The sequence below is a fragment of the Notolepis coatsorum genome, assembly GCF_963971535.1.
Source record: "Notolepis coatsorum genome assembly, chromosome: 19".
In the NCBI taxonomy this organism is placed as follows: domain Eukaryota; kingdom Metazoa; phylum Chordata; class Actinopteri; order Aulopiformes; family Paralepididae; genus Notolepis; species Notolepis coatsorum.
The window spans coordinates 32,895,910-33,034,054 of record NC_140183.1 but is presented as its reverse complement, the minus strand read 5'-3'; the positions used below and the strand labels follow the sequence as shown (position 1 = coordinate 33,034,054).

The following is a 138,145-nucleotide window of genomic DNA, read 5'->3' as shown; positions in this document are numbered from 1 at the left end:
CGCAAACACAGAGAGAATGTGCAAACTCCACACAGAAACGCCCCCTGCTGGGGTTTGAATCCAGGACCTTCTTGCTGTGAGACAACAGTGCTAACCACTGTGCACCAAACATCTTCGTTGTCATTGGGTCTCATTCACCAATGGACTTTAAGACAAAAGTTAAGAACAAATTTTGTCGTAGACGTTTTCATGCCGATTTTTGGATTCACAAACGATCCCTTCTCTGGGATTCGCTCTTAACTAAGAGCAGGATTTAAGAGCAGCCGTAATTCGGACAGACTGGTGTGCACCGTGTTCTTATGGGCTTTATTTAGGAGGAATCATGGTGATTGCATTCACATCGACTCTACAGACATCCTTGGAATTAAATAATCATAATAATAAATACAACACTATTTGTATGATAAAAAATTACGTTTAAATTACATTTACAGTCGCATCGTGATGTCCGAAAATAAATAATAGCACTACACCAACACTGCAAATGACAGTGGATAAATAAATAAGAACTAAACTAATCATGTGGATATAGCTATAGTGGAATAGAAGACTGTATTAATATTCCTATGTATACCGTCTTGTTGCGTGCTTTTGGCCACTTCCTCAGCACACACACACACACGCACACTGTATATAGCAGGGGTAGGCAACCCTAGGCACGCGTGCCTGCATAGGCACGTGGGGGCATTTGCATAGGCACAGGGGGCAGCAGTAAAAAAAAATATATATATATATATATATACTTTTTTTTTTCTTTTTTTTTTTTTTGCTTTGAAATATTATAGTGAAATATTTTGCACTGTTGTCGCATTTATCTTGTTGAAATCCTCCCACAGGTTCTTTTTACTACCACATATTTAATTGAGACCCTTTATTTGTTATTATTTCAATTTAGCTGGAAATACATTGCTACATCATTCAGTAAGCCTTATAACAAAAACATTATTACGGTCACCATTGTGACCAGTGGGATTAATCAACAAATTTTATTATTTATTTTTCTATTTCATTGAACATTGCACATGTCAAAAGCAATTTTTTTTACTCAAAATGTGAGTATTACCAAGTGAATGAATGAATGAATGAAAACTTTATTTAACAGATTGCAGAATGGGTACAATACAGTACGGCTCAATACATACAATTGTTAAGGGGATGCAGACCTGAGAAAGACGTTTGTCTTGTTTCCATCAGGGTCCCCCATTTTCAATTCATATAGACATATATGACATACATGACATACAGATAGTCAGTACTGCTACATCTATACATTTATGACATACCAGATTTGCAAATACAGTACTGTTTGTGATACAGAAGGAGTCAAGAAAAGGGAGTATATACATTTGACGTAGACACTGTACATTGGAGGAGGTTGGGTGGGGGGGTTGGGTACATTGGGATATTGACAACCAACTGGGTAATTTACATTGGAGGTGGTTGGGGGGGGGGGGGGCCGGGGGGCACACTGTATAAACAAGTAACACTGTACATTGAGGGGGGGGGGGGAGGAGACACTGTACAAACAAACACAATTGTACATTGAACTATTGACAAAACATACTAGGTAAATGACTGTACATTGGAGGGGGTTGGGTTAGGATATTTACAGGGCCAGTGTTGAATTGCAGTCTCCCGTAGGTGTCCCTTGAGAGAGGTTTTGAAAGTGGGTAGTGATCCACATTCCTTTACAGCTTTGGGTAGGGCGTTCCACATTGATGTGGCATAATTGCGAAACGTGTTTAGTCCTTATTTGAGCCGAATCTGGGTTTAACATGATTTGTGGAGCTCCCTCTGGTGTTGTGATCGTGGTATTCACTGACCTTTGGGAAGTATTTTGACATGTACATGGGTACCTTGGTCGTGTAGTGTATCTTGTAGACCAGGCCCATTGCAAGTTGTTGTACTCTGTCGTCTACTCTAAGCCATCCTAGGTTGTCAAAGTGGGCAGGGTGAGGTGGGTTCTAGGAGTAAGGTCAAGCAGGTAGTCTGACCAGTTTGTTTTGAGATGTTTGTAATTTTGTTTTTAGCGCCTTTGAGGTGCTTTGGTACCATGAGGTGCAAGCATAGTCGTAGTACCCCTGAATGAGTGCTCCTGCCAGAGTCTTCAGGGTGTTCTTGTTTACCAGAGAGGAGATCCGTACAAGAATCGAGTTCGTTGGTTGACTTTTTTTATTACATTGGATGCCATTTTGTCACAGGAGAGATTAGCCTCTAGGATGGAACCCAGGTAGGTAATTTCATCGTTCCTTGTGACAATATTGTCACCCACTGTAACTGAGAAGCCGTCGGTCATGCTGAGTTTGTTATTTGAACCGAAGAGAATGGACTCTGTTTTGCCCATGGTGTAATGATAGTTGTTATCAGCGAGCCATATGCAGATTCTGCCTAGTTCCGAGCTGAGGTTTTTTTTAACCTGTAACTTGTTCTTGTCAGAGACCAGCAGGGCTGAGTCGTCCGCAAACAGGAACAAGTTGCAGTCACAAGCTGACGACATGTCATTTGCATAAATTAGGAACAGTAGCGGTCCTAGTATGCTTCCTTGTGGAACACCACAGCTCACTGTGAGGGGGGGGGATAGGGTACCGTTTACCTCCACCATCTGTTCCCTCCCCTCAAGGTAGGATTGCATCAGCTCACTGATAGACTATCAAAACCAATTGCTTTTAGCTTGTCAATCAGAATGGAGTGATTGACCGTGTCAAAGGCCTTTTGTAGGTCCAGCTATGACCATGCCGCAGTATTTGCCTGCGTCCACCTCTTGTTTGATGTGGTCATTCAAATAGAGAAGGCATGTGTCAGTGGAGTGGGATGTTCTGAAGCCAGATTGGAATTCGTAGATTAGATTTTTTTCCGCTAGGTACTTTTCGACCTGTTCGTAGACTATTTTTTCCATGACTTTCGAGATGGAGGTGAGAATAGAAACAGGGCGGTAGTTGCCTGGGTCTAATTTGCTGCCCTTTTTGTGCAGAGGGGTCACCCTCGCAATTTGAAGTCCTTGGGGACGTGTCCCTGTTTTATGAGAGGTTTATTATGTGTGTGATGATTGGTGTGAATGGCGGCTGCTGAGTCTCTGAGGAATTTGGAGGGGATGTTGTCATGGCCAGTGGCCTTGTTAGGTTGGAGGGCGCTCAGTTTATTGAGTACCTCATCTGTTGTTACCATTTCCAGCTTGAAGTCGTCCTTGCGGACCCCTAGGTTTTTGTAGTAAGCTACTATGTGTTCTACCCCATAAAGCCCTGAGTGGGAGGGTAGTTTGTTTACCAGTGTTGTGGCTATGTTTGTGAAGAAAATGTTTAAGTAATTGGCTACATCCAGCTTGTCTGTGATGAACGTGTTTGTCCGTTTTTATGTTTATGTTTGAGAATCTGTTTTAAGTTTTTTACTGCATCCTAGTTGATTATTGAGTAATTTCCAAAGTTCACGTGGTTTGTTTTTGTTTTCCTCAGTTTTGTCATTGATGAAATTCTTTTTGCAGTTTTGATCATGGAGTTTACGTCGTTTCTTAGTCTGTTTCTTTCTAGTTTGAGTTCAGTCACGTGGGCTTGGAGTTCACTGCTCGTGCTTTTAGTAAGCTTTGACTGACTTTTACGAAACTCAGAGCATTTTTTGTCTCTGGTTTTCATAGCGGCCAGTATTTCGGAGTGCTATCCACGGCTCAGCGCGATTTTTTACCCTGGTGGTTCTTAGGGGGGCCATGTCGTTTAGTATTGCTGAGAATTTGGTTTTGAAACCAAGCCATGTTTCGTCAACCAGTGTACCATTGAGTTCCTCTGACCAGTCCAGACTCTCCAGTTCAAGGTTGAAGGCCTCGCTAGAGTAGGTTTTGAGGTCTCTAGATGTGACTGTTTTGTGGCAGCCAGCCTTTTGTTTTAGTTTTTTCGGGTACAGAAAAACTTGTGTTCTTAAAACAATGACAATAAACATAGTTCTCTCTCTCTCTCTCTCTCTCTCTCTCTCTCTCTCTCTCTCTCTCTCTCTCTCTCTCTCTCTCTCTCTCTCTCTCTCTCTCTCTCTCTCTCTCTCTCTCTCTCTCTCTCTCTCTCTCTCTCTCTCTCTCCTCTCTCCCTCTCCCTCTCCCCTCTCCTCCCTCTCTCTCTCTCTCTCTCTCTCTCTCTCCCTCTCTCTCTCTCGGCCCAGTGTCTAATGACATTGTAGTGTCGGCCATTTGTCCGCTAATGGCTCTCCTTATCGACCCTCCAGGCCTTATCTCAGCATGGCGGCGACTGTGTGACCGCTCTCAAGGCCACCGGCTCATTTTCTCCTCTCCCCTCTTCAAACAATCAGACCCCTTTCTCCCCACTTTCTCTCCCACTCTCTCTCTCTCTCTGTCTACATTTAATTCTACCTTCTTCTTCTTTTTTTTATCGCAATGAACAACCTCCTGCTGACCCGTGTGTTCCTGCCCACTGCCACACAGTACATGACAAAAACCTGCATATTGTTCTATTTTCATTGTTGTTTGTTTGGCACTGACCCATTATGTAGAAAGTCATTTGTAGAAGTTGAATTAATTGCCCTAGCCTCACTAATACAGTGGAGAGGAGCTATTCATGTTGACCAAAGGCTGCAGAAGGTCCATGTTGAAGTTGTTATACTTTTGTCAATCCTCTTGGGGAAATCTGTCCTCTGCATTTGACCCATCCTAGCTATTTAGGAGCAGTGGGCAGCCACACAGTGCGGCGCCCAGGGACTAACTCCAGTTGTAATGCCAGCACCTTGGTCAAGGGCAATGGCAGGAAACCTAGGATGCATGTCTTTTTGGTGTGGGAGGAAACCGGAGTACCCAGAGGAAACCAACGCAAACACAGAGAGAATGTGCAAACTCCACACAGAAACGTCCCCTGCTGGGGTTTGAATCCAGGACCTTCTTGCTGTGAGACAACAGTGCTAACCACTGTGCCACCAAACATCTTCGTTGTCATTGGGTCTCATTCACCAATGGACTTTAAGACAAAAGTTAAGAACAAATTTTGTCGTAGACGTTTTCATGCCGATTTTTGGATTCACAAACGATCCCTTCTCTGGGATTCGCTCTTAACTAAGAGCAGGATTTAAGAGCAGCCGTAATTCGGACAGACTGGTGTGCACCGTGTTCTTATGGGCTTTATTTAGGAGGAATCATGGTGATTGCATTCACATCGACTCTACAGACATCCTTGGAATTAAATAATCATAATAATAAATACAACACTATTTGTATGATAAAAAATTACGTTTAAATTACATTTACAGTCATGCCTCAACGACGCATCGTGATGTCCGAAAATAAATAATAGCACTACACCAACACTGCAAATGACAGTGGATAAATAAATAAGAACTAAACTAATCATGTGGATATAGCTATAGTGGAATAGAAGACTGTATTAATATTCCTATGTATACCGTCTTGTTGCGTGCTTTTGGCCACTTCCTCAGCACACACACACACACGCACACTGTATATAGCAGGGGTAGGCAACCCTAGGCACGCGTGCCTGCATAGGCACGTGGGGGCATTTGCATAGGCACAGGGGGCAGCAGTAAAAAAAAAATATATATATATATATATATATACTTTTTTTTTATTTATTTTTTTTTTTGCTTTGAAATATTATAGTGAAATATTTTGCACTGTTGTCGCATTTATCTTGTTGAAATCCTCCCACAGGTTCTTTTTACTACCACATATTTAATTGAGACCCTTTATTTGTTTATTATTTCAATTTAGCTGGAAATACATTGCTACATCATTCAGTAAGCCTTATAACAAAAACATTATTACGGTCACCATTGTGACCAGTGGGATTAATCAACAAATTTTATAATTTATTTTTCTATTTCATTGAACATTGCACATGTCAAAAGCAATTTTTTTTACTCAAAATGTGAGTATTACCAAGTCAACTTGTGTTCTTAAAACAATGACAATAAACATAGTTTTATTAGGTTGAAATAATGTGGTTGTGTACTTATTTTTCTATTAACTTATTATGGATTGAAAACTGAAAACCTTAATGCACAGTAACTGAACTCAATATTTTTAAGTTCTGGTAACTTATTATTATTTTTTTTACAGTGTAGTCTTGCGATCAATCAAAACTTATTTACACGATATACCTCACATTCACCCTCCATTCACATCCTGGTGTTCTCCTGGTGTTCTCCATTAGGCCTGTAGGTGGAGCTATGACAGCACACGTACAGTAAACACACCGATGGTGTGTGATGTGTCCAAAAATGAATGGGCAAATGTGAGTGAAATGGTCGCACTGTATGCAGCTGTTTGTCTGCATTGCATTCCCCCCCCCCAACTCAGATTTAGGGTTGATACAACCATCATAATAATATTGTTAATAATAACAATAACAATAATGATGTAATAATGTAAAAATGATCATTAAAAATACCTGATTATGAGAAAAAAAATTACGATGCATGAAATATTGTTGAGGCACACTAGTTACAACTATATTTCAAACAGGCACTCCATGTCAAAAAGGTTGCTGACCCCTGGTATATAGCCTACACTGTTAACAGAGCTGCGCTCAGAAGACTGTAAAAGAACGGTAAATGTCTGACAGCAATGGTGTCCAAATGCTTACTGTAAAATTATAGTAAAATCAAATATATTTACAGATTACAACCTTTATTTAATGGTTAATATTTTGATAAAAGGTCATTTACTGTATTTGTATGGTATTTACACTTAAAGTAGAAAAACAAAGGTAATCTGTAAAAGAATACAGTGAATTTCCTGTGAAAACATTATATTTTTTACAGTGTATGTTCGTAATGAATGAAGAGTTTCATGTTGACTTGTTTTATTAGGAGATCGCAGATACTGTATGCGCTGCATACAGTACACATCTTAAAGGCCACCACAGAGTCGGGCGTACTGTGAGCGGACCGGACTCCACACGGCATGTCCGCAATCATTTGAGGTTTCATAGTCAAGCATACAACTGTGTACCAATTTCCTACATTTCTCATGCCAGTTTACTACAGTTCTATTTCATTCTGGCCTCCGCTCAGCGTCAGTCTGCACTGACTTCACTTCGTGCACGTGCACTGAATAAAAGATTCCACAATGTACCTTTACATACCAACATTCGTCTGGCCACACCCCTATCCGCTTACCTTCATAAGCAGGTGTGTGGTCACCTACTCGCCTCCTTCTTCACTTTCACCACAAGGAAGTGCCTTCGGTAGATACCCACACTTGACGAGGTTGTTTAGTTGAAGAAAGTTGATACGTGTTTACATTTCTTCTTGCTTTTTTCTTCTCTCATATTTCAAAAAGAAAAAAGCTAAGTCATAATGTCTACCTCGGAGGGTCGCACTCGCAACGCCACCCTTCACCAGCGGTTCTCCATTGCCGCCTCTGTCGTACGTCTTGGAGCGGGGTTGAGGCCTCTCTCGTGGTCAGCAGCCACGCCCGGTAGGCGTCCGTTGGGTAGTTTGCCTCTCCAAGGAGCTGGTGCACCAGTGCCGTCTCCTGTGCGATGGCCTGGTTCCGGCTCTGGTTCCTCTGCTTCCGGGGAGTCGTCCGCTGTTGGGCGGCCGGCGCCTTTAGTTGCGGGGGATTTGAGACGCAAACTTTTTGCGTCAGCTCGCTCCCGTCGCAAGATGGTGGCTTGCAGACGCGAACGGCCTGGTTTTGGTGAGTTGCTGGAGCCGGATGAGGATGCGTCTGACTCTACATGGCCGATGGAAACAGAGGACTACATGATAGAAGCGGACGGGTTCTTGTTCGAAGGCCCGGTGGAGACATGTCTCCCGCCCATCCAGGTAACACTGGAGGGGGGTGAGATGTCTCCTTGGGGTTCCTCGTCCGCAGATGTTGGGTTAGAACCTCCGACTCGGCGGCGGGATGCCCTGCTATCAGCCACATCAGAATGTGGCTCCTTAACCAGTAGTCTGCTGCATGTGAGGGACGCGGGCTCGGTGGGGGAAAGCATGCAGGCGAGCTCATGGCGGCGGCGGCAGTCGCAAACGGCGTACCGCTGCCGCAGCCACTGCCTGTTCCTATCCCTGACGATCTCATAGGTCATCTATGGCAACGTCGCCCGGTGAGAGGGGTGGACGTTGTCTGCCCATTTTTCCCCTCAATGGCGGCCTACGTCCGTCAGGGACAGGTGGTCTCCCACATCATGGGCCTTACTACCGCCTACGTGCAAGTCACGCAGGTGGTGGGTTTGGTAGAAGGCATGAAGGAGGGCGTGCCTCGGCTTGATAGACCGATGGCGGCGCTCCTTTGTCCTGAGGTGGTGTGGGAGCTGTTACGGAAGCCGGTTCCTCAAGGGAAATCTGCGAGGCGGTTGGCTTACTGGAGTGACCAGTCATTTATCTCCGCGACGCAATCTCTGGCTGCCACTTCCAACATCGCGCAGCTGGCGAGATTCATGTCCGGGATACTGACGGGCGGCACGGAGCTGACTGATTTACAGCATGATCAGCTCGCCCAGGCGGCAGGAGCCATCCTGCATCTGATTCAGCCGCAGGCTATAGCCGCTGGGAAAGTGCGTGCCCTGGCCACTCTGATCCAGCGCCACCTTTGGCTGGAGCAGGCGCGTGTGCCGGAGAAGAAGAGGACTCCACTTCTGACGGCACCCCTCTCCGAGGCTGGACTATTCGGGTCGGCACTGCAGCTGATGACCTCAACCTGCAGGGAGATGCAGGAGGAGCGCTCCGTGCTCCAGCCTCATTTCCCCTGCCCGATGTTGCCGGTGGAGTCAGACGGCCCCCGCGTCGTCGAGGTTCCTCCGCCGTGGCCGCCGCTGCTACCACCGCCACTGCTGGACCTTCGGCGAAGAAGGCCAGGAGGAGAGAGGGCGCCTCCGCCACTGCAGCCGGCCCATCTACGCCCGGAGGTGACGGTAGGGATCGTCGAGACCAAGGGAGGGACTGTATTTTTTGTTAACAAACTGTGTGTTTATTCACCAAACATATGATGGGGATGCAACGTGTGAATCTTTCGCTAGTATGGGTTTGATAGGAGGGCTAGACGTTACATTCATGTTAGAGCTTAAGCAAGGCCTGCAGCCTACACTTGGTTGAAAAAGGGTTTTTTTCTGCCTCGACCTGAATCTTCACATAAAGGTAGAGGTTAGTTGTGTGCTCTGTTGCTTAAACAGTGATATTGAGCTGCAACACTATTGTGTTGGTTTGCAGTAATGCTCGTATGAAAACGTACCGCGGCTTAGCCGCTCTCTCTCTCTATCAGATTTGTCTGTGTCTTACAACATAGATACGGGTGTCAGGTTCACACATACACAACTTGGCCTTGCTATAAACCCTGTTCACAGATGTGTCTGTGGCTAGCGTGCATTGAATTAGCTCACGATATTCATTAGCGTTGCTACTGAAGGTATCATTTGGCTGTTGTTGTTGTCGTATGCAAGGGTTGGGCTTGCGAGGGGGTACCGGATAAACCCCTCCTTCCCTCTTCTGATTGGTCAGGGGGTTATTGGACTCTCTTTTCATTAGGTCAGGGCCAAGCTGTTAGGCAGCTTGGCACGAGGGGGGGGGGGGGGTTCCCAGACTCCGCACCTATCGCAGGCGGTTGAGTCTTGGGTTTCCCCCCGTCATAGCAAACGTCGCTAGGCACGTTTCTATTGGACGACGGCTTCCGTGAGTTTAGACCCGTATGTAGGGTCTGTTGTTGTCAAGTTGTCGGGGCAGAGCGTAGGAACTTAATGTTCTACTACGCTCGATATACGTGTAACTTGAGTCGGTTGGTCACATGACTCAATGTTACCGTGACTTTTCAATCTATGGCTCACGTGGGAAGTCTCTCTGAGGAGTTCCGTCTCCTCTGTGGTGAGGGTGGCGGGATGTAAAAATGTAAAAAAAAATTACCCTCGGCTGCGTCACGTGGGATTCATGTCAGTCGGTGTTTCTTTCTTTTTTAATAAAAAATAGTGGAGAATATGAAGCACGACAAACTTCTTGTCGTTCTCCCAGTTGACTTGAATGACCAATGTTGGTGTCTGGTTAGACTATCCATTGATGTGTTTGGGTCCCGACGCATACATAGTGCTGGCTCGGGGTGTTTCTGTTAAGAATCATACGGGAGGCTAGTACGCCTTGGTTGCTTGTTATTAAAACAGCGTTTTTATAGGGAAACTGGGATGGGGCATTTTTTCCTCTTCCGAGAGCCTGTTACTGGGTCTCGACGGATTCTCGTTTATATCTGGGGGATGTTAACGGAATAGATCAGAACATAGGTAGAGGGGTCTCATGCCCTTGGGGTGGGCCACTGAGCGCGGTACGAATGGGACTGTCTGGGTGGCGCCCTCTTTTCATGTTTTTAGATCGACACGCATACCTACCCCCTCTCCTGGAGTGGGCATGTCGGCGTGGTTAGGGCACGGGACTGGTTCTGGTCGCGCTGGTCCAGGTCAGTTAACCCGTTGTCCGCCGGGGATGCAGATCTGCTGTTCTGGTACCCTGAGGGACTTGTGCTTTTTTCGGGGGGGAAAACGCCGGGTCGGCCCGGGTGTCACAGGGTTAGGCGTTATGGGGACCCTTTGTTGGGTACACGTTGTACCTGGCACTATTATAAGGGGCTGGTTCTCCTTTCTTTCGTTCCTCTCTCACGCATGGCGAAGAGGGGGCTGTTGGGGTGGTCTTCTGGACCTCCTCTGGTAACCCTGTGTGCTTCCCGAGCCGCCGGGCCCGGTCCGAAGTAATGTTTCGTTGAAACCGTAGGCCTGGGATGACCCTTTTTTCTTGAGGGGTTATAGGAACAACCACCGTATGTGGTACCAAGAGGGTGGTTGATTCCCTGGTGTGTTGGAGCAGAGTCAACTCCCGGGTTACCCGGTTGAGTGTGCCCCTGCACGTTCATGATGTCTGCCAATCGTGTCAGCCTTCTCTGCCTCGACCCCTCTGGGTGGGTTTTTTTTGATGGAGGCTTTGTCATGGTGTGCAACAATGCCAGCATACGCCCCTTCCGCCGGGGTGCTGTTTTCAGTTGACCCCTTTGGCGCCTGTCTCGTCCGCAGTACTCCAGGCTCAGGTCTACAGCCTGCTGCCTGGTTTCCCCGGTGCGCTGCCTGCTTCCGTTGGTTAACATTTTGAGTGCTTTACGGCCATGCTGACTGCCTGTGTTGCAGGGTCAGTGTGCCAGGCGGCGTACTAATGGGGGGAAAGGGCCCGCTCTTGGAGGGGCCTTGTCCGAATACGCTGGCGATGTGGGGGGCGGTGTCACTAAGTGACCGCCTGGTGGGGTCTTGATGCCTGGCGTCATTGACCTCTCCGGGCCCCCCTTTTTCCGGGGGATCCAGTCCCTTCAGTGGGTCTGGGTCTTCCTTCGCGCTCCGCTCAAGGCCAGATTAAGACTTCAGAGGCCCCTGGGCCAGATTCTTGTGGAGGCCCCCCCCACACACACATACACATGCACGCACGCACAGTGGCGTTTTTATATGTCACTTTAAAAAATATATAGAATATTTAGAAGTGGTGGGCTCTGAGGGCCAAGCTAAAAGGACTTTGATCACCCCTGCCCACTTTGACAACCTAGGATGGCTTAGAGTAGACGACAGAGTACAGCAACTTGCAATGGGCCTGGTCTACAAGATACACTACACGACCAAGGTACCCATGTACATGTCAAAATACTTCCCAAAGGTCAGTGAATACCATGATCACAACACCAGAGGGAGCTCCACAAATCATGTTAAACCAAGATTCGGCTCAAACAAGGGACTAAACACGTTTCGCAATTATGCCACATCACGCCCTACCCAAAGCTGTAAAGGAATGTGAATCACTACCCACTTTCAAAAACACTCTCAAAGAACACCTACGGGAGACTGCAATTCGAAACTGGCCCCTGTAAATGTCCTAACACAACCCCCTCCAATGTACAGTAAATGACCAAGTATGGTTGTCAATATTCCAATGTACAGTTTTGCTTGTACAGTTGTGACGAGGGGCATCAAAAAAATTTAAATAAAAATTAATCCGGCCCTCCGCTGCTACGGCCTTGCCACGGGGTTGAGTTTGCTCTTGACCCCGTGATTTTGGGGGCAGTAACGAGGGTTGTTCCTTCCGTTCATTCCCTGGTGGCATGCGGGTTGTGCGTGTGCGTAGTCGTGGGGTCAAGCCACGGTCTGCTCACCCTGTGCGTTGAGTTGCTCGAGTTCCTCTTCGCACAGTCGGATCCGTCTCCCTCCCGTCCTCCAATAGGAAGGATATCCCTCCATTAGGGAGGGTCGGGGGCTCGGTCCTCCCCGGTCTGATGGTTGTGGGGGGCCTCAGCGGGGTACATTTGTCGAGCTTCTGGCTTCCGCTCAGCTCCTCTTGTGCAGACTGACGCTGAGCAGAGGCCAGAATGAAATAGAACGTAAGGTTATGTATATAACCAAGTTCTATGAATTCTGGTGACGCTCAGCGTCAGGACGCCGCTGCGCTGCGGCCTTTGATCTCGCCTTGTGGTGAAAGTTTGGGAAGGAGGCGAGTAGGTGACCACACACCTGCTTATGAAGGTAAGCGGATAGGGGTGTGGCCAGACGAATGCTGGTATGTAAAGGTACATTGTGGAATTTTTTATTCAGTGCACATGCACGAAGTGAAGTCAGTGCAGACTGACGCTGAGCGTCACCAGAATTCATAGAACTTGGTTATATACATAATGTGGTAAATATTGACCTTGAATTCCATAACTAATATGTGTGAATAAAAGAAATTAATACAGGGCTTAGCCAAAAGTGCAGTCCAAACAAACCCCCGATCAGGGGGAAGACTGGAGTGGAGAGAACGACAGTTGCCGGTCATAAAAGGCCACAGGGGAAGTCACACCCCACAGTAAACAGGCTCACTTTAAATAGCAGAGGAACAAGTGGTATTACACTCTTGTTATGGAAGCCTGGTATATCTATCACAGATAGACAGAGTGTCTGGTGAATAAGGTTTGTGTGGTTTCATAGGATGTCTTGTATCAGTCTGAGAAAGCACTGACTGTACTTGGATGATATTAGACATCTATAGCCATATAGATTCATTTAGAGGAGATTTGGCCACACCAAGGAGGGGGGTCATCAAGACCCCCTTCTGTTCACTGAATGAAGACGACCTCAACCCCCACCCGAGGATGACGGGGGCCATCAGCAGAACCCCTCTGTACTCAGCGAAAGACCACACCAACGGGGGCCACAGATAAGCCCCCTCTCTCTCTGTCCCATCACATCGCCACAGAGGACCGCCCACAGAAGGCCGCCTGATTGGACCAACTGTATTAGTAAAATGTGCTATTATTGGCCAGAAATGATAGTATATAAGAGCGAACATATTGGTAGTTCAGGAGCCCAGACCACCCAACCTAGGTCTGCGGCTCCACCCCTCCCGACCAGAGAGACTGAGCTGTTTTTGATGTAAGTAAGCCGGATGGAACCACTATGTTTGGTTAGAATAGAATGTAACTTAGATTAGAAACCAGGCTTACTTATATGCAAAAAGGGCTTACAGTATTGTCAATGTATGTTCAAATTATGTTAACGAATGACTGTTGTGTGTACCTATCAGTGGCGGCCGGTGGGTACTTCGCCACTAGGGGCGCTATACCAAACATCTCTCCCTCTCTCCTTCTCTCTCTCACACACAGCGCGACGTGGAATCGATTCGTTACACAATCAGACCTATTATATACCAAGAATAACTTCAGTATGAGTACAGGGCTGTACACATATTTTGCATATTGTTAAACGAGCCAAGGCTAGCTATTAAACTATGGATATGAATCGAAAATCTGGGACCCTGATGTAAACAAGACAAACGTCTTTCTCTGGTCTGCATCCCCTTAACAATTGTGTGTATTGAGCCGTACTGTATTGTACCCATTCTGCAATCTGTTAATAAAGTTCTCATTCATTCATTCATTCAAACATAGACGATATTGAACAAGCCATAATCCACGTATTTTCAATCCGAGAGAGCTGCAGTAGTTAAATCAATGAGCCATCGACATAGTCAGTGTGGTAACGACGTAACGTTATTATTGCATCCAAGATTGATACACGGCTGGCTAGGCAGTTGGTAGTCATAGTCTTGTGTTATAAAATAAATAAACAATCAGCAATGTCTCGCTTCATGAATGGCCAGCAGTAGCCTAACAGTACTGCTCCTAAAAAAAACTATTTACAAACGTTAACGTTAACCACAGAGAGAGAGAGAGAGAGAGAGAGAGAGAGAGAGAGACTCACTGTTTAGTTGAAACGTCCAGGGCAGGAGAGCTTGATAAATGTGTATAATCCACTGATGATGTATTCCAGACCACTGTCCACTGTAGTCTGTCTCCAGACTACATCCGCCATATAGCTTGTTAGCCAAGTGTTAGCTCGTTAGCACAACACAAGTACATTCCTTTGTCCATTTCCGCTCGAACAGACTGCAAACTACCTGGCGTTCTATCGCCATGCTCTAAGACAAACTCTAACCTTAACCAACTTTGAAAGAGTGCCTAAGCTTAACAGTCTAAAGAACTTGCAGTCACGGCACGCTCGTCTAAGACAAACAGCTGCCTGCATCATTCTCACAACAACACAACTATCTCCACCGACCAACCTAGGAACCAACCTAGCCGGAATAACCTAGAATTGGAACATTAGAAATTGGATTTGGCCAATCAGAGATCGTCTCTGTGAAATTCTGCTACGGAAAAAAATACTGGCGTCGGCCAATCAGAGAGCGTCTCCGCGAAATGCGGCTACAGATATTCTTGACGCTACTGGCTAGACCGCTTCAAATCGCGCCCAGATTCCAACATAATAGTCGTATTTCAACGCACAACGCGTTATGCACTGATTGGCTGTGACGGATACAGCGATCAAACTGTGACGCGCACTCAGGGCGCTATCGCGTATATCCCGGGCCGAGAAATACGAAAAAATAAAAAAAACGTGATGTCACTTCCTGCTCTGGAAAACGAGTTTTTTAATTGCGATAATAACGTTATATTGTGCATTGGAAATACAAACATACTTAAAATGAGTAAATATTATTCATTTTAAACATGTTTATATTATTTATAGGGCTATAAAACAAAAAACAAAAAGATACTTATTCTTGTTCTACTCTCATATAACCAGGCAGGGCCTGAAGGGGGGGCGGCGCCCTAGCGCCCCCCAGTGGCGGCCGCCACTGGTACCTATGTTGGGGTTTGAGATGCAAACCTTGTTGATTCCTGTACACAGCAGACATGTTAATGTTTTCTGATAAATCCTTGTATGTGAAAGGCAACCTTTTATTCACTCTTGGCCCTGGGTCAAATAAATCAGTTGAGTTGAACTACAGTTCTGGTTGTCTGGCTTACACGTTTATTCCTCATCTGCTTAAGTCAGATGAGGAGACCAACAATTCTATCACGTATGATCCCCCTCTCCTCCTTCCAGATAGCAATCTCATTGTGCTGTACAATAACCTTAGATTATTGTAGGATTATATAGGAATATACTACAATAACCTTACGTTAATGCAGGTCAATGTCAACCAACACGCCGAGCAGCCTTTTGTGCGACACCGGTGCGCAACGTGGAGTCCATGCGCCAGGCAGGTGGCCAGGAGCATGCAACAAGACGGTATAAATATGGAATATTAATACAGTCTATTCCACTATAGCTATAGTGTGTATGATGACAATACATTTTAATCTAATATAAATTTGATCAGTTGCAAATCGCTTCCGCACTACCTGTTGAATACGGGGGAGCCTCTCGCTTAGTTCACCCAAAATAAAAATAAAAACTCTTTTTGTTGTGATTCGCCTAGTTTTGGAGATATCTGCCGTCACAATAACATTAATTAAATGTCATGGTCTAAACATACAGTATTTGGAGCAGAATGCCACCCATTCTGTCACTACTTTCTTTCTACTTAAACCATGCCATGTCTTCTGCCCCACCTAGTTTAATACCCCTCACTTATTTAAAAACATTTTCTGCAATTTACTTCTTTTATACTGTACCTTGTATTAAAACTCAACGTTCACCTCTCTGGTCTGTTTACTCAGATCAGATGTGTGTCTCACATGGGGAAATAACTACCTGTCCCAGACACCTGATAGCTGACTGCTACCTACTGTATACACTACCTGTCCCACACACCTGACTGCTAACTACTGTATACACGACCTGTCCCACACACCTGACTGCTACCTACTGTATACACGACCTGTCCCACACACCTGACTGCTAACTACTGTATACACAACCTGTCCCACACACCTGACTGCTAACTACTGTATACACGACCTGTCCCACACACCTGACTGCTACCTACTGTATACACGACCTGTCCCACACACCTGACTGCTAACTACTGTATACACAACCTGTCCCACACACCTGACTGCTAACTACTGTATACACAACCTGTCCCACACACCTGACTGCTAACTACTGTATACACTACCTGTCCCACACACCTGATAGCTACCCTACTGTATACACAACCTGTCCCACACACCTGATAGCTACCCTACTGTATACACAACCTGTCCCACACACATACATGCCTGTATAGCGATACAGAAGAATTATACGTGTGTAGCAACATACATGCCTGTATAGAGATACAGAAGATGTATATACGATTTTGTGCATTGGGAAAACTTTGTGGGGTGGTTTGCTATTTTGACAAGGGAGAATTTCCATCCAGCCTGCTGGATTGTCAAATAGATATGTTGGGGATAAGGGCATACGAATTTAACCAAATAGAAACGATAATTCTGGGAAATAACTGTGTGCGAGGGCATTGTCCCTGCTGCACTTTGGTTCTCCTGCACCCCGCCATCAGGTGGGCTAGCAGGAGTGTGTGGGTGTGGACCACGGAGTGCTCTGTTCACACGCGGTCCCACTCGTGTTGTGCGTCCTAGGGTGACTGGTCCCTTTTTCGCATATTGGTCAGAGTTGACTCTCCCCCCCCCTCGTTAGGATGGGGCGGGTGGACGGGACTCCCCTCCTCCATGTTCGATGGACATATGGGCCCTCAGGGGGTGCATTTGTCGTGGCTGCGCGTCCGCTCTACCCTTTTGATCTCAATAAGGCTAGAGCGAGACGCTCAGCAGGATGAAACATAACGCAGGTTATCCTATAACCCTAGTTATGTGAATACTGACTGAGCGTCTCGCTCTTCATGTCCTGAGGACCCTTGGCTGTTTTTCACGCGTGAAGTTCAGACTTGGAAGGGCATGAGAGTGGCCACACCCTGTGTTTTAAGGAAACACAGGAGCAGGCGTGGCCACGGGCGAATGCGGGTGCATGTTGAATTTTTTTAACGCACGCACAATATGTGCACAAAAGATGAATATCTCAATAAGGCTAGAGCGAGACGCTCAGTCAGTATTCACATAACTAGGGTTATAGGATAACCTTTGTTCGCCTTTGCAGCAATCAACGGACACGTTCTTTCAAGAAAGAGAGAGAGAGGGGGAGAGAGAGGGGGGAGGGGAGAGAGACGGGGGAGAGAGAGGGAGAGAGAGAGGGAGAGAGGGGGGAGAGAGAGGGAGGGAGAGGGGGAGAGAGAGCGGGGAGGGGAGAGAGAGAGAGAGAGAAAGAGAGAGATAGGGGGGAGGGGAGAGAGAGAGAGGGAGAATGAGGGAGAGAGAGAGGGGGAGAGAGAGAGGGAGAGAGAGAGGGAGGGAGGGAGGGAGGAAGTGGTGGCTGCCTTTTTGAGAACAGCTGCAGGAGCAAGTAAACAACAGCGTTGGGTTTCTGGTCGGTCGCTGCTTCCCAACTTGGCAAGACTGTCACTACTAGGAAACCCCTGCTACACCAGAGCTGGGGAGTAATGGATTACATGTCTATTACTGTCTATCTTGCAGTTTTATCATCTGTCTACTCTATTGATTTTCTATTTGGAGGTGGAGGTGTCAATAGTATCGGTATGTGGAGTCAATCTTTCCAGACACGGAACTCCTTGAAAGTATTGATCCCAGTGAGCACTCTCTGGTAAGACAGAGGAGAGCGGAGGACACTGGGTGCTAGTGGGCACAGAGAGACCGTGTCCTCACGTTCTGCATGCCCACTGCCATCCTCTGCCATGTGTTACATCAGCCTCTACATGTCAATGGGACACCTCCGATCTCATTGGTTCTCCCATGCCATGTGGATCGCTGAGATACATTAGGCTGTTCCTAGAATACTAGCCTGGATAATAATTTAATTAATTTATATCCGCTGGTCATCGCTGATTTAATTCCAGATCATATTTATGATACTGTTCTCTCCTTAGTACTTCCCTCCTTGTAGCCTATAGTCAAGTGGAAATTCACTCACTGTACTCATGGACCATGGCAACAGGTCAGGTTCTATCTTTTTTTGTCAATGGAAATGTACTTAACCTCATCGACGAAAGTGACTGAATCTTGAGGGTGTTGTTCGACATCGCTGGGTCATATGGCAAAAACACACCGTTAAGAATGTAGGTAGATGGAGATAGACATAGACACGAACTCTATGGAGACATTGTCAGACACTGAACTATAGAGACATAGTTAGATACTCAACTGAACTATAGAGACACAGTTAGACACTGAACTATAGAGACACAGTTAGACACTGAACTATAGAGACATAGTTAGACACTGAACTATAGAGACATAGTTAGACACTGAACTATAGAGACATAGTTAGACACTGAACTATAGAGACATAGTCAGACACTGAACTATAGACATAGTTAGACACTGAACTATAGTTAAGCATTACATCACGCGCAGGAGTGGTTTGTGACCAATAAACCATGCCTAGGGGTGGTCGTTAGGCCCGAGGCGCAGCCGAGGGTCGTTAGACCCCCCTAGGCATGGTTTATTGGTCACAAATCACGACTACAAGTGGTGTAAAGCTTTTATACAACTGCCAGATTCATCCAACCTTATTTCTATACAATAAACACACATTAATCGAAGATTTATTGAAAAAACCATCGGCCAGAAAAAGTAGTTCCCACAACTACAAAAAAGACAAGTTGCCTCCATGTGGAAGCAGCTTGAAGTGCATCCAACCAAACTAACACATCCAACTGTGTATTATTGGAATGATTGAGAGAAGTTGCCTCAGGTGGAAGCAGCTTGAAGTGCATCCAACCAACTAACACATCCAACTGTGTATTATTGGAATGATTGATTGAAAATTGTATTACCAGATGCAGAATGGGTACAATACAGTACGGCTCAATACACACAATTGTTAAGGGAATGCAGACCTACTTTCCATAGAACTTCATTCTTAGATGCTTCTATATAAAGTAGGTAAAACAAATTAAAACGTTTTCTTTGCCCTATAGGAAAAAAACGTTTTCTTCGCCCTATTTTTTTATTTATTTCTTTTAGCCTAAACTTAACCAGTTGGAAACCAGGGGTACAGTAATAAAATTAGCAATCAACCAATCAATCAATTCAATAGACCATGCTCACTTAAAACAGCGCTGCTTCTCTCTCAGTCTGACTCCCCCGCTGTTGCAGACAGGAGTGTGTGTGTGTGTGTGTGTGTGTGTGTGTGTGTGTGTGTGTGTGTGTGTGTGTGTGTGTGTGTGTGTGTCACAGTGTGTGTGTGTGTGTGCGTGCGTGTGTGTGTGTATGTGTGTGTGTGTGTGTGTGTGTGTGTGTGTGTGTGTGTATGTGTGTGTGTGTGTTTGTGGGTACGCCAGCGTCGGACAGTGTGAGAGAGAACGCTGCAGTCAGTAGAAAGTAGGAAGGAAGAAATTTAAATCAATCAATTAATCAATCAATCAATCCGCGATTTTTCTTTTGTTCTAGATTGACTCAAGACCCATCAATTACATCATCCAACATTGTTTAAAGGACTAACACATTCCCCTTGACAGAATCGCTTCATATTTAGTCGTTATGGTGCTTTCAACATAACCATTTGTTGTCCGCGATCTTGTTTTCTCCCGGAGTGAGCCGGGGAGTGATATGTGATTCGGTTGTGGGCGGGTCCTGAGCCCAGGACCGTGGATTGTTGCCAATAAAGACGTGTAAATGGCCAATCAGAATCGAGAAATTTGCATGCCGTTGTATAAACATAGTTAGACACTGAACTATAGAGACATAGTTAGACACTGAACTATAGAGACATAGTCAGACACTGAACTATAGAGACATAGTCAGACACTGAACTGAACTATAGAGACATAGTCAGACACTGAACTATAGACATAGTTAGACACTCAACTGAACTATAGAGACATAGTTAGATACTCAACTGAACTATAGAGACATAGTTAGACACTCAACTGAACTATAGAGACATAGTTAGATACTCAACTGAACTATAGAGACATAGTTAGACACTCAACTGAACTATAGACATAATTAGACACTCAACTGAACTATGGAGACATAGTCACTCAACTGAACTCAGATCAAAGAGATGTTCTGAGTCTAGTGAAATGCTGATACAGTATGGTATAAACAAAAATTACGAACTTGTCATAAAGAACTGTCTCATAAAGAATAGTTACAGTGCAGAACCTTATTTTAAGTATAATTTAAAAAGACAAAGATTCCTATGTGCACAGATTTGGTCAGGAATATTACCTTATATTTAGACAGGTTTAATGCCACTCCAGAGGTGTGAGCTACTGTTGGTGAAACTGAGAATAAGGTTAACTTTTTGTTTTACTGTCCTGTCTACGAGGACGTAAGGGAAGTACTTTTTAGTAAAATGTCCTCCATTTATGTTGATTTTCATGGGCAGGATGAATATGACATTTTTTACTTGTGCTTCAGGAAGGGAACCTTTTTTGTAGCAGAATACTTTGTTTAAGACCGAGCTGTAATCCGTGTTTAGGTAATGAAATTAAATGTAATATAATAATGACACACTGCAGCAGTATTGGTAAAGCCAGGAGGGTTGGACACCTTGTGTGCATGACACGAAAATAAAAATCAATCAACCAATCAATCAATCAATGTACCGTAATCCATCTGAACGCAGCAGAACCAATGGGGTTGGTTCACTGGCCTTCACTGTAGTACATTTACTTGCTTCCAAATTAATGAACAGAAAACCTAAGTTGAGGCAAACATCTGATCTACACAGAACACTGTGGCTGTATTATCAGTCCTCGCTCCACAACAGTGGAGTGAACCTCCCACCAGTCAGGACAGCTGAAACTATTTGTAAGTCTCTTTGGATAAAGGTGTCAGCTAAATGTCTAAATGTCAATGTAAGAAAAGGGTTTTTACTGTTTCTCTGCTAATCTCTACTTATTACGGTATACAAAACATATTGAGAAAAGCAAAATGAGAAAATGACAACAAGGGTGATTTTAAGTGTGCAGTGTTTATTCACACAATATAAAACCAGCCGCTCCGGGCACCATAGAAACATCTCTCGCGTTCTTATGTACAATTCTAAATAGTTTTCTTATGTACAATTCTAAATAGTTTTCTTATGTACAATTCTAAATCGTTTTCTTATGTACAACTTTCTAAATGTAGATTTCTCTTTCATCTTCTCACCCTTTACACCAACTTCATGTCATTAGTATTAAACACAAGATATATGTTAGACATGCTGTCAAGAAAGATCAACAATATAAGTCTATTAACCATAGAAAAATTTGCACTCAATGGCAATTAGATTAGCTGAAATACTGCATTCCTTCAAGAGCACAACAAATATAATATAAGTAAGTTCTCATTAAATAATAAATCAAGTTTAAGCTAACTTGACAGTGCACTTATACCATTATATTAATGGGAATTCTAGCGTAGCTTTGCTCCAGAGAGCATGGAGAACACTGTCTGTCAAAATGCTTGATTACACTATAGAACATAACTAATATGGAATGACATTAATGAACAAATATCTACTGTCTAGAAATGTGTCCACTGTCTTTTTCTTCCTCCTAGAAGACCCTTCGCCATCATCACGTTACAGATCGGAGACCACGACAAGATGCTTTGCACCTGAGAGTCCGTGGGGTTCCTCACGCCGTCCCCAAGCTTTCATCTTCATCTGTCTGCTTGTCCGCCGAGCTTTGCTCTTGATCTCCGGTCTGTCGCCACGGTAATGCGCTATACAGTAGTCTACAGGTTGACGCACACCGTGATGTCAGCGCCTCAGAGCACCTACTGCAGTGACTTTTCAAATGCTTCCAAGGACAGAAGTCACCCTGGTCCTGAACCAGCCATACGGACGTTACCAAGGGCACATCGCTGGTGGCCGCTGGTACAAACAACACCCAGTGGTAGAATGACCCAAATGGCGGCATCTCTCTACACTAAATGCGTTTGGAGACTGGAGACTACTGTAACGCCAGTGAGGTAGTCATCTCCGTCTTGTTCAGAAGACCACCTGTGCATTGCTGCCGATGTCCTCGTCAACCTGAAGGTGACAAAAGCGAGATGGGATATTTAGCCTCGGGGTCAGGTGTGACCACAGGGAATATTTGGGTCTCTAACCATAGTGGGCATTAAAACCGATCCTATACTAAGCTCCTATACTAAGCTCCTATACTGACCTCAGTGTAGGCCGGGGGAGGAGGGTAAGGGTGCTCAGGGGCGCACATGAACAGGCCGTCGTCCTCGTCCGCGTCGTAGTCGTCCAGCAGCGGCGCGTTGTCCACGTGGCAGTCGCGGGCGATGTTGCTGTAGCTGGGCGGCGCCGACGGCGGGAAAGAGCCCCAGCTGCTGGAGGGCGTGCTGAGGGACTCGGCCCGGCTGATCATGCTGTTGGTCCGGCTGCTGAAGCCACTGAAGGGGATGGTGCCGATGACCAGCGGCAGCTCCAGGATCAGCTTGTCGCTACCCGGGATGTGGATGGAGATCTGGGGAGAGGACAGAGAGGGAAGAGTAGAGTATTCTCTGATGAAAGGTTATCTCATTTTCTTTTCTTGTAATTGAAGTAGGGCTATCGAAATGAATTAATGTGCAGGGCAGTCATGTTGGAAATGCAGGTATACCAATTAAATCAAATATTTGATTATGACTAAATGACAATACGGCTATTAGTCGCCTAATAATTCCTTTAGTTTGGAACAGCTCTAATTTGGGATATCGCCAAAAAGTACATTTTAGTGGTTGAGATTAGAAGGTTGAGGTAAGAAGGGTGAGATAAGAAGGGTGAGATAAGAAGGGTGAGGTAAGAAGGGTGAGGTAAGAAGGGTGCGATAAGAAGGTTGAGATAAGAAGGTTGAGATAAGGTTGAGGTAAGAAGGTTGAGATAAGGTTGAGATAAGAAGGTTGAGATAAGGTTGAGATAAGAAGGTTGAGATAAGGTTGAGGTAAGAAGGTTGAGTAGGGAGTTGAGTTTGCAGTGGCGAGACTCACCGCCAGGGCGTAATCCACCCGGATGAGTTGGCAGCCCACCAGCGAGGGCCTGAGTTTGGGCACGCGAATGGTCTTGCCCTGCCACATGTCACACATGCCGGAGATGATGTGGTTCCCTCGCACGGCGCACAGCTTCTGCCGCAGCGTCTTGGTGCGGCCGTTGGCCTGGTAGGTGTGCGTGGCCACGATGGACGCCTTGGGCACCACGATGCGCGAGCAGGTGTTCTCGAACTTGGCGTTGACGCAGATCTCCTCGCCCTCGCAGAAGCCCTTGCGGTCGATCTTGGCGCTGATGGACACCTGGCCGTCGGGGATGAACATGCAGGTGACCCGTTTCTCTTTGGTGCCTGCGGCCGGCGCCTGGGAGAGGATGAGAGAGAGAGAGGGGATGAGTTGGTGGTTCCATTCCCACTGGGGCTTACCGTACTGATGCATGCAGCCATCCCATTGTAAGGTGCTGCAGTCATTCATTCATGCTTGCCAGTAAGATATACAAAGACAGTTCACTTTATCTATAGGGTGCACTTTTACCTTTGAGAATAGATTTTTGGAAGTATATTTCAGCATGTTTAGGGGAATTTAATCAAAACCTTTGTTCATGACAAGAGACTATCACCATGTGGGTATTACAACACTGCATACAATGTCATTAATTTATTCTTTTAGATACATTCAGGGTCCAGGGATATGTATTAAAAGTTAATTTGATCCTGAATGAGATGACGGATTGTCTCTCTTACCAGGAGGTCTGGTGTGTTGACGTCCAAAGGCTCCTCCACTTCAAAGGCTTTCTCACACTGCAAAGCAGGCTGGGAAGGCCTCTCCATCACCGCCCGCACGAAGTAGCGCACATAGCCAAACTTGCCCTTGTATGACGATACCAGGTGCCTGTCGACACAAACCAACACTAGTCAGTATTATAAATGGTACAGTCATTTCCCTATTATTATTATTATTATTATTATTATTATTATTATTATTATTATTATTATTATTATTATTATTATTTCATGATGATGAATTGTTTTCATGCTTACCCAGGATGTGGCAGCTCAAAGCCAAACATAAACTCGTATCTCTTTCCTGGTCTGAGTGTGACACAGCCATCAGAATCTATGGATGATAAGAAAAAAGGGATTGTATTTCATCATTGTGGTTGCACCTTACTGTGGACATTTAGGCAGGCACGTTGGAACTATAAGGGAAGCTGTAGGTTTCTTTTAATTTGTGCTAGAGTCGACTATATCACACATGTCCCTCCTTTCCTTTCACTCCGGCCGGCGCTGTCCAACGCGACGGTGCTGAATGCAGTACATTAGACTGAGCCATGAATGAATGAGACGGAGGCTTTAATCACACACCACAGTGCTGTCACCATCAGTAATGTATTCTATTCTAGCCACTGACCTACCACTCTTAGTTACACATTGCCTTGAACCTCTAGTTATATTTTACCCCAAGCTACATAAGTGGCCTAATGTAAACCACAATTTAAGATGCAAATCACCACAATACTGCTCATCACTCCAGAGAGAACGAGATGAGAGGGACCTGCAGGTAGTTCACTGCTGCCATGATAGCTACTCTTCATGCACCACGTTAGTTAGCAGCACTATAAACAAAGGGTACTGAGAACGAAGATGTTAATCTCACTCACCAAAAAGGTCTTTGAAAACAACTGCGTTGTCCAGGAATCAAAGCAGAGAGGGCTAAAGTGACCAGCAGTCAGTTATCTCAACTCCTTGCTGTCAAGGAGGGGCAGATAGAATTCCCCGTTGCAAAGCTCCACAGTATAACCCCTCCAGCTAACTAACCACTGTGTCATCTTTGAGCTAACTTTACAGTACATATATTTATTACATAGCCCGGAATACACACGTCTCCCATACTGTATGCATTTAAACCAGTCATAGTCTAATAGAAGAGGAAAGGCATTGGCGTGTCTCAAGTCAACTCAGGTCCCACTACAGTACAGACAAATGAGCAGTATTTCTAAGCCTGATTCAAATAACCAAATAAAACATTTCGTTTAGTTTGTATAAGGACGTAATAAGTGCCGGATGCATATTCATCCATTTACATGTAATTGTATGGGGAAACAGATTCAAAGTTGCAGTGAGCGGAGGATAGCTGCGTTTAGGTCCAGACCTGGCTGACATACTGGAACATCAGTATAGGCTGGCTAGTGGCTACCACTTAGTACCATCAATAATAGAATAGAAAGCAATAGGCCTTAAGAGTCAAAGACATAATGCAACCAGTTATGGTCCTGCATACTGCGTTTGAAATGACAATGCGTGTGTCTATTCTGTAGTGCGTATTATGTGCGCGCTGTCTGTCGAGCCACAATTGGCAGAATTCTGCGTTTTATTATTACCTGTGAGCCGGTCGTCCAGATGAACAACATCCTCATATTTCAGATACTCGATTTCATCAAGACATTTCTGTTTTCCTTTCGCATATTCCACTCTGGCGCATCCCACTCCGAACAGCCTCACAGCGGACACGCTGGTCACCTCCGACACCTCGACCACCACGTTCCCAGAGACCTTGTCTCCACTAGAATAATACGCCTTGGTGGGGTCGCGGAAGACCACCTCGAAGGTCTTCAATTTCTTTGTCAAAATGACCATTGTGTGTCCCAGTTGTGTCTTTCTTTATTTTCAATGTCAACTATTGATTCTGTCTGTAAACATGTTTGTCTGCGGTGGTTTTATAGGGGTGCCGCGCCTGGGCTGGACGTGGCTCGGGGCTCATGTCGAGTCGCGCTCCTCACCCGGTGTCCCGTTACGCGGTGAACACGCGGTGGGAGAATGAGCGACTGGCGCTCCGCTATACCATTGGTCAAATTCCCGTGTTTGTGCGACTTCCAGCCAATCCGTGTCCGGAAAGACTGCGTGGGCAACTCGTGCACAGTGACGGGGTGGGTGCGGGGTTGGGAGACAGACATGCCCTTAAATAAAATCAGCCAATGGTAACGATGTACATGTGCATCTGCTGGCGGTCTACTGGTAGGGGTTTACAGCTTTACAGTCTCCGGTAACGGATTTCCACATGAACCCAAAATAACAATGACATTGACGAAATCTGAGAAGAAGGCAAGTGCAATTAAATAACATGCAATTGATATGCAAATTCTGTAATTGTCATAGATAATTATGCACGCAAACGTTCCAAAATAGCCAATTAAACGTTTGACTTAGTTGCTGAGTCTGCATATTTATTGTGTGTTATTAAGTAGTATGATCTGTTTTAAACCTTAGACTATCTTATTATAATGTACAATAGCCTATCCTATGTCCATACCGTAATCCATAACAGACCTATTCGTGGAAAGTAATGATTAAGGTGTTGGTAGGGTGAGGATCAATAGACATACACGCATAGTCATTCTGGAAACACCTGTCTCGATCCTGTAGGTTTCGACTGCAACAGACTGCCACCTGCTGGTTATATAACGGTAGTTCTTGACAATAAGAAAGGGCCAGCCGCCGTTGTTAACCCGTGAGGTACCAGCAGGTCATAGGAGGACGACAAGCAGCAGTTTATTTGGGTTCAGGAGAGAGAATATGAAATAGTTAAGTATGACGTATATCACGCCGGTTAGGGTATATTATGTATACTGCACCTGTCTGTGTATACTGCATACTTTACTTACTCATAGTATATATCGAGGGCTTGGCGCAAAAGGGGCGTAAGTGACATTTTCAGAATTTTACAGGAGAGCAAATACAAATGCCAAACTCAATTGAAGGTTCCCACTTACACCTTTATGTTTCCGGCCTTTATTTGAAAAAGTAAAAATTATAGTGAAATTATCCTTTTACCATTTGATAGAGCTCTCATCAAGAGCTTTAAAATTATATATAAAACTCACTTACGTCCCTTTTGCTCCAAGCCCTCGATATTTTGTGTATTTAGTATATTTTGTGTTTATTGCAACCATATTGTAATGTATAATATAACTGATACAAGCATACAGACCCTCATCTGCACCTTTGATCCTTTAAACACAATGGAAAGGAAACTTGAAAGGAACAAGAAAAATAAAGGTCACTTTAAGGAAATAACTGATGTGGTTCTTGTATAGTATAGTTTAGAAATAGCAAGTATAGCATAAGGATATAGAGTAAAAACTGTATATTGTATAGTAGCGTACATAGGACCCAGTGCCTTAATTCTTAGCTAACATTGTATTGCATTATCTCAGGACTTTAACATGTCTATCATGCCTATTTTATGTCTATTTTATTACCTGTTTATTATGTCTATTTTATTATTTAGTATTATTGCACAATCAAAGCGGGCATGGCCACCCGCATCTCACTGTATGCCCTGGTATGTATGTGACAAATAAACCTCTTGAATTACTGCTCAGATGCGTATATGGTCCTGATGTCAGGCTGCAGATAGCTCTCCGTGTTCCTTATGTCAGGCTGCAGAGAGCTCTCCATGGTCCTGATGGCAGGCTGCAGAGAGCTCTCTGTGTTCCTGATGGCAGGCTGCAGAGAGTTCTCCATGGTCCTGATGGCAGGCTGCAGAGAGCTCTCCGTGTTCCTGATGGCAGGCTGCAGAGAGCTCTCCATGGTCCTGATGGCAGGCTGCAGAGAGCTCTCCATGGCCCTGATGGCAGGCTGCAGAGAGCTCTCCATGGTCCTGATGTCAGGCTGCAGATAGCTCTCCGTGGTCCTGATGTCAGGCTGCAGAGAGCTCTCCATGGTCCTGATGTAAGGCTGCAGAGAGCTCTCTGTGGTCCTGGTGTCAGGCTACAGAGCGCTCTCCATGGCCCTGGTGTCAGGCTGCAGATAGCTCTCCGTGTTCCTGATGTCAGGCTGCAGAGAGCTCTCCATGGTCCTGATGGCAGGCTGCAGAGAGCTCTCCATGGTCCTGATGGCACGCTGCAGAGAGCTCTCCATGGTCCTGATGGCAGGCTGCAGAGAGCTCTCCGTGGTCCTGAAGGCAGGCTGCAGAGAGCTCTCCATGGTCCTGAAGGCAGGCTGCAGAGAGCTCTCCATGGTCCTTACGGCAGACTGCAGAGAGCTCTCTGTGGTCCTGAAGGCAGATAAAATACTCTCTCATTGACCCCCATGCCACATTTCAGCCTCCTAGGGCAAAAACTAGAGGGTGGGAACACTTTTGTGGACAGACTAACCAACTGACCGACCGACCGACCAACCAACCAACCAAGCAAGCTATAGAGCTGCTGGTTGCAGCTAAAAACTAGAGTGCTAAAACTCAAATTTCAGGTATAAAGTCTGAAGCTGCTTCATAGACAATGCATTGTGAGAGATGTTAAAGGTGACACTGAGAACACCCAGGAGAATGTTCTGAGTATACTGGTACATCTTCTGTTTCAGAACTGAGAACTACTATAGAATGAAGCTCATTTGGGTATAAAAAAAAGAGAACAAAGTGGGTTCACAATGACCTGATGACATCACAAGTTTCAGTCTTACCTCTCTGGTATGTGGCTTTGGGAGAGTAGCTCATGTTCACAAATATTGATTGAACTTTCTTAGGTCATGGAAATAGCATATTGGAATTCTTGATTTGGGTGGCGTTCCCCTTAACCCTTTCACTACCACACTATAGGAGGTTAACCATATGTAGTGTGGTAGTGAAATGGCTAACCCTATATAGTGTGGTAGTGAAAGGATTAACCAAATTGTGTCGTGTGGTAGTGAAAGGGTTCAACTTCTGTAGTGTGGTAGTGAAAGTGTTAACCCTATGTAGTGTGGTAGTGAAAGGGTTAAACAAAATATTTACAGCATCAAAACAGGTGAAGAACGGACCAGGTTTAGTTCTCATACAGTCTCAGCTAACTCGAGAACGAGAACATGTCCTGAATCCCACGGCTTGGCTTCCAGTTGACCATTTGTTTACATTGTGTCTGACTCCCCAGTAGAACACTAGTCTCGCTATGGGCCTGCCTCAAAAGAGATCAACGTGTAACTGTGGCACCTGCTGGCCGTGAACGGTACTGTCACTATGTTTTCAATATGTTTACCATGAGCGTCTTTGCTTTGTTGTGTCTCTGTTTTCTTTTTTTACATGCAGACTTTATGGAGCGCAGATTCTTGGTGGTCGAGGTGGCGGCATATTTGTTTTCCATTGTTGCAGAAAATACCCCGTGTTCTGTGTGCAAAGCCAATATCATGTCTCATTGGTTCCAGGCAAACGGGTCTGGTACTAGTAGGGTAGGGCGGATTTAGGATTGTAGGAGATCCGGGGCTTAGCCCAGATTTGTACTTCGACACCACAACCTTTAACTTATACCACCACCTTAAAGCGGACAAAAGGCACTAGAGAACACTTAAATTCACACCCTTTAATAATTAATAATAATAATACACTGTATTTGTATAGCACCTTTCATACAAGAATTGCAGCTCAAAGTGCTTCACAGTAAAAAAAAAAGACAGGCATAAAATGAGCACAACATTGGCAGATCAAGAGCAATGCATAAAGTGCAGACATAAAGCATAAAATAGATAGCAGCAAAATAGACAAAGTCAAGGTAAGACATAGAACATTAAATCACATCGTTTTTCATATTAGGATCTAAGATCTAGGGTTAACTCGCCGAACGTTGAGCACCAGGACCCCCGAAAACCAGAGTGTAGTCGGGTTTTCATCGTTGTTTCTTTTATTCGATATTTCCATTCATAAAGACATGCCGGCAGCCTATGTTATCACTGGGGATGGGTCTGAGATCTCAAAAGTCCAATACCGCCACCTAACGCCTTGCGGCCGCTATTGCACTCCATTTGAAACGATGTGGCTTGGTGTCTGGGCCGAGCTGCGGCCTGCGGGCGGGGTCTAACTACTCGGTCAAGCCAAACGCTTATAGCGCATGCATCGACGAGGGTCGGGTTCATGTTCAATGCTGGATTAAGTTGGCACCTTGATCGACATCAGTACTTGGAATGGCGATCAGATAATTGGAATATTCTTTTCGGGACAGATCCTGGTCAAGGTAAGGACTATATGGTATCAATATCGCGTTGATCCAAAAATTCCTTCATGCTGATCGGGGCGTGTGTGTGTGTGTGGCGTGTTCCGTTGGTTGCGATCAAAGCACGGAGGGGCGCCCCCCCCCCCTTCATGCATCCATGATGAAACATAATACCGATAATCTAAATTTGATTTGAGAACAGTAGCTAGTCCAGGGAAGAAACGATAACGCGTTTACTAGAATACACGTTGCCGGCCATTACGAAGCATTTTGGAAATGACACCAGACCACCCTGAAACTACACTCATATTCACGTCACGTCGGTATAAAACGGAAATGTATGGATGGAAAAATTATCTGTTTTTTGCATCTTGACCGGAAGAAACTCAATGACAATCGACTATAGTATTAGATCCATAGCTATAATATATAATATAGCTTTAGGCCTGCAAACACAGCCACGTATCCCCATGTTAAAAGGCGCTGGCCTTTCAACAGTAACAGTAAACAGCGCCATCTGGCGCTGAAAATGTTAACACTTTAAGGACCAGCCACGAGTTAACTCGTGTTTCGATTCCACCCGTTGAGGACCAGAGCCACGAGTTAACTCGTGGCAAGTTGTTATTGTTTTATTCCATATTAATAAACGGATCAAGATCCCGGATCGACTCTGCAGATTTACCTGCCAGATTTAAATCGGCGACATGCAATACCGGCCAGATCCTCTTAGGGGCGCCATCGCTTTACTGCAGTATCATTGAGGCCGAATGGGAAATTTCTTTTTTACTGTCTGGGGCGTTTCATATGAGCATGGATCCCAGCCGAACATCCTCCATCTTTGATCACGTTACGGAACACAGATTTCAGCCTGGAATAATGGGATTTATGATCAGCCAATGGACATATCGATCTACCAGATGCCGATGAATAATGAAAAATCCATAGATGCTCTGTAATAGTCCGGATGCTAAGCAGTTTGTTTTATTTCATTCGTATATATACAACAGAAATGCCGTTTGATATAACGTGACTAGCCTTTAGCCTCATATCTAGCTTCCCAGAAAAAAGACGAGACGAAAACTGCGATAAAGCTTATATTCACGACGCTATAAAATGACAACCAACCGATGGATTTTTATTTTCTTTAAGCCATTATGAAGGCACGGTTTATGCACTCAAGTGACAATGAGAATGGACAGATAGAAATACTATAAAGTATATATATAGCTGTTAGAAAGTACATCGGTTTGTTGACAAACCCTGGTCGTCCAGAACCATATTACACTGCAAACCGTGGTCGCCAATGTGTTAATAGGCATCTTTGTTTACGGTTTGATTATCACTGATACAAAGTAAAATAGTGCAGTGCAATAAAAGTTAGTAAAATAGAATAAAATAATGCAATAGTGCATTGCAATAAAATAGTTTTAGTTTTTTTTTCGGGAGGCCGGTAAGGAGTGCATTACAATAGTCGAGTCGGCTTGAGATAAAGGCATGGATCTGGTTTTCAGCGTCCTTTTGATTTATAAATGGCCGTACTTTAGCTATGTTTCTAAGGTGGAAGAATTATGTTTTTGTCAACTTGTTGATTGTGATTTAAAGCTTAGGTCTGAGTCTACCATAACACCAAGACTTAACTGACTCAAATACAGTTAGCAGCTGGATAGACTACAGATGGAAATTAGCTTCTGCTAAATCTGGTGCAAACATATTTTCATGTAACAATGAAACACTTTAATCGCCGAAGACGCTGTGCAGCGTCTTTCCCCGCCATGCTTATTCTGCCGAAGACGCTGGACAGCGTCTTTGATATCAATATTTCAAAAATCTGTGATCGAAATCATATTTCTCCCCCGGAGACATTATATGTACTGGTGAGCCCCTCTCAACTCTCCAACGGTTCAAGAGCGCCATCTGGTGGCCGATCGGCCGATCGCCCCAAACAGGAAGTGATGCAGATGAAGTGGTGCTCACCCATATTTCGTCCGGGCACTCGCTATCATTAGCAGGACTCCATCTTGACACACTAGATGTCGATCGGTTGCAAATAACTCGATTAACAACATGATTTGGACGTATATACTATTATACAACCTGGAAATGGATCGGGTATTTCTACATCCCATAATAGGAATATTTCAGTTCCACGCTCATTGTCCAACGGCGCGAGGAAGATACGGTAAGATCCAGCGTTATTTTTCAACGTGTTCTTTACTAACTGCTCTAATGATCATATCACCCACACTAGATGAATGATATAACGTTGCCCATGGAATTATAAACGACCCCCCGCCCATCCGGTCAACATCAGATCATACTTAGTAACTCCTAGAAGCACGTCCAGTTGAAATTTTTTATCTCGCACAGATTCCTATCAAACTGTATTTGATCATCAATATAATGCATTTGGGGCTATAAATCAAGTTCTGGAGAAAGCTGCAGAAAACGATAAAAACACTTATACTTTAGACCGTATTTTAGTATGAATATGTGAATGAAAAAGTATAACGTTGCTACACCCTGAACAATAGATATAGGACGTTGAATGGGCCATAGTAATGTCAATTTAGCAATACAATTTAAAAAGTTATAGCCCTGCAAATAAGGGGAACTTCTCCATGTTAAATAGGGCTGGCGAGGGATGGTAAATTATGAATTTAACCCCGGCGATCAAAGTGTTAATTGTCACAATTTTTTTTATTATTATTATTATTAAAAAAAAAGTAGATTCTGGGCTTTTCAGAAAACATTCTGGGCTTGAGCCCAAGTAGCCACCCCCTAGCCCCGCCCCACTACACTAGTGACATCAGACAATCAGAGGCTGTGTTACATTAGTGCTGGTGACATCAGAGGCTGTGTGTTACATTAGTGCTGGTGACATCAGACCATCAGAGGCTGTGTGTTACATTAGTGCTGGTGACATCAGAGGCTGTGTTACATTAGTGCTGGTGACATCAGAGGCTGTGTGTTACATTAGTGTGTTGAAGTGCTGGTGACTTGGCGTTCTTATTTATACAATGGCATGCACATTTCTTGATTCTGATTGGCTGAAACAGTGAAGTTGCCGGTTGTTATTTAGTATAACACACTCCACGTGACCCCAGATCCCTCCCACAACCGAATTACTTTATTTTTTCTGTCTGAATCAATCCGCCATAGATAGAAAAATGGAAGTATGAATAGCTTTTGAACGAATCCTCCAATAAAGATACACTCAACTGGAATATGTTAGTTTGTTACATACACATGGATTATGTAATTCATTTGCCATGACTCATTGTGAAACAAAAGAAAAATCGCAAAAAAAAAAAAAAAAAAAAAAAATGGCAAACGTTTATTTTATTTTTGTCAGATTTTATAGATTGATTGATTGAAAATTGTATTACCAGATTGCAGAATGGGTACAATACAGTACGGCTCAATACACACAATTGTTAACACATTCGGGACGGGCCACGTATATATCCGTGTTTCGAATCCATGCTTAAAGGACCAACCACGGATATCTCTGTGGCAAGGTTGTTTTGGCTTTTATTCCATTTTAATAACCTATTCAAGGTCGCCAAGCTGCACTGCAGATGTACCCTACTCTTTGAATTCGAAAAAGTGCATTACCGGCCAGATCCTCTTAGGCTGTATCGATAATGCAGTGTTCCCTGTGGCAGAAGTTGTCTTTTTTTTCTGGATTTGAAGCGATCCCTATAGCCTGTTGCACGGAATACGTTTTGGGACGCGGATTTCACGATGCAGTAAAGGAATTTATCATCAGCCAATGGACATATCAATCTACCAGATGGCGATCGATAACTGGGAAATGCTCGGGGGATCCAACCGGCCCACGGTAAGATCTTTTTCACGTAAATTACACGCTGATCAGGCATTGTTTTGATAGCCATCCACTCTATCAATGAATGAGGCTAATGAGGCTAACGCGGTTATTGGTAATCATAATAATCAGAAACGACGTCCCTCGCCCCCCCCCCCCCCCCTTTCATGCATTCGTGGTGGACCATCATACCGATCATATGCAGTTTGAGTTTTAGCTTTAGCTTCTGTATAACCGAAATGCCATTGGGTATAACGTTAGTAGCTTAGCGGCCTTTATCTCGCCTTCCAGGAAATATCCCAGTCGAAATCCCTTATAACGCTTATATTCATAGCGCTATAAAATGAGAACGTATTGCTGATTTTCTTTTCTTTACGCCATTTTGAAGGGACGGTTTATGGTCTCAATTGACAATGAGAATGGACAGATAGCAATACTATAAAGTATAGATTTAGCTCTACAAACAGCCTCACGAACTATGCAAGTCTATTATGAAATGCTGGCCGTCTAGAGTGATATTAGACGCATCCAAGTGGCCAGGAAAGTGTTAAGGGGATGCAGACCAGAGAAAGACTTTCGTCTTGTTTACATCAGGGTCCCCCATTTTCAATTCATCATAATATACAGTATATGACATACAGATAGACAGTACTGCTACATCTTGTTTAAGAAGCACAGTGAAGTTACCTATTAACATTTTCAATAAATCAATCAATCAAACCGGTTGTTATTTGATTGATTGATTGAAAATGTTATTACCAGATTGCAGAATGGGTACAATACAGTATGACTCAATACACACAATTGTTAACACAATCGCGGCCACTGGGATGAGTCTAATTAATCTCAAGAGGACCGGGAAATGTAAACAGACGTGGGGCTGTTTGTAGAGCTAAATCTATACTTTATAGTATTGCCATCTGTCTATTCTCATTGTCAATTGAGTCCATAAACCGTCCCTTCAAAATGGCTAAAAGAAAAAAAAAATCATCAATACGTTCTCATTTTATAGCGCCGTGAATATAAGCCTTATACAGGATTTTGTCTAGTATATTTTCTGGAAGGCTAGATATAGGGCTAATAGCTGCTAACGTTATATCCAATGGCATTTCCGTTTTACAGATGCTACAGAAATAACTCAAACTGCATATGTTCGGCACGATCCTCAAGCATGTATGCATGAAAGGGGGGAGGGCGGGGGACGTTGTTTCTGATTATTGATTACCAATAACCGTGTTAGCCTCATTAGCCTCATAGGCCGAACGCCTGGTTGAGTATCATAATAATGCCTGATTGGGCTGTACTTTACGTGAAAAAGATCTTACCGCGGTCCGGTGGGATTCCCCCGAGCATTTCCCCGTTATCGATCGCCATCTGGTAGATCGATATGTCCATTGGCTGATGATAAATCCCCTTATTGCATGTTGAAATCTGCGATGCAAAACATAATCCAAGGTACAGGCTACACATCCAGAATCCAGCTACTGGAAACTCCAAAAAAAAGTCCAAAAAAAGAATGCTCCCTTCAGCCACAGTGCACACTGCATTGTTGTGATAGCCCCCCTAAGAGGATCTGGCCGGTATTGCACCTTCTCGAATTCAAAGAATAGGGTAAATCTGCAGTGCAGCTCGGCGACCTTGAATAGGTTATTAATATGGAATAAAAGCAATAACAACTTGCCACGGATATATCCGTGCTTCTATCCACAACGGGTGGAATCGAAACACGGAGATCTCCGTGCTTGGGCGGGATAGTGTTAAGGGGATGCAGACCAGAGAAAGACTTTCGTCTTGTTTACATCAGGGTCCCCCATTTTCAATTTATCATAAAATATATGACATACATGACATACAGATAGACAGTACTGCTACATCTTGTTTAAGAAGCACAGTGAAGTTACCTAGTAAAATGTTCAATCAATCAAACTGGTTGTTATTTGATTGATTGATTGAAAATTGTATTACCAGATTGCAGAATGGGTACAATACAGTATGGCTCAATACACACAATTGTTAAGGGGATGCAGACCAGAGAAAGACTTTCGTCTTGTTTACATCAGGGTCCCCCATTTTCAATGCATCATAACATATATGACATACAAATAGACAGTACTGCTACATCTATACATTTATGACATACCAGATTTACAAATACAGTCCTGTTTGTGATACAAGAAGTCTAAAAAAAGAGAGTATATACATTTGACGAAGAAACTGTACATTGGAGGAGGTTGGTAGGTAGGAGATTGGTAGGTGGGGTGGAGGGGGGGGGGGGTATTTCGTATAACACACTCCATGTGACCCCAGAACCTCAATGTAAATAAACCATAATCACCCTACAAAAACAGTACTGTATTTGTAAATCTGGTATGTCATAAATGTATATATGTCTATCTGGGTTTAACATGGTTTATGGAGCTCCCTCTGGTGTCTACTAGTGGATCTACTATTGGATCTACTTTCTCTGTGGATGGTTTTGTGAATAAATCTCCATTATGCTTCAATTACTGTGTGTTTATTCTATAGCAATAAGGTTGGGTGAATTCGGCCATTGTATAAAAGACATTACACCACTTGTAGTCGTGTGTTATAGGAATTAGATCATGCCTAGGGGGGTCTAACGACCCTCCGCTGTGCGTCGGGCCTAACAACCACCCCTAGGCATGATCTAATTCCTATAACACACTCCATACAGTACATACCTATCCACACCTGTCTGTACTTACCTACAGTACTTACCTGCACATAGTCCTTTACTATATCTTACATATCCTACTCTTACTAGTTACGCTTCTGGCCAGTATGACTACTGCCATTCTGTCCTTATAGCTGTATCACTGTACATATCATACTACAACTCTACATACATCTGATTTGCATTATTACTCAGTAGTAATAATTAGTATCTTTTATACCCAGATCAATGTAAATGTGAAATGTGTTTCCATTTGTAGTCCCTGCCTACCATGCATGTCTTTATGGTGTGGGAGGAAACTGGAGTACCCAGAGGAAACCCACGCGAACACAGGGAGAACATGTAAACTCCACACAGAAAGGCCCCCTGCGGGGGTTCGAACCCAGGACCTTCTTGCTGTGAGGCAGCAGTGCTAACCACCGTGGTGTTCACCTTTATCGTGATTTGTCATCTCAAAGTCTTCAATAACGTTTTATTTTCTTCCAAAGCAGCAATATGAAAAACTGTCCCTTCATTTACAATACTTGTGTTATTGGGAGGGACATTTTGATTGTGGTATCATATTAAAGTATTATTAAAGAGAGCAAATTATTATTTGAGTTCCAGTAGAAGTAGCTTTTTATTTTCTGAATTACCTCACCACCTGTAGTAAGGCCTGTCTCTACACACCCAGCCTCTCATTTATTACAATACATTGAACATGACACAGAAACATAATGTTGAGATGGGAGGGTTGTGCGAAAAATCGATAATAATATTATATATACTGTACACAGCCATTATTCAGTTAAGAACTAAGATATTAGCTGTATTTCTTACTGTAGATAAGCAATGGGATATTAATTGTAACAAGTCATACACCTCTTCCATCAGAAATCAAAATGTCCTTCATTCCTTTTCAATAAATGTATCTAAATACAGTACATTTTATATACTCTGTCTTTTTTAATGAAAAGCGGTCCTCATACAATATATTGGATGCAGACCCGATATCACACCCGTCCTGGCTACACTGAATGTATCAGTGCATCACATCGATCACATGGATAAAGCAACTATGATGTTTATGTTGGTTGTTTTAACACTGTTAGCGTTGTGATCCTTCCTCATTGAAACCATTAGCGCTTAGCTGCAAGCTTCCCTTAGTTTAAATCAGTGATGCTAACAAGTAAGTAAGTAAGTAAGTAAGTAAGTAAGTAAGTAAGTAAGTAAGTAAGTAAGATGCTAACAAGGAAAACTGAACGTAGAAACATTCCTCCAATGTCACGTTTGTCTGGCGAATAAAATAAAAACAAACTAAATATAAGAAATGTCAAAGTTTCCCTAGGAAAGATCTGGAAACAATCACTGCTAATGTTGTGATCCACATTAAATGTAGAAATCATGGTACCGACTTTATATAACATGACAGGAGTTGTATTCAAGGCAACGTGTAGAGAATGTAACTACAGTAGTTACAAGGTTAATGTGGTGGGAACAAAGTTTTCATGATTTCATTAAGGTCATTCAGGCCTTCATTAAGCGTGGTGTAATGAAGGGGCCTAGATCTAGATGGTAGTAGAAGTGTCGTCCTACATCAGGTCTTTTTCTGGTAGAGTCTGACTACATCGGGTCTCTTTCTGGTAGGGTCTGACTACATCAGGTCTCTTTTGGGTAGGATCTGACTAAATCGGGTCTCTTGGGTAGGGTCTGACTACATTGGGTCTCTTTTGGGTAGGGTCTGGGTATGATGATTAGGGTCCCTTGTTCCGTTTCAGGCAGGTCTAAAAAATGTAATCTGTTCACTGAAGTTGGGGCGTAAAGCAGGTGTAAAGCAAGCGTAAAGCAGCCGTAAAGCAGCCGTAATGCAGCCGTAAAGCAGCCTTGTTGTCCTCTTCTGGCACGAAAGACGTCTAGTGGGTCGTAGCAAAGACAGGTAGAGATGGTGAAAAGCTGAAAGCTCATCATCATTTTCCTTAAACATGTTACTTCCTCACCCCCTCCCTACTTCATTCAAAAAATATATATAAATAAAATCCAATTTTAAAAAAGGTCTCCGGACTCAAGAGGATGTGAAGGGAGGCATCTCAACTTGCCGACCTTCAACTCCGTCTTCTTCAGCTTGTAGACCAGTCCACAGTGTCCAGTCCTCTCTTCACTCTTATGTACATCATTGCTGCTTCATTCCACAAGCATCACCTTTTCGTCTTCTCGTCAAACCTGTGGGTCATAACGTTTAACCATAAAGGATGATTCAGGTTATTTTCAACCTAGACCCTATTTTTTTTATTTTTTTTGGTCTTTTTCCCCCTCCATTTTCCTCCGATTTTCTCCCATCCCAATGTTAGTCGTATGCCAATTCCCAGTCCCTTCCTGGTCGCTGCGCTTTACCCCCCACAGTCAGATCATTTGGGAGAGTGGAGGCTACCACGTGCTTCCTCCGACACACGTCCAGCCAATCACCGCTTCTTTTCACCTGGCAGCGCGGATTCTCATTGAGAGGGCGTAGCGTGTGGGAGGACCACACTATCCCCCTCACGTCCAATCCGCGCTTAGCAGGCGCCCCGACCGAACTGTAGGAGTCGCTGTTTACAACGACCCGGACCCACCCCGCCAGCTTCTCCCACCCTCTGATACAGCCAATTGTATCAGTGCAGATGGCCAGCCAAGCTGGTGACAACCCCGGAGCTGTGAGCTGGATTCGAACAGGCGAACCAAGCTCACAGCTCCGGGGCTGGTGACGAACGCAATCTCCGCTCGACCACCTAACCGCCCCACCTAGACCCTATTCTATATACCACTGCACTTCCGCGTTACATTGAGCTCATGGGAGAGAGAGCAGGGGGAGAAAATGAATGAATGTGGATGAGAGCCTTGACATTAAGTGGTTGTAGCTACGGCTGTGGGGGTGCTGGAGACATGATCCAATATACTTGTATACGCCTGAGTCTCCTGAATACGGAGACCAGTCCCAAGTCGATCTGTACTTTCTCTGCCGAGCTATCGTCACTTTTCCGCACCTACTCCCAAACAATTTTTAATTGATACACCTAGAATCCAGAGAGACTCCGTGGGCAATCTGCGCATGCAGCGTTTGGGAGTGCTAGTGTGCTAGTGATCTGTGCTGGCAGAGCTACAGTGCTAGTGATCTGTGCTGGCAGAGCTACAGTGCTAGTGATCTGTCCTGGCAGAGCTAGGGTGCTAGTGATCTGTGCTGGCAGAGCTACAGTGCTAGTGATCTGTGCTGGCAGAGCTACAGTGCTAGTGATCTGTCCTGGCAGAGCTAGGGTGCTAGTGATCTGTGCTGGCCGAGCTACAGTGCTAGTGATCTGTGCTGGCAGAGCTACGGTGCTAGTGATCCGTGCTGGCAGAGCTACAGTGCTAGTGATCTGTGCTGGCAGAGCTACAGTGCTAGTGATCTGTGCTGGCAGAGCTACGGTGCTAGTGATCTGTGCTGGCAGAGCTAGGGTGCTAGTGATCTGTGCTGGCAGAGCTACAGTGCTAGTGATCTGTGCTGGCAGAGCTACGGTGCTAGTGATCTGTGCTGGCAGAGCTACGGTGCTAGTGATCTGTGCTGGCAGAGCTACGGTGCTAGTGATCTGTGCTGGCAGAGCTACGGTGCTAGTGATCTGTGCTGGCAGAGCTACGGTGCTAGTGATCTGTGCTGGCAGAGCTACGGTGCTAGTGATCTGTGCTGGCAGAGCTGCTTACTCTCGGATGCAGTCAGGAATCTGCAGGCGCTCCATGGGGATGTACTCTGACAGCTCCTGCAGGCTTTGGATGAAGCAGATCTTCCTGCTGAACTTCTCGCTGTGGAGGAAAGAGTTCCAATATGCTTTACTCAGGTAGAAGTACCGTTACTTCATTAAAATGCTTCGCTTAAAGGAACACAACAACTTTATGCGCTTACCATCTTCTCCAGAGTCAGACAAGAAGATACAAATTTCCTCTCTGTGCCTTCAGTAGAAAGCTATCCGGCTGCAAGCTAGCCTAGCTTAGCAAAGATTAATGGAAGTGGATACGAACCACTAGCCTAGCTTAAAACTTTGGAAGAGGTGTTTTTGGCCAACAGCTAGGCTAGCTGGTCCGTATCCTCTTTCATTAATTTGTGCTAAGCTAGACTAGCCATACTTTTTTAAGTATAATTTCTGGGTACTTTTTACACCCCTGCTCAGTACCTCCCAAACACATGCACTTTTTGCTAAAACCTTTCCAGATAAATGCTGCCTTCAAATGGGGTTGTTTCCTCTCTATGCACCCCAATGCTGAAATATGACCACTGCTGCTGATTCTTTGTTTTTGTAAACTTAACAAAACCATTCTCTCCCCTGGTAAGCTTGTTGGTCAAATCACATCTTTCACAATTTTCAGGTGAGTTTAAAAGAATGGCTGATCAAAAAAGAAAAAGAAGTGAGGACTGTGATGACTAGGAGCTGTCAGAGTACATAACCAGTTAGATGACAAGGAGGTTAGTTAGATGACAAGATTAGTTAGATGACAAGGTTAGTTAGATGATAAGGAGGTTAGTTAGATGACAAGGTTAGTTAGATGACAAGGTTAGTTAGATGATAAGGAGGTTAGTTAGATGATAAGGTTACTTAGATGACAAGGTTAGTTAGATGATAAGGAGGTTAGTTAGATGATAAGGAGGTTAGTTAGATGACAATGATGCTAGTTAGATGACAAGGAGGTTAGTTAGATGATAAGGAGGTTAGTTAGATGACAAGGAGGTTAGTTAGATGGCAAGGATGTTAGTTAGATGATAAGGTGGTTAGTTAGATGATAAGGAGGTTAGTTAGATGATACGGAGGTTAGTTAGATGATAAGGTTACTTAGATGACAAGGTTAGTTAGATGATAAGGAGGTTAGTTAAATGACAAGGAGGTTAGTTACTGTAGATGGCAAGGAGGTTAGTTAGATGATAAGGTGGTTAGTTAGATGATAAGGAGGTTAGTTAGATAATACGGAGGTTAGTTATATGATAAGGTTACTTAGATGACAAGGTTAGTTAGATGATAAGAAGGTTAGTTAGATGGCAATGAGGTTAGTTAGATGATAAGGTGGTTAGTTAGATGATAAGGAGGTTAGTTAGATGATAAGGAGGTTAGTTAGATGATAAGGTGGTTAGTTAGATGACAATAATGCTAGTTAGATGATAAGGAGGTTAGTTAGATGACAAGGAGGTTAGTTAGATGGCAAGGAGGTTAGTTAGATGATAAGGTGGTTAGTTAGATGATAAGGAGGTTAGTTAGATGACAAGGATGCTAGTTAGATGATAAGAAGGTTAGTTAGATGGCAAGGAGGTTAGTTAGATGATAATGAGGTTAGTTAGATGACAAGGATGCTAGTTAGATGATAAGGTGGTTAGTTAGATGGCAAGGAGGTTAGTTAGATGACAAGGAGGTTAGTTAGATGGCAAGGAGGTTAGTTAGATGATAAGGAGGTTAGTTAGATGGCAAGGAGGTTAGTTAGATGGCAAGGAGGTTAGTTAGATGGCAAGGAGGTTAGTTAGATGATAAGGAGGTTAGTTAGATGGCAAGGAGGTTAGTTAGATGATAAGGAGCTTAGTTAGATGGCAAGGAGGTTAGTTAGATGGCAAGGATGCTAGTTAGATGATAATGATGTTAGTTAGATGACAAGGATGCTAGTTAGATGATAAGGAGGTTAGTTAGATGATAAGGAGGTTAGTTAGATGATAATGATGCTAGTTAGATGATAAGGAGGTTAGTTAGATGATAAGGAGGTTAGTTAGATGATAAGGATGTTAGTTAGATGACAAGGATGTTAGTTACAGTAGATGATAAGGAGGTTAGTTGGGGTAGTTTAAGTTTAAGTTTATTTGGATCCCCATTAGCCACAGCAGTGCTGTGGCTATTCTCCCTGGGGTCCATAACACGTAAAATACAGTTACATACTTTATACACTCACAACATTCACATGGCATACAGACAATTAAAACAACAATAAATACTCAAATGGAAAAAAAAATATGAAATCAAATTCATAATACAATACAACAATACATACTCCTAATCAATTCATAATACAATACAACAATACCTACTCATAATTTATTCATAATACAATACAGCATAATATACTATTTAGCTTTTACATACATTATCTATGTTCATATCAACCAATTATACAATCTTCTAATAATATATCCATATCAGACACATACCTTTTCATCTACGCATATCTCTATTTCTTTATCAGACACATGCATTTTCATTTACGTACACACTATCTATCAGGAAATGTCCATTTCTTTGGTTGAAAATGTTGTTTTACCAAGATTCTGAACCGACATTTACTATTTTCCTGCTTAACATGTCTGGGAAGAGAGTTCCATTCCTGCATACCACGGAACATGACAGTTCGCTTCATTGCATTCTACCTCATTTTTGGAAGTGTAAAACCTTGTGCAGAAGCATGTCTGGTGGAATGGTTGTGTCTGTCAAGACTTATAGATAAATTGTTATATACAATTGAGGGGATCTTTGTAACAAGAATATTCCTAGTGAACACAAGGAGTGAGCAGAGTAACGTATGTTTGACAAGTAACCAAGTTAAACAACTGTGCATCGCTGCAACATTAGTTCTGTACTCACAGCGAAGCGCTATACGTGCTGCTTTGTTTTGTACCATTTGTTTATTCGTTGTTACATTTTGTTGTTACATTTTGCAGGACAATAGTCAAGATTTGACTAAACCAGAGCTTGAATGACCTGGTTGATAGTATTTAGTGGTAACAAATGAGCACATATTTTAACAACAGAAATCCCTCTTCCCATTTTCACTACTATATTGTTTATATGGTGTGACCATGACAATTTACTGTCTAATGTTACTCGTAGGAGTTTAATTGATTGATTAATTACCAAATCACTTATCAAAAGTTTCAAGACTGGGTTAGTTCTCAGAGTATGGTTTGAACCTAAAATGATGCTACTACTTGTCTTTGATATGTTTAGAACTAGTTTGTTATTCTTTATCAATTCCATCACTGATTGCAACTCTGCCTTTAGGACCGTATTTAATTCATTGGCTGTAGAGGCTGATGTGTAAATCGTTGAATCATCCGCATACATTGAAATATAGGACTTATTTAGGACAAGAGGCATGTCATTTGTAAATATGGTGTAGAGCAAAGGCCCAAGGCAACTTCCTCGGGGTACTCCACACCTTACTGTTTTAACTTCTGAGTAACTCCCATTAAAAAAAACTATTTGTTTCCGGTTTGCTAAATAAGTTTGAATCCAAGATAATGCAGATAAGGAGAAACCGTAACATTCAAGTTTTTTAAGTAAGAATTTGTGATCAATGATGTCGAATGCTGCAGTAAAATCAAGCAAGACAGCGTCAACCATTTTCTTTTTATCTATCTCTTTCAGCCAATCATCCGTCATTTGGGTTAAAGCAGTCGCTATTGAATGTCCTTCACGATATGCATGTTGAAAATCAGTGGTTAATGTGTTAAAAGAATATATAGTATTTAATCTGTTCACTTATTATTCTTTCCATCAGTTTACTTAAAACTGGCAGTAAACTTATGGGACGACTATTAGATCCTGAGAATGGCAATTTCAAAAATGTTGGCAGTGGTATTACTTTGGCAGTTTTCCACTGTTGCGGATACAAACATTCACTTAAGGATTGATTTATAATATGACAGATAGCAGGGGCAATTAAATCAGGGACCAATTTCAGAAGTTTCCCGTCAATACCGTCAACACCTGGTGGTTTGTTTTTAGTGGTACTTAACAAATGTTCTACATTACTTAGTCACACTATCAAAATTAAAATGTGTATATTTCATTAATTTATTCTTTATTAATAAATATGATTTTTCATTATCTATTGTTTGCATATTATTCCTAAATTATCTACTTTTCCAATAAAATAATTGTTAATATGATTAGCAATCTCAACTGGTTTGATGAGGAATTTTCCTTCCGTTTCTAGAAAGGATGGGGTAGGTTTCTTATTCCTGCCCATTATTTCATTTAGAGTATTCCATAATAATTTACTGTAATTTTTTATATAATTAAACCTATTTTCATAATACAATTTCTTCTTCTTTTTATTACATTTTGTAACAACATTTCTTAATTTACAATATACCTCCCAGTCTGATTTATAACCTGATGTATTTGCTATTAATTTGGCTTGATTACGTTATATCATACTGTATACTCTCTTAGTTCATCATCCAACCATGGTGTTCTGACGCTTCTGATGGTAAACTTTCTCAATGGTGCATTTTTGTCAACAAGTGGCATACAAATGTTATCAAATTCCCATAGAGATTTTTCGGGATCTTTTTCCCTAGTAAGGTCTGGTATGGTTAGTAAAGTATTTCTGCTGTCTGGCAGCAAAGTTTTGAAAGAGGAACAAATGGATGCACGGTTCTTTGAGTTACCAAGTTTTTAAGTGTTGCCAAATACAACTGTATTGTATAGACAGGACAGACGGTGAGCATAGAAACCTCCTGACAGACACATAGAAACCTCCTGACAGACACATAGAAACCTACTGACAGACACATAGAAACCACCTGACAGACACATAGAAACCTACTGACAGACACATAGAAACCTCCTGACAGACACATAGAAACCTCCTGACAGACACATAGAAACCACCTGACAGACACATAGAAACCTACTGACAGACACATAGAAACCTCCTGACAGACACATAGAAACCTCCTGACAGACACATAGAAACCACCTCACAGACACATAGACACCTCCTGACAGACACATAGAAACCTCCTGACAGACACATAGAAACCTCCTGACAGAAACCTCCTGACAGAAACCTCCTGGCAGACACATAGAAACCTCCTGACAGACACATAGAAACCTCCTGACAGACACATAGAAACCTCCCGACAGAAACCTCCTGGCAGACACATAGAAACCTCCTGACAGACACATAGAAACCTCCTGACAGACACATAGAAACCACCTGACAGACACATAGAAACCACCTGACAGAAACCTCCTGACAGACACATGGAAACCTCCTGACAGAAACCTCCTGGCAGACACATAGAAACCTCCTGACAGACACATAGAAACCTCCTGACAGAAACCTCCTGGCAGACACATAGAAACCACCTCACAGACGCATAGAAACCACCTCACAGACACATAGAAACCTCCTGACAGAAACCTCCTGACAGACACATAGAAACCTCCTGACAGAAACCTCCTGGCAGACACATAGAAACCTCCTGACAGACACATAGAAACCTCCTGACAGACACATAGAAACCTCCTGACAGACACATAGAAACCTCCTGACAGAAACCTCCTGGCAGACACATAGAAACCTCCTGACAGACACATAGAAACCTCCTGACAGACACATAGAAACCTCCTGACAGACACATAGAAACCTACTGACAGACACATAGAAACCTCCTGACAGACACATAGAAACCTCCTGGCAGACACATAGAAACCACCTGACAGACACATAGAAACCACCTGACAGACACATAGAAATCTCCTGACAGAAACCTCCTGGCAGACACATAGAAACCTCCTGACAGACACATAGAAACCTCCTGACAGAAACCTCCTGGCAGACACATAGAAACCTCCTGACAGACACATAGAAACCTCCTGACAGAAACCTCCTGGCAGACACATAGAAACCTCCTGACAGACACATAGAAACCTCCTGACAGACACATAGAAACCACCTGACAGACACATAGAAATCTCCTGACAGAAACCTCCTGGCAGACACATAGAAACCTCCTGACAGACACATAGAAATCTCCTGACAGAAACCTCCTGGCAGACACATAGAAACCTCCTGACAGACACATAGAAACCTCCTGACAGACACATAGAAACCTCCTGACAGAAACCTCCTGACAGACACATAGAAACCTCCTGACAGACACATAGAAACCTCCTGACAGAAACCTCCTGGCAGACACATAGAAACCACCTCACAGACACATAGAAACCACCTGACAGACACATAGAAACCTCCTGACAGACACATAGAAACCTCCTGACAGACACATAGAAACCTCCTGACAGAAACCTCCTGGCAGACACATAGAAACCTCCTGACAGACACATAGAAACCTCCTGACAGACACATAGAAACCTCCTGACAGACACATAGAAACCTACTGACAGACACATAGAAACCTCCTGACAGACACATAGAAACCTACTGACAGACACATAGAAACCTCCTGACAGAAACCTCCTGGCAGACACATAGAAACCACCTGACAGACACATAGAAACCTCCTGGCAGACACATAGAAACCACCTGACAGACACATAGAAACCACCTGACAGACACATAGAAACCTCCTGACAGAAACCTCCTGGCAGACACATAGAAACCACCTGACAGACGCATAGAAACCTCCTGACAGACGCATAGAAACCACCTGACAGAAACCTCCTGGCAGACACATAGAAACCTCCTGACAGACACATAGAAACCTCCTGGCAGACACATAGAAACCACCTGACAGACGCATAGAAACCTCCTGACAGACACATAGAAACCTCCTGACAGAAACCTCCTGGCAGACACATAGAAACCTCCTGACAGACACATAGAAACCTCCTGGCAGACACATAGAAACCACCTCACAGACACATAGAAACCACCTCACAGACACATAGAAACCACCTGACAGAAACCGCCTGACAGACACATAGAAACCTCCTGACAGAAACCTCCTGACAGACACATAGAAATATCCTGACAGAAACCACCTGACAGACACATAGAAACCTCCTGACAGACGCATAGAAACCACCTGACAGAAACTTCCTGACAGACACATAGAAACCTCCTGACAGAAACCTCCTGACAGACACATAGAAACATCCTGACAGAAACCTCCTGACAGACACATAGAAACATCCTGACAGACACATAGACACCTCCTCCTGTAAGTGGAAATTCTCTGCCCAGTTTCTACCCATTGCTCAGTTGCCTAGCAACGGTGGAAATGTTCTGCCCATTGCCCAGTTGCCTAGCAACGGTGTCCTCATGAATACAACCACTTGAGGGGCAAGTATATCTGTGGTCTCGACTCCCCACGTCGAGACCACAGACTCATGTATGTTTTCATGTACATGTTTTCGTTAGCAAAGTTTTAACGAAAAAGCATGCGTTTGGGACGTACTGAGCATGCAACTGGATAAATGAAACGTGGATTATACTGCACGAGTCGTGTGAGAGTTTGTAGACAGATGTTTTGATATAGATTTGCTGTTACCCCATTCAATTCCTCAAGTATGGCTGCCATTTTTTGGATTATCTGTTCAACATGGAGGCATTTCAGGATTTCTTCAGGAATTCACAGCAATGCGGATTGATATACACAAGATATACACAATATACAAGTTTTTGGGGTGAAGTTTTCTTTTAAAGGACCATACTAGTCTTTTTGACCTGTGGGTTCCAAGTCATTTTTGCCTTGATACAGAAATCAAGGCACCGTTCTTTTTTCCGCTGGTTCCCACCAATGGTTTCCATTGTATCTGAAAATGTGTCTTAAACACCACATCTGACTGGGGCGCCCCAGTGGCGAACCACATAGCGCGCTCAGCCGCGACACGGCCGACCCGGGTTCGACTCCCGAACCCGTCGTTATTTGCAGAATGTCTTCCCCCCACTCTGTCTCCCATTCCTCCTCTGTCTCTCTCTACTGGACTGCCCAGTAACAATAAAGCGATAAAACGCCAAAAAAAGAAATCTTAAAAAAAAAAAAAACACCACACCTGACTAAAATGCCAGGCTAACATCTGATGTGCATTTATTTTTCTGAACTGGTTTGGGTTTTTTCTTCTTCTGAAAGGTTGTTCTAATACCTTATATTCCAATGTATTTATTAAGATACCCTTGAGATGTACCATAAAATTTTTTGAGGGAGTCCCAAGTGACGCATAAGATGTTAGCAACATAGTGTTTACATAAGAAGTTAGTGGCATTTTAGTCAGATGTGGTGACTTTCATGGGTTCATGTGGTGTTTAAGACATAAGACACAATGGAAGCCTATGGCAGCGGTAAATCAGCAGAAAATACTGAAACTACCACATTTCTCAGTAACGGTAAAACATTATGAAAAAAGAAGGGTACCTGGATTTCTGTATCAAGGCAAGGATGACTTGGAGCCCACATGTCAACAATAGTGAGATCCACTGCTCAGGCAGTACTTTGCATTTGTGTAGGAGGTCGAAGGGCTCAAGTTGCAACCTGCATGCCATGACACGGCCCTCACCTACATACGTAAATCCACAGGTGAATAGATCAGTGATGACTGACAGGAGATTAGACTGGTTCATGGAATGCACTGGTACAGGGTCACTATTATCCCCAAACAAGATCCTATGTGTGAACGTGATGACTACGATAGCTTTCATTCAAACCTTTTCAAATTTGTGGTGCAGATTCATGACCCCCTAGAGAGGAAGAAGCCTCTCAATTTCGGTGAGCCCATGTCCTTTCTCTAGCGCCACCATCGGGCCAAACCTTACATTTTCACATTAGTGTATCTCGAATATCTTTCATTTGAATCTTTTCTAATTTGTGGTGAACAGGGTGGCTACGTGGTGCAGTGGGCAAGGCGCTCACCACGAATACTGGAGACTGGGCTCGAACAGGTTCGCCTCCCTGTTCGAGCCCAGCGCTCCACATTGCTTTCAGTTTAGCTGGTCGTCCGCACTAATACACATTGGCAGTATTAGGGGGAGGGAAACTGATGGGTGGGGATCGGGCGTTGTGGACAGCGAATCCTACAGGTCGGTTGGTGCGCCTGCGCAGTAGAATCAGGAAGCGACGGGGCGGGGCCCCTCCAAAGCCCAGACCCCTGAGGCTGAAAGATCGAGCCGCACAGGTGGAAAGATGCGGCTGCTGTTACCTCGAGTATCGGAGGGGACTTGTGCTATGTATGACTTAGTCCACATTGCAGCCGGCTTGTGGGAGGCATGAAACAGCGTTCAAAGACAGGGGAGGGTTGAATTGGATGATACGAACATTGGGATGGGAGAAAAAATAGAAAATGGGAGAAAAAGTGGATCAAAAAAAATTTGTGGTGAACATTCATGACGCCTAGAAGAAGAATCATATTCGTTTTGGTGATCCCATGACCTCTCCTCAACTCATGCACGATAAATTTGCCATCAGGTCCTATGAAGTCCACCGCATTGGAATTTAAGCCTTTTATTTATTTATTTTTAAACACTTTTTTTGCCTGTTTGCCTTATAATAGCAAGAAGGCCTGTGCAGTTCTGAGTCATCATAAAACAAAATTCTCATAAAACAAAAAACATTAACTATTCCGCAACACTATAGATTTACCGCAGAAATACTGTAGTGGTTAATAGTATTCCCGTTTATTTTTTTTATCTACTTTTTCTCCCATTTTCTATTTTTCTCCCATCCCAATTTCGTATTGTCCAATTCTACCCTCCCCTGTCTCGAACGCTGTTAGGCCATGCCTCCCACTGGCCGGCTGCAATGTGGACGAAGCCTTGCATCACGTGTCCCCTCCGGTACACAAGGAGGCAGCCGTCGCATCTTTTCACCTGCACAGCGCGATCTCTCAGTGGCGAGGAGTAGCACGTGGGAGGCTCACGCTGCCCCCGTCACTTCCTGATTCTGCTGCGCAGGCGCACCAACCGACCTGTAGGAGTTGCTGTCCACAACATCCGATCCCCACCCACCAGCTTCCCACCCCTAACACTGCCAATTGTGTTAGTATGAACGACCAGCCAAGCTGGTAGCAATGCCGAGAGCTGGGCTCGAACCCAGCATCTCCTGCATTAGTGGCGAGCGCCTTTCCCACTGCGCCACTTAGCCGCCCTGGTTAATAGTATTCCTGTGGTTTTTTCCTTCACCACAGACATAGTGTAGTGATTCACTGTCTCCGGCTGTCTCGTGGTGGTGGCCGGAGTGTTCGACGTCCCGTGATGGCTGGGGGGATGCAGCCCTCTCTGCGTCGCCTCCTGTCTCCCTGTCTTCGGCTGTCTCGGAGTGGTGGCCGGAGTGTGGAACGTCCCGGGAAGACGCACCCCTGTGCCTCGGCTGGAGCCGCTATCAGTTCTATCTTTAATCTTATAAAATGTTCAGTTGTTATCACTATCAGCTCTATATTTAATTTTTCAAAATGTTCAGTTGGCTATCGCATGCACTCATCTGTGTTTCACTACACCCATGGGTGCATCCGTGCATGCTTACCAGCTGTTCGCCTCGTTTTAATGCAACATGCAACACTAATATCACCGACATCTAAGAAGGGAGATCCCCCCTTGAATTGGCCCTTCTAAGGTTTCTCTCCTCCACATTGCCTGTGGTGCATTTTTTCCTATTGTTAGGTTTTAGTGAGTTTTTCCTTACCTTCGCGTGGGGTACGTCTGGGAGTGTTGCATGCATGCATGCATTTATTTTGAGCTTATGGACCTTACGGTATTCTTGTTTTTTTTTCTTGACTTACTGTGTTACTTTGTTTATTTTCTTCTTGGCTTGTTTAAAGAAGACGTGTCTCTGTTAAGCACCTTGAGCTGCACTCAGTGTATGAAAGGTGCTATATAAATGAAGATTATTATTATTATTATTATTATTATTCTTGTATTGGAATATTATAGAACTGTATAATCACTATAGTATTCCTGTGTTTTTTCTATGTGGCGGCATTATTGCACAGTGGTTAGCAGCACTGTTGCCTCACAGTAAGAAGGTCCTGGGTTCAAACCCCAGCAGGGGGCCTTTCTGTGTGGAGAAGAGGACTGAAACGGAGAGGTGTAGAGGCTGCTAGAATGAGAACAGGACTGAAACAGAGAGGTATAGAGGCTGCTAGAATGCATAATCTGAATGGATTTTTTTCCAGCAAAAAAAAATGTTTAGGGAACCTCAAAGACTCATATTAACTATATAAAATATGTCCCCTGCTTTAATTAAGTAATTTCACAAAAAGGTTTACCTGATGAAAGGCTTAACAATAGTGATCAAGGCCTTGATGTACCAGGCAGGGTGGACCACAAGCAACCCCTTAAGGTCCTTCTTCAACCTGGAAGGAGGAAAAACACAGACATCAACATTAAAGGAATATTTCACTTTAGTAGAACTTGTCAAGTTTCAGCAGTCTTACAAGGGTCTTACAAGGGTCTTAAGACATTTCGCAATTATGCCACATCAATGTGGAACGCCCTACCCACAGCCATAAAAATGTGAATCCCTACCCACCTTCAAAACTGCTCTCAAAGAGCACCTACGGGAGGCTGCAATTCGAAACTGGCCCCCTTAAATGTCTGAACCCCCCTCCCACCCCCTCCTAATGTACAGTTCCCTCCCCCTCGTATGTATATATTTACTGTTAGAATTTCTGTTTAACAGTACTGTATATTTGCATATCTTGTATGTTACAGATGTAACAGTACTGCATATCTGTATGTCATAAATGTCATGATTAGTTTAGATTAGATGATTAGATTAGATTTTTATATCTGTATATTGTGTATGTCATAAATGTCATTATGAATTGAAAATGGGGGACCCTGATGTAAACAAGACGAAAGTCTTTCTCTGGTCTGCATCCCCTTAACAATTGTGTGTATTGAGCTGTACTGTACTGTACCCAATCAATCAATTACCTCTATGTAGAGTCATCTACTAGTAAACTAGTGACCACTGCTGTCCCTGTCGTCTGCTGTCAACACAACCATTCCTCCCAGGTGTCGGGATCCTCATTCACTTCCATTCCTTTTGAGGACTAAGTCTAAATATCATACTTCTGAAGTATAAACAAACTACTGCTGTGTAGTTTGACAGAGTGGCTCCAAACACATAAACACGTACACACATCTTATCCTTCAGAGCGGCTCTGACACACAAACACGGACACACCTACACACAGCAAACATTCCCCGCTCCCTTCTGTTCTTTCTAAGTACAAAATCCTCGCTATTATTATCCCGGTTTCCTTTATTGTTTCAGTAGCGCAACCAATGGTGCACAGTTCTATTTTTAACCATACACATGTTTACAGCAGCGTTACGTCCACTCACGATTGACGTATTAGTCCCTGCTAATGCCATTCTCTCCCCCTCAGACCTGGAAAGAGTAATTCACGCCTTCATATCTTCACGCTTAGACTACTGTAACTTCCTGTACCTGGGGCTTAATAAATCCACCATAGCCCGTCTACAACTACCACAAAATTGTCTGGAGCGTAACAGTAAGAAGCATTTTGTATGAAAGTATTCTGTACTTCTGTATGACAACTATTAAAGAACTTGAACTTGAAACGCTGCCGCTAGACTGCTCACAGGTACCCAGAAGAGAGCTCACATCACCCTGTACTTGCCTCCCTCCACTGGCTCCCAGTGCGCTATAGAATAGACTTCAAGGTCCTCCTATTGCAGTATTGGTCTACAAAGCCCTTAATGGTAAGGCCCCTGCTTACCTAGCAGACCTCCTCACCCCCTATACCAACGTCAGGGCCCTCAGATCGGCTGACAAGGGTCTCTTAACACTTTGAGTGCCAGCAGGGGGTGCACGATTTAGCGCTTGAGTGCCAGTGCTGTAGTCAATGGGAGGGCGAGCACATTTGCGAACGCATAAACTATATCTTAAATTATGGCTATGTGTCTAATACGCCCGTCGCTTATCAATGACTTGTTTGCAGTCAACATTGTCGAAACGGATTGTTTTTTTTAATCGGTACATTTCTGTTTTATACCATTTTGAAAAACATTCGTTTTTTGGAAACTTCCAGAAAAAAAGGTGATTCTGCAGGAATCGCGTTTTAGTGGAATACACAAAACGCATTGTAATTTTTCGGTCTATTTATGAATCGTTTTCAAATAAACGCTAGATTATCGATAGTATGTGTACTTATGCACGCTAGAAAAGCGGGCTGAAAAATCTATTATCTTATTTCCTGATCAGCACACACACACACGCACACACACATACGGGACACGCTGAGATATAGGTGAAAAAAATCTATCCCAAGACTGGTAAAATAGATTCCTTACCTCAGATCAGATGTTCTCCAAAAACATTATTCCAATTCCTGATCGCCATTCCAAATATCGATCGCGTTTATTGATCCAATGCTGGGTACTGGAAACACATATTCCACGCTGTTCTGCGGCTCGGCAATGAATGGGATTGTCTCCGGTTACATGCCTGACAAGTAAAATGTGGATTCCGGACTCTTTATTTCCCATCCATTTCATTCAGTCCAATCCAATGGGTGTAATACCATACGGAGAGACGATAGGGGGCGGTATTTTTCCTGTTCGAGCTCAGATAGATCCCCAATGGTAACGTGAGGCTAGATTGATGAAAAATTAATGGAGAGATGGATAGCACACGACAACAAATTCAGACCAGGGATAGAAGACCATGGGTTCAAGAGGTGGGAACGGGGGGGTATAACAGCAATGTGCACGATGACAGAAGGAGGGGAGATGCAGACTCTACAAAAATTGAAAGAAAGATACAGACTAGAGAATAGGGACCACTTTAGATATTTACAGATTAGGGACTACTATAACAAGAAAATAAAGCAAGATAGAGACAAAGAACAGAATGGGGTAATTAAGATAATGGTAAAGTCATACGAAGGACGGAAGGGGAGGGTGATATCAGCACTATATCAGGCAATAATGGACAGTAAGGGAAATACAACATTGTATGTGAAAGAAAAGTGGGAAAGAGAGTTGGAAATAGAGATAACAGAGGAGGAATGGTATGACACATGTAAGACACAACAAACAACCACAGGATCAAGGATATGGAGGGAGTTTGGGTGGAAAAATATAATTAGATACTTTATAACACCAGAAATACAGGGCAACTACACACCAGCAAAGAAAACATGTTGGAGGGAGTGTGGACAGGAAGGGGCGAACCATACACACATATTCTGGGGATGTCAGAAGATAAGGCACTACTGGGAAGAGATAGGAGGGATAATAAATGAAATAATAGGATACGAAATACCCCAGGGAGGCCAAGTGTTGTATTTGGGGAATCTGTCACAGGAAGGAATCCAAGGGGAAGACAAATATTTGATTAAGATATTGATAGTGGCAGCCAAGAAAGCTTTAACTAAACTGTGGTACAAGGTAGAAGTGCCGACAAAGGATCAATGGATAGAGTTGATAGAGGGGATACAGACATCACACATCTGTTGAGGCTGCAAGAAGAAAAATTTGAATGGAAATGGGGAAAATGGGAAGAATACAGAAGGGGAAGTAACAACATCACAGAGGTTTGAAAAGTATACAAGGAATTTAATAAAAATGTAAATAAATGTAGAATGGACCGAAGGACCCATGTCACACTTTTTCTTTACTCATTTTTTGTCTATTTGTTTTAATTTATGTACTGTGTATTGTCTATGAATATTGTCTATGTATGTTGTTGAAAAAATGAAAATAAAAATGTAAGTTTAAAAAAAATATATATATATATATATGGAAATCTATAATAAAAAAAAAAACAATTAAATAACGAGATTTCTCGTTTTTGGCACTCAAGGCATGGCATGAACTAACAAGATTTCTCGTGGCTGGCACTCAAAGTGTTAACCACCCGTAGGTCCAATTTCAAGTCTAGGGGGGGGGGGGGGGGGGGGGGGGGGGCGTGCTTTTGCAGTCGCAGCCCCTGACCTCTGGAACAGCATTGATTGATTGATTGAAAACTTTATTAACAGATTGCAGAATGGGTACAGTACAGTACATCAATACATACAATTGTTAAGGGGATGCAGACCAGAGAAAGACTTTCATCTTGTTTACATCAGGGTCCCCCATTTTCAATTCATCATAACATATATGACATACACGACATACAGATAGACAGTACTGCTACATCTATACATTTATGACATACCAGATTTGCAAATACAGTACTGTTTGTGATACAAAAAGAGTCTAGAAAAGAGAGTATATACATTTGACGTAGAAACTGTACATTGGAGGAGGTTGGGTAGGTGGGGTGGGGGGGGGGACGGTTGGGTGGGGGGACTGTACATTGGAGGTGGTTGGGTGGGTGGGGTGTTGGGGTTGGGTAGGAGTTGTGGGTGGGGGACACTGTACAACTGTACAAGCAAAACTGTACATTGGAATATTGACGAAACCATACTTGGTAATTTACTGTACATTGGAGGGGGTTGGGTTAGGACATTTACAGGGGCCAGTTTCGAATTGCAGTCTCCCGTAGGTGTTCTTTGAGAGTGGTTTAGGAAGTGGGTAGTAATTCACATTCGTTTACAGCTTTGGGTAGGGCATTCCACATTGATGTGGCATAATTACAAAACGTGTTTAGTCCCTTGTTTGAGCCGAATCTGGGTTTAACATGATTTGTGGAGCTCCCTCTGGTGTTGTGATCGTGGTATTCACTGACCTTTGGGAAGTATTTTGACATGTACATGGGTACCTTGGTCGTGTAGTGTATCTTGTAGACCAGGCCCATTGCAAGTTGCTGTACTCTGTCGTCTACTCTAAGCCATCCTAGGTTGTCAAAGTGGGCAGGGGTGAGGTGGGTTCTAAAAGTAAGGTCAAGCAGTAGTCTGACCAGTTTGTTTTGAGATGTTTGTAATTTTGTTTTTAGCGCCTTTGAGGTGCTTTGGTACCATGAGGTGCAAGCATAGTCGTAGTACCCTTGAATGAGTGCTCCTGCCAGAATCTTCAGGGTATTCTTGTTTACCAGAGAGGAGATCCGGTACAAGAATCGAGTTCGTTGGTTGACTTTTTATTTTTATTTTCCGTTTATTCTATACTTTTCTTTGTTCTTAGCTATGTGAAGCACTTTGGTTGACAAGTGTCATGTCTAAATGTGCTATATAAATAAATGTTATTGATTGATTGATTGCGCTTCCCTATGCTGACGCTGTTTGGTAAATCAGAGGCGTAACTTTTTCCTATGTTAAATAAGATACTCACCTGAACGGCGTAATTATGTTTCTTATTATTACTACAAATAACTTGTTTAGGTTTAAGGGAAATGTTTCTAGGGATAAATTAGGGATAATCCTTGTGTAAAATATATTTGTGTTTATTAAACTGTTAACACGTTGGGTGCCAACCACGTAATATTACGTGTTTGCTCGGCAGTGGTTGGGTGCCAGACACGTAATATTACGTTTTTGGATCGTTTTTATTTTATTTTAATATCCTATTCAATGCCAGGGACCCATATGTTGCCTTTAGAAGGCATACTGCGATGCAGAGGGTGCAGTACCGGCCAGATTCTCCCAGGTGGCAGTATCGAGAGTGCAGTAAACCCTGTTCCAGACCCTGTGTTACACTGAAAGGTCTCCGGGCGCAGATTTTCAGTAGAGGCAAGGCTAGAAGTTCAATCGGTCGCATCCAAACGTCTACGGGACATCCGATGCATATGTTCTGGTGGGTTATGTCGTGGGCCAAATGGACATCGGATGGAGCAGATGGCGATCCAACAACTGGAATATTATTTTTGGAATACTCCCGATCAAAGGTAAGGATCATCTGACGTCAATTCTGGCTTGATTGTGCAAGGTTTTCATACCGATCCAGCTGATCAGCGTTTTTAGCGTTCAATACGAATGCCATTATTGGTAATCAATCATCAGAAACGACCCCCCCCCCCTTTCATGCATTCATGATGAAACATAATACCTACTGTATAGATTTGATTTGGGAATACTAGCGTGTACAGGCAAGAAATGCCAACGCTTCTAGTAGAATTGACCTATATGGCTATTAATCAGCCTTTCAGGAATTACCCCAGACCGCTGTAAAACCATACTTATATTCACCACGGTATAACACGGGAATGTATGCATGGAAAAGTTCTCTTTTTTGCATCTTGACCGGAAGAAACTCACTGTCAAATGACCCTAGTATTGTATCCATGGCTATAATATAGAATATAGATTTAGCTCTACAAACAAGGTGACGCAGTCCTATCTTTTAACGCTTGGCCCAGCTACAGCGGGCTGCGTCTAATAGCTGGCACCAAAAGTGTTAATGCTTTGTTTGTTATAAAACTGTGAATCCTAGTGGGAGGGGCTACCACAGACAAAAGGGCTGCCTTGGCCCAAGGATAGTCAGTTATATTTCATACTGGCTGCGCCCACCTCCCTAGTATATAACCAGGTGAAGTGGTCACTCCCACCCTTCCGAGACTAAATTTCAAATAAAAACTTAACTACATGAATGCTGAACTCCTCCCCAACACTTATGGCTTCTGCTAGTCAGTGGTACCTTCTGTCGATGGAGGTGTAACACTGACGCAGCCACTTCATGGCGGGCATCTTGTTCCTGGGGGCCATGCCACACAGGTACACCAGGATATAGTTATCCGACACCATCAGGTCCAGCGTGCCCAAGATATACCTGTCACCATCAGGTCACAGAAACGCAAAGCATTTTATAGCACCTTTCATACAGAAAACTGCAGCTCAAAGTGCTTCACAACAGAAAGAAGACAGGCATAAAATGAGCACATAAAGTGCAGACATATAAAATCACAGTTTTTCACATTAGGATCTAACATCCCAACAGGCCAACTTGTTTATGGTTTGATTCAGTTTTAAATAGACAATAATAAAAAGAGTAAAATAAAATAGACAGTAAAATAGTGCAATACAATAGTACAATAAAATAGACATAAAATTAGCACATAAAGTGCAGACATATAAAATCAGTTTTTACAGTGCAATAAAATAGTTCTGGATTACTGTTCAACAGTTCAGTTCGTCTTTACCTTCTCTGTTTGGTATCCACAATTTAAAACCTGACAGTCTTCCCTCCTGTTTGATGCCCACTTTGACCCTTCAAACCTCCCACTTGTAGTGCTACAGTACAATCAACAGTGGAGTGTATTAAAAGGCTATGGTGAAGAGGTAAGTTTTTAGCTTATTTTTGAAAATATTAAGAGATCTAACTTCCCTAATGTCCATACTGTAGGTAGTGTGTTCCACCATCACAAGGAGTTGTTGTGTTTTTTTTTAGTGAGGAGTGAGGAGTGCATTACATTAGTCAAGTCGGCTTGAGATAAAGGCATGAATCAGCGTCTTTTTTTTTTATAAACGGCCGTACATTAGCTATGTTTCTAAGGTGGAAAAATTATGTTTTTGTCACCTTGTTGATGTGTGATTTAAAGCTTAGGTCTGAGAATATTATAACACCAAGACTTGTAACTTCGGGTTTGATCCAAGGAGTAAGTTGCCCCATATTGCTCTGTAACATTTCTCTTTTTGTTATAGGACCGACTAGTAGGATTTCAGTTTTGTCCTCATTTAATTTTAGGAAGTTGTTCATCATCCATTTGTTTATTGCTAAGAGACAGGCGGAAATGGAGTTAATAGCTGTGTGATCATTTGGTTCAGCAGAGATGTACAATTGTGTGTCATCTGCGTAACTATTAGGGGTGTAACGGTACACGGAAGCCACGGTTCGGTAAGTATGTCGGTTTTGGGCTCACGTTCGGTATGATTTCGGTACACAGGAAAACAATATTTATGATTATTATATATTTATAATTATTATTATATATAATAATTTTTTATTAAGTTATACTTAGTTCACCTAGGCTTGCTGCGTTAGTCAGTCAGTGATAACGGTGTCATTCTGTGTTCAGGAATCCACTTGAGTAAATTAATTGCCTACTGCCCCCACCCCCCACCGTTGTATAGTTTCACTTTCACTTCTAGAGTAGATTTTACTTCACGTGACTAGAGAAGAGATGCCATGTTACACAACAATGAGAGGATTTATCACTATTTTGGATTTAAACACCATAGCAGCTCGACTGGAGAGGAGCTCAAAGGACCAGTCCAGATCAGAAAAAGTACGTTTGCGTTTTTTTTTTTTCTTCTCGGATCAGCTGGAAAGTAGCGCAGAAGAAAGTTGGTGTGTGTGTGTGTTTATTTTTCACAAACCACTCCTGCGCGTGATGTAATGCTTAAATAATGTACAACGATATACCTGTCATGGTCACAGAGCAACGCAAAGCACTGTTCATAATGTACGATATACCTGTCATGGTCACAGAGCAACGCTCTATCGTTACTGAAGCATTTTGAAACTCTTTTCTGCTAATTCACCACTGCCATATGGAACAGGCTGTCATCCCCACCTGCCTGAAGAAGTCCACTATTATCCCTGTACCCAAAAAATCCAAGCCTGCTTGCCTCAACGACTACCGCCCTGTAGCTCTCACCTCCATAGCCATGAAGTGCTTTGAGAAGCTAGTAAAGGGCTACATCTGCTCCTCCCTCCCCATCAACATGGACCCCCTGCAATTTGCATACCGCCCCAACAGGTCCACGGAGGACGCCATAGCCCATGTGCTGCACACAGCAGCATCACACCTGGACAAGAGGAAGGGGAACTATGTGAGAATGCTATTCATCGACTACAGCTCGGCATTCAATACCATAGTCCCCTCCATACTCATAGCCAAGCTCAGGGACCTGGGCTTGAACTATGACCTCTGCCAGTGGGTCTTGGACTTCCTGACGGGCAGACCCCAGGTGGTGAGAGCAGGCAACTGCACCTCCTCATCCATCACCCTCAACATAGGGGCCCCCCAGGGCTGTGTTCTGAGTCCCCTCCTCTACTCCCTGTACACACACGACTGTGTGGCTCAGCGGAGTAGCAATACAATCATCAAATTTGCTGACGACACAGTGGTGGTGGGCCTGATCTCTGCCAACGACGAGAGGGCCTACCTGGAAGAGGTCAAGGTCCTGGCGGGATGGTGCCAGGAAAACAGCCTCTCCCTGAACGTCAGCAAAACAAAGGAGATGATTGTGGACTTCAGGAGGTCGGGGGTCAAGGACTACAGCCCCCTCAGCATCGACGGGGCACCGGTTGAGAGAGTCAACAGCTTTAAGTACCTCGGAGCCTACATATCCGAGGACTTGACATGGACCACACACATTGACAGTGTTGTGAAGAAGGCACGACAACGCCTCTACTTCCTCAGGCGCCTAAGAAAGTTCCAAGTCAGTCAGAAGATCCTTAAGAACTTCTACTCATGTACAATAGAGAGCATCCTGACTGGCAACATCACCTCCTGGTTTGGGAATAGCACTGCACAAGACCGAAGCAGACTATAAAGAGTGACACGTTCAGCCGAACGCACAATTGGAGGGGGGCTCCCCACCCTCCAGAACATTTACAACAAGCGGTGCAGGGGCAAGGCTAAGAGAATCATTAAAGACTCCAGTCACCCGAACAACTGCCTCTTTGAACTGCTGCGGTCAGGCAAGAGATACCGGAGTCTCAAGGCGAGCACAGAAAGACTCAGAAGAAGCTTCTATCCCCAGGCCATCAGGCTGCTAAACGAACAATGAACACTACACAACAACAACCATCAAACGCACATAGCACACACATCCACACGCACACACTCACTTTAAACAAACACACTGTAGCACCCACTCCACACACTTTATAGCACACACTCACTTTAAACAAACACACTGTAGCACCCACTCCCCACACTTTATATTTATTGATGAAGGATTGCACTACAACTCGTACACCTTACTGTAAATTGTACCTAAATTGTACCTCATCCCATTTCTGCTTGCACTATATAGTATTGTACATTAGTACACTGCATAGTATTGTATATTATATGGTAACTCAGTTACGTCTATTCTGCATCGAACATTGTACATATGTCTATACTGAACACTGTGACCTCATTTTCTACTTCTAAATTACATGCTATACTATGTTATTTGATACAATCTTGTCTAGCACAGTCTCTGGAGCGTAACAGTAAGAAGCATTTTGTATGAAAGTATTCTGTACTTCTGTATGACAACTATTAAAGAAACTTGAAACTTGAAACATATGTTACCACATGTACCCACAGCTGTAAAGGAATGTGAATCACTACCCACTTTCAAAACCACTCTCAAAGAACACCTACGGGAGACTGCAATTCGAAACTGGCCCCTGTAAATGTCCTAACCCAATAATACACGAGACCCTCTTCTTGGGACTAAGTAAGGTTTCGTCGATAATCCAATGTACAGTTAAGTTTTCAGAAAACAAGTGACACATAAGATGTTAGCAGTTGAAGCGGCAGAAAATAATTTTCAATAATAATTTAATAATTTTCAATAACTTTTAAGTAAAAGGGGAACTATCTTACTATTTCTTTCACTATTTGGGAAATTTACACAATTCCTGTGAGTCTATGGAACACATCTGTAAGTTTATTATTTTTTTTATTCATTGTTTTGTATTTCTAATCAAGTACTCTAGAGAGCAGCATTTTCTGCACTTTCAGATTCCAAGCTGTTTTTGGCTGGGCTCCGCCCATACTCGCAATGCGCTTTGAGTGACAGTCACCCACAGTCTGCACTGGCAGATAACTTTGGGGAGAGATAGAGGGACTAATTAATTTCGCTGGGGGGGGGGCATAATCCTACGGGACAATGCATTGGTAACTTGTTTCAAATGACAATATATACCCCTGTGAATATTATTACACGGATCGGAATACACGTGGGAGCGTGCGCTATGATATTTTGGTAGGTTGACGTGACGCGAGTGCTGATACAGAGAGAGCGAGAGAGAGAACGAGTGAGCAAGAGAGAGAGAGGGAGAGAGAGAGAGAGGAGAAATGCTCCGAGAGCGTGCATGTGTAAAAGTGTCAGTGACAGGGAAACTGCTTTCGCATTATTTCCACTCGCTCCGTTGTCAAGCGAATTGTTGATTGTGGGCGGTGGCTACAACCAGGGGCTGAGATATGCAGATCAGCGCCTTGCTACGTAGGATAGCGAGTCAATTCTGAATGGCTTGGTTCAGTGGGGGAGGTTCTTGTCTGAGCTGAACTGAAGAAACAGGAGTAGCTAGAGATTTCACATCTAGTCAGTGTTGGTACAACCCCACATTGCTAGAAAACAATGCAAACCACAAGAAAAGGCAATTTATAAGATAGTTCCCCTTTAAATAAAATATTCAGAAAAAAGAAGGGCGCCTTTATATTAGTTTTTTTCCTTCAGCTCTCTGCTCCATTAATTGTAAAGCTAATCAATTATATTTTGAATCCATCTATTTCTTCTGGTGTAGTTCCTAGGGTTTGGAAATCAGCACAAGTCCTTCCAGGGTGGAGATAAGAGTTATCCTAATAATTATAGACCAATATCTAGCTTTTCTTGTTTGGATACTATTTTGGAATCTATTGTAAATTGTCAACTTAAAGATTTTCTCTCCATGCATTCTATTTTCTTCTGAATTGTTGCCGATAACAAAAGGTGTTCCACAGGGGTACATTTTAGGTCCTGTGCTTTTTACTATTTATATTAATGATATTGCACTAGTACTTTTAATGAGAACTAAATTAACTTTTGGACTTTGACCATAATACTTATAATAAATGGAGCATAATTATACTATACATACATCAGTTTAGCATATATTACCAGTAGCCTATTATATGTATGATGACAATACATTTGCATCTTATCTAATGTAATCTAATCTAATCCTATGACCAACAGTTGACATGTACTAGTATCTTGCTGACCTGAACAGGTTGTCCATGACATACTCATAGTCCTCCACTGTGTTCTCAGGCAGGTAGCAGGAAGAGAACAGGATGATGGCGTTCATACCATCTCCATAGTAACCTGCAGAGCAAAACAGAAATAACAGAAGGATTTACGAGAGTGATAAAGAAATGTGGGACAAACACCTATAGACCTCATTTAGAACCACCGTGTTGCCCAAAGCAGGGCTTGAAAGATGCCCCCCCCCCCCCCCCCCCCACACTTTCTAAACAAAAGTTGGGATTAAACATAAACTTGACGTGAGGAAGTGCTCAGCGCCACAGAGACTTTATAGAAATGTGAATGGTAAAGGTACTGTAGGTTGACTAATCTAGAACATGTAGGATATACAATGCCTTGTATGTTTCACTGTAGATTGACCTCATTTAGAATGGCCTTTAAATCATGTTAATACAGTTTGGAAATGGTGTTCAAGTTTCAAGTTCAAGTTCAAATTTCTTTATTAGTTGTCAGTCATACAGAAGTACAGAATACTTTTATACAAAATGCTTCTTTCTGTTACGCTCCAGAGACTGTGCAAAAATAGATAAGTATAAAATAAGTATAGCAAGTATAAAATAGAAGTCAAGTACGTAGACAAAAGTGTTCAGTATATACATATATACAATGCTCAATGTAGAGTAGAAGTAACTGAGTTACCATACAATATACTATACAGTGCAAAGCAGAAGTGGGATGAGGTACAATTTAGGTACAATTTACAGTAAGGTGTAATGAGGTATGGGTTGTAGTGCAAATTATTTACCAATAAATATAAAGTGTGCTTAGGTGTTCTAAAGTGGTTAAAGTGGGTGCTGCAGTGAGTTGTTTGTTTAAAGTGAGTGTGTGTTCAAGTTTCTTTAATAGTTGTCATACAGAAGTACAGAATACTTTTATACAAAATGCTTCTTACTGTTACGCTCCAGAGACTGTGCTAGACAAGATAAGTATGAAATAAAATAGTATAGCATGTAAAATAGAAGTAAAAATAGAGGTCACAGTGTTCAGTATAGACATATGTACAATGTTCGATGCAGAATAGAAGTAACTGAGTTACCATACAATATACAATATACTATGCAATGTACTGATATACAATACTATATAGTGCAAAGCAGAAATGGGATGAGGTACAATTTAGGTACAATTTACAGTAAGGTGTACGAGTTGTAGTGCAAATCCTTTACCAATAAATATAAAGTGTGTTTAGGTGATCTAAAGTGTGGAGAGTGGGTGCTGCAGTGTGATGTTTGTTTAAAGTGAGTGTGTGCGTGTGGGTGTGTGTGCTGTGTGCATTTGATGGTTGTTGCATAGTGTTTATTGTTCGTTGAGCAGCCTGATGGCCTGGGGATAGAAGCTTCTTCTGAGTCTTTCTGTGCTCGCCTTAAGACTCCGGTATCGCTTGCCTGACCGCAGCAGTTCAAAGAGGCAGTTGTTCGGGTGGCTGGAGTCATTGATGATTCTCTTAGCCTTACCCCTGCACCGCTTGTTGTAAATGTTCTGGAGGGTGGGAAGCCCCCCTCCAATTGTGCGTTCGGCTGAACGTGTCACTCTTTGTAGTCTGCTACGGTCTTGTGCAGTGCTATTCCCAAACCAGGAGGTGATGTTGCCAGTCAGGATGCTCTCTATTATACATGAGTAGAAGTTCTTAAGGATCTTCTGACTGACTTGGAACTTCCTTAGGCGCCTGAGGAAGTAGAGGCGTTGTCGTGCCTTCTTCACAACACTGTCAATCTGTGTGGTCCATGTCAAGTCCTCGGATATGTGGGCTCTGAGGTACTTGAAACTCATCTCTTTTGTTTTGCTGACGTTCAGGGAGAGGCAGTTCTCCTGACACCACTGTGACAGATTCTCTACCTCTTCCAGGTAGGCCCTCTCGTCGTTGGCAGAGATCAGGCCCACCACTACTGTGTCATCAGCAAATTTGATGATTGTGTTGTTGTTCCGCTGTGCCACGCAGTCATGTGTGTACAGGGAGTAGAGGAGGGGGCTCAGAACACAGCCCTGGGGGGCCCCTATGTTGAGCGTGATGGATGAGGAGGTGCAGTTGCCTGCTCTTACCACCTGGGGTCTGCCCGTCAGGAAGTCCAAGACCTACTGGCAGAGGTCATATTTCAAGCCCAGGTCCCTGAGCTTGGCTATGAGTTTGGAGGGGACTATGGTATTGAATGCTGAGCTGTAGTCGATGAACAGCATTCTCACATAGTTCCCCTGCCTCTTGTCCAGGTGTGATGCTGCTGTGTGCAGCACATGGGCTATGGCGTCCTCTGTGGACCTGTTAGGGCGGTATGCAAATTGCAGGGGGTCCAGGTTGATGGGGAGGGAGGAACAGATGTAGCCCTTCACTAGCTTCTCAAAGCACTTCATGGCTATGGAGGTGAGAGCTACAGGGCGGTAGTCGTTGAGGCAAGCAGGCGTCGATTTTTTGGGTACAGGGATGATGGTGGACTTCTGTGTGCTGTGAGTGCATTTGATGGTTGTTACATAGTGTTATTGAATGAATGAATGAATGAAAACTTTATTTAACAGATTGCAGAATGGGTACAATACAGTACGGCTCAATACATACAATTGTTAAGGGGATGCAGACCTGAGAAAGACGTTTGTCTTGTTTCCATCAGGGTCCCCCATTTTCAATTCATATAGACATATATGACATACATGACATACAGATAGTCAGTACTGCTACATCTATACATTTATGACATACCAGATTTGCAAATACAGTACTGTTTGTGATACAGAAGGAGTCAAGAAAAGGGAGTATATACATTTGACGTAGAAACTGTACATTGGAGGTTGGGTGGGGGGGGTTGGGTACATTGGGATATTGACAACCATACTGGGTAATTTACATTGGAGGTGGTTGGGGGGGGGGGGGGGGGCGGGGGGCATACTGTATAAACAAGTAACACTGTACATTGAGGGGGGGGGGGAGGAGACACTGTACAAACAAACACAATTGTACATTGAACTATTGACAAAACCATACTAGGTAAATGACTGTACATTGGAGGGGGTTGGAATGATTGGGTTAGGATATTTATTGTTCGTTGAGCATCCTGATGGCCTGGGGATAGTGTTATATAATACTTCGTACTTCATTGTGCCATGATTTGACATAGGGAACACCTTGACGTTTGATACTGTATCTGTTCTAAATTAAACAAGATAAACCTGAATAAGAGAGTGATCACGTTTCTGACCTGTTTCCTTATAATCATTCAAGCTCTACACGCATGGAAATACTGTCGTTGCTGTAATTAAAGAGCATTTCTATCCATGTGTAGTGACTACTTTAGTGCTGTTGGAGACAGTATGCCTTCTTTGATGAGGATGTTGAATTGTCAAAGTTGAATTGAGCAAAATCTAAATACAGGTTTCCTCATTCCTATGTACGCAAACATTTAGTGTGGATTCCCTGCACAGGTTCCATTGTGATCTATGGACTGGGGAGTGAGGTTCCACTGTGATCTATAGAGCTGGGGAGTGAGGTTCTACTGTGATCTATAGACCTGGGGAGTGAGGTTCCACTGTGATCTATAGACCTGGGGAGTGAGGTTCCACTGTGATCTATAGACCTGGGGAGTGAGGTTCCACAGTGATTTATAGATCTGGGGAGTGAGGTTCTACTGTGATCTATAGACCTGGGGAGTGAGGTTCCACTGTGATCTATAGACCTGGGGAGTGAGGTTCCACTGTGATCTATAGACCTGGGGAGTGAGGTTCCACAGTGATTTATAGATCTGGGGAGTTGTGTTCCACTTTGCAGTCGCCCAGTGAAGATCAAATAGTAATTACAGCCATATAATATCATGCAGGTTCATTATCTTTGACAAAAGTAATTTGTTTACTTTTACGACCAATAAAGGTAAATGTTTTCACTTTTAGTAAAGTATTTTATATCGTAATCCATGGTAACTACAATACCCATAATCCTTGCCAATCTTTAACCAATCACAAGAGCACCGCTCCTCTGATGCTGGTAAATCCTTGTCATTGTGTTCCTATACCTCCGTGGGAGAGCACCTGCAGGTAGGGCTCCAGGACACTCATGTTGACTTGGGTCTCCTGGCCCGCGGTGCAGAACCTCCTCCAGCGCCGGCCCTTGCTGTCCACCTGGTCCAGCTCCATGGGACCCATCTCTGCATACTCTGCCACCGAGGTGCCGGACGCCCCCGCCTCCGACCCGACACGACCCAGCCGCGGGAGGTCATCTAGAGGTCACCAGAGGGTGTGAGAAGTCAGTTAACTCATCCAGCGCCAGGGGTCGCTGTCTACCTTCTGGCTAGAACGCCATCGCTTTAATCAATGGAGAGACTGCAAGATTTGCGAGTGCTTAAAATATATCTTATATTATAGCTATGGGTCTAATAACACCGTTGATTGTCAGTGAGTTGCTTCTGGTCAACATGCAAAAAACAGATTGTTTTTTCATCCATACATTTCCGTTTTATCCACTTATCACGTTGTAATTTTTCGCCTGATTACCGAATCTTCCTGATATCAACGCTAGATTATCATTATTATGTCTCCTCGTGCATACATGAAATGGCCTTCGTAGCGGGGCGCTCGCCCCCCCCCCACCGCAGCCAACGGTAAAAAGCACAACACAGTCCACACAGATAGCTTTGATCGCGGGAGAAAGAAATAACAGATCAACGCACGATTTGATATATAGTGTTCTTACCTTGTCTCTGATGTAATGCAAAAAAAAGAATCCAATTATCTGATCGCCATTCCAAATACTGCTCGGGGAGGTCCATCCCACATTGTCCGGCATTGCATATGAGGGGGGGGGGGGGGGGGGGGGGGGGCAGCATCGCAGATGTATCGTTGTAAACGCTCGTCCTGCCGGACGGCTCAGATCGGCCAAGAAAATAAACTACATCATTTCTAATGTGGTGCAATACCGGCTGGAAGGCGTAGGTGGCAGTATTTGCCCTTTTGCGAGCTCAGACCCATTCCCAATGATAACATCAGGCTGGATGGATGAAAAATTTATGGATATAGCTAAAACCCGAGTTTTCTCGTGATTGGCGCTGAACGGTTGGCGAGTTAACCCGACTTTTCTCGTAACTGGTGCAGAATTAGTTAATGGATGAAATGTATTCTGTATTCCTCATGTTCTGCTGTTACCAACAGTGGAAAGTAATGACTTGTCTCTATGCTGCATGTGTTCTAATACACGTTCAATGGCATTAACCCATTCCCTGCCACCACTTTGATCATCTTATACCATTCTCTGCCAGTACTGTAAGTCTATGGAGATGTTCACCTTCTTTGCAGGGCTATAACTTTTTAAATTGTATTGCTAAATTGACATTACTATGGCCCATTCAACATCGATTACCTATCGTTCAGGATGTAGGAACGTTTAACTTTTTCATTCACACATTCATATGAAAATACCATCTAGAGTATAAATATGTTTTTATCGTTTTCTGCAGTATTTCCCAGAACGTGAGATATAGGCACAAATGCATATATTAGATCAAATGCAGTTTGATACCGATCGACGCTATATTAAAAATGTCAACTGTACATGGTCCCAAGGGTTATGATTGATCATGCACGGGTGAACGGAGGGGGGGGGGGGGGGGGTCATTTATAATTCTGTGATAGTCGTTAGATGCTTCATGTAGTATGGGTGATATATTGATCAGAGCAGTTTGTATCGAAAATGATAAACAAAAATGCTGAAACTCACGCCAGTCTCCTCGTACCGTTGGGCGATGAGAGTGGAGCAAACAGATCCCAGTTATGTGGTGGGGATCTAGGCGATTCATTTCCGGTTTGTATATTACTAATACACGCCCAAATAATGTAGATTATTGAGTTATGGCAAAGATCCATATCCACGGTGTGTGTATTGAGTCCCGGGATGCTAAAACGAGTGGCCGGACGGAATTAGGGGACGGACCGAGCTGCAACGGGCATTTCCGGTTTGGCAACTCGCCGATCAGCCACCAGGTGGCAGTATTGAAGCGTTGCAGAGTTGTGCTGAGTCCATCAGCATCTGACAAGGCTCCGTGAGTGGAATATGAATACCATGGCGAAAATATGAAATTATGATCAGAATCACGTCGTTGTACGCCGTTATTGGCAGAATTCGCATGAACTTGAAACCCGTCGTACGACGTTATTGGCGGCAAAAGGGTTAAAGGACCATGTTAACATGAAATGCACTTACAGTCTTCTCCAGAGTCAGACAAGAAGCTAGCTAGCTGTTAGCCAAAAACACCTCTCCCAAAGTTTTAAAGGTCCCGTGTCTTGCTATTCCTTTCACTATTTGGGCAACTTTACACAATTCCTGTGAGTCTATGGAACACATCTGTAAAGTTTTTTACAAAAATATTCATTGTTTTGTATTTCTAATCAAGTACTCTAAAGCAGCATTTTTCCACTTCAAGATTTCAAGCTGTTTTGGGCTGGGCTCTGCCCATAAGCGCTTTGAGTGACAGTCACCCACAGTCTGCACTGGCAGACAGAGAGAGACAGAGAGAGACATAGAGAGACGAGATTGCGCTCGTCACCAATGCAAGATGCTGTGGTCTCGACTCCCGGAGTCAGCATTGCCTTGGCTTGGGCTGATCGTCATACTAACTCGTTTGTCTGAGTTAGGGGGAGGGAAGTCATGGGTGGGAATCTGGCGTTGTGGACAGCGACGCCTACAGGTCAGGTCTGGGTGCTTGCTCAGCGGAGGCAGGACTTGAGGAAGGCAGCGTGACCTCCCACGCGATACGCTTCACCAATGAGAGTCCTCGCTGCCAGGTGAAAAAAGAGTCACTGGCTGTCGCCGCGCGTGTCGGAGGAAGCGTGCGGATGACTTCAGGGTTCCCTTGTACCAACCAGTAGGAGAACATGCGCACAACAACCAGGCAGGGGAGGGGGGGAATTGGCACAATGATTAAATTGGGACGGGGAGAAAAATCGGAGAAAGAGAGGATAATTATTTATTTTATTTTTGACTTGTTTCAAATGTGAATATTATTGCACGGATCGGAATACGGGCGCACGCGTGGGAGCGTGCGCAATGATATTTTGAAAGTGATATGCGGGTGTTCCCGACTGCGTGTGCGTTTCCCCGAGAGAAGCTCCTGCCCCGCGCGGTCGGGAGTGTGTGTGTAAATGCTGTTTGTCTCTCTCTCACTCCCTCTCTATCTCTCTCCCTCTCTATCTCTCTCTCCCTCTCTATCTATCTCTCTCTCCCTCTATCTCTCTCTCTCCCTCTCTCTCGCTCGCTCGTTCTCTGCTGTCTCTGTCGGCACCCGCGCACGTCAACCCGTTTGAGGAAGTGTCAGTATTTCCACTCGCTCTGTTGTTGAGCGAATTGTTGATTGTGGGCGGTGACTACAACCAGTGCCTTACTCACGTCAGCAAAACAGTCAAATCAGAATGGCTTAGTTCAGTGAGGGAGGATCTCGTGAACTCGAGACTAGACTGATGAGCCAAAATGAGAATTAGAGACACAGACCCCATTGATACAAACCCCCATTGCTAAAAAAAACAATGCTAAACATTGGAAAATGCTATTTATAAGACAGGGGACCTTTAAGCTACATTTACATTTAGTCATTTAGCTGACGCTTTTATCCAAAGCGACTTACAAGTTCTGTACGACAAGCCATCAGGAAGGGCACAACTCTATCAGCTGAGCAACAATGTTCATCAAAGTGTTGAGTGCTACAGTGTAGGTTAGTTTATTAGGACAAGTGCATGACAGTACGGTTAGTTAGGGTTAGATATTCTTTTTCTTTTTTTAATTCAGATAATGGTTGAAGAAGTGAGTCTTTAGTCGACGGCAAAAGATTGGACGTGTTTCGGCTGTCCTAACTGGGGTGGGTAGTTCATTCCACCATTGTGGGGCAAGGACTGAGAATAGGCGACTTCTCTTTGATGACCCTCCCGGAGCTTGGATAGGAGTAGGTCTGAGGCGGCCAGAAGATGCAGAGCGTAGGGGTCTTGAGGGTGTGTAGTTAGAGACCATTGACCGGAGGTAGGCGGGAGCGGTTCCCTTTGCCGCACGGTATGCTAGGTCGAGGGCCTTGAAGCGGATTCATGCAGCAATGGGGAGCCAGTGCAGGTCCCTAAGAAGTGGGGTGACATGGGCCGACTTCGGTAGGTTTGAGATCAGGCGGGCCGCTGCGTTCTGAATGAGTTGAAGAGGCTTAGTGGCCGGGAGGCCAGCGAGCAGTGCGTTGCAGTAGTCGAGGCGGGAGATGACTGTTGATTGGACGAGGAGTTGGGTGACTTCTTTTGTCAGGAAGGGGCGGATCCTTCTGACGTTGCTCAGGAGGAATCGGCAGGTTCTGGTTGTCGCTGCGATGTGAGCAGAGAAGTTCAACTGGTCGTCGAGGACAACACCAAGGTTCTTGGCGGTCGGGGACGCGGTCACAGCTGCATTCTCGACTGTGATGGAAAGGTCGGTCAGGGGGGAGGATTTGGCCGGCAGGTAGAGCAATTCTGTTTTGCTTAGGTTCAGTTTGAGGTGGTTGGTCGTCATCCAGGCGGAGATGTCGGACAGACAGATCCGCTCAGAGACGTGGATATCTGAGGGAGGGAAGGAGAGGAAGAGTTGAGTATCGTCTGCATAACTATGGTAGGAGAAGCCATGAGACGTGATAATGTTACCCAGTGATTTAGTGTAGAGGGAGAAGAGAAGGGGTCCTAAAACCGAGCCCTGGGGGACACCCGTGACACTTAGTAGGAGCGGTCATTGAGGTATGATGACAGCCATGTCAGCGCAGAGCCAGCCACTCCCATTCCTGCGAGGGCCGCGAGGAGGATCTGGTGGTTGACTGTGTCGAAGGCTGCAGATAGATCTAGGAGAATCAGGACAGAGGAGAGGCCTTTCGCTTTTGGTAAGTGAAGTGCCTCTGTGACCGCAATGAGGGCTGTCTCTGTGGAGTGACCAGTCCTGAAGCCTGACTGATTAGGGTCTAGGAGGTCATTCTGTAAGAGATAAGCAGTAAGTTGGTTGGATACAGCACGTTCAAGTGTTTTAGAAAGGAAGGAGAGAAGAGAGACAGGACGGTAGTTGCCTATGACGGTAGGGTTCAGGGTTGGTTTTTTTATGAGCGGTGTGACTCTGGCTTGTTTTAGGGAGGTGGGGACCACCCCCGAGTTGAGTGAGGAGTTGATGGTTGCAGTTAGGAATGGGAGGATGTCTGGTGCTATGGTAGCATGCAGTTTGCGAAGATTCTTGGCAGAGGCCTCGATCCTATGGTGAAAGAAAGAAGCTTTGACATTAGTAATGGTTTTGGAGAATGTTAACAAGAGGTTGTGATATGTGTCGATGTCAGCAGTGAGGCGTGACTTTCTATACTTCTATACTTTCTATACTAGGCTAGCTCATCAGTATTGCCTTCCATTCATTGTGCTAAGCTAGGCTAGGATAGCTTTCTACTGAACGCACAGAGAGGAACTTGGTATCTATCCTCTTGTCTGACTCTGGAGACAGTAAGCACATTTCCTATAATGTTGGCATGTTCCTTTAAAAGCAATACATTGACATTTTTCATTTGTCTATTTATCTATTGTCACCACGCAACGTGTTATATTGTGTTTGAAAGTTACAAATGGCTTCTTAGCGTTTGCTACATGTAGTATTCCTTCATGGGAAGGAACCACCTGGTACTAATAGCCACAAGTTAACAAGCTTGGTAGTGTCTAGGAGAACACGTTGATTTGAATGAAGCAATACTAAAAGGACCTTTTAACCTGCGCCCCCAAAGTGGCCATTTTAGTTTTAGTTTTTGAGGACTGCATACTTTTTTTGCAAACCAAAATACTATACTTTATACTTATAGCACATGCATGAGCCTGGTTTCTTTTGAAAGATAACATTCTGAAGTTTATGATACAATAAAGAAAGATAACTTTTAGTGCTAATGAAATAGAGTAACATAGGTATGAACTTGAGTTGTTACTCAAGTTCTTCTGTAGTAGTTAGTAGTCCAGAAGTAGTATTTCCCCAGAAATTCATATGGATTAAAAAACTCCAAATTTCATAAACATCCGTTCAGAAATGAGTGATTAGGAGTGATTTTGGTAAACTGTGTACAAAAGAAAAGCTAATTTTTCTCAGACTTCAATTCATTCTGCGGTTTTTCTCTTCCTGTTTTCGCTCATTAGTTTATCACCTAGATCCCTGATTCGTACATCCTCAGTTGGAGTATCATTGGAAAGCCACACTCATTGGCTACAACCCTCCACAATCATTTTCGAGATCGCCAAATGATTCATCATCATTTTTATTTATTCGTACATGGAATTACCACAGTCCAACAGTACATATTCATACAATTCACCAAAAATACCATGGCCGAAAGGCATGTAACTCGAGAACCGCTGAACGGATTTTGCCATCTGAAAGGGCTATCGACAGGCAACAAATGGGGCTTCAATTCTATCTATATATTGTATTACAAAATATGCACACCCAAGCCACTAGTGGTCGCCAAAGAAATCGTCCTAAAAGGTTAAGAGGTGCCAATTAAAGGAACATGCCAACATTATGGGAAATGTGCTTACTTACTCTCCAGAGTAAGACGAGAAGATAGACAGCAATTTCCTCTCTGTGCGTTCAGTAGAAAGCTATCTGGCTGGAAGCTAGCCTAGCTTAGCACAAATGAATGGAAGCTGATACGGACTGCTAGCTGCAAGCGCATTTCCCATAATGTTGCCATGTTCCTTTAAGGTCACCCTTGGACTATGCATGCAGTCTCTCTCGCTGCTGTCTCTCTCCCTCTATCTCTCGCTGCAGTCTCTCTCCCTCTATCTCTCCCTGCAGTCTCTCTCCCTCTATCTCTCGCTGCAGTCTCTCTCCCTCTATCTCTCGCTGCAGTCTCTCTCCCTCTATCTCTTCCTGCAGTCTCTCTTGCTGCAGTCTCTCTCCCTCTATCTCTCCCTGCAGTCTCTCTCCCTCTATCTCTCCCCACAGTCTCTCTCCCTCTATCTCTCCCTGCAGTCTCTCTCCCTCTATCTCTCCCTGCAGTATCTCTCCCTCTATCTCTTCCTGCAGTCTCTCGCCCTATATCTCTCCCTGCAGTCGCTCTCCCTCTATCTCTTCCTGCAGTCTCTCTCCCTCTATCTCTCCCTGCAGTCTCTCTCCCTCTATCTCTCCCTGCAGTCTCTCTCCCTCTATCTCTTCCTGCAGTCTCTCTCCCTCAATCTCTCCCTGCAGTCTCTCTCCCTCTATCTCTCCCTGCAGTCTCTCTCCCTCTATCTCTTCCTGCAGTCTCTCTCTCTCTATCTCTCCCTCCCCCTTTAGTCAAGTCATGATGCTGCCATGCTGTATGTTTATTCTTTAGAATCTCTGCAAGTTCTATGTTTAGTCTTTAAACTCTCTGTCTATGTTTAGTCTATAGACTCCTCTCTATATTTATTATTTAGAATCTCTGCGACTCTATGTTTAGTCTTTAAACTATCTGTTATGTTTATTCTCTGCAAGTTCAATGCTTATTCTTTAGACTCTTTGTGAGCTCTATGTTTAGTCTTTAGACTCTCTGCCAGCTCTATGTTTAGTCTTTAGACTCTCTGCCAGCTCTATGTTTATCCTTTAGACTCTTTGTGAGCTCTATGTTTATTCTTTACTCTTTGTGAGCTCTATGTTTAGTCTTTAGACTCTTTGTGAGCTCTATGTTTAGTCTTTAGACTATCTGCCAGCTCTATGTTTATCCTTTAGACTCTTTGTGAGCTCTATGTTTATTCTTTACTCTTTGTGAGCTCTATGTTTAGTCTTTAGACTCTTTGTGAGCTCTATGTTTAGTCTTCGACTCTCAAAACAAAAAGATGGGTCACACAAGGCTGTCAGAACTGAAACAATCATTCAATTCACATGTTCTCATTTGCATGGGCAGTTGCCACACCCACATTCAGGCCAGTATCACTCAGCAGCAGCCTGCCCACCACAGGTGATGTGTGTGTGCTGTGTAGAGCAGCACAGTGGCCTAACCAGTTTTAATACGGCCACCCGTGATGTCATCTGGGACATTGAATCCTTGTGTTGTGTTAATTACAGAAATTATGAGGTAGCAGTCCCTATAAGACATGGTATTGCTATTCTTTCATCTACATTTTTAGTGGTGTTCATAATCACTGTTCCCTTGTTTCAACAAGCACTGGGGACATAAATACAACTGTTTTACCATCTCAGAGTCCCATAGGTTTCTATGTAGAACAGTAAAAACTAAAGATAAAAAGACAGAGATCCCGAGAGAGAGAGAGAGAGAGAGAGAGAGAGAGAGAGAGAGGAGAGAGAGAAAAGACACTTTGGAGCTCTGTTCCCCCCAGAACCTGAGAGAGAGAGAGCAGGCACTATGGACCTCTGTTCCCTCCTATATCCAGTGATGGGCAGTAGCTTGCTACAAGTAGCGACGCTACATAGCTTAACTACAATTCTCAGTAGCGTGCTGGTAGCTTGCTACTTTTTAACCAGGGTAGCAGTCTCTGTAGCGGAGTTATTTATAGAACGAAGTAGTAACGTAGCGACGAGAAACGTTACACGCTACTTCAGAGAGAAACAGTTTAGACTAGAATATCTGCGAGGAGAAAAAAAAATCCCCGTAAAAAACCCACTATGATTGGTTGGTTGGTTTAGATATGAGTGACGACTTCACGATTGGGTATGGTAGGCCAAAACGTTATGGGTAGGCCAATCAGAGGCAGGATAGGGCGGGACTCCAGCCGCAAAGCAGGAAGTGAAAATCAAAACAGACGTATTGAATGAATGCAATTTAACGGATTACATGAACAAGAACGACTCTGCGCGAAATGGCAGAGGGGTTCGATGGCATTGATGAAGATGATGATGTCAATAACAACAATGACTCTCCATGGCCCTATCTGGGACACATTTATGAGTTTGACTGAAAAAACGGCTAAAACTATGCTGCTCTCAACTTGAAGACACATTCAGGTGAGCTGATGAAAATCAACTGTTCCCAAACAGCACACAAGTCAGTACACTTTGTCAACAGCTTTAACTAAGATAGCTGCTATCATGATGTTTCACTGTAGGCAGAAAATGAACAATATTATTGGGGTGGAGAAAAGAAAAAAGAGGGAAAAGCAGTGGTTCTCAACCTGTGGGACAGGACCCCCAGGGGCGGTCCCCACATGATTTTGGCTTGGGGCCATGGAATGTTTTGTGAGTTACATATTTAAATACATTTGGTCATTTAGCTGACACTTTCATTGAAAGCAACTTACAAATTGTGTACAACAAGTCAGTAGGAGTGGTACATATCTAGCAGCCAAGGATAAGTAGTATTGTTTGTCAGTGTCAAGCTTGAGTGTTATACTCTGAGTACATACTGTAGTAGTATAGACATGGTAGCATAATACTTGTAAAATGAAGTAAAACAATTCAGATATTGAAGAAGTGTGTAATACAAGTTCATGTTAAAAGGATGACACAAAAAGCCAGACCGAGGGCTTGTTTCAGTTTTATAATAAACAATCAAACTGAGAATTTTTTTCTGCCTATTTGTTTGGTGGAAACTTGGTCACGAAGTAAAAAAAAAAAGTAGTGCCGATGTAGCTAGCTATTTTTGTCATGTTCTTGTAGTGTAGCTTGCTACATTTCTCTGGGGATAGCTTCCATTGTAGTTGAGCTATATTTAATCGAGAGTAACTTGTAGTGTAGCTTGCTACATTTTCCAAGTAGCTTGCCCATCACTGCCTATATCCCATCCTATATCCTCACCCTCCCACTCCAGGTCGTGCATGCTGGTGCAGGACTCGCTCTCGGACGGCGTCTCCAGAGCCTCCAGGTTGATGTCGAGCGACGGCGTGTCGACGGAGACCTTGCTGGGGTCCAGGGAGTCCGTGTGGCTCAGGGTCACGCTGAGGGTGGGGGCCACCAGACGCTTCTTTGTCCCCGCCATCCCAGAGAGGGCCAGGCTGGTTGGAGGCACTGAGGGGGAAGGAAGGTACAAGTACACTATGAGAGGGCCAAGCTGGTCAAAGGCACAAGTACACTATGGGCGCTTTCACACCGGCAGGGCTTTGGTTCAAGCTCCGCCTCCGTTCTGGAGCCTCTGAACCTTGGTGCTTTCTGGCGAACCAGCCCGCGCTTACAGCTATTTAAGTAGAACCAACGTCTCCGTCATCAATGAGGGGCGTTACTCAGGCAGAAGTAAACACAACCATTATGAACATGACGGTGGCGAAATGTGACGTATATAAAACAGCTTGGGAGGTTCGGCATTGCACCATGCTGATCCACTCAACAGGTAGCAATCTCAAGATGAGATCCGATTAAAATGTATCATTATACAGCACAAGTACAATACACCATCCAACCAGAGTGGATAAAGAAATGCTCCAGAAATAAAGAAATGCATAAATGAATTTGTGTAACCGAGAGATTTGAACCTGGGACCATAGGAACCACAGGCAGCTGCACTAACCAGTTGAGCTAAAGCATACAACGTTAACTGCAACTGACTAATCCATAGTTTACACTTGTCAAGAGACAATTGCGCAGTCGTTCAATATTGGCATTAATAAATCAGATGTCATGCTAAGTCATTAGAATAATAGAAGCCTACTTTGCTGGAACGACTAATTTAGAACGTATACAGTGTGTGCGTGTGTGTTTGTGTGTGTGCTTGCGCGCTAAAGTACTCAACCTCTAACGTCTTTAACTATGAATGAATACAACACTAACTCACCATCTGTAGATAATAAAGTACTCAACCTCTACTGTATTTAACTATGAATAAACACAACACTCTAACTCACCATCTTTAGATAATAAAGTACTCAACCTCTACCGTCTTTAACTATGAATGAACACAATACTGTAACTCACCATCTTTAGATAATGAAGTACTCAACCTCTACTGTCTCAAAAGGCTCACTAAGCCTTTCTCCACGCATATTCATTTCTGGAGCATTTATCTATCCACTCTGGTTGGATGGTGTATTAGTCTTGTGCTGTATAATAAACAATACATTGGAATCTAATCTCATTTTGAGATCAGTCGCAAATCGCTTCCTGTTGAATGGATCGATTGAGTGATGATGATGAAGACACGCTGTGTTATTGGCACTATGCCCAGTTCATAGGCTATAAGTACAAGAGCGAATACTGAGGAATATGATGATATCTGTCCGCCATCTGGATATTAAGTTCTTGGCCCTTTCACTACCACACTACAAATGGCTAACCTTTCACTACCACACTACATAAAGGGTTAACCCTTTGTAGTGTGGTAGTGAACGGTTAACCTTCTGTAGTGTGGTAGTGAAAGGGTTAAATACCCCATGAAACAGCAACTCATTCTATTCCACGGTTTCACATCTTTTGTTTTTATGAAACAGGACTTAAAGGGCAATGTCACAGATTTTAAGAATTAACAAGAATGTTCTTCCTGTGGTATTCATTCCCATTTTAATAGCAGCAGATACTTAGTTTGAAGGTTAACCGAAGACCAAAGCCTTCACTCCATTATTGAAGAGCAATAGGAAGAAAGTTGTATGGTGAGAGGGAGCAGCCAAGTGGGATAATAATAATAATTATTATTGGATAGAATTTTGTATGTACGTCCCTAGCTGCAGAAAGGGTCTGCAACAAATATAGCTCTTTTCAAAGAATATAATGGAATTTTTTTATTTAAATACAAGAAAATGTATTATACACAAAGTATAATACATATAGGGGATGAGGTATGTAAATGTACATGATATGTAAAGAGCAGTATACAGTGTATTTGAGTATCACCTGGCTTGTCTTCATTGGTGGCTTGACTCTCTTGTCCATCATCTGGACTGTGAGTGTCTTCAGGCAGAGGTCTGGAACAAACATAAATTGATAATTTGACCTAAAGAAGATCTAAAAAATATATATTGTATTTGTATCTTGTGTATCTTAAAAGCACACACTGTATCCCATGGTGCATTGGTTTAGTCTGTCAACGAATCAGAGGCCATGCTGCTTGTTGCTGGGCAGATCGATATGGACTTGGATAATAGAGTCACATGAGACTCATCTAATTAGCTTTAGTCTGCATGCAACCCAACAACCCAAATAATGAGTAGAACAACTAAATAGTAGGGATGCTCGATATTGGCTTTTTTACAGATACCGATATACCAATATTGTCCAACTCTTAATTTCCAATACCGATATCAACCGATACCGATATATGCAGGGTCCCCACATATCTCTTGTTGTGGAATTAACACAACATTATGCATACTTTTGACAATAAATAAAATCAGAATTTGTTCTTACTTACTTGCCTGGGTAAATAAAGGTTATAGAAATGTAAAAATACCTGTTAATCTGTAGACCGTTTTCGCCTAAAGGTACATGCCTAAGTAAATGGAAGATTTCTCCACTTCTGCAAGGTCAATTTGCATGTTCTTGGTATCTAGGAACATCTGGGGACCTGGGGGTATGTGTTTCCAGTGTCAGAAATATTGTGTCTGTTACTAGGCTGAGTAAATTGTAATGAATAAATTAATTATGATTAATTATGATTTATGATTTTGATGATAATTATCAAAAATTGATACGGTTTAGAGAAAATGCTGACTGAGCTCATTCACCACCTTATTGAGATCATGTGTACAAAAAATCGAATGAAAATGAACCATGGGAAGATGATTAAACAGAAGGATTTGTAGATACAGTAATTAATGATAATCGACTTTAATTATAAATTCATATTTGACCTTGAACTTGACCTTGACCTTATTATGGCCAAATCATAAATCTATGGATAGGGAAAATGCTCCTCTTTCCAATGGCAGGGTTGAATCTGGATTTAGTCATTTTCTGCGGTTTTTACGATAATTAGCATTTCCCGATAAATTTGTATTTCCGATAAAACATATAAAACATCGGTAAAAATGAAAATATACACTTTGACTACTGTTTTTGATAGGGTTATGGTCTTTACTCTTGGCTACAAAAAAAATTAAAAATATTTAAAAACATTGACCTCTTAACATCCAAGGGCCCACACATCGGGTGTGCATTTCTTTTAATACAATAGAATTAAAGCCCTATTTGTTGCCTGTCGATTGCCCTTTCAGGTGACAAAATCCGTTCAGCGGTTCTCGAGTTACATGCCGATATGTGAGGCGTGCCCCAAAGTACGCAAAAGTACACATTACCACCCCCGACTCCCGGGGCTCTAGCTCCGTCAATCATTTGGCGATCTCGAAAATCTTTACACAGGGTTGTAGCCAATGAGTGTGGCTTTCCAATGATACCCCATGATATGATAATTGGGGATCTAATACGGTCTCTATTGATCGATTTATGATAAAGAAAAGCAGGGTCCCCCCTATAGGGGGACCTTAAGGCCAGATACCGATATTTTCCGATATCACATTTTAATGCCGATATCGGCCGATAATATCGGTAGGCCGATAATATCGGACATCCCTACTAAATAGCATAATACATAATCTGTAGATTCTCCTTTGTGCATTTGGTGTTTGTAATGATGTATAATGTGGATACTGGATAGTAATTGTTATTCCATTTATATCATAGAATCATATGTTTTACACATTAGGTGTACAAATAATAATAATACATTATAATAATTAAACTAAATCGGCGGCTGGGTGGCGCAGCGGACTAAGCGCTCGTCACCAACACGTGAGACATTGGTATCGAATCCGGCTGTCAGCGTTGCCTCCGGCTTGGCCGGCCGTCATACTGGCTCAATTGGATCAAAAGTGGATAAAAAAAAAGAATTAAACTACCAATTGAATTGTATTGGCACATAGAAAATACATGACAATAAAGGTGCAACATTCTGGTATCCCTCCTTCCATTTGATATTCAACCCAAGACAAGCAGGAGGGCCACTGACCTTGACCTTGAGGGCAACTGAATTTGGCAAAGGTATAGTAACTATGGGATAACTAACTTTTTGGACAAAAAACAAATAGACTTATCTTGAAAAATGTAAATTATACATGATGGAAAGTTATGTGTCGAACAGTTTGACCTGATGAATGTCTAAGGACAGAAACATTGTTTCATAGAGTGATTGTAATTTAACCCTTCGCACTGAAGAACCATATGTCGGTTTTGAAATGTTCTGGACAGCCCATGTATTTGCAGTTGTAAAGTCAATCGAAATCAGTTGGAGTGTGAATGTGATATAACAAGAAACTACTCAACCTCTACTGTCTTTAACTATGAATGAACACAACACTCTAACTCACCATCTTTAGATAATAAAGTACTCAAACTCTACTGTATTTAACTATGAATGAACACAACACTCTAACTTACCATCTTTAGATAATAAAGTACTCAACCTCTACCTTTACTGTCTTTAACTATGAATGAACACAACACTCTAACTTACCATCTTTAGATAATTAAGTACTCAGCCTCTACTGTCTTTAACTATGAATGAACACAACACTATAACGAGCAGCGGAGGCATGACCTAGGCATGATCTAATTCGTATAACACATGACTTCAAGTGATGTAATGTCTTTTATACAATGGCCGAATTCACCCAACCATATTGCTATAGAATAAACACACAGTAATTGAAGCATAATGGAGATTTATTCACAAAACCATCAGCAGAAAAAGTAGGCCCAAAAAAATAAAAAAAAAGTTGCCTCCGTGTCTAGAAGCAGAGGGAGGTTGCTTCAAAGCATGCCATCTAACAACAAACTTCATATAAATCCTGCGATGTATTATTGTTTTGACAATGGGTCATGACAAACCAATTACATAATCCAACATTGTGTAAACAACTAACATATTCCAGTTAACTATCTTTTTTGAATTATTCGTTACGAATATATCCATACTTCCATTGTGTCCGGGACATCCAGTGAAATTGCTTTGTGCGACAGTGTCCTTTTGCAGAGGGAGGTTGCTACAAAGCATGCCATCTAACTACAAACTTCATATAAAATGACTGTTATAGAGCCACACTCCGTTATGCACAAGTTTACAGACATACATGACATACAGATAGACAGTACTGCTACATCTATACATTTATGACATACCAGATTTACAAATACAGTACTGTTTTTGTAGGGTGATTATGGTTTTGGTTCTGGGGTCACGTGTTATACGAAATACCCCCCCCCTCCACCCCACCTACGAATCTCCTACCTACCAACCTCCTCCAATGTACAGTTTCTTCGTCAAATGTATATACTCTCTTTTTAGACTCTTCTTGTATCACAAACAGTACTGTTTGTAAATCTGGTATGTCATAAATGTATAGATGTAGCAGTACTGTCTATCTGTATGTCATGTATATCATATACATATATGTTATGAATTGATGCATTGAAAATGGGGGACCCTGATGTAAACAAGACGAAAGTCTTTCTCTGGTCTGCATCCCCTTAACAATTGTGTGTATTGAGCTGTACTGTATTGTACCCATTCTGCAATCTGTTAATAAAATGTTCAATCAATCAATCAAATAACAACCGGTAACTTCACTGTGCTTCTTAACACATTCGGGGCCATTTGGATCCATCTAATCCCACTCTATACGGCCAGCAAATCAAAACAAACTTTCATTGTGCGTGAGGCTGTTTGTAGAGCTAAATCTATACTTTATAGTATTGCTATCTGTCCATTCTCATTGTCAATTGACACTATAAACAGTCCCTTCAAAATAGCTTAAAGAAATAATTTTTTCATCAATACGTTCCTATTTTATAGCGTCTTGAATATAAGCGTTATATGGGATTGGTCTGGTATATTTCCTGCAAAACGAGATACAGGCTGCTAAGCTAATAACGTTAAATCAAATGGCGTTTCGGCCCTACAGAAGCTAGAGCTAAAAATCAAAATGCATTTGATCGATATCATGTTCCACCATGAATGCATGAAGGGGGGGGGGGGGGGCGGGGGACGTCGTTTCTGATTATTGATTACCAATAACGGCGTTAGCCTCAGTAGCCACATTCGCTGATCGCCTGGTTGGGTATGATAACAAGGCCTGATCAGCGTGTGATTTACGTGAAAAAGATCTTACCTGTGGCCGGTTGGACTGCAAAAAGGATTTCCCAGTTATCGATCGCCATCTGGTAGATCCATATGTCCATTGGCTGATGCTATATTCCTTTACTGCACACTAAATTCAGCTCCCAAAACGTATTCCATGCTACATGCTACACGCATAGATTCATCCTAACAGGAAAGTCCATTCAACATCCAAAAAAATAAAACACCGTTCTGCCACAGGGAACACTGCATTATCGAGACAGCGCCCCTACGAGGATCTGGCCGGTAATGCACTTTTCCGAATTCCAAGAGTAGGGTAAATCTGCAGTGCCGCAGGGTGACATTGAGTGGGATATTACAATGGAATAAAAGCCAAAACAACCTTGCCACGGACATGTCCGTGGTTGGCCCTCAACCGTTGGATCCGAAACACGGACATGTGCATGGTTGGCCGGGAATGTGTTAAACAAGATGTAGCAGTACTGTCTATCTGTATGTCATGTATGTCATATATGTTATGATGCATTGAAAATGGGGGACCCTGATGTAAACAAGACGAAAGTCTTTCTCTGGTCTGCATCCCCTTAACAATTGTGTATTGAGCTGTACTGTATTGTACCCATTCTGCAATCTGTTAATCCAATTTTCAATCAATCAATCAATCAATCAATCAAATAACAACCGGTAACTTCACTGTGCTTCTTAAACAATGATTGGTGTAAATCGTGTCGGTGCCCGCGGCTTTACATATTCGGGGTAACATCATACATCATACATGTATTGTCAAAATGTACAATGATACGTTTTTTTTTCCGTCAATGTCAGCATGTCTTTTTTCCTTCTCCGGCTTCTCCTGTTGTATAAGTTTACAGACTTATATTATTCAATGAGACTGCCAGTGCCAGCCAACTTTTGCGCGACGGACACCGACACAGAGAGCACTCAGCCTCAGAACCCCCCCGCGATTTATATTTTGTTTTACAATGGGTCATGACAAACCAATTACATAATCCAACATTGTGTAAACAACTAACATATTCCAGGTGAGTGTATCTTTTTTGAATGAGTCGTTATAACGAAATCAATACATCCATTCATAAAGATTATTGTCCGCCATCTTGGTTTAATTCGGAAAAGACGAAGGGCGGATTCATTCGGAAAAAAAGTACTTCGGTTGTGGGCGGGTTCTGGGGTCACGTGGAGTGTGTTATACGAAATAACAACCGGCAACTTCACTGTTTCAGCCAATCAGAATCAAGAAATGTGCATGCCATTGTATAATCATTCATAGTTAAAGACGGTAGAGGTTGAGCACTTTATTATCTAAAGATGGTAAGTTATAGTGTTGTGTTCATTCATAGTTAAAGACAGTAGATAGATCATGCCTAGGTCATGCCTCCGCTGCGCGTCTGGCCTAACAACCACCCCTAGGCATGATCTAATTCGTATAACACACTCCTGCGCAGGATGTAATGCTTAACACAACACTCTAACTCACCATATTTAGATAATAAAGTACTCAACCTCTACCGTCTTTAACTATGAATGAACACAACACTCTAACTCACCATATTTAGATAATAAAGTACTCAATCTCTACCGTCTTTAACTATGGGGTCCCATGGGGTCCTCACGCCTTGCCACGCCTCATGTCTAGCTGTAGAACAACTCCTCAGCATGCGCTAGAGGGGTGTTCAGGGTCAACCAGTTTGATGGCAGCTTCTCCCGTATCAAACCAGCCCTTTCTGTTGGGGTCCCCCCTTGGGTGCGACCGCCCTGTCCGCGTTCAGGGGCTACGCACAGCGGGAGGGACCGGGCCACCTATCTACTGTTCCTTGCGGCCCAGCGTCAGTTGACGGCGGGTGCGCTTTGGGATTATTATCACATATGGCGACAAGAATGCCGTTTGGAGGAGTGAATGGAGAGAACGTTGAGGCAGGGGCTTGTTTTGCAGTTCGCACAACCCCACCCTCCGTTTTCAGGTTTGGTGCAGACCCTATTGTCAGGGTCAGCAGCAGTGACAGCCCTGGCCGACGAGATCCAATCTCTGTTGGCGAAGCAGGCTATAGTCGTGGTCCCGAGAGAGGACGCGATGTCAGGCATCTACTCCCGTTATTTTCTGGTGCCCAAAAAAATGGGAGGGGTCAGACCTATACTGGATCTGTCCGCGTTCAATCGTCTGATTGTGGCGAGACCATTCAGGATGTTGACCGTTAAACTCCTGCTGCTTGCTGTCAGAGGGGGAGACTGGTTCACCTCCATAGACCTGAAGGATGCGTATTTTCACATCCCGATTTTCCCTCCTCACAGGAAGTTCCTACGGTTCCTGTTTCAGGGCGTAGCGTACGAATACCAGAGGTTGCCGTTCGGCTATTCTCTGGCTCCCCGCACATTCACCAGGTGCGTAGAGACTGCGCTGGAGCCTCTACGTCGTCGGGGAATACGGATTCTATTCTATCTCGACGACATTCTGCTCCTCAGCCGGTCGGAGGAGGTCGCCAGGTCTCATACCAGGCTGGTGGTGGAATTCCTCACCAAGCTGGGTTTTGCTGTGAACTGGAAGAAGAGTACGCCTCTTCCCAGTCAACAGGTGGAGTACTTGGGCTTGACGTTGAGGTCGAGGCCCATGATTGTAACCCTCTCGGAGCAACGGAGGGTGTCTATCCTCCACGCGCTCGGGGGTTTCCGTCTTGGAAAGACGGTCACGGCGCTGCAAGTGATGCGCCTGCTCGGTATGATGGCATCTGCTCAGGCGGTGGTTCCTCTTGGCCTCCTCTTCATGAGGAGGATACAGAGGTGGTTCTCCAGTATGAGAATAGAATAGTGAGGGACAAATGGAAACGGTTGACGGTTCCTTTGTCGATATGGGGGGATCTCGCCCATTGGAGGAGGCCTGGTATCCTTACCAATGGGGTCCCCATGGGCAGCAGGCGCTCACACGTCACGGTCTTCACCGACGCTTCCCTCACGGGTTGGGGAGGGACGTGTCGGACCGACGCAGTGGGGGGCAGCTGGACGATCCATGCTGCCCGGTCTACCCTGCACATCAATGTGTTGGAATTGAGGGCGGTCCTCCTGGTCCTCAGACGGTTCGTCCACCTAGTGGTAGGCGAGCACGTTCTGATCAGAACGGACAGTATGACGGCAGCGGCATATATCAACAGGCAGGGTGGAACTCGATCCATCCGCCTGCACCGGGCGGCGGTCGAACTCTGGCTATGGGCATCTCGCAGGCTGCGCAGTCTGAGGGCGCTCCACATCCCTGGCATGGAGAATGTGGGCGCGGATATGATGTCTCGGGGCGGTCCTAATGTCGGCGAGTGGGAACTGCGCCAAGATATAGTCAGGCAGATCTCGGATCGCTTCGGGGAGGCTTCAGTGGATCTGTTTGCGAGCCGACGCTCTCACAAGTGCCCCTTGTGGTTCTCGGTCAGTCGGGCAGATCATCCCGCCTTTCCCCCTATACATCTGTTGAGTCAGCTGTTGGAGCGGATACGGAGGGAGCGCAGGACAGTGATCCTGGTTGCGCCGGACAGGGGCACGGCAGTGTGGTTCCCGGTCCTGATCCAGCTACTAGTAGCTCCGCCATGGCATATTCCTTGGTCGGCGAAGGCCCTCACTCAAGCACACGGGTCGCTGTTTCAGCACCCGGTGTTGTGCCAACGTCTGATGGTTTGGCTGGTGAGAGGGTAAGTCTGGAGAGGATGGACCCTTCTGTGGTTGATACCATCCGGAATGCTTTACGCGGGCAGATGGCGTATGTTCCAAGAGTGGTGTAAGGCGGGGGGCAGGGACCCGGTGTCCTGCCCCCTGGATGCTGTCCTTGTTTACCTCCAGTCTCTCCTTGATAGACTGTCGGCTTCGACGGTGAGGGTATATGCAGCAGCTATATCCTCTTATCATGAGGGATTTGAGGGTGATGTTTTGTTCAGCCACCCTCTTGTGAAGCGTTTCCTGCTTGGCGCTCGACGCGGTAAGCCGGTAAAACGCTCTTTGGCTCCGAGTTGGGATCTTCAATTGGTCCTCGGTCGGTTGTCCTTGGCCCCGTTTGAGCCTCTTGAGCAAGCGCCGTTGGAACAGCTGTCGTTCAAGACCGCGTTCTTGCTGGCCGTCACCTCCGCTAAACGCGTGGGTGAGCTTTGTGCTCTCTCGGTAAGACCAGAGTGCCCGTCTTTTCGTTCCGATTGCGGTGCCACTCTGCGGCCTAATCCTGCCTTCGTGCCTAAAAATATCCGGAGTTCTTTCCGCTCCAGGGATATTGTGGTTCAGGCGTTTCATCCACCTCCTCACGCTAGTGAGTTGGAGGCGGGCCTTCACCTGTCATGTCCGGTCCGGGCAGCCTCTGCCGCTCTGCTGGGTGGGGCCTCGGTGGAGGACATCTGTGCTGCAGCTTCATGGTCCTCCCCGGGTCCCTTCGTAAGGTTTTACCTCATGGACATGACCGGGGGTTCTGTCTCCCAGGCGGTTCTGAAGTCTGTGGCCTCTCCTGCTTCCCGTCCTTTGGTGGGGTAGCAGGGGTGTGTGGGTGTGGGCCACAATGTGCTGTGTCACACGTGGTTCCGCCTGTGCTGTGTGTTCAAGAGGTTCTAGTTCCCTCTTGTTCGCACTCGGGTGGAGTTGACTGCGCCCCCTCTTCATTAGGAAGGATGGGGTGACGGGACTCCCCTCCCCCCTGATGTGGGCTTACGGGTCCTCAGGGGATACATTTGTCGGGCCTCGCGTCCGCTCTACCCCATATCTCGGTATGGCTTAAGAGCGGGACGCGATGCCAGTACGAATATATAACGACAGGTTATGTATATAACCTAGTTATATGAGTACTGGCTAAGCGTCCCGCTCTTAGCGTGCCCTGAGTTCCCTTGGGGAAACTTTTCTTTGGAAACGATTTTCCGAGGAAGAGTGAGTGGTGACCACGCCTAGTACTATATAGTACGCCACTAGGGGCGGGGCCTGGCAGGTGATGGGTGTATTCGTTTTATTCGTTGATGGAGTACACTAGGTACATGAGATGAGGTATATCTCGGTATGGCTTAAGAGCGGGACGCTTAGCCAGTACTCATATAACTAGGTTATATACATAACCTGTCGTTTTTCACATCCCAACAGGCCAACTTGTTTATGGTAAGATAAAATAGACAGAGTAAAATAGTGCAATAGTGCATTGCAATACAATTGTAGAATAGAATAGACATAAAATCAGTTTTTTACAGTGCAATAAAATAGTTCTAGATTACTGTTTAAGTTTACGTTTTAAGTTTAAATGAGTTTATTTATTTTTTTACCCAGGGACAGTGCACATTAACACTTTGAGTGCCACAGACGTGTATTGTTGTCTTATCATGCCCCCCGTTGAGTGCCACCGACGCAAATTGTCGTTTGATTTTTTTATTAGCGATCTGAATTCATATTTCATCAACCGAGTCTCCCGTTGGTACAGCAGACCCTCTAGGACAGGGATCGGCAATAGGCGGCCCGCGGGCCGACATTGGCCCGCCAGCAATAATTTCTGGCCCGTCAGATTATTTTGAGAATATGATATTTATTTTACGCGCAGGAAATATTCACTCGGGACGCCAGGGTGTCTTTTATTGTGAAGCTGTATCTATCTACCGGTAGTCATCAATAGCACTATAGCCAATTGAAATGCTAGAAATGGTCACGTGGACTGGGAGAACCAATGGAATAGTCCCTAACAAACTTTCACTTCCGCGTTCGAGATGGAGCGAGTAACAAAATGTGTTAAAAAACAAAACAAACATCTTTGGATAGGGAAATGCAACAGGGAAATATAACGCTTCTTTTAATAAACAGGAGCCATACTTAAAATACGGGTTTATTGCAACAGGTCGGTGATTCTTGCGTGCCGAGCCGACGTCCTCTCTGCATAATATGTGGCGACAACAACAACGAGGAAATGGTTGTTATTACAACTGTGTTCAAGTTGGCAGATAAAGTAGCTGCATTCAACGCCAATCTGGAATTGGAGGGCGGCGAGTGGATATGTGACATGTTTCAAACATTAGCAGGGATTTTGGAGGACTGAACAACAAACAAGGTATGGTGAGTCGTGTTTTCATGCATTCTGTCTTCTGATCTGTTCATCACCCGCCGCGGTGATCTGCAACAGCTGATCTGCTGTTCATGAATGAATGAATGAAAACTGTATTTAACAGATTGCAGAATGGGTACAATACAGTACGGCGCAATACACACAATTGTTAAGCTGATCTGCAACAGCTGAGAGCTGTTCATGAATGAATGGATGAGTGAGAACTTTGTTTGGCGGATTGCAGAGTGGGTGCAGTGCAGTGCGGCGCAGTGCACACGGTTGTTGGGGGGATGCAGACCAGAGAAAAACGTTTGTCTTTTTTCAATATCAGTATATTAAATTAGCCATTGTTTTTGATCCTGGCCCGCCAAGCAACGGCTTGGGGAAAATCTGGCCCGCGGCAAAACCTAATTGGCGACCCCTGCTCTAGGAGCTCAGATGGGAAAATACCGCCCCCTATCGTCTATCCCTGTGTAACTGCAGGCCATTCGATTAGACTGGTGGATCTGTGGTGGATCTGTGTGGGGGGAGCCAACTGGCTCCATTATGCTGGCGAGGGATCTGATGATGAGGGAAGTGATCGCGAGTTGGAAAGCAGCGTGGAATATATATTTACAGCAGCCAATAATCAATCAATAAACGTGATCGATATTTGGAATGGCGATCAGGAATTGGAATAATCTTTTTGGAGAACATCTGATCTAAAGTAAGGAGGCTATGTTACCAGTTTTAGGATAATCAGAGCTGTATTCACTGAGATAACAGCGTGTCCCGTATGTGTATATGTGTGTGTGTGTGTGTGTGTGTGTGATCTTGAGGAAATGAGGTCATCGATTTCTCAGCTCGCTTCTATAGCGTGCATAAGTACACATATACTATCGATAATCTAGCGTTTATTTGAAAATGATTCATAAATAGGCCGACAAATGACAATGTGTCTACTGTATTCGAGAATATTCCAATAAATGCCGTTTATGAGGGAATATTTATATTTTCCGAAAACTTTCGAGAAAACGATAGCTTTTCGAAATGCTATAAAAAGGATATGAACCGATTAAAAAACAATCCGTTTTGACAATGTTGACTGCAAACAAGTCATTGATAAGCGACGGGCAGATTAGACACATAGCCATAATTTAAAACATAGATTATGCGTTTTTAACGCTAACATTGAAGTGGATGATGGCATTCAAGGGGGTAAAAAGGAAAACACGGCCGGCACTGATAGTGTTAGGGGCCTTTCTCACTCACCAATTCGGTTCCATTCCATTCCGTACCGTGCTCATTCCGGGTAGGGTGCGAACTTCCCCCCTCCCTCTCCCCCCTCTAGTTTGTGTACACACTTCAGTCTTGGTTCGCTCCGGGTTCTGTTTACGGTTTGCGTTTTGAGCATTTACGCTTGCCGTAGGCGATGATGTCACGCTCGAAAATGTAAACAGGAAGTGTGTTAACACGGAGACTGGATGCTGATATAAAAGAAACAAATAACCAATAAATATGAAGTTATATTTGAACCTCTGTTGTCAAGCCTTGTCAATATAACCCACCCCATTTTATCACGAATGGATGGTGTTGTAGAGTTCGCTTTTGAGTGTTTCCCAGGGCTAACGCTAAGCTAACGGCTAACGCTAGTTAGCTTAGCCTAGTCTAGTATAGCCTGTAGCACTTATTTTTCAGCAAAGAACGTGCAATAAACAAAACGGATACATTCACTGTGTGTTCTGCCTCTCATTTGTTGATGAAAGAAAACTAACATCAACACAATTGAACACCAAAAGCTGAGTTTAGTCTCATCGGCGCTGATTTTGTTAGCTTACATGCTAACGTGAATGCAATATGCCAGTATAACAGTATAGCATTGTGGCAAACGCTAAGCTAATGGCTAACGCTAGTTAGCTTAGCCTGTTCAGCACATTATCCCATCGCTCGTGGCAATTATATTCCATGTCATTGATCTACTGGTCGACCACGGCCGACTGGTTGGGCACCACTGGTCTAATAGAAATAAATGCATTGAACAAGAAACCAATGTATAGACATAGCATGGCAAACAAAATGGCCAGGCCTAATGCGAGCCAGGGAAGTGCTGTTTGTAACGTGGCTTCATGTTTTCATCCACCGAGCTGTGAACTCTCAAATTGCCCATAAATATCGTTTTTGTGGGTATTGTCCAGTTGTTGCTGTGTGGTTTTATCTGCCCAAAATTCAAGCAAGCATGAAAAGCATTACAGTAACGACGTTGTGTGTGTCACGCCCCCCGCTCCCACTGGCCCGCATCCGAAACCACCTATTCCAACCGTCCCAGGTTCAGCGGGGGGTAAAACGAATCAGCGCCGGTTCGATCCCAAAAGGGGTGTGTCCGTCTGAATGAGAACACTCCCCCCCGTCCCCGGGGGCGCTGATTCGATCCCAATAGGTGAGTGAGAAAGGCCCCTTAATGAACATCTTCAGTTTCCACATCAATGTAAATGTTCCAGATTTGAGCTAATTAGCTAGTTTCCATTTGTAGTCCCTGCCTAACATGCATGTCTTTATAGTGTGGGAGGAAACTGGAGTACCCAGAGGAAACCCATGCGAACACAGGGAGAACATGCAAACTACACAGAAAGGCCCCCTGCTGGGGTTCGAACCCAGGACCTTCTTGCTGTGAGGCAGCAGTGCTAACCACTGTGCCACAGTGCACAGTTTAAAGTCATATTTACCTTCTCTGTTTGGTATCCACAGATCGCGATCTCGATTCGTAGACCTATGCAATCTCATTTCTAAATTATGACAATTTTTCTTTTATAAAAAAAAAATTAAGAAATTATTACATTTTTTTTTTTTTTTTTTTTTTGTGAGAGAATCGTGATCTCAATTCTTAGAGAGAAAAATCGTGATTCACATTTTAGCAAGAATCGCCCAGCCCTATCTGGGTCCTACACAGTTTTAAAGCCACAGTAAAGGTGAAAGGTGAAAGGTGAAGGGTGAAGGGTGAGGCCTGACCTGGGGAAGTCGTCGTCCTGCCACTCCTCTCTCAGCTCCATGTCCTGGATGGAGGGCGTGGTCTGGACCCCCTCAGGACTCCTAGGTGGAGGGGCAAAGAAAAACAACATCATTATGTTATATCTTTAGTACCAAATTAATGACATGTCCCAAGAGGAGAACTGAATGCCCAGGGCATGGTATTAAGCTAGAAATGATCTGTTAACATCACGCTGCTTTCTACCTGTTACTTTCTACCTGTTAACATCACACTGCTTTCTACCTGTTAACATCACACTGCTTTCTACCTGTTAACATCACACTGCTTTCTACCTGTTAACACTTTGGGTGCCGGGACACGTCTTCTCACGTCTTTGCTGGCCATGCTAAAGTTGCCGGGGGACGCTGTACAGCGTCCTTATATCAATATTTCAAAAATCTGCGATCGGATTCATAATGTCCCTCCGCTGGCCTGAGATCCACCAGCAGGACCCACTGAGCTCTCTGGCGGTTCAGGAGCGCCATCTGGTGGCCGATCGGCGCAACCGCTTAACAGGAAGCGCAGTAGAGGTTTTGCTAGACGTCCGTATTGCTTCCGGCCACTCGGTACATGTCCCGTGACTCTAGCTCGTCACACTACATAGCGATCGATTGCCAATAACTCGATAAACAACATGATTTGGACGTATATACCATTATACAAGCTGGAGATGGACCGGGTAATAATATATCCCATAATGATAAAATTTCTACTCGACGATGATCGCCCAACGGCGCGCGGAGACTGGGGTGAGTTTCAGCGTGTAACGTTACCGTCTTCGATAATAACTGATATTATCAACATTTGACCCACATTAGATGATTGGTATAACGCTGCCCACGGAATTATAAACGCCCCCTCGCCCATCCGGTCAACATCAGATGACGTGTAGTAACTTCTAGAAGTACGTCTAGTTGGAATTTTTTATATCGCGCTGATTGCCATCAAACTGTATTTCATCATCAATATAATGCATTTGGGGCTATATATCACGTTCTGGAGAAAGCTGCAGAAAGAGATGAAAACATACTTATACATTAGACCATACTTTACTATGAATATGTGAATGAAAAAGGTTAACGTTGCTACACAATGAACAATACATATAGGACTTTGAATGGGCCCTAATAATGGCAATGTAGCAATAGAATTAAAAAAGTTATAGCCCTGCAAAGAAGGGGACTTTCTCCATAGACAAATAGCGCTGGCAATCTATGGTATATCATTAATTTAACCTTAGGCAACCAAAGTGTTAACATCACACTGCTTTCTACCTGTGTTATGTAGGTCATGTTTGAACTCCACCCGCTTACTTGTCTTGTGTGTTGCATTCAGGAAATACATGTATTGCAGCAGCTAATCACCAGTGTGTTCTTTGAACGTGGCCTTCACATCTACAATATTCCCCCTACCTACAGTATTTCTGGGACTGTATTGGATTGAAGAACGATACTTTTTAAACTGTCAGTCTGGATACAGGAGTCTTACCATGTATCAACACGCTACACCAACATCTTGGTTGTCATGTCATCAACATTAATGTACTTTAATAAGTTGAATGTATTTATGTTTTTCTGTATTCTGTAGGCTACTGTTTCTTCACTGAAACTGAAGCTATTGTAGCTTATAGACCAGGGGTCAGCAACCTTTTTGACATGGAGTGCCTGTTTGAAATATAGTTGTAACTAGTGTGCCTCAACAATATTCCATGCATCGTAATATTTTTTTCTCATAATCAGGTATTTTTAATGATAATTTTTACATTATTACATCATTATTGTTATTGTTATTATTAACAATATTATTATGATGGTTGTATCAACCCTAAATCTGAGTTGGGGGGGGGGGGGTGCAATGCAGACAAACAGCTGCATACAGTGCGACCATTTCACTCACATTTGCCCATTCATTTTTGGACACATCACACACCATTGGTGTGTGTACTGTATGTGTGCTGTCATAGCTCCACCTACAGGCCTAATGGAGAACACCAGGATGTGAATGGAGGGTGAATGTGAGGTATATCGTGTAAATAAGTTTTGATTGATCGCAAGACTACACTGTAAAAAAAAAATATAATAATAAGTTACCAGAACTTAAAAATATTGAGTTCAGTTACTGTGCATTAAGGTTTTCAGTTTTCAATCCATAATAAGTTAACAGAAAAATAAGTACACAACCACATTATTTCAACCTAATAAAACTATGTTTATTTTAATTGTTTTAAGAACACAAGTTGACTTGGTAATACTCACATTTTGAGTAAAAAAATTGCTTTTAACATGTGCAATGTTCAATGAAATAGAAAAATAAATAATACAATTTGTTGATTAATCCCACTGGTCACAATGGTGACCGTAATAATGTTTTTGTTATAAGGCTCTGCAAATGTTACTGAATGATGTAGCAATGTATTTCCAGCTAAATTGAAATAATAAACAAAAAAAGGGTCTCAATTAAATATGTGGTAGTAAAAAGAACCTGTGGGAGGATTTCAACAAGATAAATGCGACAACAGTGCAAAATATTTCACTATAATATTTCAAAAAAAAAAAAAAAAAAAAAAACTGCTGCCCCCTGTGCCTATGCAAATGCCCCCGCGTGCCTATGCAGGCACGCGTGCCTAGGGTTGCCGACCCCTGTTATAGACTAAAGAACGATTATGATGATGGCGCGGTCAAGGCTAGTCACCGTTATGATGAATTGAAAATGGGGGACCCTGATGTAAACAAGACGAAAGTCTTTCTCTGGTCTGCATCCCCTTAACAATTGTATGTATTGAGCTGTACTGTACCCATTCTGCAATCTGTTAATAAAGTTTTCAATCAATCAATCAATCAATGGTTAGCTCTGTGACGATTGTGCATACTTTTTGTTAGTGTTTATTTTTTGTACTTTTTTTATACAACAACGCTGGCATGGACGAAATATGATCGCCAGTCACTGATGGACTTAAACTCCAGCCTGAAAGATGGGTTTAACAACACTTTTTGCCCAAACTGGCCACCGGAGATTTGACGCGACGACAACAACAACAGAGACAATGGCGGTGTGATCAAACGGAAACATAGAGGACGCAGAAGTGGAATTAGGAAGAGACTGAAAAGTTCTCCTTACCGGCCGGCGATCCCCTCAATTCTGCTGAATAAGATGGACGATCTCCGAGCGAGGGTCCGCTTCGAACGGGACGTGAGGGATTGCAACATTATGTGTTTCACGGAGACATGGCTAAGAGCAACTACTCCGGATCACATCATCTCTCCGTCGGATTCCTTCTCCCGTCTTCCGAGCGGACCGTACAGAAGAGTCCGGTAAGAGCATTGGCGGGGGGGTCTGTCTCCTGACCAACAACAACTGGGTCCCAAGGAGGTAAAGATACTTTCCTGTTCATGCTCGCCAGACCTGGAACATCTGTCCATACAATGTCACCTGTTTTACCTCCCCCGAGAATTCACCACCATAATCATGACGGCGGTGTACATTGCACCACAAGCAGATACCGCCAGGGCCCTGGCGGATCTACAGGGACATTTAAACAAGCAACAGATCAAGCACCCAGACGCAGCCATGATCATAGCCAGCTATTTCTACCAGGCGAATCTGAAGAAAGTGATGCCAAACTTCTTCCAGCACATCGCTTGCACCACCAGGGGAGGAAATACGCTTGATCATTGTTACACCCCGTTTAGAACCGGTTACAAGGCAGTACCAGGCCAGCCCCTCCATTAGCTGGATCAACAAGCACATCGGATCACGACGCCATCTTGCTTATCCCCGCCTACGGGCAGAGATCACGTGACGCTGTCGTGACGCAGTCGAGCTCCAGTGACGTCAGTGAGTTTGCTGATGTTGTCGTGAGTTTCATAACAACACTAGCAGATAGCATTGTACCAACGAAGATGGTTCAGGTCTTCCCGAACCAGAAACCGTGGGTTGACAATACTATCGGAGTGGCCCTGAATGCTCGCACCACTGGGCATTTCATTGCGAATTATCAGCTTTTTTTCCCAGCTTGGCATCTTGACAAGAGGGAGGCACAAATGGCCCAGAACGACACAAGAGGTGCCCCCTCAATCGGGAGTGCCGACGCCTCTCTCTCGGATCAACTAAACTCCTTTTACGCACGATTCGGTGCAAACAGTGGCGACGCTAGCTCACCGGCTAACGACGTCACTGACGCACCGGCCGTCGTGGAGGGGGGGGGGGGGCATCCGCACGGGGGGGTGGGGGGGGGGCACTCTCTCATTGACGGAACTCAGTGTGAGAAGAGCATTTATGCGGGTGAACACCAGAAAGGCAGCTGGCCCAGATGGGATAACAGGACGGATACTTAAGTCCTGTGCTAACCAGCTAGCCCCAGTGTTCACCACCATATTCAATCTATCCCTGGCTGAGTCCGTGGTCCCTGCCTGATTCAAGGTGTCCACTATAATCCCGGTACCAAAAAATCCTCTCCAGCAGGTCTTAATGACTACAGACCGGTGGCACTCACCTCTGTGGTCATGAAATGTTTTGAGAGGCTGGTTAAGGATTACATTTGTGCCTCCCTCCCCAGTGATATGGACCCTTTGCAATTTGCATACAGGTCAAACAGGTCCACTGACGATGCAGTCTCTCAGGTACTACACAACACCCTCTCTCACCTAGACAGCCAAAAGTTCAACACCATAGTCCCCACCTGACTGGTGGACAAGCTGATTGAGCTGGGTCTGAGCTCCGCTCTGAGCGCCTGGATACTGGACTTTCTGAGTGAAAGGCCTCAGGCGGTCAGGGTGGGGGGTCAGACCTCCAACACCATCACCCTGAGTATCGGGTCCCCCCAGGGCTGTGTTCTGAGCCCCCTGCTGTATTCACTCTACACACATGACTGTGTGGCCAGGTTCAGCTCCAACTCCATAGTGAAGTTTGCGGACGACACAGTGGTGGTGGAACTGATCTCTGACAATGACGAGAAGGCCTACCGGGAGGAGGTTGATGTACTGGTACGCTGGTGTCAGGACAACAGCCTGCTCCTGAACATTGGTAAAACCAAGGAGCTGATCGTGGATTTTAGGAGAACACAGCAGGGGACACACACACCACTGTGGATAACCGGGGCTACCGTGGACAGGGTGAGCAGCTTTAAGTACCTGGGGGTCCACATCTCAGAGGACCTGACATGGACAACACGCATAGACTCAGTCGTAAAAAAGGCAAAGCAGCGCCTCTACCACCTGAGACAGTTAAGGAAGTTCAGAGTATCGGGGAAGATACTCCAGTCCTTCTACTCCGGAGCTGTAGAGAGCATCTTGACTGGAAACATCACTGCCTGGTATGGAAACAGCAAGGCACAGGACAAGAAGGCCCTACAGAGAGTGGTGCGCTCAGCTGAGCGTACTACGGGTATTGTACTACCACCCCTGCAGGTCTTATATAACAAGAGGTGCAAATCCAGAGCCTGCAGAATAATGAAAGACCCTCACCACCCCAATAACAGCCTGTTCAAGCTGCTGCGTTCAGAGAGACTTCGGCTCAGCTTCTTCCCCCAGGCCATCAGTCTTGAACACTGAACTCTCCACACACAAGCACACATGAGCACACACACAACACACATACTGTATACGCTCACACACTAACAGTCACTTTAGCACGAACACACACACACACACATGCTGCACACGCTCACACTCAACGGTCACTTTACACAATGAAAATGTCACTTTAAAAAAAAAAAGAGAAAAAAAGAACGGGAGTGGTTCTTGTATAGTAAATAGATGGATATAGCAAGATAGCATAAAGATATAATATAACTGTATATTGTATAGTATAGTATTGTATAGTAGTGTACATAAGACCCAGTGCGTCATCCGTAGCTAACACTGTATTGCACTATCGCAGGACCTTAGCATGTCTTTTACCATGCTTTTTGTAAACGTTATGTACATTATACCTGTTATGTCTTATTCTTATTACTTGTATTATTGCACAATCGCTGCGGGCATGACCACCCGCATTTTTACTGTATGCTTGTATGCAGTGATGCGTTGCTCATGGGACGGGGGTGTGAGCAGAAGCGCGTGCACACAGGAATGCGCTGCACTCGCAGTACCCACCTGGCTACTTTGCATATCAATAGCGCCGGTCGTCAGGTCACGTGTTACATTCCATTCTTAGAGGCAATTAGGCTCTGTCTTCAGTCTGTCCTTATGAGAGGGAACATTTATGCGCATGCGCGGGAGCACGCGTGCACTTGGCGTCATTAGCGTGCGTGCAACCAGTGTTGATATGAGCAACGCAACACTGCTTGTATGCCGTGACAAATAAAACTCTTGACTTGACTTGAAAGAACATAGAAAATAGGCAATTCCAGCAAGATGAGAACAGTATCTTACAATGTGATGCAGCTATAATTAAACAATCTTTTAAAAAGCATTATTTCTAACTATATGGTACAGCAAATAATGCAAATGAAGCTGAATTTGACATCTTCTTTGAAGACTTCAGCCTCCCATGACTGAGATTGCAATCATCAGATAGTCTTGGGAAAAACTCCAGGGGATGACGGCCTGAGAATAGAATTCTACAAGTGTTTATACAAGTGTTCTCCACACTTACTGTTGTTATTCAATGAAATGTTATTATATATATCAAGAGTAGGTAAATAATCGTTTTTGATAATTAGCAGATTTGCTCAAATATAGTAGATATTCATAGTCTGACTGAAGTTGCACATGTATGCATATTTTGGGAGCATGTCTATGTTCCCCGGGTCCTATGTTCCCTGATTGATTGATTGATTGAACATTTTAGACCACCAGCCCTGATTCCAAACTCTAACCGTAACCAACTTCGAAAGAGGGCCTAAGCTTAACCAGTTCAAAACAAGGCGGACATTAATAATTAATAAAATAATAAAAATTTATAAAATGTTCAATCAATTAATCAATCAACATAGGACCCGGGGAACATAGGGATGATCCCCATATTTTGACAGAGGATAGGAGGGGAGCACGCACACACACATTCTCCCTCTAATGTTCCATTTAAATTAACAGATTTTTAATTGCTAGATATTCTGTTTGCTCTGCAATATGTGGCCACAAATGAAATGTGGACAGTAGCCTATATAGGCTGTTATTCCGGTTTACATTATGCTAAAGTTTCCAAGTTACCAAACGACGCAGGGACACATTGCGCTTGCGAGAGAAGAAACCCTTCCACATCGTGTTTAGTTTACATTACATCCAGAAAGATGATGACACTAACAGGAGTAGTGTACAATGGTTGTATTACCTGTCAAACTGGTTATGAAACGCAAATCGCCATATTTTCCTTCTAGGCGTGTAGGAGGATTTGTTATCGGTAGTTAAACTTGATAAACGGACATCCACAGCTGTGATCCACATGTGGCAGGAGAATACCCGAAAATCTAGTTTGGTTTCGTTTTCAACGTTACTTAATTTAAATAGGATAGCTACCGTTTAGAAAAGAGTGGGCCATACAGTAGCCTACTAATATAACGTTACATTTGATATGAAATCCCATTAGCCTGTGTTTTCCTTGTTTGAAGTTGATACCGTCTACACAAAGCATCTTCTCACATGATGCTAACTTAAGAGACACAATTTAAAAGTCTGTTTCTTTCATCAAAAAGATTAAAGGTTATTTGACCTACTATTAAAGGGGCACTTCACAAAAAACAATGCTGATTTATTTTGTAAATACCTTTGATTTACTAATACGTAATAGCAATAACTTGTCTTATCTGTCTACCTTATAATTTCATTGAGCTGAAATTAACACAACTCAAGGATTCAATGTCCCCGATGGCGATGGCATCATGGTGGCCACATTCAAACTAATTTACTCTCAAGAACTGTCAAACTAAATGAATGTATGCAAAACTGTTTAGAGTTTTTGGATGTGTGTGTGAGATAAGATTATGTGCAAAATAAATCAGCATTTTTCTTTTTTTGTGAATTGCCACTTTAATACACTTTATCTGCACACAATGGGCCACCTCACCACCTGTCTGGAGTTCCACTAGTAGTCTACCCCTGAGTACCACTAGAACCTAACATTCATGTAGCCCTGGGACTATGTAGCCTTAAATAAAGCTCGACCTTGACTTGATACCACCTCATTTGAATGTCTTTCCTTCTCTCATGTCCTCCCTCACATATATAATAGGGGTGCAATGATTAATCAACTGAATTGAATACATTGATTACAAATAAATATTGATTATGTTAAAGTGCTTTAGCTCTATTCCAGTATGGATTCTGTTAAAGTGCGTTAGCTCTATTCCAGTATGGATTCTGTTAAAGTGCGTTAGCTCTATTTCAGTTCAGCTTTAGCTCTATTCCAGTATGGATTCTGTTAAAGTGTGTTAGCTCTATTTCCGTCAGTGTGGATTCTTGGGAAAAATAAAACGCAAGTAAAATCAATTGTCAATCAATCAATCGTTTTTTTAGGATGAAAAATAATCATTTACATGCATCAATTAATCAATCAAATTATTGATGGATGAATCAATTACTAAAGTATTATGAGGAGGATGGAAGCGTTGCCGATATCAGCATTCCTATACATTTCAAAGAAATGTATGTACTTATAAAAGAAAGGTTGAGATCCAAGGCAGCTCTACAATCTTTTAAAAAGCCTTTAATTATTGGCTTACATTATTTAGAAAAATCTTTTTAAAAAACCGACATGTTTCGGCCTACATGGCCTTCTTCAGATGTATGTACTTCTTCCAGACCTCAATTTCTTGGCTGGGTTTGAGCATATTGGTCAGCATTTTGTATGATGTATGCCAATACCAAGCTGACCATACCATGAGGGCCAGGCAATAATATGACGGTCAAATAGGCACATCACTCCATATAGAGTCAAATCAAAGAGAAGCCGCCTATTCTCGGTCCTTGCTCCACAATGGTGGAACGAACTACCCACCACAGTTATGACAGCCGAAACACGACCAATCTTTCGCTGTCGACTAAAAACACACTTCTTCAATCAATATCTGAAATTAAAGAAGAAAAGAAAAACTACTAACCTTCTTACTGTCTTCTACTATCATGCACTCTTCCTACTATACTAATATGTCTCTACTACTATGCACTCAACACTGCAGCACCCAAGTTTCAACACTGTTTGATGAACATTGTTACTCAGCTGTAAGAGTTGTACCCTTCCTGCTAACTTGTCATACAGAACTTGTAAGTCTCTTTGGATAAAAGCAGCAGCTAAATAACAAAACGTAAATGTAAATGTATATAGTAATTTGAGTTTATTCCTCATATAACTATTGTGTGAAATGACACAAAGTGGATCAACAGTTGCATAAAACATGCCTAGTCATGTTTTCCGTGTTGGAATCAGGCGGTAGCCTATGGAGGAGCAGAGAAAAGGCAGATCTGAGATCAGTTAAAAAGGTAGGCGGGTGGGCGTTACATTGCCTTTCCTATTGTTGAAGCATGCTTGCTGAAGCATGACTAGGGTGTATACTCTATCCAACCATTGTCTTCCTCCTTCATGTAACCCAAGCCGCCAATGGCAGCGGCCTGTTTTGGGGCAGCCTTTTGTCGTCTATAGACCTATAGGAGGCTGGGGAGGGAGAGGGACCAGGAGTCAGGTGTCACTGAGACATGGATGCTCGAGAAAAGTCCCCTCATTCATGAGATGTCTTTTAGGTGACGTGTCAAGAGATGCCAAGTTGACCACGTGCTCCAACAAGAACATGGATTTAGGGAGATTCTGTGATCAGCCGTGATGCTCGTTAAAGGATTTATTATGCCCCTAATCTCACTATGTACAAACCCATTGGTTTGAGAATCTGTGATATTTTGTTTTAATTTTCATCCTTTCACTGTGTTGTATTTAGTACTTCCTGGAATATGTCAAGGACACTATAAAAGAAGGAAGGGTCATCACGTCACTGTGTGGTGCATGAACGCACATTGGTGCCAAGTGTGGAAACTTTCAGTTCGGCCAACATTGAGTTGAATGGGATCAGCTGGGATCTCCTCGTTTATGACAGGAGATGGCTGTTACCTCGGACAGGTTATTACCTCGGAGAATCATCAGCAATTTGCTGCATTGTTAATTAGCTAATGTTTGATGTATATTTCCTCAGATAGCTTGTATATTTTTTATATAACTGGCACCAAAGTCTGGCACCAAGCAGAGCATAGAACACTGGTATTCTGACATGATGACCATTCCTTCTTTTATAGCTTCCTTGGTATAGAACGCTGGTATTCTGATGTGATGACCCTTCCTTCTTTTATAGTTTCCTTGGAATATGGGACATCATGGTGACATCACATCACAAGACCGCATGCGTCACAGCGGTGCGACCAAGACTGTCCCGTTTCAAAGGCAAATGCAGCTTCTTCTTCTTCTGAGTTTGGAGGATCCAACAGATGGATCCTTCAGGACAGCCAAGTATCCCAGAATGCATTTCACACCAACTGGTAGCAATGGCGGAAGGCTGACAGCTGTTGTAATGTATGATCTATGACAATTATTATGTCACGTTATTACGTTTGAATAGTTTTACATAGAAAGTAACCATTTAGATTCCAAATATGTGGTCAGTTTAAACAAATAGCGCCTGTTTGGAAATGTTCTCCAACTCTAACAGTGGCCGGCGTTGACACTTTTAAATGTAAGAATTGAGTTTCAACTCACTCCAATAGCTAACGATATGAATGTAAAAAAGATTTAACTATGCGCCTTAAAACCTAAAATTTTCATTAACAATGTTCAGCTCGGCCTTCGCAGTCTGTGAAGGACACGTCTTTGTATACTGCGTCCTTCAAAGGATGCAGCCCCTGAATTGAGACACAGCTAATAACTCTCAAAACCAAATGAATGTGTACAAGACAGTTTATGGTTTTGGGATATGTATGAGAGTATTGGCATAATTACTTTAATTATGCCCAGATGGCAGATGGATGAATGAATGGATGGATGAATGAATGAATGAATGGATGGATGAATGAATGAATGAATGAATGAATGAATGAATGAATGAATGAATGAATGAATGAATGAATGAATGGATGGATGGATGGATGGATGGATGGATGGATGGATAGATGGAATCTCACTCCTTAGCCCACGTCACCACATGTGTCAAGGTGAGATTACAGCGTCTCCCCAGGTGCAGGTATGACTCCACCAAGGACATTCTTCAGATCACAAAGGACTCTGTCATGTGACCGTGGTAACATACCAGACGTCCCTGGATCCAGGACAACTCAAAGACGTTACATAATCTGACTTGAACTTATTGTGAGGAAGGGTTATCATCGAAATGCTTCTTCTTCTATTCGTAACTCATTATATAATTATATATATTATTATTATATATCATATGACATATTCATCTTTTTAAACATTCTTAAAGGGGAACTGCACCCAATTTAAGAATTCCTACGTGTTACTCCAAATAACGCTCTCAAATCTGAAAACCAGAGTGATGAATCTCAAATCTGTGATGTCATGAAGTATGAAGTCTGGAGCTTCTCCAGAGACAATGGATTTGGAGAGATGTTAGAAGTGAAGAACCCAGGAGAACGTTCTGAGAATACAAGTACATGTTCCGTTTCAGAACTACCGACAGTACTATAGAATGAAACTCATTTGGGTATAAAAAATAATCAAACATTCTGTAGTTCCACAATTCATTTTCTCCCATTAATTTTCAATGGAGCAGCTCCAGACTTTATACACGATGTCACAAGTTTGAGTCATACCCCTCTGGTTTCTGGCTTTTGGAGAGAGATATTGATTGAACTTCCCGAGGTCATGGAAATAACACATTGGAATTGCTCATTTGGGTTGTGTTCTCTTTAAGTAGATCTTGATGAATGACCTTATTGGGACTTCCTGGTTTTAAGAACGTTCCTTATCACAACACTCCCTCCGTCTGATTAACCAAAGAAACAATTGACTGCCGACTGTGGTTTCTATGACGACCACGTACACCAACACCATGTCACTGTTCTAGTTTTACTAAAGTGAAAAGGTAACCTTTCTAACCCACCCTGTTCTAACGACATGTAGGTCAAATGCAATTTGTCACTTTCAACTAAGGAATTTGGTCAGTGCTCCATGATGCTCTATACTGCTCTATAATGCTCTATATTGCTCTATACAACAACAGCTGGCGGTACATGATGTATTCTGTAGAACGACCTGGCGGCACTGGACTCACTACAAGCTGTAAACAGAGTGTAGTATGGATGATGTACATGATGGTACAACATGATACAAATACTTTACTGTCTATAGTCTGTGGTGCTGTCCCTGTGCGTGTACGAGAGGTAATTCAGTCATTGTTTGTACAACATGTGTCTGTGATATTGCTAACCTTCATTGATGTACATCTCCTTACTATATTCACCAAGACACATTCTGGTGCATTCATTGTATCGGGATGCAATGAAATCTTTCTGATTCCAATCTAACAACATCAGAGCCATGAAATATTACATCTCAAGTGTGGAACATTCTGTAGATATCCCCCCCCCTCCTCCTCCCTCCCTTCCAAAAACACCAACGACAAAAAGCAACCTCATGTTTTCATAAAACCACCCGTTGGCCGACTTGCCGAGAGTACAGTCCAACAGTGTGATGATGGGGCGCATCATGGAGGAAGTCAGCAGTGCAAACTTCCTGATTGGATGAAATCGCTCCTTCTTCACCTCACTTCACTCAGCAGACCCTGATACACCACAGCCACGTGACATGTCAACCCAACAGCAGCCATTAGTACAGGAGCATCTCCGCTTCAGTATCCTCCTCAGTCATTGGCATGTGAGCCATCTTTTAGAGCAGAAAGGAGCTCAGATATGCAGCCGCCACTTCCCTTTTCACTTCAGGAAACCCAACTCTACTCTTGCTACTGAAGACGTGACACACACTTGGTTGTGAAACACTAAACTACTGTAATATTTACTCTTTAAGCTTTCTAAAATACCACCTTAGGCTTTGGTCTATATAAGGACAGATGTCTTACCCATTCAGCATGTACTGGTCCCCGTTGTCCGTGTGGGTCCCCATCTCGTCCCGGTCCGACTGCTCACCGGCAAGGGACTCATTTAAGGAACTTCGGAGGAGGTTGCTTCACCGGCGGACAAACGGCTTGCGTCTGCTGCTGCTATTTGTCCTGAGGAACTATTCCTTTTGTTGATGTGGGTGGTTGCTGGTTGGGTGTGTGTGTTAATGTGGGTGTGTGTCTCTATGTCAGCGGACTCTACCCACCCTCCTCCCTCTCTCTCCCACCCTGCCCTTACAGGTTTTTCTGCATTTCAGTACAACCTGCCTGCCTGCGGTATGCCACCTCCCCATTGGCCGAGGCTCACCTGAGAAAAGCCACAGGGTTTAAATACTCGGTGGACAGGGAAGGCTTATGTGCCACTATATACAGTATGCTACGACCGCGTCCCCCAGTTCAACATGCGTTATCAACTTCCTGTGCTGAAGGTGCACTGTGTCGCTTTGAAATATGAACCTCTTTGAACCTGAAACTAGAAATATTAATAAAAAAAAATTAAGAAAATCTATGCAATATCTTTGTAACAGAACAAAATAACTGTCTTCAGGGGAAATTGGGTCCCTGGAACTCTTTGAAGGTAAGGACGGCTGCATGTTCCAGGCTTACGGTTGGTTCACACACAGTGATACTAAGCAAGTTCCAGGCTTAGTAAGAATAATAATTCTGAGAATTTTCAAATGATGGTTGGATGAGTCATTTCTCTTGTAATTTTTCTTCTCAGAATTACACAGTAGACACATACACCATAACAGTCTTTATTGCCTTGATACAAAAATCAAGGTGTCCTTCTTTCTTCATAATATTTTATTGTTTGGTAGTTATGTTCTGCTGATTCACCACTGCTATAGGCTTCCAGTGTATGTGAAGATGGAGCACTGGTGATGATGCAATCTATTACAAGCAGATTGGCTATCTGAAACGGTTTGATTATGATGACAATCAGGAGGATAGTTTCTCAATGGGCCTTTGAAATATTTCTAATAATATTAGAAATATTTCAAATATTTCAAATTATTTTCATTATTATTATTATATAATAATAATAATAATAATAATAATAATAATAATAATAATAATAATAATAATAATAATAATAATAATAATAATAATAATAATAACTCACGCTATAACATTTTGGCTAAGTTTACATTGAAATGCCTCCAGTTAAACCAGTGGTTCCCAAACCTTTTCAGTTAGGCCCCCCTTGGGTAATATTTCCATATCCAGGGCATTCCTTAAAGGTATAATCTGTAATACTGCCAAACAGCGACTGTTAGGCAAAAGAGCCCCACTTGGTATTGCGCTTTGTTTACTATTTTGTTTTGGTCTGACATGAGGGTTGGAGTTTAGTAACTTAAACTGTGACCTCTCTTGGAGGCGTGGCCAGTAGTAGTAACCCTCCCCTATATACCCACTGAAATCCAATCCACACATCAGACAAACACAAAGACTGTAAAAAACCTCAGTACCATGTACTAGAGGTCGCTGTATGAAATATGTAAGGGATAATGTATAGCTACGAGGTCATTGTCGCAAAATAATTGACCGACACTGAGTTTAAAATACCGAGCCGCCTCGGCGAGGTGTTTTAAACGTCAGTGAAGGTAAATTATTTTGCGATGATGACCGAGTAAAGCTATACATTATCCCGCTTATTACATGGCTAACTTACTAACAATATACCTAATTCATTTGACAAATCGCAGTTGTTCTGTGGCTCTGTCAGCCCAAATAAAGTGATTATTATTATCGCGGGCAGCCCGGCAGGTGTGTCTGATTGGCTGCACTGAAACAGTGTTCGTCAGTGGGCTTGATTGCGAACAGCTGCGCACAGCGGTCATTATTGTCCCACAGCGGTCATTATTGTCTGATAACTGACCTCTGACGCACGCTATTGACCAATCACAAGCAAGCATTTCGGCGAATGTGAAAACGCCATGTAATAAGAAGCATTAAACTACATCTACTCAGTTATTTTTCTTTTAAAAAAATACCACAATCTATTTAGCATTTTTTCCTACCATTTATATAGTAAAAGAAATGTATTCCACCATCAAACTTGAGGTTGCTCATAGTGTTCCGATTTATTCGGCCTCATATTTAGATTAATGTTATCTTAAAAAACGAACTTTCTTATGCTATTATTTTGAAGGCAATTGCTACACTGGATGTGAACCTGCTGCCAGGCGCTCCTGCCCTGACGCACATCTAGCGTGACGTTTCAGCTAGGCTTCACAGTCTGCCGCTACTGCTTTCAGGTGTTCAGCATTACTTTGAAATACCTTATAAAGGTCTTATAACTGAGTGTTATTATAGTGTTACCCAGTACTGTATTTGTAAATCTGGTATGTCATAAATGTATAGATGTAGCAGTACTGTCTATCTGTATGTCATATATGTTATGATTAATTGAAAATGGGGGACCCTGATGTAAACAAGACGAAAGTCTTTCTCTGGTCTGCATCCCATTAACAATTGTGTGTATTGAGCTGTACTGTATTGTACCCATTCTGCAATCTGTTAATAAAATGTTCGAATCAATCAATCTATCAGTCTTATAGTATTCTTCGAATGTCTTCTCTATTTCTGCTGGTTCTCTTAATATCTTGTTAGTGTTCGTGTCTTTTATTGTGTGTATTGTGTTTAGCTTTTGTTGTGTCCTGATCCGTCTGGCTAGAAGTCTGGTCGCTCTTGGTCCTCCTTCATAGTATGTCTGTTTCATGTATCTAGCTTTCTTCTCTATTTCTGTCAGCAATTCCTTGTTTATCTTTTCTCTAACGTCCTTTACTTCCCTAAGCGTGCTTTGGTTCTTCGAGTCTTGGTGTCTTTTCTCTAATTCTTTCAGTTTCTTTACTAAGTTTTGGTATGTCTCCATTCTAGCCTTCCTAAGTAGTGCTGTCTTCGCTATAAATTTACCTCGTATTACCACCTTCAGTGCATCCCATAAAATTTTGGATCTACCTCTCCGTTGTCATTTTCCTCCTGTATCTAATTATGTCCCATTTTACTTCGTTTACTAAACCTTTGTTATTTAGTAGACCTACGTTCAGTCTCCAAACTGTTTCTCAGTCAACTTTTAAGATTCACTGTCAGATATGTTGCACTATGGTCTGATATGTCTGTTACCCCTATCCTGCAGTCTTCTACTCTGTATCCGTCCCCTGTTGTCATGAGAAACTAGTCTATGCTTGAATATGTTGTGTGTGGGTGTGAATAATGTGTGTATTCTCTATCTAGTGTGTGCATTTCTCTCCATATATCCGTAATTCCTCTGTCAATCAAACTCTGTCAATTGTATATTCATATATTTGCTGATGTGTGTCCTCCATTTCTTTGTGCTTGTCGTATCCATGTCATAGTTCAATACATTAAAATCACCTGTACAGATTAGGACCCCTTCCCCTTCCATCGCTATGATATCAAAGATTGTTTCAAATAGATATTTCTAACTGTCTGGTGGAGCATATACATTCATTAGTGTTACCATTTGTCCTTCCATTTGACCCTTGACCATTATGTACCTCCCCTCTTTATCCCTTATTTCTCTGATCATTTCAAACTTCACTGAGTTCTTAATTAATATAGCTACTGTACTCCTCTCCTAAGGTTCTGTTTAAAAGAACTATAGAACGTATTCTCATACCCAAATCTCTTCAGTTTTTCATGTTCTTGTGATATTAGATGTGTTTCTTGTAAAAAAAATAACATGCGCCTCTTCTTTCTTACATTTCGTCATCACCTTACTCCTTTTGATTGGATTATTCATACCATTAACATTCAACAACATCATTTTGATACCCTTGTGTCATACTTCCTCTCCAAGTGTTCTCCCGTTCTACCCATGTCACATAAAACAATATTTGTGGTTGTAGCCACTGCTATCTTTGCCTGACTTACACATAGTGAACAATAAAAAACAACATTTGGTGCTTCCAAGGTGTTGTTAGAGGATCTTAATCGTATCCCTCTGTTCCCTGTTGGTGGGTAAGGAGTAGTGGCTCTCCTAGTGAGAGGGCTCCCCCTAGTGGCGAAGATACCTCTTGTGAGGGCTCTCCCCTGCGCACTATATATGTCCAACATTGCTCTGTGAGCGGTCTCAGAGCTCCCGGTCAAGGCTCTGCTTAAGTAATTTTCATGTCTACATTTACTTGTATTGTGTGTCACGTGTAATCCTGTGGTTCCTTCATATCAGTCCAACGTATATTTCTCCCAATATGTTTCTTGAATCGCCATGTCCTTTTTTAAACATTTGGTATAATTACTTCGTATGTATTATACAATCTTATCGTTAATGTTCTAAGTTCTGATGTTATAGTTCTGATTCTTCTTGTGATAATTGTTCATTAATTTGTTCTCTATTGTATATATTTTCACTCCTTCTTTATGTCCCCACTGGCCCCCCCGTGTATGTGTTTATATTGGGTAGTCTTTCACGCCGATATTGTATTGTACTTATCCTTCCTTGGATCACCGTGGCCCCTCTCGTCTCCTCTCCTCTGCGCCCCTCTCCCGTGTCTTTTTGTCGTTCTTCTTAGTTGATCTGTTTTGAATCAGCTCAGGTCCCCTCCTGTCTTCTTTCCGTCCTCCTCCCCTCGTCCTCGTCTCTCGACTCTGGTCCATCTGCGCGCCCTCTCCATCCTCTGCACCATCGTAGGTCTCTCTCCTTCTCCTCCCGGCACCTTCCATCCTCTCCGAGTCATGTCCCTCGCCACCTCCTGCACGTTGTTGTACACCTTGATGCCCTCCTTCCAATGTACCTTCAGTGTGGTCATTGGTGTTTGGAACCTGATTCCTTTCTCTTTTTTATTTCTACATAGCTCTGACGTTTTACAGCCACCTCCGTTGAATAGTCATGATCAAAGGATATCCTCTGTCCCTCCACCTCCATCTTTGCCTGCCAGGCTGCTCTGAGAATGTTTTCTTTGACTTCGAATTTCAAGAAATTAACTATAACTGCTCTCGGTGGTCTGTTTGTCTGTGGCTTCGGGGCCTCTGCCCTATGTGCCCTTTGAATCTCTATCTTGGCGAGGTCTGACATTTCTAATTCTTTTCGAATTAGGTTGTCTACATATTTGGTCATCGAGTCTCCCTCTATCCCTTCTCTCAGTCCCCATATTCGGATATTATTTCTCCTTATACAATGGCATGCAGATTTCTTGATTCTGATTGGCTGAAAGTTGTTTCAGACGTTGTTATTTCGTATAACACACTCCACGTGACCCCAGAACCCGCCCACAACCGAATTACTTTTTTCCGAATGAATCCGCTGTTCATTCTTTTCCAAATGAAACCAAGATGGCGAACAATAATCTTTATGAATGGATGTATTGATTTAGTCATAACGACTCATTAAAAAAAGATACAATCATCTGGAATATGTTAGTTGTTTACACAATGTTGGATTATGTAATTGGTTTGTCATGACCCATTGTAAAACAAAATATAAATCGCGGGGGGGTTCTGAGGCTGAGTGCTCTCTGTGTCGGTGTCCGTCGCGCAAAAGCTGGCTGGCAGTCTCATTGAATAATATAAGTCTGGAAACTTATACAGCAGGAGAAGCCGGAGAAGGAAAAAAGACATGATTGATTGATTGATTGAAAACTTTATTAACAGATTGCAGAATGGGTACAATACAGTACAGCTCAATACACACAATTGTTAAGGGGATGCAGACCAGAGAAAGACTTTCGTCTTGTTTACATCAGGGTCCCCCATTTTCAATTCATCAGGACATATATGACATACATGACATACAGATAGTCAGTACTGCTACATCTATACATTTATGACATACCAGATTTGCAAATACAGTACTGTTTGTGATACAGAAGGAGTCAAGAAAAGAGAGTATATACATTTGACGTAGAAACTGTACATTGGAGGAGGTTGGGTGGGGGGGGTTGGGTACATTGGGATATTGACAACCATACTGGGTAATTTACATTGGAGGTGGTTGGGGGGGGGGGGGGGGGCACACTGTATAAACAAGTAAAACTGTACATTGAGGGGGGGGGGGGAGGAGACACTGTACAAACAAACAAAATTGTACATTGAACTATTGACAAAACCATACTAGGTAAATTACTGTACATTGGAGGGGGTTGGGTTAGGATATTTACAGGGGCCAGTGTTGAATTGCAGTCTCCCGTAGGTGTCCCTTGAGAGAGGTTTTGAAAGTGGGTAGTGATCCACATTCCTTTACAGCTTTGGGTAGGGCGTTCCACATTGATGTGGCATAATTGCGAAACGTGTTTAGTCCCTTTGACCCAGTCTGGTGATGTAGCCTACAAGTCGCCAGGGTGAAATGACAGATAGACACAATAAAAAAAGATTTTTTTTTTTTTTTTTTTTTTGTTTTTTTTTTTTTATATATAACTACAGTTCGAGAGTTGAAGAACATATTTAGTACAACAGCGAACAGATATAATAACTCTAATTGTAAGAATTCTGTGTTTAAAAAAGGCCATTTTGAAACACAGTTTGTGCTCTCCACAGATGAGAGGTGGGGGCTGGGTTTATTTTTGCATAATATAATAATAATAATAATTTAATAATAATTTAGGACCTGCTCCGAGGTCACCATTTGGCACACATGCGAACCATGCATACAATGCGTATCTGCGATTAACCCATCCCGTCGTCCTTCCCCCCCAAGGCAGCCGGGAGCAGACAGGCGCAACGTGAGCCGCGCCAGGGGACCAATCCAAGTGCTCCTGTCCGTCTTCGTCAAGGACGCCACAGCGTTAGCGATCTTGTTGTTGTGCATGTTTTTCCATTGGGTTTATCTTATCGGGGGGGGAAACCCTTGCGAGCACGGGGAGAACATGCAAACTCCACACAGAAAGGCCTGGGAGATACCCCACCTGGGTAACTGGCATCATGGAAACCTGGTCCCCAAGCGGGATTCGAACCCTGGACCTTCTTGCTGTGAGGCGACAGTGTTAACCACTACACCACCGTGCCGCTGAATAGAGCTGCGTGTTGGGATTCAGATTCACTGAGCCAGGTAAAGGCATTCACACAGAGAGAGTCATTAACGTTAACGATGGACGCATTCAGGTGAGGGTAGTTGTCCACGCCCCCCCCCCCCCCCAAACTAGCTGAAGTGTGAACATCTTTGACAGGCGTTTTCTCCCCTCGAGTGTTTTAGACAACAGACTGAGTTACAAGATTTAAATGAATATATGATATTCAAAACATTCTCATATTTCAAAGTATGACACATCATTTGAAAGCTTACATTCTGTACTTTCACAATCTGGAAAAATCTGGAAAATGAAAATGGAGACATGTGGGCTAAAGCACTGGTCGTGGTCACAATTTTGAGCCGAATCTGGGTTTAACATGATTTGTGGAGCTCCCTCTGGTGTTGTGATCGTGGTATTCACTGACCTTTGGGAAGTATTTTGACATGTACATGGGTACCTTGGTCGTGTAGTGTATCTTGTAGACCAGGCCCATTGCAAGTTGTTGTACTCTGTCGTCTACTCTAAGCCATCCTAGGTGACATGCTGACATTGACGAAAACAAACTTATCATTGTACATTTTGATCTATGTACATGTATGTTACCCCGAATATGTAAAGCCGCGGGCACCGACACGATTTACACCAATCATTGTTTAAGAAGCACAGTGAAGTTATAGGTTATTTGATTGATTGATTGATTGAACATTTTATTAACAGATTGCAGAATGGGTACAATACAGTACAGCTCAATACACACAATTATTAAGGGGATGGAGACCAGAGAAAGACTTTCGTCTTGTTTACATCAGGGTCCCCCATTTTCAATTCATCATAACATATATGACATACATGACTTACAGATAGACAGTACTGCTACATCTATACATTTATGACATACCAGATTTACAAATACAGTACTGTTTGTGATACAAGAAGAGTCTAAAAAAGAGAGTACATACATTTGACGAAGAAACTGTACATTGGAGGAGGTTGGTAGGTAGGAGATTGGTAGGTGGGGTGGAGGGGGGTGGTATTTCGTATAACACACTCCACGTGACCCCAGAACCTCAATGTAAATAAACCATAATCACCCTACAAAAACAGTACTGTATTTGTAAATCTGGTATGTCATAAATGTATAGATGTAGCAGTACTGTCTATCTGTATGTCATGTATGTCTGTAAACTTGTGCATAACGGAGTGTGCTCTATAGCAGAGTAATTTTATATGAAGTTTGTAGTTAGATGGCATGAATGAATGAATGAATGAATGAATGAATGAATGAATGAATAAATGAATGAATGAATGAATGAATGAATGAATGAATGAATGAATGAAAACTTTATTTAACAGATTGCAGAATGGGTACAATACAGTACGGCTCAATACACACAATTGTTAAGGGGATGCAGACCTGAGAAAGACGTTTGTCTTGTTTACATCAGGGTCCCCCTGCAACCTCCCTCTGCTGCAAAAGGACACTGTCGCACGAAGCGATTTCACTGGATGTCCCGGACGCGTGTAGTCTTTTACCAACAAACTTGCAGTTCCGCGTTCGAGTTCTGCGATCTGATTGGACACTGACGTACTCTCTCTCTACATCCAAACAGCGTGTTACGCTAGTTCTGCCTCTAACAGCCTGCAAGCATTATCCAATTCATATCAATCGAAATAACGTATTGTTTTCATCTCTCTATATTAACGTGATTCCATCAACACAACATAAATGTTCAAAACACGACAAGACAGTTTGCATCACTTCCCACGGTTCTCGGCACTTATTCTACCGGTAGTGCGGTAGTTGTTGCCACGGTATTGGGTCTTTGGGTGAATACTTCATTGGCGGGGAAGAAGAACACTGATAGCGGTGTGTGGACCGTCCCGCGAGCCCCAGACCACCGTCCCGCAAGCCCCAGGCCACTGCCCCGCGAGCCCCAGGCCACCGTCCCGCGAGCCCCAGACCACCGCCCCGCGAGCCCCAGGCCACCGTCCCACGGAGACCAGGTAGAATTTTAGGCGCACAGGAAACAAGTCTCGCGGGATGGTGGTCTGGGGCCGTGGGACAGTGGCCTGGGGCTCGCGGGGCGGTGGCCTGGCGCTCGCGGGGCGGTCCACACACCGCTATCAGTGTTCTTCTTCCCCGCCAATGAAGTATTCACCCAAAGACCCAATACCGTGGCAACAACTACAGCACTACCGGTAGAATAAGTGCAGAGAACCGTGGGAAGTGATGCAAACTGTCTTGTCGTGTTTTGAACATTTATGTTGTGTTGATGGAATCACGTTAATATAGAGAGATGAAAACAATACGTTATTTTGATTGATATGAATTGGATAATGCTTGCAGGCTGTTAGAGGTTAGAGGCAGAACTAGCGTAACGCGCTGTTTGGGCGTAGAGAGAGCGTACGTCAGTGGCCAATCAGATTGCAGAACTCGAATGCGGAACTGCAAGTTTGTTGGTAAAAGACTACACACGTCCCGGACACAATGGAAGTATGGATATATTCGTAACGAATAATTCAAAAAATATAGTCAACTGGAATGTTAGTTGTTTACACAATGTTGGATTATGTAATTGGTTTGTCATGACCCATTGTCAAAACAATACATCGCAGGATTTATATGAAGTTTGTTGTTAGATGGCATGCTTTGAAGCAACCTCCCCCTGCTTCTAGACACGGAGGCAACTTCTTTATTTTTTTTGGGCCTACTTTTTCTGCTGATGGTTGTGAATAAATCTCCATTATGCTTCAATTACTGTGTGTTTATTCTATAGCAATAAGGTTGGGTGAATTCTGCCATTGTATAAAAGTATTACACCACTTGAAGTCGTGTGTTATAGGAATTAGATCACGCCTATGGGGGTCTAACGACCCTCGGGCCTAACAACCACCCATAGGCGTGATCTAATTCCTATAACACACTCAGTCGCTTGATGTAATGCTTAATTTACCTCCCCTCCAAGTCAGTTAGTTTCTCTTGCATCCTGTTTTGCTGTTCGAGACTAGCCATTCGAATTTCTTGTATTTCTGTATTCCATTCCTGTTTCGGCCGCTCTTTTTTCTAACGTCTCCATTAGAGCTGCCGCGATTACAGCATTACCGCGGTATCGCTGTTACATCACGGCCACCGCAGAGTAATAATAAAGTACCCTCCTCTCGTTGGGCTTGCGGCTCTGCAGATATACCCTACTCCTCTATCGAGGTTCCAAGCGACCCTATTGGGTACCAGAAAAGTCACGTGAAACATTGCAGACCACTGATTGGTCAGAAGAGAGACGCGTCACACGTTCATCACAATGCGGCTAATAACGTTAGCTTTAGCTCCCCGCCGGAGTGGACTACCATCGCTCCTCAGGAGTACTAAACGAGACATAATGATTTTACTGTCTGCAACGAATGTTATAATAAAAGCCCTTCGTTCTATACACTTGTCTGATTGAAAACTTTATTAACAGACCGCAGAATGGGACAACTCAGCACGCTCTGAGCAAAGAAAGGAACTGAGATATGTATTGCTTGCCTTGCTATGGTCCGGTAAATACGCTGATGTTATTGAACGTATAACTATATAATGTTAATGCCACAAAACGAATGCCTTTATTATAAAGTAGTAACTTTATAGTAATAATAAGAAGAAAGGGTCGGGGGGGTAACCACCCCTGCCCGCGACACCGAGTGAATGGCGCACGACCAGAGGGGAAACTTCGAATCCGTGTTTCACTTTCAATAACTAATGCGTGCTTGCCGAATCCCAAACAATATTCATGCTGCAAAGTCATCCTCTAAAGATAGACATTTAGACTAGAGGCAGGCTATATGCTATAAAGAGTAGACTACTACTAAAAAAAAAAAATGCATTCAAACTTTTTTTTTTAATTTTGTGTGCGTGCGGTAATAACCGCGGCGGTAGGAAATATTTTGCAAATTTGTGCGGTAAGGAAAACATCAATACCGCGGCAGCTCTAGTCTCCATGTCTTTCTCTTGTTTCTGTAACTTTTCATCAATTGTCTCAGGTCTCTTATTTATTTCCTCTCTGAGCTCGTCCTGTCCCTTCTTTAATTCTTCTCCGAGTTTGTCGATGTTACTCTGAATTTTCTGCGTGTTAGCTTGGTTAGCCATTATGTTAGCTTGCATGCTAGTCTGTAGCTTCTCTGCCCAGCTGGGTACTGCTGGGTACTATCTGGCTGCATGTTAGCCTAGTTTAGCACAATGCATGTCCGCTTCCATTCATTGTGCTAAGCTAGGCTAATGTGCAGCCAGATAGCTTTCTACTGAACGCACAGAGAGGAAACTGGTATCCATCCAAAATATTGGCGTGTTCCTTTAAGCAACAGTGTCTCTGACTGTTACTGACTGCTAATAGTAAAACACGCCCTTACAGTTCACATTCAGTCTCGTCAAACATAATACAGACTGCAGTATCTTCCCATGTCCTTCCCATAGATGCGACATGTCATAATGGATTGCCATACTGGGATGGAACCATACGGTAGCCATCTTACCTGGTCCAGATCTAAACCTGCATGTGGGTGTGTTTGCGCTGTGGGGCATATTCGTCGCATGGGTGCGCGTACCGCACTGTGACGGCCGTACCGTAAATTCGCGGGACGAATACACGTACCGTTACACCCCTACAGGATAGAATACAAATATTAGGTAAAGAGAGCGAGATGCCCCATATTCCATTGCAGTTTGCACGGCCTCCTCAGCGTGCCTCTCCGCGGACCTATATAGATTGGATTAACTGGTTGAACCAGTTAACTACCACACTACAAAGGGTTAACCGTTCACTACCACTACAGAAGGTTAACCCTTTCACTACCACACTACAGATGGTTAACCCTTTCACTACCACTACAGATGGTTAACCCTTTCACTACCACACTACACAAAGATTTTGTGCAAGACCTCTATTAGGTAATTTTGTGAATAATATATATACATGATATATAATGACTTAGTTTAGTTTCTTTAATAGTTGTCATACAGAAGTACAGAATAGTTTTATACAAAATGCTTCTTTCTGTTAAGCTCCAGAGACTGTGCTAGACAGTAAATAGTATAGCATGTAATAATAGAAGTCACGTACGTAGACAGTGTTCAGTATATACATATGTACAATGTTCCATGCAGAATAGAAGTAACTGAGTTACCATACAATATACAATATACTATGCAATACTAATATAGAATACTATATAGTGCAAAGCAGAAATGGGATGAGGTACAATTTAGGTACAATTTACAGTAAGGTGTACTGAGGTATGGGTTGTAGTGGAAATCCTTTATCAATAAATATAAAGTGTGTTTAGGTGTTCTAAAGTGTGGAGAGTGGGTGCTGCAGTGTGTTGTTTGTTTAAAGTGAGTGTGTGCATGTGGATGTGTGTTGTGAGTGCATTTGATGGTTGTTGCATAGTGTTATTGTTCGTTGAGCAACCTGATGGCCTGGGGATAGAAGCTTCTGTGCTTCAGTCTTTCTGTGCTTGCCATGAGACTCCGGTATCGCTTGCCTGACCGCAGAAGTTCAAAGAGGCAGTTGTTTGGGTGGCTGGAGTCCTTGATAATTCTCTTAGCCTTACCCCTGCACCGCTTAGCCTTACCCCTGCACCGCTTGTTGTAAATGTTCTGGAGAGTGGGAAGCCCCCCTCCAATTGTGCGTTCGGCTGAACGTGCCACTCTCTGTAGTCTGCTTCGGTCTTGTGCGGTGCTATTCCCAAACCAGGAGGTGATATTGCCAGTCAGGATGCTCTCTATTGTACACGAGTAGAAGTTCTTAAGGATCTTCTGACTGACTTGGAACTTCCTTAGGCGCCTGAGGAAGTAGAGGCGTTGTCGTGCCTTCTTCACAACACTGTCAATGTGTGTGGTCCATGTCAAGTCCTCGGATATGTGGGCTCTGAGGTACTTAAAACTGTTCACTCTCTCAACCGGTGCCCCGTCGATGCTGAGGGGGCTGTAGTCCCTGACCCCCGACCTCCTAAAGTCCACAATCATCTCCTTTGTTTTGCTGACGTTCAGGGAGAGGCTGTTCTCCTGGCACCATCCTGCCAGGACCTTGACCTCTTCCAAGTAGGCCCTCTCGTCGTTTGCAGAGATCAGGCCCACCACTACTGTGTCGTCAGCAAATTTGATGATTGTGTTGTTGTTCCGCTGAGCCACACAGTCATGTGTGTACAGGCAGTAGAGGAGGGGACTCAGAGCACAGCCCTGGGGGGCCCCTATGTTGAGGGTGATGGATGAGGAGGTGCAGTTGCCTGCTCTCACCACCTGGGGTCTGCCCGTCAGGAAGTCTAAGACCCACTGGCAGAGGTCATAGTTCAAGCCCAGGTCCCTGAGCTTGGCTATGAGTTTGGAGGGGACTATGGTATTGAATGCTGAGCTGTAGTCGATGAATAGCATTCTCACATAGTTCCTCTGCCTCTTGTCCAGGTGTGATGCTGCTGTGTGCAGCACATGGGCTATGGCGTCCTCCGTGGACCTGTTGGGGCGGTATGCAAATTACAGGGGGTCCAGGTTGATGGGGAGGGAGGAGCAGATGTAGCCCTTTACTAGCTTCTCAAAGCACTTCATGGCTATGGAGGTGAGAGCTACAGGGCGGTAGTCGTTGAGGCAAGCAGGCTTGGATTTTTTAGGTACGGGGATGATAGTGGACTTCTTCAGGCAGGTGGGGATGACAGCCTGTTCTAAGGACAGGTTAAATATGTCAGTGAATACCGGGGCCAGTTGGTCGGCAGACTTTTAGGACGCGGCCGGGGATGCCGTCCGGTCCTGCTGCCTTCCTGATATTCACTTTTTTTAAAGGTCCTCTCACCTCATGCTCTGTTACCCTGAACACTGAGTCTCCATCAGCAGACCCCCCCCCCCCCCCATTGCCGTGGCTTGTAGGCTGGTGTTGTTATTCCCAGCCTCAAACCTCGCATAGAAGGTATTGAGATAATTTGCTAAGGAGATGTCACTGTTCAGTTTGAGGGAGGTGCCTTTGTAATCTGTCATCGTTTTGAGGCCCTGCCACATAGCTCTGGAGTCAGCCTGTTCAAACTGAAGTTCAATTTGATTCCTGTAGCGCCGTTTTGCTTCTATTACTGTCCTCCTTACGTTGTATCTCGCCACCTTGTGGTCATTCATGTTGCCTGCCACGAGCCCGGCGTTGTATGCTGTGGTGCGCGCTTTCAGAGCTTCACGGACGGATTTGTCTACCCAGGGCTTTTGATTTGGGTAAACTTTAATTGTGGTAGTGGGGATTGTTTCTTCCACCAAAGTACGAACAAAGTCCAGCACTGTCTCCGTGTAGTCATTAATGTTATCTGTGTTGTCACGGAACACACTCCAGTCTGCACACTCAAGTGCAGCCTGTAGCGTCTCCTCTGACTCCACAGACCATTTCTGCACCTCTCGCGAGACTACCGGGGCGCGCTTGATTCTTTGTTTATATTTTGGGGAAAGAAAGATGGCCGCATGATCAGACTTCCCGAAGCCACTAGCAGAATGAGCCTTGTATCCACACTTGAATTGCGAGTAACAGTGATCTAAAATGTTACCGCCTCTGGTGTTACAAGTCACATGCTGATAGAAGTCCGGCAATACTCTTCTCAGATTGGCGCTATTGAAATCGCCCACTACTACAATGGCGGCGTCAACGTTAGCTGCCTGGAGTTTATTTACCTCGTCGTGGAGCTTCGAGAGCGCGTCACCTGTGTTCGCTTGTGGTGGAATATACACTCCTACCAGGATGATCGACGTTAACTCCCTTGGGAGAAAGAAAGGCAGACACTTGATGGATATATATTCCAGGTTGGGGGAGCAGTGGTTCGAAGGTTCCTTCACGTTGCCTTACAATTAGTAAGTGGACAAAACCAGTGTTCCAATCTCCTTCAAAATATGGAAATGTTTTTAAGGATTAACTCGAACAATATTCTGTGATTATCAAAATCTGTCACATGGATGCAGTGTGCTGTATTTCTTTTAGAGACCAGAGAGTAGCAATGGGGAAAAAAATCGATACAGCAATATATCGCCGATATCGATATGTTGATGTTTCCTCATCTGTCGGCGTACAAAGGTAGGCCCTGTGTCACCAGGCACGGGTGTTGGTGTTAGTAATGCTGGGTTGTGTGTTACACAACCATGTTGTGTGTCGGCGTCAGGGGCGGGATGGTTTGGTGAACGTTCACTGCAGTGAACGGGTTCCAAACGGTCCTGAAAGCGTGCTGTTAAACAACTAATGCTAATGCTACATGCTAATACTAATGCTACATGCTAACACTACTGCTACGCTGTTCTAATGTCTCCGCCGTGAGATGTTGTCACTTCTCCCTCCTCTTGCCCGGTTCATCAATGAAGGTCAGTCGGTAGCTGTTGTGGGGGTTTTGCTGAGTCCCATTTACCTTTTTACGGGTAAATGGGTTGACAACAGGGTAGGCCGTGGCTAGGTAGCCTAGCCAGGTACGTTACCTCTGTGTTCCGGCGGGGTCTGTTGAACGGTGTCCCCATCTGGGAGCCTATGCGTGAGCTCGGCGGTGTAGCAGTAGAGCTATACTACTGCAGGATGGGACTTAACGGCGGCCAGCGTTATGGCTCAGCTGGCTAGTTCCTATCCACATTGGCGTCGGGTAGTGGGGCTATGGGTCCAGCCGACATTGTAAACATGTTGCGTGTTTGTGCGCAGGCGGTTGTTGATCTGGGTCCCACATCGCCTCACGCTAGGCTATAGTAGTGTAGTGGGCTACTGTTTTGTTCTGTCACTCTGCTATGAGAAGGTCTGTCTATGCTACAGCTTTCTCTCTCAACCATTTCATGCTGACGGTCAATCGGTGTCTATTGGGGGAGTATGCAGGGGGGGCTTTGTTTACCTTTTTTGGTAAATGGGCTAAGCTAGGGCTGGTGTGCTGTTGTGAATATTTTGAATGAATGCGGGACTAGTTCGCTCTGGTCCGCCTCCCCTTAACGTTGTGTATATGGGCTTGCTCATTCTACAGTATTTTGTGGTTTAGTTCTTTTATTCATTTAACCCCTTCATGGTGCACACCACAGTGGAGGTTGCCGTTTGCTCCGTGTTAACATCAGTCCTTTGCTTTTGACATGTTGAAACAGTGCCCCGCCCGGCCGACGCCATGGTGGGTCGGCCTGGCGAGTGGCTGGTGGGCTGCTAAAGCCTGTACCGCCACGGTATGGAATTGGCTGCGATTAGAACTGTGTTCAAATTGCTGTTTTTTCTATCAAAAAAAATTGTGTCTGGTGGCGGGGCCTTGGGGGCCAGCCGGCGTCGACACATCGCGCGAGGTTGTTGACGTTATTAGCTTTGACCTAGCCGCAAGCTATAACCGCTCAGGGTTCCCCTCTCCGCAGGGGATTTTTGGTCTTCTGCTGGAGCGCGGGCGGTATTGTCCTAGGCCCCACACCGCCTCACACCGCGCAGCCAGAAGAAGAGAGAGCACGGCCTCGTCAGCGGCGATGACGAGGCCCTCGACAGGCGGCCATGATTTTCCCCCGCCAGAGGTATCCTGGGCGTTGAGTCGACAGGTGTCCACAAGGCCGATAGCCTTGGCGGCCGAGGGATCGGCCATGTTGGATGGGCTCGGCTTGAACAACAAGCCGTCACCGTCCTGCCGCGAGCAGCCCGCTCTCCGATCACTCCCTCCCCCAACACTAGCGGAAAAAGGGGGCTCCGATTGTTTCCTTTGGCTGCGGGCCGCGTGCCTTCGTTGAAGCGCGGGCGGCCCCACTTTTTGCTTCTCATGGGGACAGGGGCTGACACCCAGTTGATGGCTGAGCCTGGGTCTGTCCATGAGAATGTTGTGCTGTCAAGCGGCTCCCACACCATAAGCTGTGTTGGTTGAGCCTGGTGTTACGTCTGTCAACTATAAGTGTTGTCAGCAGGGGGGCTCGAAACCTTTTGAGGCACACAGTGCGGGCTTCCCCGGCCTCGCCTTCGCCAGGTATCATGTTGGTGCCTCCCACTCCTGAAAGATTGGCAGTGGTCTCGCAGGCACGCGTGATTTGGGTGGTAGTAATATCACTGCAGGGCTACGGTGTGTAGGAACCCATGGGGTCCTCACGCCTTGCATGTCCGGCTGCAGAACAACTCCTCAGCATGTTCTGGAGGGGTGTTCAGTGGGGGGGCTTTTTTCACCTAGAAAGTCCCCTGTATCAAACCGGCCCTTTCTGTCGGGGTCCCCCCCTTGGGTGCGATTGCCTCGTGGGTAGTGTCAGGGTCAGATGTCCCGACACGGAACGCTCTGCTCGCACGGGTCTAGGGTTGGCTACGCACAGCGGGTGGGACCGGGCCAACTATCTACAGTTCCTGGCGGACCTGCGCCACATGACGGCGGGTGCGTTGGGAGTGTCATCACATATGTCTACGGCAGTACCATATGTCGAGGTGGATGGAGAGAACGCTGAGGCGGGGACTTGTGTTTACACAACCCCACCCGTTTTCGGGTTTGGTACAGACCCTATTGTCAGGGTCTCCAGCAGTGACAGCTCTGGTCAACGAGATCCAATCTCTGTGGACGAAGCAAGCCATCGTCGTGGCGTTCTCCTCCCGGTGTTCTCTGGTGCCTGAGAAATCGGGAGGGGGGGGGGGTGTCAGACCCAGGCTGGACCTGTCCCATGGGAAGGTTCAGCATTTTTTGGATCGTCTCCTACCTGTTGAACACTGTCAGGTGGGGGTCTGGTTCTCCTCCATAGACCTGTAGGATGCGTATGCGCATCGCCGATCTTCCATCCTAGGGCTTACCTACGCTTCGTTTGCAGGGTTAGCGTATGAGTACCAGAGGCTGCCGTTCGTTTTTTTCTCTGGCTCCCCGCATCTTCACCAAGTGTGTGGAGGCCGCACTGGGGCCTCTGCGTCGTCAGGGGTTACGGAGTGTATTCTGCCCTGACGACGTTCTGGTCCTTCGCGGTCAAGGTGGATCGTCAGGTCTCGTACCAGGCAGGTCCCTACCAGCCTGGGGTTTGCTGTAGACTGGAAGTAGAGTACTCCTCTTCCCAGTCAACGGTTGGAGGGCTATGGGCATCCCTCTCAGAGCGTGTTGTCAACACGCTCGGGAGGTTCCGTCCTAGGACGGTTACGGCGCTGTCTCACGTCACGTTTTTCACCGACGCCTCCCTTGCTGGTGACGCGTCGGGCCAACGCAGTAGGGGGCAGCTGGCAAACCATGCTGCCCGGTCTGCGCTACGTTCAATGTGTTGGTATTGAAAGCGGTCCTTCTGGTCCTCACACAGTGTTGATCAGGACGGACACTACGATGTCAGTGTCGTATATCGACAGACAGGGAGGAGTACGCTCCCCCTGTCTGCACCAGGTGGCGGGCGGCTGGCAGGGTGACTGTGGGTACAGGTGTACTGTCGCAGGGCGGTCCTCATCCTGACGGGTGGGGATTACGTCCGGACATAGCCAGGCAGGTCTGGGACCGATGCCGTGCCGCCTGGGATTCTTCCCCATACATCTGTTAGGTCAGTTGTTGGGACGGGTACGTTGAGGGGCGCAGGTTCTTGATCCTGATGGTGATACCATCCGGAATGCGCATGCTCCCTCCACTGTCGCGCTTTACGCGGGCAGATGACGTATGTTCCAAGTGTGGTGTAAGGCGGGGGGCCGGGACCCAGTCTCCTGCCCCCTGGATGCTGTCCTTAGTTACCTACAGTCTCTCCTTGATAGACTGTCGGCTTCGACGGTGAGTGTTGTGAAGGGCCAGATTAAAGCTGAGAATCTACATTTATTGTTTTATATACATTGTATATTATTTATATATACGCGGTATATCCCTTTAAACCTGCGTTCGAACCATAGTAATATTCGCTTTCCTTATGGATAATGCCCCCTTACGGTGGCGCCAGGCAGTCTCCCCCAAAGTCAGGTTCAAAGACAAGCCCAGGCATGTCGTAACATGCCCGGAGGCAGTGTATTGATTCAGGGCAAGTGGTTAGGTTTGGAACTAGATAATCACTTAAGTATATATACGGCGCAAGGTGCGCACAGCAGCACTTCATTCTCAGTTCATCAAGTTCATCCCGAGTCAACGTGTAGTGAAGTGAGCAACCGTGCGTTGAGAACATGTGCGAATAGAATAGTAAAGTGTCAAGAGTTTAATGCAGTAACGTCAAGTTCGACCTAGTTTAATGTGAAGTAAATAGTCGTTCATTTATTGTATATCGTGCAACCACAGTTTGTTCGTGTGTAGCATTGGACATGTGCACAGGAGAACCAGCGGCGGCGATTGCAGAACCATTACTGGTTGGATTATATTGATTTGGAACGTGTTACCCGGAGAAGAGCCTCGTTGATTTCCACTATCGTTTGGGATTCAATCTCGTGAGGATTACAACTCGGGCTGGCCTCATGGACAGAGGCTGGCTAGCTGTCATCAGTGCTATCGAGCATTTGGATTACAATTATTGCTTTGCTGCTGATCGTTGGATTTACAAGGACCGACTCCTGTACGTGGAGTCTCTTTATTCTTCATTGAATCAGCCTGAGTATCCGAACATTCCTCTACCCTCTAGGCCTTACACCCCGGAGGGAACCCATTGTCTCCAGGCGGTACCAGCGTTGCCTTCTATAGTTGCTATTATACGACAGGTGGCGTCAGCTTAGACCCATCGTAGGATTCCTGCTATTCCCAGTGACTCATGCTACTGACTGACTTTATGCATATTCTTCGCCATACAAGCGCAACCCTAATTCTCATTCTGTAACCTAATGTTGCATAATAATAAAATACCCTCAAATACTATTTCTTTGTCAATGCCGTGTTCTTGTGAGTGTTCACCATCTATATTTGATGTACTGTCTGGCCAGTAATTAAAGTACATAACTAGCAGTGGTTTAATCTATCACAATCTTTAATACAGTCAGGGTTTTGTAACCCCTCAGTTACAGTGAGGGTATATGCAGCAGCTATATCCTCCTATCATGAGGGATGTGCGGGGATGTCTTGTTCAACCACCCTCTTGTGAAGCGTTTCCTGCTTGGCGCTCGACGCGTCAAGCCGGTGCAACGCTCTTTGGCTCCGAGTTGGGATCTTCAATTGGTCCTCGTCGGTTGTCCTTGGCCCCGTTTGAGCCTCTTGAGCAAGCGCCGTTGGAACAGCTGTCGTTCAAGACCGCGTTCTTGCTGGCCGTCACCTCCGCTGAACGCGTGGGTGTGCTTTGTGCTCTCTCGGTACAACCAGAGTGCCTGTCTTTCGTCCGATTGCGGTGCCACTCTGCGGCCTAATCCTGCCTTCGTGCCTGTAAATATCCGGAGTTCTTCCGCTCCAGGGATATTGTGGTTCAGGCGTTTCATCCGCCTCCTCACGCTAGTGAGTTAGATGCGGGCCTTCACCTGTCATGTCCGGTCCGTGCTTTGGGAATTACCTCAGCCGTACTCAGGACCTCGGGGTCACCGTTCAGCTTTTTGTCTGTCACGGTGGTTCTCATGCCGGTAAGGCACTATCGAACAACGCCTGTCCCATTGGTTGTGCGAGGGCATTGCCCTCTGCTACACGTTGGCTGGGCAGGATCCCCCTGGGGGCGTCAGGGCGCATTCCACTCGTGGGGTGGCTGCCTCTGCCGCTCTCCTGGGTGGGGCTTCAGTGGAGGACATCTGTGCTGCAGCTTCATGGTCCTCCCCGGGCCCCTTTGTAAGGTTTTACCTCATGGACATGACCGGGGGTTCTGTCTCCCAGGCGGTTCTGGGGTCTGTGGCCTTTCCTGCTTCCCGTCCTTGGTAGGGTAGCAGGAGTGTGTGGGTATGGGCCACAGTGTGTTAAGTCACACGTGGTTCCGCCTGTGCTGTGTGTTCAAGGGGTTCTAGTTCCTCCTTGCTCGCACTCCGGTGGAGTTGACTGCGCCCCCCCTTCGTTAGGGAGGATGGGGTGACAGGACTCCCCAAACCCCTTGATGTGGGCTTACGGGTCCTCAGGGGGTACATTTGTCGGGCCTCGCGTCCGCTCTTACCCCATATCTCGATAGGCTTAAGAGCGGGACGCGATAAGCCAAGTACGATAATATAACGATAGGTTATGTATATAACCTAGTTATATGAGTACTGGCTGAGCGTCCCGCTCTTAAGCGGCCCTGAGTCCCCTTGAGGGATCTTTTGACTGGGAACGAGATTTTGGCGAGGAAGGGTGTATTGGGGACCACGCCTACTATCTTATAGGCTACGCCTCCGTAGGGGCGGGACCCGGCAGGTGTGGGTGTATTTCGTTTATTCGTTGTGTAAGTACAATAGGTACATGAGATGAGGTATATCTCGATAGGCTTAAGAGCGGGACGCTCAGCCAGTACTCATATAACTAGGTTATATACATAACCTATCGATAATGTGAACAAACTGAAGACGTTAATTTATTAGATAAAACAGATGATGTGAACAAACTGAAGACGTTAACTTATTAGATAAAACAGATGATGTGAACAAACTGAAGACGTTAACTTATTAGATAAAACGGATGGTGAATAAACTGAAGACGTTAACTTATTAGATAAAACAGAGGAGGTGAACAAACTGAAGACGTTAACTTATAGATAAAACAGATGATGTGAACAAACTGAAGATGTTAACTTATTAGATAAAGCAGATAATGTGAACAAACTGAAGACGTTAACTTATAGATAAAACAGATGATGTGAACAAACTGAAGATGTTAACTTATTAGATAAAGCAGATGATGTGAACAAACTGAAAACGTGACCTTATTAGATAAAACAGATGATGTGAACAAATTGAAGATGTTAACTTATTAGATAAAACAGATGAGGTGCACAAACTGAAGATGTTAACTTATTAGATAAAACGGATGATGTGAACAAACTGAAAACGTGATCTTATTAGATAAAACAGATAATGTATATATTTTTATTGCAGATGTTGACAAAGTTTTCCGTTGGGGACATAATTTACAGTTGAAAAAAGGTAATACATCGCAATATGGTGATATTACAATATGTTGATATTACAATATGGTGATATTACAATATGTCTATATTACAATATGGTGACTCTAGTATGGTGATAATATGGTATGGTGGGGCCTCTGGTGATTCCAACCCCTAGTGGAGTATTGTTTTTCAATCAATGAATGAGATACTATATTAATTTAAAATGAAACACTATACAACGATAGCTTGTTATGCTTATGTTATCACATCACTCTGTGAAATGACAGAGTTAATATCAAACCTATGAAGTTTGATGATACAACACAGTGCTTGACATTTATAGCGGTTCACTTGACACTAAGAAAGCTTCTACTTGGAAGTATGCGTCTCACATACACACACTCTGGTAAAGGGAGAACAATTGATGTCTCTCAAATCCATACTTCTTACACATTACCATCAGTGCTACTCAAATGTATCAAAGCGACAAAATGTGGCAGTTATTCTTAATTTATATGAGAAATGTTAAGAAAAGTCAAAAAAGGTCTTGAATTCTGAATGTATAAGAGACATTTGTTTAGAAAAGTCTCGAGGCCTCTAAAATTTTCTGTTTTAATTTCTTCTTGCTACTGACCAAACTTCTTGAACCGAGATTGTGATCACAAACTTTGAAGGAGGCTTCACTCTCCTGCCTGTCAAACCATTAATAGACCTTCCATTTCCTGTCTATCGGACCTTTAACTCATTCAGCGCCGGAGGCCTAGAGCATTTTAGTTCCTACTGGGCCAACGCTCTAAGAGATAGGGATAAGTGGCGGTGTTTGCAGGGCTATATCTATATTATAGCTATGGATATTGGATACAATACTATGGCCCATTTGACATCAACTATCTATGGTTCAATATGTGAAAAAGAATAATTTTTTTCATGCATATGTTCGCGTGTTATACCGTGGTGAATATAAGTATAGTTTCAGATTGATCCTGGCTAATCCCAGAAAACGGCGCTATGGAGGAATACGTGAATTTCTCTAAAAGCGTTGGCGTTGAAAGGGGGGAGGGGTCGTTTTTTGATGCTTTGATCGTCACCAACGGAATACGTTGTGGAGTAACGTTACACGTGGTTGTTGCGATCGATGTGAAACATGGTCGGATCAAAGCAGGATTGATGTCATATAGTCCTTACCTTCACTAGGAGGTACCCCAAAAAGAATATTCGTGTCGCCAACATGATCCACCACAACACATGCATCGGGGGCATTTGACGCTTCTCAATGTGATCGGGCGAACCGCTCGACCCGCCTGACCCAGAAAACTGCGCCTGGAGGGATTTGAACGTAACACAGGGTAAGATGCAAGGTTTCAAAGGGTGCTCGATACTGCCACCCAGCAGGATGCGGCCGGTATTGCACTTTGGCGATCTCAGACTAATTTCCTATGGTAACCCAGAGGTCCGTGTGAGAGAAATTAATAGAAATATTGAATAAAAGAAATAACGATGAAAACCCGACTATACTTGGGTCTGGCGCTGAACAGTTGGTGAGATAACCCGACTATCCTCAGGTCTGGCGCCGATTGAGTTAATAGACCTTCCATTTTGTGTCTGCATTACCTTTAATAGACCTTCCATTTCCTGTCTGTCATGCCTTAAATTTATCTTCCATTTCCTGTCTGTTGGACCTTTAATAGACCTTCCATTTCCTGTCTGTCGGACCTTTAATAGACCTTCCATTTCCCTTCAGTTCATAATGATGATTGTCCAGGTTGGTGATCGCTGCCCCAGTCAGCAGAGACCACTGTGCATTCTTCAACGTCCTCTAGCGATCATCAAGGCTCTTGGCGGACTCACCGCAAGCCCTCGTTGAGAGACGTCCCCCTCAGCCATCCGGATGCTCTTCAGATCAGTGAGCGCCCAGGACGTCAGGAGCAAACACAGCCTGAGCAAGGGAGGAGGCCACCGGACTCAGCTCTCCTCCTCCCGGTTGGCCATCTTGCTGACCTTCTCCGCCAGAGCCTCGGCGTTGATCCTGGGCAGGCCGTTGTCCAGTGGACAGCCCTCAACCAGGCTGTTCATGGGCGTGGGGGGCACCCGGTCATCCTCCAGGCGGTCGTCTCCTCCTTCGCGCTCCCGGAGGAAGTCCTTGACGATGGGGAGGAGCTTCTTGCGGGAGGCCAGCGTGTTGCCCTGGGTGTAGGCGTGGATGTCGGGGTAGGGGCTGCTCATTGGACACAAGCTGAGGTTGGGGTTGTGCGCTTCCTCCAAGGCTTGGCTGATCTGTGAGCAATAGAAGCAACACCAGCAAAGAGCATTTAGTTGATAAGCGTGAAGACAATTCAATAACAACTCAGATGACTACAGTTAAAGAAACACTCAACTTAAAACTACAACTTGGATTAAACTGTACGTGTGAAACCGGCTGTTGAAGTGATTTGTGATTCTGGTGCACTTCCTACCTCCTCCCTATAGAGAGGGCTGTTGCTGTAGACAGCCAGCTGTCTGAATGGCTCATTCTTGTCGTTAAAGCAGATAGTCATAGCCAGCAGCAGGTTGTAGCCATTCTTCTGACAGAAGTCACCCAGCTCCCGCTCCAAGTCTGCTCTCTGGAGGAACTTCTGAATATATGAGTGAGTGAGTGAGTGAGTGAATGAGAGAGAGAGAGAGAGAGAGAAAGAGAGAGAGAGTGAGAGAGACACACACACTAATGTTAATGTTGTTTACACTGGCTGAACCATCTCTAATGTTAACCTTGTTCACGTTATTATTATTAATAATAATAATAATAATAATAATAGTTAATAACAAATAAAAAATTATTATAAAGATTATTTATTTTATTATTAGTTAAAAAAATTATTTTTAAATAATAATACATGAATAAATAAACTAACTAACAAATAAACAAACAAACAAACAAACATGTCCAGTGTGCTATTCACTGACCTCCAGGGACATATATATGACACTGATGACCAGTCTGAGGCCTCCACCTGACGCTGCTTTCATGTCCTTCAACAGCATCTGCTCTGTAGACAGACCTGGGACAGACAACAGAAGACAAGGAGGAGATTCTAATAGAAATGTCATAGTGTTGAATTAAAGATGCTTCTGGCTCACAGGCAGGCACGTGCACACATAGAGCCCAATGGGTGCTTGAGCACCTGCCTTTTTGAGCCTCATAAAAAAAGTGCCCTTTTTGAAAAGAAATTTTTTAAATAAAATGAATTTGTTACGCATATAGACTGCCCTTCCAACTGAAAAATGTCAGGATAGTAGGGGTGTAACGGTACACACTAGCCACGGTTCGGTACGTACCTCGGTATTTTCTATAGGCTTGCCGTGGTAATTAGTGATACTGGTGTCATTCTGTGTTCAGGCATCCACTTTCTTACTGCCCCTTTAACAACGTATCCTTGCTGGCGGCTACGTGGCGTAGTGGGCAAGGCGCTCGCCACGAAATGCTGGAGACGCTGGGCTCGTCAGTTTAAGCCCAGCGCTCCACATTTGCTTTCAGTTTAGCTGGTCGTCCGTACTAATACACATTGGCCGTATTAGGGGGTGGGAAACTGATGGGTGGGGATCGGGCGTTGTGGACAGCGACTCCTACAGGTCGGTTGGTGCGCCTGCGCAGTAGAATCAGGAAGTGTCGGGGGCAGCGTGAGCCTCCCACGCGTTACTCCTCGCCACTGAGAGATCGAGCTGCGCAGGTGAAAAACAGCGTCCGTGACAGGGGAGGGTTGAATTGGATGATACGAAATTGGGATGGGAGAAAATATAGAAAAATGGAAGAAAAAGTGGATAAAAAAAAAAAAACGTATCCTTGCTAAGTTTCAGTTTCACTTCCAGAGAGAATTTTACTTCACGACCAGACTGAATACTAGAGAACAGATGATATGTTACAACAATGGCAGAGGATTATTTGGATTTAAACACAGTGGAGCTCAGATGATCTGTCCGGAAAAGTAGGTTCTTCTTTTTATTTGATTGTGCCTGTGAGCCCGGCGGGGGAGAATGTTGATGTGTTTGTTGGCGTGCGTGTGTGTGTCGGCGACGCGTGTGTGTTTCTTTCCATTGGTTTCATTTGGTTAACGTTATTGTGCGAACAAGAAAACGAAAGAAAACTGTAATGACCCTGCAGCTGTTCCGTGCACTTTCGCCGCTCTGAAGTCTGAGCTCGGTGTGCCCGGCCATGCGCGCTGTTCTCCCACGGACCTCACAAGTGCCTGCATGTGGGTGTGTTTGGGCTGTGGGGCGTATTCGTCGCATGGGTGCGCGTACCGCACCGTGACGGCCGTACCGTAAATTCGCGAGACGAATACACGTACCGTTACACCCCTACAGGATAGAATCAAAATATTAGGTAAAGAGAGAGAGATGCCCCATTCCATTGCAGTTTGCACGGCCTCCTCAGCGTGCCTCTCCGCGGACCTATATATTTTATGCATAGTGAAGGATTTGGGGTGCTTTTTCAATGTATGTGATGTATAGATTGGGGGGAGATGATCACAGCTAAAACGAGTGTCTCGAAATGTGCATGGAAGACGGTGATAGAACGGTGACCAGGGGATTGAATACACTGCCAGCGAGGGTGTTTGTTGACATTCCTTGTAAGAACATCTGAGATAAGACGGAGTGTCTCCCAGAGCGAGGGAGAGCGGTTCAGTGAATGAAACGTTTAATGTGTGTAAAGGTTATTAACGCAGTTGTCATGACAACACGTCGCATGACAACCAGAAGGCGGGGCCGTCGTTGCGACGACGAACATCTATAAGTCGAACGGTGTTTCCGGGTGGAAGGCAGACTAGAATCTGACTCAGACTAGAATCTGACCAAGAGCGAGTAGGACTGAGATCACACAGACGACACTCTCTCCTCTCATTGAGAGGAGGGGGGGGGGAGGAAGAATGCCACATCACCATTAGCTTCGGCTACCATGAGGATGGTCTTGGCTAACGAACAGGCCTGACCACTATTGGACTGAATAACAAAAGGACGATAGACGAACACACCGAAAGATCATTAGAATAGACTCTTCAAGGACGATACAATTTGATAACATCTGATTATGAGGTTCTGTTTATAGCAATAAAACAACGCTTTTCCTCATAAGGTATCTCACGGTGTCGAAGTGTATTAGTATGGTTTATGGATTGCACTAACGGGGGAGATAAGGATCTTATCCGCCAGTATCGGAGACGTCAGGACCATTAAAATGACACAACGCAGAGGAATTGGATGGAGAGCCAACCAGACGAAGACGTGATACTGGCCAGTTTGATCAGGATCTTACAATAGCGTGGGTGGTGGTGATGATGATGATGATAGAAACCGCTGTGGCGCATACAGTTGAATGCTGGTATTACACTCACTGAGGGACACGAAGAAGTCAAGTCCGATGGGATTTGGGAATCTCAAATACAAATCGGGATTGGAATAAAAAATGCATTTATATTAGACAATACAGAATATACAGCACTTCTTGGGGTCTGTAGGGTAAGCACTTATTCCCTCCCCCCTGAACATTTATGGAGATGTATGGGCCTTTTAAGTCAGTGATAAAAGTGTCTTTCAAGGATAAGTGAGCTCCTGCACTGATTATTATAGTTCAATATTCAATATTTGATCACCAAAACCCCCCAAAAAGCATAAAAAGGGCCCCCCCCCGCCCGAAAAGGGCCCTTAAAAATCGGGCTCGTGCACTACGCGCGCTCGGTTAAAACACACACGTATGCCCTTTTCAGCCTTTGAGCACCTGCCCCTTTAAAGTCCTGTGCACGTCCCTGCTCACAGGACCAGTCAGACGTCTGAGTACACCTGCTGGAAGCCGGGTGTTGGAAGCCGGGTGTTTTTTTTTCTTTTTTTTTTTTTTTTTAAACTTAAGTTTTTCTTTTCATTTTTTCAACAACATACATAGACAACATTCATAGACAATGCACAGTACATAAATATAAAACAAATAGACAAAAAATTAGTAAAGAAAAAGTGTGGCATGGGTCCTTCGGTCCATTCTACATTTGCATTATTTATTTACATTTTTATTCATTTCCTTGTATCCTTTTCAAACCTCTGTGATGTCGTTACTTCCCCTCCTGTATTCTTCCCATTTTCCCCATTTCCATTCAAACTTTTCTTCTTGCAGCCTCAGCAGATGTGTGATTCTCTCCGTTTCCTGTATCCCCTCTACCAACTCTATCCATTGATCCTTTGTCGGCACTTCTACCTTGTACCACAGTTTAGTTAGAGCTTTCTTGGCTGCCACTATCAATATCTTAATCAAGTATTTGTCTTCCCCTTGGATTCCTTCTTGTGACAGATTCCCCAAATACAACACTTGGCCTCCCTGGGGTATTTCGTATCCTATTATTTCATTTATTATCCCTCCTATCTCTTCCCAGTAGTGCCTTATCTTCTGACATCCCCAGAATATGTGTGTATGGTTCGCCCCCTTCCTGTCCACACTCCCTCCAACATGTTTTCTTTGCTGGTGTGTAGTTGCCCTGTATTTCTGGTGTTATAAAGTATCTAATTATATTTTTCCACCCAAACTCCCTCCATATCCTTGATCCTGTGGTTGTTTGTTGTGTCTTACATGTGTCATACCATTCCTCCTCTGTTATCTCTATTTCCAACTCTCTTTCCCACTTTTCTTTTACATACAATGTTGTATTTCCCTTACTGTCCATTATTGCCTGATATAGTGCTGGAAGCCGGGTGTTTTCAGAACTGATGTTTTACGTCATATACGTTTATGCAAATACGGTACTTGAAAATGTTACATATTCAAAACAAAACATAAGGAGTATTGAAAATGTGGTCTCTAAATCTCAGAACAGAGACATTCAATGTGTCAAGTCACCCAGTTTCAAGTGACCATAATTGGCACCACAGTGGCGGCTGGTGAAAATTATTCTAGGTGGGGCGGTGCCATATTCAATCAGTTTCAGTAACTACAGAACAGTATATATTGTTATAGAGACTCACTGTTTTTGCTGCGGTAGAACATCACTACGAGTTGGAAGAGCTGTCGCGTGTCGCGCTAACCCTTAGAGAAGCTTTGTGGTCCGGGCTTGAACTTTCCATAAATGTGTCCATATAAATCCATTTTGTTAGATCCAACACTGTCTGAATGTATCTTGTGATTATTATCAATTTCCGACAACAACAACTGTAATCCTGTCTCGTCTTGAGTCCCTGCGACAATCATTGTTGTCGTCATCAGTCCGCGCACCTCCTAACACACCAGTGACTATGCTTGGGGCGCTAGAAAAAGCGCCCTTCAGGCATCTTATTTGAAGACGTTGATTGACAAAATTTAGTTGCTAGGTCCATTTATGTTGCTCTGTGCATTTTTCAATTGGCTGCGTCAGTGGGGCGATATTTCTAGTGCCCCAGAAGAGAGGGTATGAACAGGATGCACAAACAATGATTTATATTTGATATACCGCCGGTTGTGTGATAGTAAAGGGTTAACCTTCTGTCGTGTGGCAGTGAAAGGGTTAAACACAAACACTTAAAATGTGTAATTATTATTTATTTAAAAAAAAAATTATAATATTTTTAGCGGTCGAAATCTACTATTATAGAAAAATAGAGGGCGCCCCCCCTAGCGCCCTCTATAGACCAGCCGCCTCGTCACCAGATGACATGTGAGGCGTCTCATGACTGCTGTTCAACGTTGCTGTAATTAATTACATTTTACATTGCTGTAATTAATTACATTGTAAACATGTTAATTAATTACATGTCAGACATCAGACATCACCTGTGGCTTCGGTCTACAGGTTCTGAATAATATGTCTTTCCTGCTAACAAAGCTGGGACCAATTCCCCTCAATACATTTGAACGGGACTTATACTAACATAGTACGTTTTGTGGTCACCAAGCCCGTTTCTCTCAACCCGCTCACAGTAAATTAACTGACCTGAGACGTCGAACTTGGCGCTCTGCAGCGACTGGAAGAGCATGCCTCTCGGTGGCAGGCCGGGGAAGCGCTTCTCCAGGAGGGCAGCGTACTGGCTGTCTTTAGGTGTGACCTTCCCCGCCTCAGGGGCCATGTTCACGCAGTCTACCACTATGGCACCTGGGGACGCACGCGTGCGTGTGCAAGTGCACAGACACAGACAGACACAGACACACACAGACACACACACACAGTTTAGAAGGAGAGTAAATTCAACTCTTCCACTGTAGTTCTGGGATATAATTATCTATCTCCAGTGATGTGTAGTGATCTGATCTTTTACCTTAAAACACACCAACATGAAGGGAAATGCACTTACCGTCTTCTCCAGAGTCAGATAAGAAGATAGACAAATGTCCTCTCTGTGTGTTCAGTAGACAGCTATCTGGCTGCAAGCTAGCCTAGTTTAGCAGAGATTAACGGAAGCAAATATGGACCACTACTACAAACTCAGGGAGAGGTGTTTTTGGCCAACAGATAGGCTAGCTGGTCCGTATCCAGGGCCGCCTCAGGGGGTGTGCGAGCAGTGCGGTCGCACAGGGCCTCGCGGAAAGGGGGGCCTTGCAAAAAATAAAAAATAAAAAATCCTTTTTATTTTTTTATTTTTATTTTTATTTTATTTTTTTGCAAGGCCCCCCTTCCCGCGAGGCTCTGCAGCAGACACTCACTATTGGAGCTCTGGGGCTCTGCAGCAGACATACTATTGGTTTCAACGAAGGGAGGGGTTACATGTGTACAGTCGGCCGGCGTGCGTCAGCTGCGTTTGACTATTTCGCGCGTGCAGCATTGGAGGTTATGCTTATGCCAGCCAAGACGAAGAGGACGGTCGTTCGGCAGATGGACTGAAGATGAAAGTTGTTGCATGTTAGACAGTTCAGTCAGGCTAGCCATGTCGGCTGAGCTAAAGGCAGGGACAGCTAGTTAGCTTTAGCTACATTATAATATCGAGTGCTAACGTGTGGTTCAGTTGGGATAGCCATGTCGGCTAGTAGCTAGCTTAGCTAAAGGCTAACTAGCGTTAGCTAACCTAGAGAGAGCGCGTGCAGCATTGTTATGCCAAGATGAAGAGGACGGTCGTTCGGCAGATGAACTTCGTCAACTCCACGCGGTTGTCTCCATCCTCTTGGACGTTTGGTGAGTTTTTAATGCACTCTATTCTATTCCCGTGGATATATCTCTCTCTCTCTCGGGCCGGCTAGCTATCGTGGCTAAGGCTAACGTTATGTTGGCTAACGTTATGTTGAGCCAAGCGGGCCGGCTAGCTAACGTAGCTAACGTTATATTGAGCCAAACGGGCCGGCTAGCTGTTGTAGCTAATGTTATATTGAGCCAAAGCGGGCCGGCTAGCTAACGTAGCTAACGTTATATTGAGCCAAACGGGCCGGCTAGCTGTTGTAGCTAATGTTATATTGAGCCAAGCGGGCCGGCTAGCTAACGTAGCTAACATTATATTGAGCCAAACGGGCCGGCTAGCTGTTGTAGCTAATGTTATATTGAGCCAAGCGGGCCGGCTAGCTAACGTAGCTAACGTTATATTGAGCCAAACGGGCCGGCTAGCCAAACGGGCCGGCTAGCTGTTGTAGCTAACGGTGTGTACCTGGTGTCAGTACCTGGCTACTCTATTTGCAGTTAGCCTATTTAGCTGATGTCGGCCGTTGGCTCCTTGCTACTTTGTTTTCTCTGGTATAGACCCTCTTCTCTTTGGATTTAAGTGTTGATCTTTGTCCTTTTGGATCTATGTATATTCATGTTGCCTTTGTGAAGTTATCTTTTCCTTCCGTTTTGTTCTTCCATTAAAAGTTGAATATCCTTTAGGGGCTCATCTTAGCTGTCTTGCTTATCTCTCTCATACATGCTCTCTCTCTAACACACACACAGACATGCTCTCTCTCTCTAACACACAAACACACATGCTCTCTCTCTCTCTTTCTAACACACATAGACATGCTCTATATCTCTCTCTAACACACAAAATGACATGCTCTCTCTCTATATATTTCTCTCTCTTTCTAACACACATATACATGCTCTCTCTCTAACACACACACACACAAACAGACATGCTCTCTCTCTATCTCTCTCTTTCTAACACACACAGACATGCTCTATCTATCTCTCTTCAATTCAAATGGGCTTTATTTCACATTCTTGTATTTCTCCCAGTAGGTATGGGAGTTTTGAGTTATTGTCCATGTTTTCAAAGTCTCTTTGGGTGTTTGCAATTTGTGGGAAGTATATGTCTTGGTATAGTGGGCAGGTTGTTAAGAAGTAGAGCTCGGTTTCCACCTCATCTTGTGTGCAGTGGGTCTGTCTTCGCTTGGGAGCCAGGTCTGCCTATGGCGGCCTTTCTCGATGGCTAGGCTGTGCTCGCTGAGTCTGTACCTAGTCAAGGATCTTCTTAGTATTGGGTCAGTCACAGTGCTCAGGTATTCTGCCACTGTGTACTCTCTGTTTAGGGCCAAATAGCATTTCAATTTGCTCTATTTGCTCTGGTCTCTCTCTTCTCTCTCTCTCTCCTCTCCTCTCTCTCTCTCTCTCTCTCTCTCTCTCTCTCTCTCTCTCTCTCTCTCTCTCTCTCTCTCTCTCTTCTCTCTCTCTTCTCTCTCTCTCTCTCTCTCTCTCTCTCCTCTCTCTCTCTCTCTCTCTCTCTCTCTCTCTCTCTCTCTCTCTCTCTCTCTCTCTCTCTCTCTCTACTCTCTTCTCTCTCTCTCTCTCTCTCTCTCTCTCTCTCTCTCTCTCTCTCTCATTCTCTCTCTCTCTCTCTCTCTCCCTCTCTCTCTCTCTCTCTCCTCGCACAGGGCCTCGCATTTCTCACAGGCGGCCCTGTCCGTATCCATAGGGATGGGCATTTTACAAAAAAATCCAGATCGATTGATCGCATGATGTACTCGAGTAGTGATCGATTACTCGTGGAGGAAAACGCTGTACAAAATAAAACGTCTTTTCCAGTGTTTTAGACTATTTATTTTGAAAACCCCCCCGACCGGAAGT

General features: G+C 44.0%; 3 protein-coding genes across 4 annotated transcripts in view; all 3 read right to left on the bottom strand.

Moving 5' to 3' along the window:
• Positions 1-21,286: 21,286 nt before the first annotated feature.
• On the bottom strand, positions 21,287-25,936 carry LOC311246720 (thioredoxin-interacting protein-like). Its single transcript, XM_084336942.1, has 6 exons — positions 25,641-25,936; positions 24,301-24,376; positions 24,004-24,151; positions 23,264-23,623; positions 22,456-22,761; positions 21,287-22,319 (listed from the first exon to the last, which is right to left on the bottom strand). The coding sequence occupies exons 1-6, from the start codon at positions 25,894-25,896 to the stop codon at positions 22,278-22,280; spliced, it is 1,188 nt and encodes a 395-aa protein (XP_084193068.1). The 5' UTR covers positions 25,897-25,936; the 3' UTR covers positions 21,287-22,277.
• Positions 25,937-37,316: 11,380 nt separating this feature from the next.
• On the bottom strand, positions 37,317-105,504 carry bnipl (BCL2 interacting protein like). 2 transcript variants are annotated; one of them, XM_084336949.1, is made up of 10 exons: positions 105,321-105,504; positions 92,293-92,373; positions 79,022-79,092; positions 77,000-77,209; positions 67,302-67,505; positions 63,267-63,369; positions 57,977-58,108; positions 51,700-51,786; positions 40,430-40,528; positions 37,317-38,938 (listed from the first exon to the last, which is right to left on the bottom strand). In XM_084336949.1, the coding sequence occupies exons 1-10, from the start codon at positions 105,362-105,364 to the stop codon at positions 38,914-38,916; spliced, it is 1,056 nt and encodes a 351-aa protein (XP_084193075.1). In that variant the 5' UTR covers positions 105,365-105,504; the 3' UTR covers positions 37,317-38,913. The 2 variants fall into 2 exon arrangements, with proteins under 2 accessions (XP_084193075.1, XP_084193076.1); XM_084336950.1 differs by lacking the exon at positions 57,977-58,108.
• A 21,658-nt stretch (positions 105,505-127,162) lies between these two features.
• The window catches only part of prune (prune exopolyphosphatase), a 50,174-nt gene continuing 39,191 nt past the window's right edge, over positions 127,163-138,145 (bottom strand). The window contains exons 5-8 of the mRNA XM_084336324.1: positions 135,116-135,274; positions 130,137-130,231; positions 129,650-129,808; positions 127,163-129,470 (exon numbers count right to left, since the gene is read on the bottom strand). Coding sequence (XP_084192450.1) covers positions 129,159-129,470; positions 129,650-129,808; positions 130,137-130,231; positions 135,116-135,274 — 725 coding nt within the window. The 3' untranslated portion in view covers positions 127,163-129,158. The remainder of the gene's footprint in view (positions 129,471-129,649; positions 129,809-130,136; positions 130,232-135,115; positions 135,275-138,145) is intronic.

Bases quoted from the DNA above. Each gene is read 5' to 3' on its own strand.
- LOC311246720 (XM_084336942.1), bottom strand. From the start codon at position 25,896: ATGGTCATTTTGACAAAGAAATTGAAGACCTTCGAGGTGGTCTTCCGC. The intron at 22,762-23,263 runs GTGAGTCTCGCC...TCCTCTCCCCAG, and splicing joins GGGTGGATTACGCCCTGGCG to ATCTCCATCCACATCCCGGG. The intron at 22,320-22,455 runs GTCAGTATAGGA...TGTCACCTTCAG, and splicing joins CTCCCCCGGCCTACACTGAG to GTTGACGAGGACATCGGCAG.
- bnipl (XM_084336949.1), bottom strand. From the start codon at position 105,364: ATGGGGACCCACACGGACAACGGGGACCAGTACATGCTGAATGG. The intron at 67,506-76,999 runs GTGAGGATATAG...GGTGACCTCTAG, and splicing joins GCACGACCTGGAGTGGGAGG to ATGACCTCCCGCGGCTGGGT. The intron at 58,109-63,266 runs GTCAGCAAGATA...TGATGGTGACAG, and splicing joins GTCATGGACAACCTGTTCAG to GTATATCTTGGGCACGCTGG.